The 144,179-nt window shown below is 43.8% G+C and overlaps 1 protein-coding gene and 1 long non-coding RNA gene across 8 annotated transcripts in view; both read right to left on the bottom strand.

Annotated features, from left to right (window-relative positions):
* Window positions 1-8,328, bottom strand: part of LOC128330798 (uncharacterized) — a 10,990-nt gene extending 2,662 nt beyond the window's left edge. Inside the window, exon 1 of the long non-coding RNA XR_008310264.1 lies at window positions 8,281-8,328. This is a non-coding gene — a long non-coding RNA (uncharacterized LOC128330798). The remainder of the gene's footprint in view (window positions 1-8,280) is intronic.
* A 40,485-nt stretch (window positions 8,329-48,813) lies between these two features.
* CRPPA (CDP-L-ribitol pyrophosphorylase A) lies at window positions 48,814-143,167 on the bottom strand. 7 transcript variants are annotated; one of them, XR_008310040.1, is made up of 11 exons: window positions 142,445-142,821; window positions 135,709-135,988; window positions 104,839-104,988; window positions 101,779-101,883; window positions 98,694-98,739; window positions 84,173-84,270; window positions 83,631-83,723; window positions 82,636-82,728; window positions 80,674-80,796; window positions 70,597-70,714; window positions 48,814-51,282 (listed from the first exon to the last, which is right to left on the bottom strand). XR_008310040.1 is itself a non-coding variant. In XM_053262936.1 (11 exons), the coding sequence occupies exons 2-11, from the start codon at window positions 142,669-142,671 to the stop codon at window positions 51,178-51,180; spliced, it is 1,320 nt and encodes a 439-aa protein (XP_053118911.1). In that variant the 5' UTR covers window positions 142,672-142,719; window positions 142,831-143,166; the 3' UTR covers window positions 48,814-51,177. The 7 variants fall into 7 exon arrangements, 5 of the variants coding, with proteins under 5 accessions (XP_053118911.1, XP_053118912.1, XP_053118913.1 ...); XM_053262936.1 differs by lacking the exon at window positions 70,597-70,714 and adding an exon at window positions 142,831-143,166 and having other exon boundaries at window positions 142,445-142,719; XM_053262937.1 differs by lacking the exon at window positions 70,597-70,714 and adding an exon at window positions 76,820-76,887.
* Between the last annotated feature and the right edge of the window lie 1,012 nt (window positions 143,168-144,179).

Genomic DNA, 144,179 nt, shown 5'->3' with positions numbered 1-144,179 from the left:
CTACAAGGGAAATTAGTTGCTAAATGGAAAAAAACAAAAATAAGAGCATCATTCCTCAGATATTATTCTGTCACAGAGAGCAAGAAATAGGAGCCAAGGGACATGGCCAAGGGACAAGGCCATCCACATGGATCAGCACATGAGAAGAAGGGCTCAGCACATGGCTCAATGGAGCCCTAACAGTCTACCTGCAGAGGGTGACATGCACATCCCAATAGGACTATACTGCTTGAGAAGCCCATACAAGCTTTTCTTCTTGCACTTATCTGGCTACTGCTCTCCATCCTGGGATTTGGCCATCCTGGGATTTTACTACTTCTATGACTTTAAGGATTAGGAACATAGGAAGCTGCCTTATACAGAGTCGGTCCATCTAGCTCAGTATTGTCTACACAAACTGGCAGCAGCTTCTCCAAGGTTGTAGGCAGGAGTCTTAGCCATATCTGGGAATGCCAGGGACAGAACTTGGAACCTTCTCCATGCAAGCATGCAGGTGCTCTTACCAGAGTGTCCCCATCCCCTAAGGGGAATATCTTACAGTGCTCACACATGTAGTCTCCCATACAAAAGCAAGCCAGGGTAGACCTTGCTTAGCAAAGGGAACAACTCATGCTTGCTACCACAAGACCAGCTTACCTATTACCAGCTCTCCTATTACCAATTTATTATTTTTGTCTATTGCAGTATTATTATTGTATTATTTTAACTATTTGTGTGCAATTTCTTATTCTATTGATAGTATAACATTTCATTATCAGTTACATACTTATTGTTGTTGGTTTTTTAAGGATTGTATCTTGGTTTTGATACCAACCTTCCTTCTTATCCTCATCATTAACCATATTGTCAATAAGAATATTTATATATATTGCTTTTCAACAAAAAGGTTTTCAAGCAGCTTACATAGAAAAAGCAATAAGATAGGAACTATCCCAAATGGGCTCACAATCTAAAAAGAAACAGAAAGGAACAGCCACTGGGAGGCTGCACTGGAGTGAATAGGGGCAGTTATTCTCTCCTGAAAAATATAAGAAATGTTCTTTGCCCAGTATGTAGGAGTGATACATTGAAATAACTTGTAATGGAACCCACAAGTTCTAAGCAGACTTGGTCCTCAGTGTGTGTGCACACAGACACACAGACACACACACTTTTCAAAGAGAAAATAACTGCTGTTGTCATATATGCATAGGACTAGGACTGTCATTTCTGATTGTTGCTCTTGGGTCACCTTGTGTGATGACCAGAAAGTTCTCACATTCCCTTGTGGCGTATGGCATGACTTCTTTGTTTAAGACTTGTAGGCTTGTATTGCTTGCTCAGCAGGTGCTTGTGGCATGGCCTTCCCTACATTCTCCTGATAAACACTACAGTCTACTTGCACCTTAACATATTATTATTATTATTATTATTATTATTATTATTATTGAGTAGAGGAGGAGAAAAGAGGCCTTGAAGAATATATCAAGGACAGTGAAGAAGATGCACTTAAAATGGTCAATAACGAGAAACTATTACACACCAATGAAACAAAGCAGGCTTACAAGAAAGAATAAGTCAAGAACCGAGCAGAAACATGGAAAAATAAGCCACTGCATGGTCAATATTTGCACATTATAAGTGGAAAATCAAACATCACCAAGACCTGGCAATGGCTTAAGAATGGCAACTTGAAGAAAGAAACAGAGGGTTTAATACTGGCTGCAGAAGAACAGGCACTAAGAACAAATGCAATAAGAGCAAAAGTCGAAAAATCCACAACAAACAGCAAGTGCCGCCCTTGTAAAGAAGCAGGTGAAACCGTGGACCACCTAATCAGCTGTTGTAAAAAGATCGCACAGACTGACTACAAACAAAGGCATGACAAAGTAGCAGGGATGATACACTGGAACATCTGCAGAAAATACAAGCTACCTGTAGCCAAAGATTGGTGGGACCATAAAATTGAAAAAGTTGTCGAAAATGAAGATGTAAAAATATTATGGGACTTCCGACTAAAAACAGACAAACATCTGCCACACAATACACCAGATATAACTGTAGTTGAGAAGAAAGAAAAACAAGTTAAAATAATCAGCATAGCAATACCAGGGGATAGCAGAATAGAAGAAAAAGAAATAGAAAAAATAACAAAATACAAAGATCTACACACTGAAATTGAAAGGCCGTGGCACAAAAAAGACCAAAATAATCCCAGTGGTAATTGGCGCCCTGAGTGCAATTCCAAAACACCTTGAAGAGCACCTCAACACCATAGGGGCCACAGAAATCACCATCAGCCAATTACAAAAAGCAGCTTTACTGGGAACAGCCTATATTCTGCGACGATATCTATAACAACAGCAACAACATTGACAATAAAATTCAGCCATCCCAGGTGCTTGGGAAGGACTCAATGTCTGGATAAAACAAACCAGTCAATAACACCTGTCTGACTGTGTAAACAATAAATAATAATAATACATTTACTTACTGGTAACCCCATAATACTCATTTTCTTTGTAAAACATTAATTAGCAATTAGCAATAGCACTTACATTTATATACCGCTTTATAGCCGGAGCTCTCCAAGCGGTTTACAATGATTTTAGCATATTGCCCCCAACATTCTGGGTACTCATTTTACCGACCTCGGAAGGATGGAAGGCTGAGTCAACCTTGAGCCCCTGGTCAGGATCGAACTTGTAACCTTCTGGTTCCAGGGCGGCAGTTTTACCACTGCGCCACCAGGGGCGCAGTTTACTGAATTAGGTTCAGTTTACTCTTAAATTCTGGGGCAAAATCTGGGACTCAAGTTTGAGGTGGGGGGAGGGAGGAAGGGCGAGACAGTGCACATGAAGGGGCAAATAAGAAAGACAGAAGTGCTGTTGATGAATGAACACATGAAGAGACTGTAGCAGATGTTTTAAAGTGTTTCTGAGCCAGAGGAATGTGCATGTACATATGTGTTCAAAAGTGTCTGTGTGCGTGGGGATTGTGATATTCTTTGTATAGGAGTGAGAGAAGAGTGTGCAAAAATGATTTGTTTTTCACCATGTCCTTACAGTTCTCTAACCGCAAGGACACAAAGTGGGGGAGAAGGAGGAGGCAGGGAGGGTGGGCGGAGGACCTGGGTCACTTCTTGTTCCAGAGCTCACTCCAGCCTTGCTACACCCTGGAAGAAAGCCATATTAAATAATGCAAGACTGACTTCTTCTTTAATAATTTGATGTTGACATCTTGATTCCCCTTCTGGTGCCATAAGAAGCCATCCTACTTGTAACGTTGAAAGCACTGCATCTGTGCTATTACCTTTGCCCAGGAACCTTTCTTTAAAAGGTGATGTATATTGCAGAAGCTTCTTCCAGAGAGAAAGGAAGGAAACCCTTCTCTTGTTCCTTAGTATCATCAAGAGATTATGAACCTAAGTGCCGTACATGACTTGGACTATTTGGATAAGGCCTATTCTAAAAGATGTGATCCAGCCCACAAAGATTACAGGAAAACCTCCATTCACTGAACTGAGAGTGGACCACCATCTTTGCCTCATAGGAGCTAACCATAAAGTACTTCCCTTTAGCCATTTCACTTTATGGTAGAACTAAAATTCTCCAATCTATCTCTTGAGGGTTGTCATTAGAGTTGCCAAATCTAAGAGCCAGCATGGTGTAGTGGTTAGAGTGCTGGACTACAACCGGGGAGACCGGGGTTCAAATTTCCATTCAGCCATGATACTTGCTGGGTGACTCTGGGCCAGTCACTTCTCTCTCAGCCTAACCTACTTCACAGGGTTGTTGTGAGGAGAAACTTAAGTATGTAGTACATCACTCTGGGCTCCTTGGAGGAAGAGCAGAATATAAATGTAATAATAATAATAATAATAATAATAATAATAATTGGCACTATTCCTGGAGAAATTTTCAGGGGGGAGGGAGGGAGGGAGGGAGATAACATATCATTTATATAAAATGGTTTGAGTGCACTGACTTAGTGATAGACTTGTCAAAAATAAAAAATAAGAGCCTTTTAAAAAGACCCTTAAGACACCTGTTTTTCCAGGCTCTTAATTCAAATTAATTTTGAACTGTTTGATTGTTTTTATCCTGTAAAATTACTTTGTTTCACTCTGTGAATTTTTTTAATTGGTTTTATTCTGTGAAAGTGTTTTAATTGGGGTTTTTTTAAATATTGTAATTTGGATTGTATACACCACCTACACACACACACACACACACACCCCTCAGGAGGTATATAAATATGACAAACAAACAAATGAAAAATACTAGGGTAGGCTTGATTAGCAAGCCAGAAGCTGCTCATTCGAATCCCTGCTGATATGTTTCCCAGACTATGGGTAACACCTATATCGGGCAGCCGTGATATCGGAAAATGCTGAAAGGCATCATCTCATACTGTGCAGGAGGAGGCAATGGTAAACCCCTCCTGTATTCTACCAAAGAAAACCACAGGGCTCTGTGGTTGCCATGAGTTGACACTCACTCAACAGCACACTTTACCTTTACTTCTGCAGGAAATAGAAAGCTGAACTTTAGCACACACAGGGCATACTAGAACTCAATTTCCTGAATTTACTAGAAAAGTCTAAAAATAGGATGATTATGTCTAGTGATGTACAATGCCCTGGACCCAATAACAGCAGAGAGCAAGCAATGCCACACATGGACACAATACAAGTGTCAGGGTACCCCATATCAGATGCTTAAACCAGCCTTTTATTTGATCAAAGGGGATTTGTACTAGCATCTGGGAGTGTGTACACAGGAACATAGGAAGCTGCCATATACTGAGTTAGACCACTGGTCTATCTAGCTCAGTATTGTCTTCACAGACTGGCAGCAGCTTCTCCAAGATTGCAGGCAGGAATCTCTCTCAGCCCTATACAAAGGTCTCCTTTTATCAGAACTGAGGCGACAGATCCCTCGGCTACTAGAGGCAGAAGATGATCCTTTGGGAGCCTGGGAGACACTTAAAAAAAGGGAGCTGCCGTACTAGGGCAGTGACCAGCCGGACATATAAGATAGGGGTCAAAAATTATCAGAAAGCGATCACCCAACATCTGAGGATTGTTGATAAGATGAACAGGGGAGAAGCCTTTGACGTGGAATCATACTGCCGCTACAAAGAGACAATCAGGACATTTCAAAATGAGCTGCGGCACAGGCGTTTAGAAAATAAGTGGTATCGCTTCAAAGGGTCTGTAGTTGAAAAAGGGGAGTGGGCAAAGGACAAGATGCATACATCTAGTTTGACATTCCAAGGCCTGAGATTGGATGGAAGTAGCCCACTAATGGCTGACCCCCACGATATGTTAAAAATCATGGCCCAATTTTATACAAACTTGTATGCATTGAAGGATATTTCTGTAAAGGACATTCAATCCTATCTAGATAGGTTCTGCAGTCTGAATGAATATGGTCTCGGCTATTCCCTCACTGAGGGGGGGAAAAGCTCTTTGACCCATCCTGTAACGATAGAAGAGGTCAGAGCAGTTATCTCAGCGGGAAAGAACACATCGGCCCCGGGGCCTGATGGTCTGACATGGCCTTTCTATAAGATTTATGCAGACCAGCTACTACCAGTTTTAGTAAAATTATTTAATTTTGTCTTAGGCAATGGGCGTTTAAATAGGTCCTTTGGGGACGGCCTCTTAATTTTTTCCCCCAAGAAAGGTGACACCACATTACCACAAAATTGGAGACCGATAATCCTCACAAATATCGATTAAAGAATCTTTGCCAAAATCCTAAATAATAGATTGGCGAAAGTGGCCCCTAAATTGGTCCACAGCTTGCAGACAAGCGCTATCTCGGGAAGAAAGATGACAGACTCATTGTGTCTGCTGAGAGAACTTTTTTACTCTATACAGAATGAAAGTTGGAAAGGTCACCTCCTCTTATTGGATCAAGTTAAGGCCTTTGACAAAGTGAACCACAATTATCTGTGGACATTATTGAAAGCTAAAGGTATACCACCCCTATTCGTGACTTGGATATAGCTGCTCTATACGAATGCAAAGGTGACACCACAGATTAATGGATGGCGGGGCGACCCAATCACTTTGCATTCGGGTGCCCGCCAAGGATGCCCCCTGAGCCCATTACTTTATGTTTTGGCCCTGGATCCGATCCTGATCAGGATTCAGAGAGAACCCCACCTGCAAGGACTCTCGGTCTCTATCCCCCTGCCCTGTGAGACCTTCCCGGGAGGGAGTAGGAGGGAGAGTGATGGGATTGCCGAACCACCTGTCCACTCAGAATCGCATTCTGAGTTTAAGGTAAAATTTGTAGCTCATGCCAATGATGTTACATTACTGTTATAGAATGAAAATGAAATCTCTGTAATACTAGACCTCTTCTGGGAGTATGGCAAGATCTCGGGCTCAGAATTAAATGCTGACAAAAGCGTATTTGTTAAAATGGACCCCGGACGCCAGCAACTCTCGTGCCTACCATCTCTGAATGTAAAAGCGAAAGGGCCCCAGAGTCCAAACTGAAGTGGGTAGATACAGTAAACATTTTGGGGATTGAATATGGGATTAAGGAAAAAGCCTGGGGGGAAAATTGGTCAGATTGGGAAGAAAAAGTAATGCTAAAAATCACTATGTGGAAAAAATGGAGCCTCGCCATGTACCAGAAAGCGGTTTACATCCGGACTTACCTGATACCCCCGGTGCATAACCTGGCGGTAGTCTATCCTTCCCCGCTCGATCTCCTTCGGAGAGTTGAAAGCCAGATCTTTCGTCTAGTATGGCGCACAGTGTCCTTCCCTTTGGCCCGTGCGGTAGCATTTAAGGAGGTTGAGCGGGGAGGCCTAGCCCTACCTGCCCTGCAACCCTATTTTGTAACTGAATTCATGTCCTACAATTTTGGAAACTGGATTTTCGTGAATGTCCATGATATGTCCAACCTCCTGCAAAAAACCTGGGTCTCGCTTTTCGCTCTGCGTTGGCGCAAGTCAGCATGGGGCATAGCATGGTGGGGGAAAGGATCTTTCAATGGCAATATCACACAAGTATTAAAAAGAGAACACCCGGACTATTTGAGAGATTTGTTATTCACACTTTAAAAATGGAAGGTTGAACCAGATCTATTTAAAGGATCCTCCTCAGTTAAGCAGCTAAGGAAAACAATTTATAGAGAGATTCTAGCAGTGGGTTTCTTAAAACCTGATTTAGAACGTAAACGCTACAAACAACGCACTTCACAGTACTTGTTGCAACCCGATCACCCTATCGCTCTCTTTAAAGAGAAAAAAGTCCCTTTCCATTTATGGGAAACAAGGTGGCGCTTATACCATCAAGTACTACCACTTAATGCGGCTAAGCCATGGCTCCCAGAGGACCAGCAAGAGTGCCCTAAAATCACCTGCAAACAGAAAGCTAGTGAGCTAGGCAAAGCATTCAGGGAAACCCACTCACATTTCTTAAAAGAGTGTGTGGTAGCCAAAAGAGTGTGGCAGGGAGTAAGCAAGCTGTTAGAGTGGCCTGATTTGGAAAAACAGACTTGGGAAGAACTAACCTTGGGTTTGAGCGATAGAACCTCCTTTCGAGGTCCCAGAAAGAAACCTTCAAGGAAACAGGACGGAACAGGTGCCCTCATACTAGGGAATTGGAACGTTCCCCTTCTCGTAATCAGGTTAGTAAACTTGTATGTCATTTATGCAATGCTCCTGCATAGGAATAGGGAGGGAAGACGCGACCAAGAGGTTCACGCAGATGAGACAGTAAATCTCTTCTGGAAAAGTTTGTATGGTTATGTGCAAAAAGACAAGAGTATCTCTTCTAAACAGCAATGGGACAAATTGTGGAAATGGACGTCGGGCATAACCCCCCCGATTACCTGATGTGCCTTGTAATCCCCCACCCCCGAGTTACAGTACTACCCGCATATACAGTACTACCCGCATCTTGTGTGTTTCCAAATCCTTGTGTGTAAATCTTTGTAGATATATCATGTACAAACAACCACTTTGTATATAATTGTGCTTTGGCATTGTACTGTATGCTTTGGTAGTTTGTTGGTTCAATAAAAAAATCTTGTCCTATTTAAAAATAAATAAATCTTGTCCTATCTTGGAGACGCCAGGGAGGAAACTTGGAACCTTCTGCTCTTCCCAGAGTGGCTCCATCCCCTGAGGGGAATGTCTTACAGTACTCACATGAGAATATGCAAGACATATGCAAGATCAGGGAAGGGTGAACTTTTGTCTTAGCCAGAAACATATCCATACTTGCAGAAAGCATGCTGTACTGAACAAAGAATTTAACTTCATCAAGCATACCTCTCTCAAATTCCTTAATATTTTCTTCCAATGTGCAGCCTGAATGGAAAGGAAAATTCCAAAAATTAAACTTGCTCTATTGACCCAACCAAAATTAACTGGCTATGCAACAGTGTAGCAGTCCATGTAAAAACAGGAAACCAGATTTCCCCAAGTAACTCTCATTCACCATGAGAAAAACAGCTGGTTCTCTCCCTTAACATGCAAGTTGGTGGGGCAGGGATAAAAGGATGTATATGTCTGATATCCTCTCTTTAAAATGGGTGTGTGCACTTCTTTCCATTGGAAGTTTTCCAGTGCTCACTTCTGGAGAGGTCTGGCCCCAAGACAATCTGATTTAAACAAAATCATAACTTTATAAAATCACTTTTTTCCCCTATGAGCAGAGACAGCCAATTAGCATGACATATATATTCCTCTGCACCCCCAAACCAGGAGTTCTCTGTTGCTTTTTTGTTTAAAAAAACATTTGTAAGAAAAATATCCCTCTACAATATTCATTGTTTTAAAGAATGCAGCGATTTTTAAAAACAGGGGTTTTGTGTCACTGTTTCTCAGCAGTTGTGCTGCATTTCCCCCTGTAGACTGGTGGGATTTTGTACTTTTGCTCTGCATGCTTGCACATCTGCTCAACATGTGTGGTTGGTGACTGGATTTTCAGGCAGTGTGTCCTGCTCAATGGACAGAGTGGGCAGATCATTCCTTTGAGAGAGGAGAATCTGCCTCTTGTGGATTGCTGCCAAATGCGGCAATGGAATAAAGAAAAGAAATCTGCACATTCAAAATGCTCTGAAATGAGCTGTGTCCTCTCCAAACATACCATCTGGCTATGATCTCTTGTCATAACACTGAAGTTTGGCAGACTCCTTTGATAGCTGTGAGCACCTCCATGTGCCTGAATGTGTGGAAGGCAAAGATCCTTTAAAATGGGCAAAATGAGGGAACTCACCTTTCCTTCAAAAGGCATGGATGAAATCACATTGATTGTTGATAAAATACTATGAAAGCTTTAACCATTGTGGCAGAAACCTGTTCAGAAGTAAGGCCTAATTTGCAGAGTCAAATTGGTGCGTTGAGATGAAGTGTGGTGAGAGTGGATCCATGTGGAATTTGGCATATGTTGAATTTGTCTTGCAATGGTTTGGGCAGATGAACAGCTCTGAACGGCATCCCCATTGCTTAATCTACTTTCAGCATTGTGGTGATGATGGAGTACAGGGCAGCTGCAATATAAATTAAAGACATGCTGAAGAAGCTCACACAAATTCTCCCGTATCACCCCACACAGCACCAATCTGCTCAGCTTGAACTGCCAACATTCTGCCAGCCTATTGTACAAACTGGCCTCAAGTCCAACAGAGATAAACAGTCAAGTGTCTAGAAAATGGTAGCAGGGGTGCAGAGACAGAGGAAAAACTTGGGGAGGGCTGCAGGGAAGAGCGTCACAGCCACGCATTTGGAGAGCAGCTGCTGCCGCCAGGACAGCGGTGGGGCGGGGACAAGCAGGTATGGAGCTCCTTACCTGCTTTTTAAGGGAACCACTCTCCACCCACCGAAGGCTGCCCAAGCCATTCAAGCACATCCCTATTTACTATGCTTCTTTTTAGACTGTGAGCCCTTTGAGGGACAGGGAACCATCTGCTGCTGCTTCTTTTTCTATGTAAACTGCTTGGAGAACTTTTCCATTGAAAAGCAGTGTATAAATAATGCTAGTTGTTTATTATTTCTTGTTTACACAGTCAGACAGGTGTTATTGACTGGTTTGTTTTATCCAGACATCGAGTCCTTCCCAAGGACCTGGGATGGCTGGATTTTATTATCAATGTTGTTTGTTGTTGTTGTTGTTGTTGTTGTTATAGATATCATCGTAGAATATAGGTGGTTCCCAGTAAAGTTGCTTTTTGTAATTGGCTGATGGTGATTTCTGTGACCCCTATGATGTTGAGGTGCTCTTCAAGGTATTTTGGAATTGCACCCAGGGCGCCAATGACCACTGGGATTATTTTGGTCTTCTTCTGCCACAGCCTTTCAATTTCAATTTGTAGATCTTTGTATTTGGTTATTTTTTCTATTTCTTTTTCTTCTATTCTGCTATCCCCTGGTATTGCTATGTTGATTATTTTAACTTGTTTTTCTTTCTTCTCAACTACAGTTATATCTGGTGTATTGTGTGGCAGATGTTTGTCTGTTTGTAGTCGGAAGTCCCATAATATTTTTGCAACTTCATTTTCTACCACGTTTTCAATTTTATGGTCCCACCAATCTTTGGCTACAGGTAGCTTGTGTTTTCTGCAGATTTTCCAGTGTATCAGCCCTGCTACCTTGTCATGCCTTTGTTTGTAGTCAGTCTGTGCGATCTTTTTGCAACAGCTGATCAGGTGGTCCACAGTTTCATCTGCTTCTTTACAAAGGTGGCACTTGCTGTTTGTGGTTGATTTTTCGACTTTTGCTCTTATTGCATGTGTTCATAGTGCCTGTTCTTGAGCAGCCAATATTAGACCCTCTGTTTCTTTCTTCAAGTTGCCATTCTTAAGCCATTGCCAGGTCTTGGTGATGTCTGATTTTCCAGTTATATTGTGCAAATATTGACCATGCAGGGGCTTATTTCTCCATTTTCATGCTCGGTTCTTGACTTGTTCTTTCTTGTAGGCCTGCTTTGTTTCATTGGTGTTGAATAGTTTCTCGTTATTGACCATTTGAAGTGCATCTTCTTCACTGCCCTTTATATATTCTTCAAGGCCTCTTTTCTCCTCCTCTACTGTTTGATGGACTTGCAGCATTCCTCTTCCACCTGAGCTGTGAAGGAGGTATAGCCTATCTACATCACTGCGAGGGTGAAGAGCATGATTGATGGTCATGATTTTCCTGGTCTTACGATCTAGCGTCTCTAGCTCTGCCTGGGTCCAGTCTATTATTCCTGCACTGTATCTGATAACAGGTATAGCCCAGCTGTTTATGGCTTGTATGGTGTTTCCGCCATTGAGTTTGGACTTTAGGACTTTTCTAACTCTCCTGATGTATTCACTTCCCATTTTTCTTTTAACTTCAGTGTGTGCAGTGTTATCCGCCTGGAGAATGCGCAAGTATTTGTAATGTTCTTTCTCTTCCAGGTTCTTGATGTTGCGATTATCTATATACTTATTTCTCTGAGCCGGCATCTGTGTCCTTAAGCATTTGGCAGCGGAACTCTCGCGACATGCTGCCAGTGTTCCGGCATTGGGGTGGGAGGACGTTGTTGGAGGAGGATGCCGGCTGGGCCTGGCTGTGGGGTAATGGAGGCGGCGGTGGCAATGGGCCCAGCCGTGGTGAGAAGGAGGAGGCGGTGGCTGGGTGGCCGAGAAGGTGTGGGGGAAGGGGGAACCGCTGCCCCAAAGCTGAATGGATGAGGAGCCGTGGCGGCTGCCAGAAAATGGTGGGGAGAGAGGGAGCTGAGGAGGAGCTGTGGAGGCTGCCCAGAAATGGTGAGGAGGGAGGGAGCCAGGCAGTGGGCTAAGGAGGGGTGGTAGCGGCTGCCCGAAAATGGCAGGGAGGTAGGTATAGGTGGTAGGAGGACCCGCCACTGCCCAAAAATGGCAGGGAGGGAGGGAGCCAGGCGGTGGGCTGAGGAGGTGCGGTGGTGGGATGGCAGAAGGTGCAGCAGTGGGGGGCAGGAGGGCAGGAGATACTGGGGCAGGATGTTGGAGGGAAGGACAGGAGAAACTGGGGATGGAGGTTGGGGGGGGTGTATTGATGCACAGATGCTCTTTGCGGGGTCAGCTAGTTGTTGTTGTTGTTGTTAGTAGTAGTAGTAGTAGTAGTAGTAATTCAATTTCTATACCACCCTTCCCAAAATGCCTCAGGGCAGTTTACACAGAGAAATATAAATAAATAAGATAAATAAGATGGCTCCCTGTCCGCAGAGCGCTCACAATCGAAAAAGAAACATAAGATAGACACCAGCAACAGTCACTGGAGGTACTGTGCTGGGGATAGATAGGGCCAGTTACTCTCCCCCTGCTAAATAAAAGAGAATCACCATGTTAAAAGGTGCATCTTTGCCAAGTTAGCAGGGTTTTATGCCAATAGGCATAGGCTTTATTGTGTTTAATTGATTTTAATAGCTTTTAATACCACCCTACAGTTCTTATACCACTATTTTAGCAATATTATTATTTCTTGTTTACACAGTCAGACAGGTGTTATTGACTGGTTTGTTTTATCCAGACATCGAGTCCTTCCCAAGGACCTGGGATGTTGTTGTTGTTGTTGTTGTTATTAATTCAATTTCTATACCGCCCTTCCAAAAATGGCTCAGGATGGTTTAAACAGAAAAATAATAAACAAATAAGATGACTCCCTGTCCCCAGAGGGCTCACAATCTAAAAAGAAACATAAGACAGACACCAGCAACAGTCACTGGTGGTACTGTGCTGGGGGTGGACAGGACCAGTTACTCTCCCCCTGCTAAAGAAAGTGAATCACCACGTTAAAAGGTGCCTCTTTGCCAAGTTAGCAGGGGTATGCCTCTTTTACAGTTCCTTTTTTTTTTTTTTAACAGTTCCTTAATACCACTTGTTACATGCTCTTTTTACTTTATGCTGGTCTAAGACCGTAATTAAGATTGATTGATTGATTGATTGATTGATAGATAATAGTAGTAGAGTTATTAAAAGGCAAATTTTAGTTCAAGGCTCCAACTATGAAGCCCACAAGTTCCACAAACTGGAGTGGGTTTATAAAAACAGAGGAGCTGGCTGGTTATGCTTTATTTGAAGAACAGGAAGTTCCTTCATAGTAAATAAATAGTCCAAGGAGGGGGAAAGGAACACTTATGCAAGGCATAAACAAGGCAAAATATAGCTTCCTTATTAAAACCACTTCACTAGCTGTTAACAGTTGTCCAAACTAACAAGGGAAATGACAGGTATTTCAGACTTTTCTTCATCATCACCCACAATCTATATGTGAGGGGTGGTGGTGGTGGTGGTGTGTGTGTGTGTGTGCACACAGCAGCTTTATTTTGCTTTGTTGGTGCTGAGTTACAGTTAGGGATGTGGGAGCATGATGTTATGTCCTACAAATGATGGAATGTTGCCTGCTTTGATAAACTGGAAGACTGCTATTAATATAGACTGAAGAGCTTTTAGTCACAGCTGAGGAGAGCATTTTAGACAGGAGAACTAACTAATCTCCCTATTTGGAGTAAAGGTGTAATCCATGTTTCAGTGTTAAATGGCAAATCTGCTATTGATTGAATGGTAAGTGGATTACTAGTTCTGTTTTTGGGCAATTTCACTTCAGAATCTATTTTTATTTTCTAAGAGTGGACAGCTATTCATTCATCAGTAGTATGGACTTGAGCAAGCCAGGCTGGTACTTTGAAAGACCTTTTAAAAAGTCAACTGGCTTCAATTTTTAAAAAAGTAAATGTAATGCTTTTATAAAAATGCCATAGCCTCTCAAAGACTAAAGACTTCTATGTACCTACTTGCATCTTGTATTTATATTCAGTTTTATAATCCAGTATCCATAACTATCCAAGTTTTGGCTTCAAGTTTGCTTTTGTCTCTTTGAACTTCCTTATCTTCTTATCTGTCAACATCTGCCTTAATTAGAGTTAAATAATTATTATACTTTGAACAGTTCCTTTGATTGCTCACCAAAGACATGACTTAAAGTTGATACTTAAATATTAAATGGGTAGCAATGGAAACTGCTGAGTTAACACAGTTGATATTTGCAAAAGAGCCCAGTAAAAACTCAGTTATTGGGAACTGGAGTATGGAAACTTTTGTGCTTTGAAGGCATTCTAGCACAAAAGTTTCCACTCTAGAGAAAAGATCAGGAATGTGTTTTTTTCTAGTACAGGCTCAATAGACAGGTGTTTCTTTCACAATCAGAGTATATATGATTGCTAATTTTGTAGGTGAAAAGGAACATTTCCCCCGGCCCAAATAACTTTGGGCAAATTTAAACATCCATTGAAATAGGTTGCTTGCTTCAATTGCATGGCTGTGTTTTCGTAAACCTCCATGCCCAGGTCCAGAAAGGTTCTGGATGGAGGTTGGTGAACCTGCGGTTTCAGTTTATAACTGTGAATGGTGCTGAAGATGTCCGTCAAACTATGGCCCATCAACCTGCAGTTGCAGGAGAGGAGAGCCCCTCCCTGCTACTCAGCCTCCAAGGGTGATCCCAGCAAACTCCACAGTCAGACTGTGAGCAAAACATCAGCACGTCAGCGGAACAGCTGTGATGGGCAACGATCTCAGAGGGGGCATGCCGAGCACCGTTGTGCATTGTCTGAGCTGTCCGCCCACCCTTGTCATGTCAAAGGGCATTTTAACCCCTTTAAATGCCATGCCATGCTCTTTAAAGGCTCTTCTGACATCAATGGCACCACTACCCTGCCCCCAAAGAGCCCTGTACCCACATAGTCCCTCATGAGCATGATTGGGCTCTGTGTGTGTGTGTGTCGAGGGGGCTATTTCCCTGTTATTCAGGAAAGGGAGGGAAACATGAAGACATCCTAGAAGGAGGTATGTAGATCAGGGAGGGCCAAGGATGCTGGGGTGCGGGGGGTGGGTGTCTGTCCCACCGTAACCTGGGATGATGTTGCACGGCGTAACCTTGGCAAAGCATGCAGACCCAACCAACAACCAGCTCCACTGGCAGCTTGCTGCTGGTGGGCTTGTCCGCTCATGAGAGGGCCAGTCTACTGGGGAGGCCCATGCAGCTGTGAGAGCTCTGGTTTACAATGGACAGTGTGCTCATGAGTTGAGCCACCCTACCTAAGGGCCCCCTGTTTGTATGGGGCCACCAACTCTCCATGGTAAAAGATACAACAGAATCTCTGAAACATCCCCCGCAATTCCCTGTGAAGCCTTGCACACACCCAAAGGAGATTTTGACATTCCCATTTGCCAAGGGCTGGCTGCATGTCCGTACAGGTGGCTGCATGTCCGTACAGGGGGACACTGGGATGGACCTTTAAACCCACTCAAATTTCCCAGGTTTGGTCTGGTGTTGAGCTGTGTGCAGATCTGCCGGTGTGAGGATTCACGGGAGAGTGGACCCCCACTTTCCAGCTACCCCGAGACTGCGGGTCACCATTTCAGGGCACAGACAAGGGTGCACATGTCCACATGGGTGGATGGACTGGCAGGGGACATGCTTTGACAACTGCTTGGCGGCTGTTGCCAGGACTGGGATAGCACTTATCCATTTCCCCATCCCCTTGGGGATAGGCCAGAGGAAGTTGCTCCCATGTGGGTCTTGTGAAGGCCACTTTAACCAGCCATGCCTCCCTGGTGCTGCCAGCAATCTTCAACGTCTGCGCAAGAAACGTCGCTTAGATTATAATAAAAAAGCAGGCTGGATGAAAGAGGTCAAAAAATCTAAGGAACAAATGCAAGATCTAATAATAACACCAGAATTAATAAGTGAAAGAGCAAAGAAAATTAAAAATTGGACTGTGCCAGGTGACGATGAACTGCATGGCTTTTGGCTTAAACACCTAACAAGCATTCATAAACAACTGTCAAAACAGTTCAATCACATTTTGCGAGGAGGTGATATTGAACAATGGCTAACAACTGGGAAAACTCATCTCATAATGAAAGACTCAGCAAAAGGTGCAGTTCCAAGTAATTATAGACTGATAACCTGCCTGCCAACCATGTTCAAATTATTAACTGGAATAATAGCAGATGAAGTGATGCAACACTTATTAACTAACAAACAGCTTCCAGTTGAACAGAAAGGAAATTGCCCGAACACCAGAGGCACAGAAGACCAGCTGCTGATTGACAAAATGATTTTGGAAAACTGCAAGAGAAGAAAAACCAATCTAAGTGTTGCATGGATTGACTACAAGAAAGCCTTCGATTAATTGCCTCACACATGGATACTAAAATGTTTAGAAACAACTGGAGTAAGCAAAAACATTCAGATATTTATTTTAAAAAAGCAATGAGCATGTAGAGTACACAGTTAACAATCAATGGCGAGACACTTGGACAGGTTAGCATTAGAAGAGGCATTTTCCAAGGGGACTCACTATCCCCTCTGTTGTTTGTAATCGCCATGACCCCACTTTCACAAATACTAAACAAACAGGCCTCGGATACCAAACATCTAAAACATCAAGTCAAATCAACCATCTGCTGTACATGGACGATCTGAAGTTGTATGGAAAGTCCTAGTCAGAAATCGAATCACTGCTAAACACTGTCCGTATATTCAGTAGTGATATAGCAATGGAGTTTGGACTAGACAAGTGTGCTGCATTAATAATGACCAGAGGGAAAATAAGAAAAACAGAAGGAATAGAACTGCCCAATGGAAGCAACATCAAGAACCTGGAAGAGAAAGAACCTTACAAATACTTGGGCATTCTCCAGGCTCATAACATCGCACACACTGAAGTTAAAAGAAAAATTTGAAGTGAATACATCAGGAGAGTCAGAAAAACCCTCAAGTCCAAACTCAATGGCGGGAACACCATACAAGCCATAAACACCTGGGCTATACCTGTTATTAGATACACTGCAGGAATGATAGACTGGACCCAGGCAGAGCTAGAGACACTAGATCATAAGACCAGGAAAATCATGACCATCAATCATGCTCTGCACCCTCACAGTGATGTAGATAGGCTCTACCTCCCTCGCAGCTCAGGTGGAAGCGGAATGCTGCAAGTCCATCAAACAGTAGAGGAGGAGAAAAGAGGCCTTGAAGAATATATAAAGGGCAGTGAAGAAGATGCACTTCAAATGGTCAAGTACGAGAAACTATTCAACTCCAATGAAACAAAGCAGAGATACAAGAAAGAACAAGTCAAGAACCGAGCAGAAAAATGGAGAAATAAGCCCCTGCATGGTCAATATTTGCACAAAATAACTGAAAAATCAGACATCACCAAGACCTGGCAATGGCTTAAGAATGGCAACTTGAAGAAAGAAACAGAGGGTTTAATACTGGCTGCTCAAGAACAGGCACTATGAACACATGCAATAAGAGCAAAAGTCGAAAAATCAACCACAAACAGCAAGTGCCACCTTTGTAAAGAAGCAGATGAAACAGTGGACCACCTAATCAGCTGTTGTAAAATATCGCACAGACTGACTACAAACAAAGGCATGACATGGTAGCAGGGCTGATACACTGGAACATCTGCAGAAAATACAAGCTACCTGTAGCCAAGAATAGGTGGGACCATAAAATTGAAAAAGCTGTAGAAAATGAAGATGCAAAAATATTATGGGACTTCCGACTGCAAACAGACAAACATCTGCCACACAATACACCAGATATAACTGTAGTTGAGAAGAAAGAAAAACAAGTCAAAATAATCGACATAGCAATACCAGGGGATAGCAGAATAGAAGAAAAAGAAATAGAAAAAATACCCAATACAAAGATCTAAAAATTGAAATGGAAAGGCTGTGGCAGAAAAAGACCAAAATAATCCCAGTGGTAATTGGCGCCCTGGGTGCAGTTCCAAAAGACCTTGAAGAGCACCTCAACACCATAGGGGCAACAGAAATCACCATCAGCCAATTACAAAAAGTAGCTGTACTGGGAACAGCCTATATTCTGCGAAGATATCTATAACAATTGACAATAAAATTCAGCCATCCCAGGTCCTTGGGAAGGACTCGATTTCTGGATAAAACAAACCAGTCAATAACACCTGTCTGACTGTGTAAACAAGAAATAATAATATAACTAGCCAACCTGCACAGAGCAACTGTGCGCTCTTTGGGGCTGGCTGTTTCCTTCTCCCTCCTGCCCGACTCTCCCTCCCTCCCTGATGCTCCACATTCTTGCCTCTCTTCCCCTCCCTCCCACCCCACTCTCTCTTGCCCTCCCTCCCCCTCCCACCCCCTCTCTCACCCTCTCCTCCCTCTCAACCTCCTGCCCCAGTCTCTCCTGCCCTCCCCCTCCCCCTGCTCCTCTCTCCTGCCCTCCCCCTGCCCCACTCCCTCTTGCCCTCCCCCTCCCCCCTGCCCCACTCCATCTTGCTCTCTCCCTCCCCCCTGCCCCCCTTGCCATCCCCCTCCCTCTTGCCTTCCTCTCCCTCTTGTTCTCCCCTCCCCCTCCTCGATCCCCCACTCCCTCTTCCCCTCCCCCTCTTCCGCTCCCTCTTGCCCTCCCCCTCCCCCTACATTTTTAAAAGTTCAACTTACCGGTCCGCTGCTGCCGCTCCTCCTCCTAGGCGGCGAACAGGAAATTCCCGCCTCCCGGTTCCCTCCCACCCCAATCTCCCACAGGCTCTTCCTGGCCTCAGTGGCTGGTCCTGGCACCTCCTGGCCTAGAGCCGCCTCTGTGGCCTGTCCCGCCGGTAGGCATGCCATGCCAAGTGCCGCCTCCACGGCCTGTCGTGCCCGCTGCTGCCTCTTGCCAGTCTTTGCGGCTGGCTGCAGGCCAGCCACCTCTCCCCCCACCCCCACCTTCTGCCCTGGTATCAGGGCCTGGTGCCCTCGGCTGGGCTCGCCACCGCTTCACCACGGCTGGTCCGGGGCCGCAGCCACCACCCATCACCAGGCCAGGCCCGCCAGTGGCCCTGGCTTGCAGCCGGCCAATTCTCCTCCTCCTGGGTATGCCAGCCAATCAGGCGTCTCTGCAGCCCAGCCAATCAGCTGGGCTGCCGGGACGCATTTTCCCTACCCAGGAGAAATATATATTATAATAATGATAATGATAATGATAATGATAATATTTACCACCTCCGGGAGGCTTCTCCAAGGTTGCGGGGGGTGTCTCTTGAGGTTCCCCCTCCCCCACGGGCCTCAACAATGCCTTAAATTGCCCTATTCAGGCAGTCTTCAGCCTGTTCTGGGCCTCATCCCCATTGCAGTGGCCATTTTTGAGGTTGCCACATATGCCAAATGGGCCTCTGCATGGCCAGGTGTGGCCTCCATGACAGGGGAAAAGCCCAGAATGGGCCGAAGACTGCCCAAACAGGGCAATCTGAGGCATAATGGAGGTCTATGGTGGGGAGGGGGAACCTCCAGAGACCCCCTCTATGCTACCTTGAAGAAATCCCCTGGAGGGGATAAGTACTACTACTACTCTAATAATAATAATAATAATAATAATATTCACATAAAAAGCTTGCGAACTCCCCCCACCCCCGAATGGCTGTATGGGTTTGGTCCACCCTGGTTTGAACCAAACCAGGGTGTGTGAATGTGTTTCGGCTCAACATCAAGCCATCGAACCAAACCGGTTCAATGTCAAGCCTGTTCAACATTGAACTGGTTTGCACATCCCTAGTAGTGGGGCACTCTTCTAAAACTGGAGCACTACTCACCCTGTTGACTGGCCTTGGTCATGAGTAAGCCTAGGGAGAACAAACCCCCAAAGGGGAAGGAGCTGGGGGCTCCTTCTCCAACCTTTTGGTAGAAAAAAATACAACTTGGCAGCTCAAGAATCCCTGCTTGAGTTTGCCTTTTAAACCGGCCTCTCCAACCATTTGCTCCCCTCCCAGCACTGCAGTGGTGTGCCCTGCTCATATGGGTTGGCTATCCCTTTCATGAGAGGGCCAGTCCACTGGGGAGGACAAGGGCTGTTTACTTTGGACATGCTCATTGGTCAAGCTAATCCCTCCATAGAGGATGCTGCTTACATGGGGCCTCCAACTCTCAAGGGCAAAAAATTAAACTTGAATGCTGCAGTTCTCCCCTGTCCCGCAAAGCCTTGTGTACACCATAGGGGTTTTTGATGCCCCGTGTGTCAGAGCCTGGCTGCGTCCATGGAAGGGGGAAACACTTAATGTGTGGGCGGATCTTTCTATCCATTCAAAATTCCCGGGTTTGATCCAGTGTTGTGCCGTATACAGATCTACTGGGATGGGGATTTGTGGGAGAGCAGTCCCCTGGTTTCCAGCAGCCCTGGGACATGGGGTCGCTATTTCAGGGCACAGGCATGGGTGCACATGTCCACGTGAGCAGAAGGGCACGCAGGGGGCTCTGACAGCTCTGCCAATGCAGCTACTTGGTGGCCGTCACCAGCACAGGGACAGGACTCACCCAAATATCTGTCCCTCCGGCTTTCCTCAACAGAGCATTCTGTCTTGATTTTGAGCCCAATGGCCTGGCACTCTTGTGAGAGAGCAGTCCGTGGGAAAATGGGACAAACTTGCAGCACACTACGAAAGTGCCACCCGGTGAATTTGAGCCTATTCCTCATAGATGGTTCTTCTCATGAGTAAGCCTAGGGACCTCTAAAACCCAAGGGAAAGGGGTTGCCCCCCATCCCCAACAACCTTTCTTTGAAGAAAAAAAAAGGAACTTGGCTGCTCCATAATCCCTGCTTGGGGCTGTCTTTTGGACCTGGCCCTGGGCACACCCCTCCCCGCTAAATGTTCCCCTCTTGATGCTGTGATGGTTTGCCCTGATTATGTAGCCACCTGGAGTGTTTGTGCTTATGAACTGTTGCTTCCTTCACTGGGAGCAAAGCACTTAGTGCCCATTGTCATGCACTGGCTTGGAATCACATTATCCAACCACCTCCCTTCCTCTGATCCTGTTCATAGGCTATGGAAGTGGCCTCAGAAGTGCTGGTGAGGGGGTTAATTGTCACATTATTCCTCTACCAGCTGTCAGAGAGAGGGGTAAGACTGCTCCTCACTAGGAGACTCTACTGTAGGTCCAACTCACTTCCATCTCTCCAGACCTCCTCATCCCTGGCCATCCAAGCCTTAAATAAAGCCTTGCAATCAGGGCAATCCCAACCACCCTCTTCTGACTCCATCCTCTCCAATGTAGCTGCCTGCATCCTCACTCCTTCAGCTGTTGCCTGTCTTGCCAACTGTTGAGGCTCTGCCTTCTCCTCTTTGCCACCAGGAGACAACCTGTTGGGCCACGCTGGCCCATCCATGGTCTGTGGGTTCCTGTGTGTCCTGACTCTCCCTGGCAAATGTGTAGTGTCCCAGCTGACTTTGCCTATAATCAGGGGCTGTACTGCCTCTGTCTTCTTGGCCACCCAACTGGGTGAGTACTCGGGCCCACCCGCAGCCAGCGGGAAGGCCCAACACCTCTCCTGTCATCCCATCCCCATTCTCTCCTGCTTGCCCAGAGTGGGGAAGCAAGGGACAGAGTGGGAATAGGGAATGCCCTTCTTGAGAGGATGACAAGCCTGCAATGGGACATGGCAGCATCCCTGTTGCTGGGCAACTCCATAGCTGTTTGGGGGGGGGGTGTCTCTGAGAGGTGGCCAGCAAGAAGCACTGCTGGCATAGATCTGCCAAATCCCTGGGTGGACTTGTGCCATCACCTCTATGAATGCAATTTGAAAATTGACATGAAAGCACGGTTATGGTGGTGTCTGGAGTTGGACGTAACACTTTGGCGGCCAAACCAGAGGTCTTGGCAGTGAACCTTTGTGCAAACCGAAGGTTCAATTTGGAGTTTGGCAAGGCAAACTGGGGCTTGCTTTTGCTGCAAAACCACAGTTCCATCTGTCCAGAATTACTGGAGTTCCAACCTCTGCCCTCTTTAACTCCAGTTTCACACTACATCTGAACTCAGCCAAAAGTAGGAGTTCTCAAACCAGACAGTTCTAAGTTTTGTTGAAGTCGTGTATAAATCTGGCTAGTGACTCAGAATCAGCCCTGAAGTGGTGGCAGCCTACCTTGAAGTGCTCCTAAAATGAGATCAGAGCATCTTTCTACAGAGGGTAGATCCCAGGGACAAATAATAGCCCCGGTCCATCGCAGTTACTGAGTAGCTTTGAGACAGTTACTCTAAGGTGCATGTCAGGATTTTTAAAAAAAGATACCTAAAACAAAACAGTTACATAAGTAACATTCCTTATTCCAACTGCATTTTTAAAATGGTAAAGAATGTGTGTGAGGTAAAGCTTATTCCCTTTTCTTTACAAAAGAAGAAAACATCATTTCACAAAATCAATTTAGGTGCAGTTTTAATGAGCAGTAGCAAGCTGCTTACAGTGCTGAAATTCAATAAGCTTTTACCTTCCCTCTTCCATTTTTGGAGTTTTGTTTCCTTAATCCTTCACTTCCCAGTTTCTGTGCTCTTACTTTCTCTTCCTTCTACACATCCTCTAGGAACTACTGAACCTCCCCAGGAAAGGACTAAATGACCACCTGCTGTCAACAAGAAAGACAGAAGGATGAGCAGATATCTGTGGAGATGCTGGGTAAAATAAGCATTTTAATAGGAAAAAAACCTAGCTTTGTTCTCACCTTCAACATTTATAATACTATAGTCCCTCTGCTGGGCAAAGAGAAAAACAACACATCTGGCTAATGAGAATTTTACTTTGGCTTTTAAATGCATTTTGTCTAGAATTTAAGTGCTTCTGGGGATGGCTTCCTCTTTGTCCCACCACTCAAGCGAACAGCCAGAAATGTCATTGACATCAACCAGGAAGGAAGGTGCTCCATCAAGCTCCATTCTTTAAGGACTCTTAGCTGCCATCAAGCCCAGAAAGAATTGTGTGACATGAGCAGCCCTGACCTTGTAACCCATAATGATGTGTGGGGTCAGAAGGTTGTTCCTGTCACACAGTTCTTTCCACAGTACTGGCTTGATGGTAGCTAGAATCCTCACAGGATGAAGCTTGATGGAGCAGCTTCCTCCTTGGCTTTCAAGGTTATTATGGGGGGCAGCTGGTATGGGGAGGGCTCAATTCACCAATGAGGCCAAGATAATCAGACCTGTCAGTGACGTCAACGAAGGCACAGGGCAACCCCATCAAGGCCTATGGTGATACTAACTCACCAAGTCAGCGTACCCCTGCAGAGATGGTGTCAAAGAAAAGATGGAGGTTGTTGGTTTGTTCTAGGCCTATTTGAATACTAAAACCGGTATGTTTCTAAGTAAAGATACCCTGTAAGGAAGGGAAGAGAGAGAGATTTGGGGATTGAGGTCCTGGGTGTGGATGAGCAGGTTTTAGGGCTGTTTGGGATAAACTAGGAATTCTTGCTCAGCTCAAATTTATTCCAAGCGGGTGAAGAATTTGGGGGCTCTAAAAACTTTATTCAAAGTGTATTAAACTTTATTCAACTTTGTTCAAAGTTTTATTAAACTCTTTTTTGTTTCAGTTAACACCTTTTTAAAAAGTTTTAAAATACGTTTGCAAGTAAATACACCCAGTAAGAAAGGGAAGGACAAGGATTTGGAGGACTGAGAGGCTGTATTAGCATGAGATTTGGGGACTGGGCGTTGGGGTCAGCTTGGAATTCTTGCCTGAATGGGAGTTTAACAGAAGCTGCATAAAAATTCAGGGGCTTATGATCCTCACCTCTTCTTTGAAACTAGCATTACAAGCCCCTGAAGCTTCTGTCAGGCATGACCCTGGTGAGCTTCGGCGATGATTTTTGCTACAACTCTCTTTTTTGGTTTTGCATCTGTCTTTGCAAGCTCCATCCTAATTACCTCGTATCAAATGAGTCCAAAACATTTAGATGATACTGCATTGCAAGCAGAGACCAGAGATAAGAATGTGCCTTGAAGGCAATAAATTAGTTTACTAAAACACACCCATATTACAGATCCAAAACGACTTACCCAAACATGTAGCAGACTGACGGAAATGTTAATCCTGTTCTCAGGCAGGAAACAGCAGAATTATCCATTTCCACTCTGATCATCAGGTTATATAACAGCACCATGAGCTATACCTAGGTCATGATGGTGCACCTTAAGGCAGTGTTGGTGGGAAAGGCGGCTACATGTGTAGTCAGGAATGGGATACCTGTGCATGCTGCATATGAATGGATTATTGTTACAGCAGGCCAAAGTCCTTCATACAATACATTATTAATTTATGGGAATTCACTGCCACAAAATGATGGGCACTAGCTTAGATGCTTTAAAATGAGTTTATTCAAATTCAGGGAGACCTGGCCTATCAATTGCTCTTGGCCATGACAGAGCTGTGGGACCTTCACATTCAGAGGAAGTATTCTTCAAAAGACCAGCTGCTTCAGTGAGCAACAGCAGGAGGCGACTATTATTACTACGACGACAATGACAAATATTTATATACTGCACTTCAACCAAAGTTCTCAAAGCAGTTTACATAGATATAAATAAACTAGTGTTTTTAAGCCCGTTAAAATAACGGGCGCTAGTTCATCGTTGGGGGCAGCTGCCGGACAGCCACCGCTCCCCCCATTCCCACCTTCAGCCCCTGGTATCGGGGCCCACTGCGGGCTGCCCGTCCGCTGCCGGGCCGGCCCCGCAATCACCAACCGTCGCTTCAGCCGGGAGTAGAGTTGCAAGAGGATAAGGATGAAGGGGGGTGGGGGAGTGCTGGTCCACTTCTACTGGTCCCGTTGCCGCTCACTTTTCATTCTCCGCGGCCGGGCTGGAGCCGCTATTGGCGCCATTTTGTTTCCGCCGCTGCGGTCGGGCCGGTCTCTTCTTCCCGCTCTTATCTCCCCGCCGCTGCTGTTTTTTATTCCCGCCGCTGCCGTCTCTGCCCTCCCGGTCCCCCCGCGGGCCCGTCTTTTCCTCCCTCTCTTTTCTCTCCGCCGTTTTTCCCCTCCCCTGCTGCCGCCTCTGCCCTCATGGTCCCCCCACTACCGCCTCTGCCCTCATGGTCCCCCCGCTGCCGCTTCTGCCCTCCCCGTAGGCAACATGGCCGCCCGTGTCCCTGTGGCCGTATCTTTCTCGGATGTTCTGGGCATGTGCTTCGCTCAAGCACACTCAAGCTCTTTATTATAGAGGATAAGATTGCACCCTGTCCCCCAAAGGGCTCACAAACACCAGCAACAGCCACTGGAAGGATGTTGAGCTGGGGTTGGATAGGGCCAGTTGCTCTGCCCCTGCTAAATAAAGAGAATCGCCACTTTTTAAAAGGTGCCTCTTTGCTCAGTTAGCAGGGAGATCTGCTCTTGCCTCTGTGACCTGCTTGTGGACTTTTCAAAGGTGTCTGATTGGCCACTATGGGAGGCAGCATGCTCAACTAGATGGCATTGGGTCTGATGTGGTAGAGCTCTTCTTATGTTCTTCTTATGCCCACTCATTCAATTCTCAGAATGAAATTTTACAGTGTGTGAGAGAGACTTTGTTTTGTTTTAATAACAAACCAGTTATTCGAATATTTGCACTGTAATAAAGATATAAACGTGGGTGTACATGGATGAAACCCGTAGGAGCAAAACTTCCAGATTTGTTTAAAGTTCTACCTGCTAAAAAATAGTATTATTTGTTAAGGCAAGGGACTCAATAGACACAAAAGAGGACATTCATATTAGGGGGAAAAAGTATACTTATGATCAAAAATATATTCCAACTAGCTATTAATCAAATATATAAGAAATAATCAAGTAAACAGTCATCAGTGGGCAGGATCCAAATGAAGTTAATCTTGACAACGTCCAATTGAAATTAATTGAACGGAAGTTAATTATGCCTAATTTTGTGTCATTTATTTAAATAATGCTTAGTCACAACCAGCTTAGTCTGGATTCTGCCTAATAATAATAACACCTAGATTTGTATTCAAACGTTCAGAATAAATAGTGCCCTACTTAAAACAAATATGTAAGAAGTTGAGCTCTGCGGGGGACAAAAACCAAAGGAACCTCTGCTTGTGCTAGGGTGAGGAACATAGGAAGCTGCCTTATGCCAAGTTAGACCATTGTACCATCTAGCTCAGTTTTGTCTACACAGACTGTCAGCAGCTTCTCCAAGGTTGCAGGCAAGAATCTCTCTCAGCCTTGTCTTGGAGATGCCAGGGAGGGAACTTGGAACCTTCTGCATGCAAGCATGCAGATGCTCTTCCCAGAGCAGCCCCAACCCCTGAGGGGAATATCGTACAGTGCTTACACATCTCCCATTCAAATGCAAACCAGGGTGGATCCTGATTAGCAAAGGAGACAATTTATGCTTGCTACCACAAGACCAATTATCCTGGTTGGCCCCGAAGGTTCAACAAAGTGAAATGCAAAGCAAATTTCAGAGTTCCTTCCAAGGAGAAATATCTGGGAAATCAAACAAGTTTCTTTAAGATAAGTGAAATTTCTCAGGGAGTGTCTGCACTTGCCTAGGGTTTGCACCGGCAACATTTGAGATGGACTAGAATTCTAAGCAAATTTTATATTCCTCTCAAGGTGAAATTTGCGATAATTTTCAAGCAAATTCAACCAAGTTTCCATAAGCAAAGTAAAATATCTCGGGGAGGAAGAATTCATGCCCCCTTTTCATGCACTATTCCCATATCAGATTTCTGGGCAGGTAACATGGGGACATAGGAAGCTGCTATATACTGAGTCAGACCACTGGTCTATCTAGCTCAGTATTGTCTTCACAGACTGGCAGCAGCTTCTCCAAGGTTGCAGGCAGGAATCTCTCTCAGCCCTATCTTGGAGAAGCCAGGGAGGGAACTTGAAACCTTCTGCTCTTCCCAGAGTGGCTCCATCCCCTGAGGGGAATATCTTGCAGTGCTCACACATCTAGTCTCCCATTCATATCCAACCAGGGTGGACCCTGCTAAGCTAAGGGGACAAGTCATGTTTGCTACCACAAGACCAGCTTTCCTCTCCAGTGACATGTGGCTTTGAGGGAAGTGGCAGCCCTGTGTGCTGGGAGAGGGGCCCTCTTGCAGAGGGTGGTGAGAAGGGTCGGGGAGCAGAGAATACCCTCTGAAGAATCCCCAGTCCACTGTCCAGTGCAGAGGAATCAGGCATGGCTTCTTCCTAGGGAAGGGCATGTTCCTGGCCAGAGGCCCTGTCACAGCCCATGGCTGCTTCTGCCCTAAACAGAAGGTCCCCTGCTAACTGAGCAAAAAGGCATCTTGTTAAAGAGGTGATTCTTTTTATTGAGCATGGGGTGAGCAACTGGCCCTATCCATTCCCAGCATAGCATGACTCCAATGGCTGTTGCTCTTGTCTATCTTATGTTTCTTGTTTAGCTTGTAAGCCCTTTGGGGACAGAGAACCATTTTATTTGTTTGTTTGTTTGTTTGTTTATATCCTTGTAAACTGCTTTGGGAACTTTTGTTGAAAGCAGTATATCAATATTTGTCATATTTGTATTTGTATGTCATAGGAGTCAAACAACCGGTGCTTTTTAACTTATTCATAAATGATCTAGAAGCAGGGGTAAGCAGCAAGGTGGCCAAATTTGCAGATGATAGTAAACTCTTCCGGTAGTGAAATCCAAAACAGATTGTGAGGAGCTCCAAAAGGATCTCTCCAGACTGGGGGAGTGGGCGACAAAGTGGCAAATGCGGTTCAATGTTAGCAAGTGTAAGGTGATGCACATTGGGATGAAAAACCCCAACTTCAAGTATATGCTGATGGGATCTGAGCTGTCGGTGACTGACCAGGAGAGGGATCTTGGGGTTGTGGTGGACAGCTCGTTGAAAGTGTCGACTCAATGTGCGGCAGCTGTGAAAAAGGCAAATTCCATGCTAGGGATCGTTAGGAAATGGATTGAAAATAAAATGGCTAATATTATAATGCCCTTATACAAAACTATGGTGCGGCCACACTTGGAGTACTGTGTACAATTCTGGTCACCACATCTAAAAAAGGACATTGTAGAACTGGAAAAGGTGCTGAAGAGGGCAATGAAGATGATCAGGGGCCTAGAGCACCTTTCTTATGAGGCAAGACTACAACACCTGGGGCTTTTTAGTTTAGAAAAAAGACAACTGCAGGGAGACATGATAGAGGTCTATAAAATCATGCATGGTGTGGAGAAAGTGGATAGATAAAAATTATTTTCCCTCTCTCACAACACTAGAACCAGGGGTCACTCCATGAAATTGATTGCCGGGAGGTCTAGGACCAACAAACGGAAGTACTTTTTTACACAATGTGTGATCCAGTTGTGGAACTCTCTGCCACAGGATGTGGTGACAGCCAACAGCCTGGATGGCTTTAAAAGGGGTTTGGATGACTTCATGGAGGAGAGGTCAATGGCTACCAGTCGGAGGGCTGTGGGCCACCTCCAGTCTCAAAGGCAGGATGCCTCTGAGTACTAGTTTCCGGGTGCGTAATGGCAGGAGAGAGGGCACGCCCTCAACTCCTGCCTGTGGCTGTGTGCTGGACTAGATGGGCCTTGGGCCTGATCCAGCAGGGCTGTTCTTATGTTCTTAGGAGTCAATTGTACAAGGAAATGGACCCCCAAGTCCAAAGCACGTTGCAATTATTATGAAATGTTCTTATGTGTAAACAGCATGACTTTGCTCTGAAGCCAAGTACTAGTGATGGGAAGTCTCCACCTCCCTTAATTTGGAACTGGCTTGGTTAGCAAAGCAATTTTGGGATTTTAAGACTGGGCAAACCACCTCACGCATGGCAGTGAAACACAGAACCCCTGCTAACTTGGCAAAGAGGCACCTTTTAACGTGGTGATTCTCTTTATTTAGCAGGGGGAGAGTAACTGGCCCTATCCACCGCCAGCACAGTACCTTCAGTGACTGTTGCTGGTGTCTATCTTATGTTTCTTTTTAGATTGTGAGCCCTTTGGGGACAGGGAGCCATCTTATTTATTTATTATTTCTCTGTGTAAAGAACCATTTTTGGAAGGGCAGTATAGAAATCGAATGAATGAATGAATGAATAAGCAGCACAAGACACTTTTGCTCCTCGCACATCATGGTCACATCAGAAGCCCCTTTTAAGTTAAGAACTAAAAAGGAGTTTTGATGTGACTATAATGTGAAAGGAACAAGAAAACAAAAGTGTCTTGTGTTTATCTTGTTATCTCTATTACCTTACAGTTGCCGCTGTCACTTCTACAAGACATCCCATACCTACGTTGATATAGTCATGAATATATGAAGCTGCCTTATACTGAGCTGGTCCATCTTGCTTGGTATTATCTACAGTGGCTGATATCCTGACCATCCTGATTTGATGGGAGTCCTATTGAAATTAAGTAGAGTAACTCCTGAGTAGGCCTATAGAGTAGCTTATTCTGGATGCCAGCCATGGATTGGTAGTGACTGCACGGATCTTTCCCAGTCCTCTGTGGAGATTCCAAGACTGGAACCAGGGGGCTTCTGGGTACAGAACAGGTGTTCTATCACCCAGCTATGTCCCTGGTGAGTGTAACACACATTACACGCCCGCCCCCCCAGCTCCTCGCCCCCGATCTACAGCACTGCTTATTAGTTGTGGGTGTGAGTAATGCAACCGCAGCCTAGTGAACAGTCAGATTCAGAGGCTCAGCCACTGGGTTCATTCCCTTGAAATCCTTGGCACTGAAGCATGTTTAATATACTGAATTAGCAGGAAAACCGCATATGGTTACTTAATTGCACTAACAATAAATAGTCCAACTGCAGGGGGCATGAAAGCACCACTGAACAGTTATAACATATTTTATCCAAGGTCTGCCGGAATTCCATTTCCAGCTTGAAGATGGTTCTTCACGCCAGTTCTGTGTTCTAAACATTTATGAAAGAAAACAAAACAAGCAAGCAAGCGAAACAAAAAACAAAACTAACTAAAAAAAGGTTGCAGCCTGAAGAGAAGATACACCCCTGAAGTGCAACCAGCATCAGATTTACAAGATGATGCTTAAGTCACGTACCTTGCTTATTTCAAAACAATGGCATAGAATTTATCTATTCCTTGGGGATCTATTGGGAATCTGTCCGATACCATTTATTGGGAATCTCTGTTCACTTCATGAATAGAAGTGGGAGCTACGCAATAACACTGGTGCTCTATTATGGGACTCTCATTTATTTTTGTAAGGCTTAGATGGGAGACATTCTGCACAGAATAGGTCCAAGATTAACCTATCAAAACATTATTTCCACACCCCTTGCTTGTTAGTAGACAAGCAAAATTCATGTGCCAATATTCCTTGTTCCTACTGTTCTTTCTGTGGTAGAAAATCTTTTGCCTTCATAGAAAACCGCTCCCCACTGCCACATCCAGGTAGTGTGTGGGGGGGGGGAGGGACTGCCACATCCAGGTAGTGTGTGTGGGGGGGGTGTTGTGTGCCAGGCCCTTGATATGGACATGGGGAGGGCCATTTTTGTTCCCTCAGCATGTGTCTTGGGCCAGCCAATGGCAGTAGGGGAGTGGGTACTTAAGCGGCCGGCTCCCTTTACGTCTCCCTCAGTTGCTCTGGGGACTAAACACTCATCCCCCTATCCCATTTCAGTGAGGGTTATCCGGTCTCCTTTTGGGGCCAAGTAGAATTTTTGTTTGGTCACACCTTATTGGCTTTGGTGTGGCCTTTTTTGGAGTGGGGGCTTACTTCTCACTGACACTTTTGTAGGGCTGCCGTTGTTGAATGTTTGGTCACTTTGCAGGTGAGTGAGGGTTGGGTAGGGTTGCCAACATTTCATTGCCAGAATGAGGGACACAGGTTTGGGGGGGGCTGGGGGGCTGGCTCAGGGGGCGGGATGAGAGATGTATTCAGTGGTCCCCCTGCTAAATATAAGAGAACCACCAAATGGTAGCATTGATTCTTCTCATTGTGCATATTTTGCAGCAGTCTTCTGCCAACCCTTCACACTGACTAACCTGTCCCTTAGGCAGCTAGTTACTGTGGGTTTCCCTGACTGATGCGGGTTATGAGGCACGAGCAGCCCTATCTTCTTTGCACAGCAGTTTTACTCTGAATTGTTTTTGCACAAATGTGCTGACTAATGCATAGGACTCTGGCAGCTATTTAAAAAAAAACACACACATTTTAACAATATCGAAATATATTTGGCATTACAAACTATGAGACTTTAAAATCTGTTTCCATATGCAAGTTAATGAATCCATATAATATCACCATTTCACATCTAAGATTAAATTAGATTAAACTCTTGCTAAACCAGCATCATCACCTTTTTTTTAAAAAAGTGATTTTAAAAAGCGATTTTTAAAAACTGGTTGCCAAATGAAACTCAGCTTAGCCTTGCATCAGATTCCTCCAGTGGTATTGAGTAGGGCCTCTCTTCTGATTCCACAATTCCAGAATATCAGTTAAACCCAGACACCTAGGTTTTTGCTTTGTGATGAACAGCTGCTTTGGGCAATTTTGAAATGGAGGAATAGTGGAAACATAAAAGTGGAGAAGAGTAAATCTTTCTTCGCTTGCTGTTCTTTTGCCCCAGATGCCCCCTCCCACAGCTATGTTCTCCCTGTGGAGTTTCACTTGCTTATTTATCATTGCAAACAGGGGGGGAAAGAGATTTGCAGCAACAACAACAAAAGCTGCTGGGGAAAGGGTGAAGCACCCAATCCCCCCTCCCTTTATTTCTCTGCTCAGAATGCTCCCCCTACCAGCTCCTTTTCTTTACTAGCCCCCCTCCCCAATCCATTTGGACTTTGATTGCATGTATTGTAGTAGTTTGCCTCTGAGATGCCACAGATGCAGAGGCGTAACTAGGGAAAACGGCGCCCGGGGCAAGCACTGAAATTGCGCCCCCCCCCGCCACGCTCCCCCCACCCGGCCGCCCCTGGAAATATGGAAATGTGTCACAGCCATAGTCAAATGTGGGTTGTGGGCTTCATCCATGCAAGTATACTGGGACAGGAAAAAGGAAACATGAGGCTACAAGGCTCTTTAGAAATATATATTTTAAAGAAATGTCTTGCATACCAACAGCCTAAGTTTGCAGTCCTCATGGCCAGAAAATAAATGCTTTTAAACATAGTAATAGGTTTTGTGTCCCAAAATGGAAAAGACAAGACAGGTATTCTCGTCTTTTCCATCATAGATATTCTAGTCTATTCAAGATTTATGCTTATATTATAATAGAGACTTAAATTATAATAGACATATATTCTAGTCTATCATAGATATTCTATGTTTATTAATTCTATAATAATGTCTATTTGTAGCACACTTTACATTGGTTGTATTCCTGGGAAACTCAATGGCCACATTCAGCCACCATTATTTGAGCCATGATCTCCTCCTCTTTCTGCTTCCCTCTCATACACAGTCTTAATAAATAACCTCCTGGTTTAATTAAATCACCGTTTGCTTATGCACCTGAACACCAAAACTGAGGTTTGGGCCCTTCATATACCAGAATTGCAAACCACACTGTGTGATCCTAGTTTGGAGGGCTTACTCAGCAGTTTATTGGATGTAAGCTGTGAATGTGGATGCATCCAATTGGATTGAACGTAAGGGCAAGTTATGGTTTGATTACGTAGGAAGCTGTCTACAGAGTCAGATATTGGTCCACCTAGCTCACTATTGCCCACACTGACTGGCAGCAGCTCTCCAATGTTTCAGGCAGGAGTTTCTCCCAGCCCTACCTGGAGGTAGGGATTGAACCTGGGATCTTCTGCATGCTATTTGCAATTACATCTGACTTGCTTGAAATAAATACACATAAATAAATACCCCCCAATATACATCTGACTTGCTTGAAATAAAAACACAGGCAAATCAAAAAGATCATGAATAAGTAGGGGTGAGATTTTTCTTTGTTTTAAAAAAGCCTTCCCAATTTCCTCTTATTTTTAAAACTCTCTCAAAGGAAAATATAAGTTTAATATGTAAAACAAAATGCACATTGAATGAAAAACCGTGATTAACTTTTTAAAAATTATAAAGTATGTAATTAGAAGGATTCCATAACATTAAGATACCAATTTCTTTAAAGCCAGAAATAATACCTACTGAAACTTTAATTATTTAAACAAGGAGAGAAAAAGGCATGTTATCTTCCCTAACAAAGATTAAAATCAATTTAATTGATTCTCCACTGCCTTGACATGATTCTCGCTGTGAGTCAAGCAACCAAAAAGGGAAATTAATATCGCAGCTGTTAATCAAGTGATATTTGTGTACTCTATCTTATTAAAGCTACAGGGGCAGAAAGAAAAACTTCCCATTGCTACTTTTTGGACCAATTTGTTCACACTGTATTAAATGGGATTTCCCCCCCCCTTCAAAAATATAGATGCTGTACTTATGTTTTGGAGACAGAACATCTACAATATGCACAAGGCACAAATGAACAAGGCTGAAAATGTTGTAGACTGTATGTTGCTAATAAAAATCTGCTATAAAGAATAAACCTAGTATTAATCCAGACAGACTGAACATTATTCAAAAATCATATTAATGAGTTCCAAATTAAATTTGCCACCCCACCCACCCCCATGCTAAGGGATGATCCAGAAGTTGTAATTATTAGCAGAGCTGCAAAGATCTTGTGCACTAATACTACTAGTTTCCTTTTGCAATCCCACCTCTGCAAAAGGAAACTCATGCATGCAAGCCAGGAGAGCGACTTGTGGCTCCACTTGCATTGCATGAGCTTCCTTTTGCAGAGGTGGGATTGCAAAAGGAAACTCGCGCAATGCAAGTGGAGCCACCAGTCGCTCTCCTGGCTTGCATGCATGAGTTTCCTTTTGCAATCCCACCGGGACTCACACAATGCAAGCCAGAAACACAATGCAAGCCAGAAACACATTGCAAGCCAGAAACTCACACAATGCAAGCCAGGAGAGCGCCACTGGCTCCACTTGCAGGCAGCTACCCTCGGTTTGGGGGGGGGGGGAGCCTGCTATGCAAAGCACAGAAGAGCTAAAAGGAGAACGTTATGCAAGGTAGTAGGGACATTCTCACACACACAACACACACGGGGGAGAGAGAGATTTGAGCAATGAAACTTACTTTGTTAATGTAGAACAGAAGAATAAATGCAGCCAGAGGGCAGTGTGGTGGGCAAACGGCAGGCAGAGTCACAGAACATCCCCAGCAGCAGCTGTTCTCTCAACTAAAGCAAGTACTTTGTTCTCTCAACTAAAGCAAGTACTCCACTCCTCGTGCGTGCAGCAAGCAGGGAGGGAGGAGCTGAGACAACCAGCATGGTGGGCATGTGTTCTCCGGCAGCCAATGGGAGCTCCCGCCCGCCGGAGATCTCCGTAATGACCAAAAAAAATAAAAAATAAAATTTTTTTGCCAAAGGCAGGCGGTTAGCGGGGGCACTTTTTGGCGCCCCCTGCCAAGTGGCGCCTGGGGCACGTGCCCCCCCTGCCCCCCTATCATTACGCCCCTGCACAGATGTATTGATCAGGAGTTTGCCACTTCCTTTCCTGCCTTCTCATTTTCAGCAGATAGATGTAAGGACCTGGGAGCTGGAGGCGGCGGTGGCACTGCTGGTGGTTGTACATGCACGCCGCACCTGGGAGGGAGCCGGAGGTGGCTGCTCCTTGCTCTCACTTCAGCGCCCCTGCCCTTGCACACTGTTCAGGCTCCAGTCCCGCCATGCACTGCCGCCCTGAAGCTGCTCTCACTGCCACCCTGAGGCTTGCTGCTTTGCTCTGTCCCTCTCCGACCACGTTCTGAGCTGATTGCTGTTCTCCCCTGCCTTTCGCAGGGGATCCACCAGCAGCCCGCCCAGGGAATCAGGACACTGATGATCGCTGATGATGATGATCTGCGGCCAGTGCCAATGCTGCTGCTCCCCTTCCCTGCATGCAAACTCCCTGGCGGGGCGCAGCACACCCCCAAGTACCGGGCGATGAGCGGAGGAAGTGGCAGTGGCAGTGGCAGTGGTACTGCTAGCCGTGCATGCACGTCACACCTGGGAGGGAACCGGAGGTGGCGGAGGCGCTGCTGCTAGTTGTGCGTGCCGCTGCCTACCGCCAAAATGCGGGGGAAATGTGGTCCCAAATGGGACAACCATTTCCTCCTTAAAATGTGGGGCATCCCACATAGATCAGGACATTTGGCAATCCTAGGGTTGGGGTAATTTGTCTTGTTCAGTGTCTGAGTGGAGGACCATTCAAGGCAAGTAGGCAAGCCAAGGAACAGTCCTTGCAGGTTTTGCAGCCCTTGGGCTGGGATCCACCCCTACTCGGAGGCTGGCTGGCACCCACCACTCAAAGTTTTGCAGCCTGGGTGGGGTGGGTCTGGTTGGCCTCCCCTCCGTGGGGTTAATGCCTCACAGTAGGGATGGTGTCTGGACTTGGCGTCGGGCTGAATCAACACCCAGTCCTTCGCCCAATTGTGGGCAGTCCTCCTTATGAGGCTGACCCACAGAGGATTACCCGCAATCTAACTGTAGTTCCTCATTGCAGGTTATTGTAATTTAATTAATAAAAGTGGCCCTAGTTCATCCAATCACATGTGTTTTGTCGTTATTGGGCTTGGGTGTGCAAAATGTGCTGATTTTTACTACTCAAAAATAGGAGCCATTTTATTGTAGCTGAGCTTTTGTAGACTAACAGTGATGAGTGAAACCCCAAAAAAGATAAGTGAAAGGATTAGTATGTCCCCCAAACTTTTGGAATGTATCTTTATAGTGATGTGCCTGGACCGGTCCGGAGGCCATTCTACAGGCCTCCGGACCGGTCCGGACATGGGCGGTTCAGGTTCGGGTGGATTGGAGTGGGGGGTTCCTTTAAGGGCAGGGGAGGGTTTACTTACCCCTCCTGCCACTTTCCCCCCTCCAGTGCACGTATTTTCTTTAGTAATCAGGGTGGCAGGATACCTCCCTGCCACCCCTTTCCCCGCTTGGCTGCAAAAGGCTTCAGGAAGGTATCCTGCTGCCCCGATTACTAAAGGAAACGTGCACACGTGCAAAAGGCTCCTTAAAGCCTTTTGCAGCCAAGCAGGGAAAGGGAGGTATCCTGCAGGGAGGTATCCTACCACCCTGATTACTAAAGAAAATACGTGCGCCAGAGGGGGGAAAGTGGTGGGAGGGGTAGGTAAACCCTCCCCCGCTCTTAAAGGAGCCCCCCACCGCAGTGCCAGACCGCAGCTCTGCGGTTCTGTGCACACCCCTATATCTTTATCAAGGGAAAGGCCATCTATTTACTCTTTAATGAAAACTGCTCAGAAAGCTTCACACTAAAGTCCACCTTATCCTGTATCAGACCATGATGGTCTATCTAGCTCAGCATTCTTTACACTAACTAGCAGCATCCCTCAAGGGCTTCAAGTCTACACAGGAAATGCTAGGGTTGAACCTGGGTCTTTCTGAACACAAAGCATATATATGAAATAGGTATGTGCAAAATGTTTCAAGTTCAAAAAATTTGGACTCGAAACATTTTGAGTGTTTTTAGCTCGAAGCCAAATACCCTTAGAATAAAAGACTAAATTTGAGCTTGAAACAAAATGATCCTGTTTGGAATCGAAACATTTCAAGTGTTTCGAGCACCGTTTTGGAGGCCTGTCTTCCCCTTGCTGATTGGTTTTCTGGCGCTGGCTGCTGATTGGGTTGTGATTTCCCTGCTTCTTGGTTGTCTTGTTATCATACAAATCAAGTGTTGTCATGGGCAACTGTGCCCCCATTGGCTGGGGGGGAAGCAGGATGGAGGGGGGAGGCCAAAGGAGGGAGTTTCAAAATGTATTTAGAGGCAGAGGAGCCTTAGTGTGACTGTCTCTTGAGGATGGTTGGACCAAATTCTACCCTTCTGCTGCACCCTCCAACTACTCTTTAGCCTTATGAAATCATCCAGCTCTGTGTGTGTTCGTGTGTGTGTGTCACAACTTCGCAATGCCTGAACTTATTTAGACCAAATTTGGGAGAGCTGTAGTGACACATACGGACACCTCAATGGCATACGGTAGTTTGTGAGTATGTCATCCACCCCAATTCAAGATGGCGGATGCCTGACCATTTGAGGCCATCTTTAGACACCCAGAGCTAATTCACTGGAAGGAAGCAAACATCTGCTCTGTGTTAACTAGATATTTGTAATGTGATATGGAATATCTCGCAACTATCCTAGAAGTAGGTCTGGCATAAAGAGGAGCTGCCTTAAGAAAGCAGCACACTCTTAGTCACTCCATGTTTACTTCTTTCTCCCAATAAGTTGGACCAAATTCTACCTTTCTGCTGCACCCTCCAACTATTTTTTAATCCTACTTTCCTTAAGGAAAGAAAGCTTATGAAGTCACACAGCAGTCTGTGTGTCCATGTTTGTGTGCCCCCCACATCAACTTTGCAATGCCTGGACCAATTTGGTAGAGTTATAGTGACACATAGGGACACCTCAACAGCATACTGTCATTTCTGATGATGTCATCCACCCCTGTTCAAGATGGAGGACACATGACCATTTGAGGTGCAAGTGGGCTAACTTGTGAGCTGCCTAATCAATTTGGTATAATTATAGTGACACATAGGGACACCTCAATGGTATGGTTTGTGATTATGTCATCCACCCCAATCAAATTGGTGCATGTGTGAGGCGCAAATGGGCTAATTTGTGAACTGCCTAACTGATTTGGACCAAATTTGGTACAGTTGTAGGGACATATATGGACATTTCAATGGCATAGTTTGTGATGATGTCATCCACCCCAATTCAAGATGGTGGGAGTGTGAATGTTTGAAGTGGAAGTGGGCTAACTTGTGAATATGATCATAATTAAGATTATAGTGAAAGGAAAGTAGGCAGATTAATTCTTACAAGAACTTATTGTTTTCATTATTAAAGAAAGGCTGTTAAAATGACATCTGTAAATGTTTATATTTTATTTTAATCAGTTCATTTTATCTATAATGAAAATTCTGGTTGCGTTTGAACCAGCTTATTTATTTCCTGAACAAGGAGAGGCAAATGTCCTCTTCATATGTGAAAAAAAGGAGTGTTGTACATGAGCACAGGATTCTGGAGCATGCCCAGAAGTTGCCCCCCTTCTGAGCACCCCAGGCTGCCAATCATGGCAATGCCTGCCATCATACTTACAACATTTGTCTCTTCAGATGAATGCCATCAGTGGGAAGACCACGGGTGAGGCTATCAGGTGAGTCATTCCTAAGGGCAGGACTTACAGGCATGCTCAGGAACACTGTAGCTGTGTGCTGCATTCTTTCTTTTTTCACATTTGAAGAGGGCTAAACTTTCACTTTTCTATCTCCTTGCCCTAGTAAAGTTCCTGTGTGCAGATGAGGTGGTGGTGATGGCTGGCAGCAGGTAAGTGGGCAACCCCTGTGGCAGGCCAGGATGCCTGGCATTGCCTCATAATAGAGCCATCCCTGAAGCTTTGGGCTGATTCAGCTGAATCCAGCCTGATTTTACCCAAATTGAACTACCAGCCTTTTGGGGTCCAGTCAGGTCAAACTGGGCCCATTTCACTTCAAGCCACTTTGGCAGTCCTTAACTGTTCCTCTGGCACCTTTAAGTACAGGCAGGAGACAGGAAGAGCTGAAGCAACACAGCTTGAGTTTGAGAAGTACTGTCGGGAGGGTTGTTTTTTTAATTTTCCATTTCCTGTAGTCTTAAGAAGGGTGCAAGGTCTTTCTGGGCTGCAATCATTGCCATTGCCACAGCCCTGGAGAGGACTAGGATCTCCCAAAGTCCTTACACCTTTCCAAGCTTATGGGAAGAGGAATTTAAAACATTTTAGGGAAGGCCTTTCAAACTGAAGCTGTGTCACTGAAGCTCCTTCTGTTTTATTAATTTATATTATTATAATATTATTATTATATTTTATTTTTTACATTTTATATCCCGCTCTTCCTCCAAGGAGCCCAGAGCGGTGTACTACATACTTAGGTTTCTCCTCACAACAACCCTGTGAAGTAGGTTAGGCTGAGAGAGAAGTGACTGGCCCAGAGTCACCCAGCTAGTTTCATGGCTGAATGGGGATTTGAACTCGGGTCTCCCCGGTCCTAGTCCAGTCCTCTAGCCACTCCACCATGCTGGCTCTCTTGCCTATAAAGTGGGGGAAAGAGAACCACCAGAGCAATTTGGCCAAAATTGAACCACTTCACCCTATGGATCATAGAACAAATAAATCCAGATTTTTCACTCGAGGCACTGAAATGACCAGGCTCAAACTATCATACTTCAGACACATTATGTAAAGACCCAGCTCCCGTGAGAAGTCCATAATGCTGGGAAAAGTTGAAGGAAAGAGAAGAAGAGGATGACCAGCAGCAAGGTGGATGGACTCAATTACAGCAATGAATGCACCACTGAGAAACTTTAAAGGCCAAGTTGAAGACAGATCATTCTGGAGAGAATCTATCTATGTGGTCGCTAAGAGTTGACACCAACTTGATGGCACTTAATCAAATCAATCAATCCTAGGATCAATAAACAGCTGCTATAGACACATCCCCATTATCGTAAGGTGAGGGCTACACCAGTGTCAATGAGTGGTCACACAGGTAGTCAGAGATGCAGGACAGTTTGGATAAAAATATAACTAATGCAACGCTTAGTTTCATGAGAGTAACCAAAGCTCTAGACTTCCTGGAATTCTAGCCCACTGATCTGGAAGCTTTCTTCCATAAACATATGCAGGGCTGGACATTTTGGTAAGAAAAGGTACTCCGTACTTTACTAAAGTCACTGTTCATATTTATAAGGTCAAGCATATTGAAAACAATCCTGAACAACATGTCTCAAACAATTCCTGGAATAGACCTAAATTCCTAACAGATCCAGAGATATTTAAGCACAGAGAGGTGACAGACGTTTGAAACTGCAATTTGCACTAAGTGACTGAGTTGTATTCTACTCTGATGCTATGAAATAAGTTTCTCTCTTTGCTGACAATTGGGTTTGATTTTTAAAGACCAGGAAATACAGAAATCCTGGCTTTGTATTTAAAACCTTTGGGAGAGAAAGAATCATGTCCCTTGAGTCTCTGGGTGGCAGCCTTCATGAAGGTGCATACAACACATGCTGGATTAATGAAGGCTTGTTGTAATTTCAAACAATGGGGGAGAAGGTGGCTTTTGTGCTGTGCACTCAAGGCATTAGGAAAGCTTTGTTTTTTGCAGCTTAGTATGATTTCCTTGAGCGGGTGCGAGCAGCCACTCCCCAAATCCCTTACAGTTGGTTTCCTTCCTCCCTTTTCTTTTCCCTACCAAACATTTAACAAAAAAATTACAATTCCAACTCTTAAGACCTTTTAAATATTGTTTTCATGGTGCCTTTTAGAGAAGCCTGTTGGAGGTCTGGTGTGCATTGACACTGGCCTTCTAATCTGTTACTTGCATGCCGAAATGGTTTTTAAAAGAATGACAGGCAGGTGTGTGTGTGTGTGTGTGCTTCCCTGGGAGGGGGATTTGCTTAGTTAACTAGTGGTGCACAGCTCTGCCACAAGCTGCTGCCCGTGCTCAAGGCCTCTTCCCTCCACCAGCTGCTGATCATCTGTGCTCTGCTGGCAGTGGAAATGACATCTGCTCTGAGCCCCACCACGCAGAGGGAAGGGGTGCCAAAGACCAACAGCCTCAGTTCCTGATCCAGGCAGGCGAGGAAAGGCTTCTTGTGCCAGACCACGGCCTTGGGTTAGAAGAACACAGGAGGGGATCAATTAAGTCAGGCAGGGTGGGCTGGGAACAAGACACAGCCTGGCAAAGTAGGACAGAGCGAAGCACACAGGCAGTTGGGAATGGAGGGGAAGTAAATGACTGGGTGATGACAAAGGACACTGGAAGCTGAAGAGATTCTCGGGGGGAATGAGCTACCAGATAGAGCACAGTGTGGAACGCCATTTTCAGGAGTACCCAAGCAACATCACCATCTACATGGCTGAAAATACACTGGCTGAATTGAACTGCATTACTGCATTGAACTGCATGAATATAACACTATTCTTGGTGTTATAGGGTGGCATCAGAATATAGGGTGGCATCAGAATGTAAGAAGTTGCCTTATACCAAGTCAGATCATTCGTCCATCTAGCTCAGTATTGTCTACACTGACTGGCAGTAGTTCTTCAAATTTTCAGGCAGGAGTCTCTCTCAGTCCTAACTGGAGCTGCCAGCAATTAAACCTGGAAACTTCTGCATGCAAAGCAGATGCTCCACCACTGAGCTATGGCCCCATCCCATTAGCTATTAGGTTGGGCTACAGGTACTGTGAAATTTAGGCAAATAGTTATGGCTGCGTATATCAGGGTCTCACCCAGTGGTGGTCTCTACCAAAGCTGAGCAAGTGAACTCTCTGCTTTAATGAAGGGTGGCGGGGGTGGGATGGTGAGAGGAGAGAACCCTGAGCACTTCAGGGGAAGTTCTTCAGGGGATTCCCCCTGTTCTTCAGGGGAAGAACACTTCAGTGGGTTGATGATCTACTGATTGCTCCTTTCAGAAGTGTCTCTCCTGTGTGATATGACAGGATGGGGGAGGCTTCAGATCAAAGTGCCTTCAGACAGCCACCACCTTCCCCTCACTGCTGGGGCTGGAAGCAGCTCAGGTGTGCTGCCTTTTCTCGAGTCTCTCATAGTCTGAGCATATCTACCCCTGTGGTTTAAAGTCTGTAGAAGATCTGGTTCACATTATTATGCAATGCCCATTGTATAAAATTGAAATGCAATTATTACATCTAGGGCATATCCTTAAGACTGCAGGAAGATACCTGCTAATAACACAGTATTCTATTTGCTGTGTGGTCAAGATAAATATAAAACAGCTAAGACCGCCCCTTTTCTATCCTCGGCGATTGATGCTAGAGAGAAGTACCTGAAGGAAAATGCTTGCTGGGGGATTCTGAATTGTAAGTTGTGGTTAACCTTTTGGGGGGCATGTGTGTATTTTAACTGTAAGTTTATGTAATCTGGTTTTTTAAATCTGGTTTTTTGAATTTTTACTAGTTTTTTAGTTTTTATTTCTGTCCGAGTACTCCCCCCCCCTATTTTTGTATAAATTATTTATTGGATTTATCCCATTTGGTCTGATGACCAAATACAAATATAAACTACCATTAAAATCTTGAGCCTCTCCAATCAGGTATGAGATACCATGTGGGAAATGGGAAGTACCAGTCAGTAAAGACCCTGACCTATGTTCCTCTCTCCTGCAGGTCACTTCTACCTCTGCTTCTTGGGCCATCATAGCCTTACACCCCAATTGCATTAGCTGGAAGTGGTCAGCTGTGTTAAGCAGAGCAAGGGTGTTATCTTGGAGCTCCAAAGATGAACTTAATGTAGTCAGCCAGGTGAGTTCAAGGTTTGGCTGGCTAAAGACTGACAGACACATCAGGACACCCTGCCACACTGGGGTGAATTAAAAGTTATGAATGTTTTTTCCATTATCGAAAGTGATTAGGTTAAGCCTCTTTTCAGTTATGCAGATAGAATAATTGGTGTGAGGTGGGTTCATCCGCTGGCAACAGTGGAAGCAGACACACCTAACTGTGACTCACTGGATCATAAATTCATCAGCACTCTGCATTAACTTGCTCTTTAGACTCCAACAGGATAGGATTAGGACACTTCTAATTGATTTATCATGCACTTAATAGCTTGCATTTTTCTTTTCTTTTAGGCATGCAGTATAAAATGTGTCATCCCTCCCACCCCAAGTTGTACCCATATAAATTTCCCTACCAACTTAGGAACATGGAACATAGGAAGCTGCCTTCTACTCAGTCAGACAAGTGGTCCATCTAGCTCAGCATTGTTTACAAAGACTGGCAGTGGCTTCTCCTAGGTTGCAGGCTAGGAATGTGCAAACAGGTTCTAAATTGAACCGGTTGAAATTCAAACCAGTTCAGTTTGAAGAGGCTTGAAGCTAGAAGTGAAAGACAGGAAACAGAGAGTAGGTATAAATGGAGAGTTTTCACAATGGAGGGAAGTAAGAAGTGGGGTCCCCCAGGGATCTGTACTGGGACTGGTGCTTCTTAATTTATTCATAAATGATCTAGAAGCAGGGGTAAGCAGCGATGTGGCCAAATTTGCAGATGATACCAAACTCTTCCGGGTAGTGAAATCCAAAACGGATTGTGAGCAACTCCAAAAGGATCTCTCCAAACTGGGGGAGTGGGCGACAAAATGGCAAATGTGGTTCAATGTTAGCAAGTGTAAAGTGATGCACATTGGGACGAAAAACCCCAACTTCAAGTATATGCTGATGGAATCCGAGCTGTCGGTGACGGACCAGGAAAGGAATCTTGGGGTTGTGGTGGACAGCTCACTGAAAATGTCGACTCAATGTGCGGCAGCTGTGAAAAAGGCAAATTCCATGCTAGGGATCATTAGAAAGGGGATTGAAAATAAAACGGCTAACATTATAATGCCCTTATACAAAACTATGGTGCGACCACACTTGGAATACTGCGTACAATTCTGGTCACCACATCTTAAAAAGGACATTGTTGAACTGGAGAAGGTACAGAAGAGGGCAACCAAGATGATCAGGGGCCTAGAGCACCTTTCTTATAAGGCAAGACTACAACACCTGGGGCTTTTTAGTTTAGAAAAAAGATGACTGTGGGGAGACATGATAGAGGTCTATAAAATCATGCATGGTGTGGAGAAAGTGGATAGAGAGAAATTCTTCTCCCTCTCACACAACACTAGAACCAGGGGCCACTCCATGAAATTGATTGCCAGGAGATCTAGGACCAACAAACGGAAGTACTTTTTCACACAACGCGTGATCCACTTGTGGAACTCTCTGCCACAGGACGTGGTGACAGCCAACAACCTGGATGGCTTTAAGAGGGGTTTGGATGACTTCATGGAGAAGAGGTCTATCAATGGCTACTAGTCGGAGGGCTGTGGGCCACCTCCAGCATCAAGGGCAGGGTGCCTCTGAGTACCAGTTGCAGGGGAGTAATGGCAGGAGAGAGGGCACGCCCTCAACTCCTGTCTGTGGCTTCCAGCGGCATCTGGTGGGCCACTGTGCGAAACAGGATGCTGGACTAGATGGGCCTTGGGCCTGATCCAGCAGGGCTGTTCTTATGTTCTTATGAAGGCTCGAGCCTCAATTTTAGGTGTTGGTGGCCATTTTGTGACACTTGTGTCACTTGCTGTGATTTGCCAAGCTCCTGCTTCCCTGATTGGCCAGATTGCTCTGGCTCTCTGGTAGGCTTTGCAGTGCTACCAGTCATGGAGAACAGGTACCCTATTGGCCCTGGCGCAGGGCAAATGTGGGGGCTCCAAAGGAGGGAGATTCAAGTTGTAGTTAAGGGCAGCCCCTGCTCTGCTAGGGGCATAAACCACCAAAACCCCAAAGCTGCAATTTTTAATGGGTTTTTTTTTTGGTGGGGGGGGGAGATTTCCCTATTTTTTGCATTTCTCCTATAGGGAATAATGGGGATTTAAGGCAGCCCCATCTCCCCCCTTGGGGTGTGTGTGCCTGGGCACTCCAAAGTGGGTTTGAGGGCAAGTCACATTGGGCCACAACTCTCCCTCAAGCCCCAAGCCAGTGGGGTTTATGCTTCTTAATTTCTTAAAGGAACTTTTTAGTTATTTTATGTTTCTTAATTTTATGGTTCTTATGGAATTGTATGGTTCTTAATTTCTTAAAGGAATTTTTTAGTTTTTGCCCTGTTTGACAGTTCTCTCTATGAATCAATTCCATTTAGAAAAAGAATCCACACACTGTGAACTTGCAGTGAACTGTGTGTGGATTCTTGGTTGCTTTGTAAGTTCTTTTTTTCAATGGGATTCATTGAGAGAACTGTCAAACAGCCAATTTTTTTTTAAAATCCACTCTACCCTCAAAAAACACCCATTCCCTTTATGACAATTTAGCACATCCTTTCAAAAAAGTGCAAAATTCTTCACAAGGAAGCCCAATACTTCCTCCCTCCTATCTAGTGCTTAGTTGACTAGTTGAGGAAGAACATGGGTCACTGACTTGGATAAGCGTGCAGCTCTGGTTTCATCGCTAAAACCTGGAAAGAACTGGTTTTTGTTAGCTGTGTCCTTGGTTTCTTGGTGCAGCATTGACATAGCCTCAGCAGTCAGAGTGGCTTGCTGTAGTCCAGGACTGCACAACTTTGGTCCTCCAGCAGTTGGACTACTGTACTATTTTCCAGTGATTTCTCCATGGGAAGTTCCCTAAATCCCTAACACTCCAGAGGACCATAAGAACATAAGAACAGCCCTGCTGGATCAGGCCCAAGGCCCATCTAGTCCAGCAACCTGTTTCGCACAGTGGCCCACCAGATGCCGCTGGAAGCCACAGGCAGGAGTTGAGGGCATGAGCTCTCTCCTGCTGTTACTCCCCTGCAACCGGTACTCAGAGGCATCCTGCCTTTGAGGCTGAAGGTGGCCCACAACTCTGACTAGTAGCCATTGATAAACCCTTCTTAAAGCCATCCAGGTTCTTGGCTGTCACCACATCTTGTGGCAGAAAATTCCACAAGTGGATTATGCATTGTGTGAAAAAGTACTTCTGTTCGTTAGTACTAGATTTCCTGGTAATCAATTTCATGGGATGACCCCTGGTTCTAGTGTTATGGGAGAGGGAGAAGAATTTCTCTCTATCCACTTTCTCCACACCATGCATGATTTTGTAGACCTCTATCATGTCTCCCCGCAGTCGTCTTTTTTCTAAACTAAAAAGCGCCAGGTGTTGTAGTCTTGCCTCATAAGAAAGGTGCTCTAGGCCCCTGATCATCTTGGTTGCCCTCTTCTGCACCTTTTCCAGTTCTACAATGTCCTTTTTTAGATGTTGTGACCAGAATTGTACACAGTACTCCAAGTGTGGTTGCACCATAGTTTTAATAGCCATTTTTAATAGCATAGTTTTTTAATAGCATAGTTTTAACAGCATTTTTAAATACTCATATGTTTTCCCTATTTTTAAAAGTATTTCTCTCATTAAACACAATCACTTTGAATAAATTTTAGAAAAGCAAATAGCCCTCCACACCTCATAGAAATGGAGTTGTACCTGAAAAGAAGAATCCATGAACCAACATCAAATCATTCCACAATTGTGTGCAAATGCAAAGAGATCTCTAGAGACATAACTGCTTTGTGTTTTGTGTATACTTCTTCAAAGTACATTAAGAAACAGTACTTTAAAAGTATCTAAGAAAAGACAAGCAAAAGGGCAAAGTGGGATGTGGTCAAAATGGGAATGAGATTATTTATTACTACTTTATCTATTATTATTTATTTTATTTATTCGATTTTTATACCGCCCTTCCAAAAATGGCTCAGGGTGGTTTACATTAAAATCAATTAACAGTTAAACTATAAAACTATAAAACAGTTTTAAACCCCGGAAAACCAGCTTACAAGAAGTTAAAAACATTTGCAACAATTAAAAAACCCTGGAAGGCCAAGCCAAACAGATTGGTTTTGAGGGTGCTCCTGAAGGCAAATAATGAATTCAAATTACGGATTTCTGCCAGGAGCGCATTCCACAGCCCAGGAGCAGCTACAGAGAAGGCCCACCTCTGAGTCGCCACCAGATGTATCAGTCGTAACTGGAGATGGACCTCCTCAGATGACCTTAACGTGCAGTGGGGATCATGTAGAAGAAGGCACTCTCCAAGGTAACCTGGACCTAAGCTGTTCAGGAGATGATGATGTAAGGAGTTCAAGAATGGATTTCAGCATTGTGGTTTTCTGTTTGGATCTAGTCCACTGAACAACTCCAGTCCTATTCAGATATCATGTTTAAAAGGCATATATAGGTGTCTGTACATATTTGTGAATGACTGTATATGTAGTGGTTAGTTTTGGACAAGGACTGGGGAGGCCTGCCTTCAAATCCTGCCTCAGCCATGAAATTTACTGGGTGACCTTGGGCCAGTCACTTATCTGTCAGCTTAATCTACCTCACAGGGTTGTTGTGAGCATAACCATGTACAGTGTTTTGAGCTTTTTGGAGGAAGGTCAGGATAGAATTGTATAAATGCATAAAAATTAAAAGTGAACCTGCATACAAGTTCAAATGGAGGCTGAAGGCAGAAAGTGTGCTACAGTATGTGCACGTATGTGAGTTATTTGACATGTGTATGGATTTGTACATGTTTCAGCTGTATGCTGGTTGTATGAGTGTAGAACATAATGTGTGAACAAGTTTTTTGTTATGCATGATGCTGTTTTAGGCCTCAAATACTTGGCCTCTGGAGGGTCTCTCCATTCTTAATCAACTCAAATAATATTCTCATGTCAGGAGTGATGATGTGAATGTGGCAGAGACAAGTAGAACCAAGCAAGAGGAAAGCCAAAACAGAGCCTGGAGATCTCTTTATGTGCCAAGGCACAGTATCAAGATGGGTGTCTAAGGAGAGATCTTTTACAGTAGAATCTACTACACAACACACATATAAAGGTCACCAATTCATGGAAAATAAACCCTTTGAAGGGCTTCAGTTGGTATTTCTTTTATATGTTTTGGCATTTTTCCAAGTTAATTCACAGACAAAAGTTAGTTATGGGTTCAAGAAAGTTATCTTTGAAACAAACAAGAGGAAATACCTTTGAATGCTTTCAAAGACATATACAAACCTTTTATTCAACAAACCACGTATTTCAAATCAGGGTGACTATCTAAAACTTTTTTTTTTAAAGGAGAAGTCAATGGGATTAGCACTAAGTAATTCCACTGTCAAAAGTAATTCCAAACCTTCAGGTGAGTTAGTCTTAGGAGTACAGATAAGCAAACAGAATAATTCTGAATGACATGCTAACATCAGGCAATGCCTCCAATTGCTTCTGTCTAGTGCATATTTATTATTATTGCTTAAAATGCACTTGTTTCTTACAATGCACTCTTTTAAGCCATTTCATATGTGAAGTGCATCCTGTGTCTACTTGAACCAAACTACACTAGAGCAAAAGGGCCATTCTTTCAGGATTTCTAGCATGATTTCCAACACCCATCTAGAGTCCTTTTAAAAATGCACTTGCAATAGTTGTGCAGATGGATACCTGCTTTCAAGTTTGTATATCTTCTGTGTTCCTGTTTCTCCATCATAGGTGAGGGCTTTATATTATATTAGTCCCCAAGAAAAAGACAAGTTAGTAGTTTAATTATGATTGATTCTAGCACATCCCTGAACTTTCCCTTACCCAACATAAGAATCATTTTTTAAAGGGGGTACGGGGTGGGGGTACAACCGTTGTTGAAGATACATTAGAACAAGGGCTAAAGTGATCTAAAGTACGATGGTTAAAGGAACATGCTACTGTTTGGTTACTTTTCTGCCCTGATTTCATTATGTTGCCACAGAAGGCCCAGGCAGTCTTTAATACTAAGTGCTGAATGATCAGATTTTATAAGAATTATGCCATAGGCTTTGAGTGATACTTGATTGGTGCAACTCAGCGGTGGGGCCTAGCTCAGTGGACCTGCTTTGCATGCAGACCCAGGCTCAATCTCTAGCATATCCAGGTAGAGCAGGGAAGGACCTCTTTCTGTCTAAAACCCTGTCCCCATCGCCCAGGGCCTGCCTCAACCAGCACTAGGGAGGGAGTAAGTGAGCCTCGGTTTCTGCTCCTGAGCAGCAGTGACTGAGGCCTTGGAAGACTGCTGCTGATTCGGAGCATGGCAGGAGCAAAGGCAAGAAGAGCGGTGGGGGCTTGGAGGAAGCTGCAGCAGGGAGGAGCGCCATCAGGGTAGGGGATCAGAAGAAGAGTGCAGGTAGGGGAAGAAATGCCATGGTGGGGAGGAGAAGCGCTGCAGGGGTGGGGAGTCAGGAGCACTGCAGCTGGGAGGAGAAGCATGGCAGTGGCAAGTGGTGGGAAGGGAAGCATGGTGGCAGTGGCTTGTAGTGGAATGGGCTTCAGAGATTCGTGGGCTGGCAGTTCGACACCCCTGGTGTAGGGACGCTAGACTCAGCACTTAGTTACTTCTATGTAGCTGTCATAGAACTTGGAATATGACAATTGTACACATAAATAATGAAAAAAATAATCTGCAAACCAGCCTTTGTAAAGCAGTTATCGAAAGACCAAAAGGACAAGAAAATCAACACGGATATGACAATCCTTTAAAATTTCAATTTCTTTATATGGCTCTTTCCAAACACTCATTCTCTTCACAAGACTCCTGAATCAAGATTAAAAAAATCATCAGCAATGCTGACTTGCACATTGGGCACTGCACAAAAATATTCATTTATTTATTTCATTTCTATACCGCCCAAAACATGTGTCTCTGGGCAGTATGATTATTCAGTCAGCTATGTGATAATTAATTAGTCCTAACTTATTAAGGAAGCCTGCACTCAAAGTATGAGAATATGAGCATTTGTTATTTCCTTCCAGATGTTCAAAAGAATGTGTTATATGACTAATACATCGGTCAAGCTCAAATAGGTTGTGCATGAATACCCATTTAAGCAAATAGAAGAACTATGAGATATTAGTCATGTTTGTTTTAGTTTGTCTTTGTGTTTGGCTTACACATTTATGTGTACTTTTTATGAAAACATATTGCAGTGAGGTTTGCTCATTCATACAATGCTAAGGGATCCCCTCAAATAGAGTAAGAGGTAACTAACATCTTGGGAACCCTACTCTTGGCTATTTAGGGCAGCTCCATGCTTTATGTGGCTGAAACAAATGCTGTGGGTACGCCAGCATTTCCCATAATGAATATAAAGTGCAAACATATCAGCCTCTTTAAAAGCAGGCCAAAGGCTTCCTAGCACATTCCATGGTGCATTTAAAGTTGCAAGTACATCACCAACACTTCATAAGTTAGCTGTAGGAAACACTGGTGTAGCCACCACAATAGTTTCTGCTGCATAAAGTGTGGATTCTGGAGTAAGGCATGGGTTAAGTGATGGCATGATTGCACTATCTCTTGAAATAAGTGTTTGCTTGCAGCCACAGGGGTTCCAATGTGTACCCTGAACCAGTGGCAGCTTCCTCGTTCACTTCGACAGAAGGGACAGCGCCATGCACAAAAATGTATACATGCACAGAGCTTCTGAAGTTAAAGGAGAAGCCCACAGTTAGCTCTATATGTAGGGTTCAGAAACCCAAAAAGGAAGTATATGCTAGCATACACAAGCACTACAGAGATGAATCTGAGGAGTCAAAAAAATTAATCTACTAAGCTTAACAAATGAAATTGTGGTTTTAATGCTTTTTCTATTTTAATATTTTAAAAGTATAGAAACAGAAAAAAGGGCACTGATCATTATGAGTATAAACAGCCAAAGTGAACGTAATCAAACATGATACTAATTGTGTTAGTGGCAATTCATTTTAAAAGGTTATTTCTAAGACATCTGAAGCACATCATAATATTTTTGAGATACTATCAGCTCTAAAAAATGTTATCCGGTATTAAAAGTCTGAAAAGAGAGGAAAAAAGGACTAAATAAATTTTATTCTCTCTCTCTGTCTCACTCACACACCAGACAGTTGTATGTAATTACGTTCTCTTTTCCATCAACCACATTATGTAAATAATGTGCATACATGGATGGTATGATGGTTATATAAATAAGGTTCATATATGGATGGTTAACTTCAGGTCCCCTTGGAACATACAGTATTGTTATAGTCTATTGATTTGTAAGTTAAAATAGCTTTTGTATGTTTATGTTTTATTTATGTTTATATTTTAAATAAAGTTTTCCAGGTCACTTTGGCTGACATTCCTAGTAGCCTACTGATAGCACAAAAAGGAACACACACTGGCACAAGGGAGTGCTTTCCTAGCTGCGCTGGAGTTGCACAGCCTTGGGTGTGCAGCAGGGTCAAGCTCATTTTGGCCATTCGCTCTGCCTCCATGAGTACCCTGGGTCACCTGAAAATATGTCCCTAAGGCCTGCATAACCCCCAGGGACACATCTTTGGGTAATACAGGGCACTCCTGGAGCCAGTGCAAATGATCAAAATTCACCTGCCCTGCTGCACGCCTGATAAGCAGCCCCAACAACTAGGAAAGCTCTTCCTTGTGCTGGTGCAACATCTTTTTGTGCTGCCAAGAAATTGCTCTGGCTGTCAGCCATTTAGCTTAATCAGATAGTGAAAGGACATGCTTATATACATATCCCTTGTTGGAATAAAGGGGCCATACAAATGCTTAACTTTGGCACAATCGTGCCTATATTGTTCTGAAATCACTACCTTTTTACTTCTGACCCTTTAGAATAAAATCATCTTCTTATATTTCTCAGCTCTTCTCTCTGTCAAAATGTATAACATAATTTTAACTTAGGTTTGAGACAATGTATAACATAGGCTTATGCACCTTATAGCACTTTCTGCAATAACTAATCTCGGCCTAAATACACCAATACTAGATTTAAACTGGAACTATGGGGGGGTGGGAATCTGAGTTTTCATTAATTAGTAGCAGGCTTGAAATATCTGCAGAGATCTGAGCATCTCCTTTTCACGCTACCAGAAGCTGGCCAACAAATGCAGGATTTCTGTCCCTTATCAATGCTGTGATAAGTGCAGCAGCAGAATCCATGGTTTCTTTAAGCTTCAGATTGTCCTGAAAAGAAAAGAAAAATTCCCAAATCAGTGCCATTTGTTTCTAGAAAGGTACATTCATAGCATGTTTGTATCTGAAATGTTCTTAGGAAGATAAACAACAGTATGTGGACAGAATCCATAGCTCAGTGATAGAGTACAAACAGAATCAGTATTGGTTTTGACCTAATATTCAAGCCTGCCCAGATTGGATTGAATTTTGATTCTGTCTAAGCTGCTAGCTATCCATATTTTTGTCATTTAGAAATTTGATGAGCATTCTCTCTACTCTTCCATTCAAATTTTGAAATTCATCCTCTCAAATGGTGGCCAGAAATTACATTAGAAGCCATTTCTGGAACTACAGATATGTAAATTTTGCCTATTTTTTAAACCACGGATAATGAAGTCAGGTCTCCATTGCCTGACCATGGATACATGAAACCACAGGTGCTGGGACCGTGGATAACGAGGGCCATGTGTATTATTTCTGCATCGAGAAATAGTGGGTTGGACCTGATGGCCTATAAGGCTCCCCCAAATTCTGTGATCCTATTATACTAAGCTCCAGACCTCTATAAAAAAAGCTTGAATTATCAGCGCATTGTATTATAGGATTGAATCCAAGAGCAAATATAATACTACCAGGATGCTTCAAGTTATGGTTGAGAAGTTGCTCCTGCCATAACTGCAATTGGGAGAAGACTGAGAACTTAGCTGGAGATTCTTTCCAATCTCAGCTTGCTGTGTGCATTTATGACAGATGATAGCCAGTGCAAGAGGACACCTTGAGGATGCTGACACCCTGAGGGTGTTGAAATTCAAACCTTTATCTTCTTTGCCAGATTAAACTATCACCAAATATTTTCATGGAATTCCTAATAATTACATGTGTGCAGATCCTTTTTCTCAGTGGCTGTTTTTAATTCGAACTTATTAAATCGAAACAAAAAACATAAACAAGAAAAATCTGAACGGCATTTACAATTTACAGCTGAACCTATAAAGGGAATACTTTGTCCCAATAGTATTTTGATGGCAAACAGCCTTTCCTGAAGCTTCTGCTTCATGCAATACTCAGTGCAAACTGATTTGTTCACGCTGCCATGAACAATCATGTCTAACCCAACCATTTCCCGCATCCCAAGTATTCTTCATATTGAGTGGCACAACACTAACTTTTGAAATTATCATTACTAGTTAAAAGGGAATGAAATATTGAAACACAGGGAATTTCACAGACTTAGGTACTTGAAAGACTTATACAGCCCATATTGTAAAACCATAATACATAGCAGGATAGGAAAACAAAATAGGCAACAGAGATCTTGTTCTCATCCCACACCAATTACCTAACATTTTTGACCACCCACCATGGCTTCTGCAGTTTTGGCATCGTGCGATGCTATGGATCATGTAAGGCAAATTGTTTTACTCATCAGCAAAGCTATAACAGAAAAGATGGGGTTGAGGGAGGGCTGCTTTTTCCTATGCATTACTTTAAGTTCTGTGGTTATCTCCTCCATAGTTCTATTTTAAAGAACAGGCCATTCTGTTGCTGAATTGCTAGTTTAATTAATCCAGTTTTTCTTCTTCTTCCCGAAAGTATCTTCTTGGCCAGTAATAGTTTTTATTATTGTTTAAATGGATTATTTACTGCATTCATATACCAAAGAACAAAAAACATTTACCACACCATGTGGATATAATTTAGAAAAGAAAGCAGGCTGGAACCTTGCCAAACATGCAAACCATAAATTCATATTACAAAAGTTTGACTCCACAAGAAGATTCCTCTGTTTTTAAATTAGGGGAAAAACAACAACCATGCAACTCAAGGTGGATTCAGATGTGAATGTATTACATCTGATCTAAGCATTTTCTCACTCTGTGTGCGGGTGGTGCCTATTCTGCAGACCATACATAGATAGCTGTGTATTTCAATACTTATTGGTTCCATGTGCACACTTCTAGATAATAGCCTCATATTTGTTTTCAGATTATGTGTTATCAGTGCTTGTACATATATATTCATATATGTATGTTAGCATGTGTGATGGGGACAAATATTTTACAACCCTGAACCCCTTTTAAAGATGTCAAATGCTCATCCAAATAAATTCTCAGTTGTATTAGAAAGCAAATGTCGTTCACATTTTTAAAAATATATTTGAGTAATATATTAATTAATATTAAAACTTCAAAATAAGATGGATTCCAACACTTCCAAGTGTTGGAAGTTTAGTAGATAAAAACTGTCTGTGCAAATATGATGCATTCTTATTCTGGAAGGCAGTTTCATAATTCTCTCAACACCAAACAGCTTTTTCCTGTCACCTTACAGTGGCCAACTAGCAAACTAAAGAAGTGCTGATTCTGTGCGAGGGGTGTGCACATGGCCTGGCTCGAGTTCGAATTGGACACAAACCGGGCTAGTTTGGTTTCACAAGCCATTTTGAGTTTCAAAACTTTTTTTAGTACTCATCACCTTCGGGGGACATCTCTGAGGCTGCCGGGGGGGTGGTCAGTGGAGGTTCCCCCTCCCCCCATTGGCCTTCCAAAAACTGCCCGGTTCAGGCGTTCTTCGGCCTGTTCCAGGCCTTTCCCCCTTGTGGCAGCCATTTGGAGGCCGCTGTGCATGCACAAGGGGCCTCTGCGCGGCCTGGGTCATGACCCAGCCATGCAGGGGGCCCACTGGGCATGCACAGCGGCCTCCAACATGATTGCTGCAATGGAGGAAAGGGCCAGAACAGGCCAAAGAATTCCTGAACTGGGCAGTTCTTTGCATAAGGAAGGCTGAGAGTCTCAGTGGACCCCACTGCGGCCTCAGAGATTCCCCAGAGGTGATAAGTACTATTTTTAAAAAACTCAAAATGGCCTGAGAAGCCCCTGAATGGCCGGGGAGGATATGCTTGTTCCAGGGTTGAGCTGAACTGGGGGTGGTTCGGCTCAACACCGAATCTTTGAATCAATTTGACGTTGAACTGGTTTGCACATCCCTATTCTGTGCAGGCACTGATGCTAGATACTAGCACAGCACATGCATGTGGGAGAAGGTTTCACCCATCTCTCCTGGGATATTGGACCTTATGGCTGTGAGATCCTCAGGGACCTACTTCTGAGAGCAGGGGAGATCAGTCAAAGTTAGCCCTTCTCCCACCTGAACAGAGTGGGGAACAGAGCAGAGCTGCACTAGTCTGAAGCATAGACTAGCTGTGCTTCCTTAATCCTCATGCCGGCCAGTAAATCTTAGATGGAACACGGCTAATAGAAGGATTCAACATAAATTCTGGACATTATGTTGTTCTGGACATTTTTGGATGTCTGCTCAGTTAATGTTAGATCCTGCTCAGGTTGAATTAGGAAGGATGCACACACACTGCGCCTTGATACTGCTGCCCAGAACAAAAAAATGAAGAAAATCAGAAAATATGATTCTGACCACAGACTGAAAACAAGTTGATTGTTTCAAAAATTGTTATTACTGTACTTGGTGGTCATGCCATGAGGACTGGGACAGAAAGATGGGTGATATTTGCCCACACTCTGTTATATGCTTCTGGATTTAGCTACTGACTTTAGCTTTCATGCCAAATGAAATTGTGAGTTCACCTAGTAAATATTCTCAAAATTTAAATATAAATTTGGGCAACTATTTTACCAACTGTGTGTAACTAAACCAAAGGATTTGCAAATGTTAGTTGCTTCAAAGAGGCGGCTGTCTTAATAAAAAAGAGGTAGTACATTTCATAATTATTCTGGGCGGCCTCAATGAAGTAGTATAATGTCACATAGATACTGCGCAATACTACTACTACTACGAAGATTATTTAAATATTGCTTTTCAACAGAAGTTCCCAAAGCAGTTTACATAGAGAAAAATAAATTAATAAAGATACTGTAGATCCTTATCCCCCAAAGGGGTCACAATCTAAAAAGAAACATGATAGACACCAGCAACAGTCACTGGAGGTACTGTGCTGGGGGTGGATAGGGCCAGTTGCTCTCCCCCTGCTCAATAAAGAGAATCACCACTTTAAAACGGTGCCTCTTTGCTCAGTTCGCAGAGGAACTGCTAACTGTGGTTAGCACAGTTAACTGTGGTTAACAGTTAACTATTCAACTGTGGTTGAGTAGCGTCAACCACACTGCCACCAACCCAACCGTGAGATCTTGGGTTTATTAGACTCTACCTAGTTTAAGAGAGATTTAGGTACATGAAGTTTGAGATACATGAAGAGATAAGTTTAAGATACATGGAGTTTGCTTTCTTTACTATCCAAATGTGGCATCACCTGCTTCAAAGTCCCTTTAAAATCTGTGGGAACTTTCCCATAAGTTTAAGCATATCTTAAACTGCTAGGACAAGACACTAACCACAGTGGCCTGGCTCAGACAAAATGATAAACTATAGTTTGTCATATTTATGAGCCATGTTGATCTTCTCCCTGCCCACTTCACATGGGGGAAGGAAAATTAAAGCTTTCAGTGACAGTTTCTAACAAACCAGTTTCCCCCCAAGTTTGAATATGGAAAACTGGTTTTTATAAACCACAGATGTTTGACTTTCTGGTTTGTTAACAATCAGCCACTCAGCTCACAGTGACTGGGACTTAGAGGGCCTGGCAGCAAGAAGTAAAGAGGTTCTTTGTTCTCGGGCAGTTGGAGCCAAGCAGGCGAAGCAACAGTTTGGCTGGCCAAGCCATGGCAGCAACCAGGAACTCTGCAGGGGCCTGAAGTCTCTACCATGGTTTTGGTGAGTTCAGAGAAGAAGCCAAGGCTTGGCTTCGGAGAAGCGTTTTTATTTATTTATTTGGCTTCTATACTGCCCTTCCAGAAATGGCTCAAAGTAGTTTACACAGAGAAATAAGATACAAATAAGATGGATCCCTGTCCCCAAAGGGCTCACAATCTAAAAAGAAACATACAATAGACACCAGCAACAGTCACTGGAGGTACTGTGCTGGGGGGTGGATAGGGCAAGTTATTCTCCCCCGCTAAATAAAATCATCACATTAAAAGGTGTGTCTTTGCCAAGTTAGCAGGGGTTTAGCCAGAGAACCATGTGTTAGGTAGCTGGCATCAGATTTCTTTATTTCAGTGTTTTGCAGATCCTTACGACTGGTCTATTGTGTTTTATCTATAATGTAAGAATGTTGTACCTGTGGCCTTTTTATCCATCCAGAGCACTGCAAAAGTCTCTGTAACCTTAAAAGGTCCTTTTAAAGGTTCCTTACAACTGGGGGTGCTTTTTGAATTATCTTTGCAACTGGGTAACCGAGATTTTAAAGTGTACCACTCCAACTATCAAGTAGAGTGCTCTTTTTGAATTATTCTTGAAAGTACTGAGTGTTTCTTTTTATCTGTAACTGAAGCTGAGAGGGAGAGAGCGAGCCTCAGACTGAAACAGTCTGTAGTATTTTGAATAAAGGTTATTTTTCTTTTTGGTCCTTTACAATTTTAACCAGCCTCTTTGAGTGGATTTTAAACTCAGGAAAGGGGGGGCTGGAAAGGGGTCTACTCTGGTGCAAACATGCCTCAAATGTGATTGCTCAGCAGCACACTACCAAGTTGTTGCTACTCCATACAGTGGAGTAGCACTGTATGTTAAAGAAGAGATAGAATCTAACAAAGTAGAAAACCTAGGTGGACTGGAGTTCTCCACAGAAACCCTGAAGGTGACAATACAAGGCCTGAAAGGAAATGTGCTACCGGGAACGTGCTATCGCCCTCTGGATCAAAACACTGACAGTAACTGGGAGTTGCAGAAAGAAATCAGGGAGGCTTCAAGGAGAGGCAGAGCAGTAATAATAGGTGACTTATATGACCCACACATAGACTGGGTAAATTTAGCCAGGTAATGACAAAGACGTCAAATTTCTAGATACGCTGAATGACTGTGCCCTAGAACAGCTGGTCTTGGAACCAACTTTTTAGTTTAGAAAAAAGACGACTGTGGGGAGACATGATAGAGGTCTATAAAATGGTGTGGAGAAAGTGGAGAGAGAGAAATTCTTTTCCCTCTCACATAACACTAGAACCAGGGGTCATCCCATGAAATTGATTGCCAGGAAATTTAGGACCAGTAAACGGAGGTACTTTTTTACACAACACATAATCAACTTTTGGAATTCTCTGCCACAAGATGTGGTGACAGCCAAGAACCTGGATGGCTTTAAGAGGGGTTTTGATAACTTCATGGAGAAGAGGTCTATCAACGGCTACTAGTCAGAGGGCTATAGGCCACCTCCAGCCTCAAAGGCAGGATGCCTCTGAGTACCAGTTGCAGGGGAGTAACAGCAGGAGAGAGCGCATGCCCTCAACTCCTGCCTGTAGGCTTCCAGCAGCATCTAGTGGGCCCACTGTGTGAAACAGGATACTGGACTAGATGGGCCTTGGGCCCTGATCCAGCAGGGCTGTTCTTATGTTCTTAAGTTTTTCCATGTGTGGCCTACCTGTGAGGTTTTTATATATTTTTTCCATTTGGTAAAAGAAAGGGAGTCTCCCTGGGCATTTGCCCAAAACTCTGTAATTAGGACATGGTGGCAGCGATTACCAGAGGGACAGCCTTGTTGACCAAATATGGATGGAATGAATCAGCAGTTTTCTTCTCCCCACGTGGACTTGCTCTGAGACAAAGGCTGGGCTTAAATCCCCCATTCGTTACAGGTTGCTACAAAGATTCAAGTATTTAAGAAAAATGGGAAAAGATGGGTTGTTACAAAACCCATGTACTAAGGCCATGGAAGGAACAACAGCAATACTATATCACAATCTAAGACTTTTAGGAACAATAAAGAAACTGTAAAATAGTGTCTCCAATACCCATTCACTCCAGGTAGCTCAGAAGTAAACTGTGATCAATGTTATCTTAAGCTGCTGAAAGGAGCAGCAGAACCAAGAGGGCCACACTCTCTGTTTAATAAGGTTGTGAGAAGCAGCCATGGTTTGATTTGGGGGCTGCCTCAGCACTTCAGAGTTCGATTCAGGGTGCCCGTGATTTGCTTCAGCATCATTAGAAATGGTTGTTTTGATTCAATGGCTTCACTTTGAAAATGACAATAAAAATATTTCCCCTATAGTAATGGGAAATAAGTAGCATTTTCTAAGCGTTCTAGTCTTTTCTGGGGCTATTTCTACTGCTGCAACCACAGAACAGACTAAAATTCCCAGAAAAAAAACATGTGTCTTCCCTAGGACTGCAAGAGAAATATCTTCTGGATTTCAGTTTAAAAGTGAAGTTGCAGAAGATGATCTGGGAATAATACAAGCTGAGCCAGCATGTCTCCTGTCTGTGCCGGAGTAAGTACTTACAGTGGTCAGGAGAGTGGTGAGGAGGAAGAGGAGGGGTCCAAGTTGCCAAATCTGGTCTTCTGGTAGCAAGCATGACTTGTCCCCATAGCTAAGCAGGGTCTGCCCTGGTTGCATATGAATGGGAGACTTGATGTGTGAGCAACGCAAGATATTCCCCTCAGGGGATGAAGCTGCTCTGGGAAGAGCAGAAGGTTTCAAGTTCCCTCCCTGGATTCTACAAGATAGGGCTGAGAGAGATTCCTGCCTGCAACCTTGGAGAAGCCGCAGCCAGTCTGTGAAGATAATACTGAGCTAGATAGACCAATGGTCTGACTCAGTATATGGCAGTTTCCTATGTTCCTAAGCAAAATTGGCCAGTTCATCATCATCATCATCATCATCATCATCATCATCATCATCTATTCAATTTCTATACCGCCCTTCCAAAAATGGCTCAGGGCAGTTTACACAGAGAATAAATAAATAAATAAATAAATAAATAAATAAGATGGATCCCTGTCCCCAAAGGGCTCACAATCTAAAAAGAAACATGAGATAGACACCAGCAACAGTCACTGGAGGTACTGTGCTGGGGGTGGATAGGGCCAGTTACTCTCCTCCTGCTAAATAAAGGGAATCACCACGTTAAAAGGTGCCTCTTTGCCAAGTCAGCAGGGGTTAGTTTGACTAGAATGGTTCATTTTATATAGAACTGGTAGTGTTCCAGTTTGCTTCCAAATCAAGTTCAAAACACTTCTAAACTGAAAATTTATTTAGTTATTGAAAATGTATTTATCACCCTAAACTCACCTCTCTGGGTGGTTTACAATAAAACAAAATAGATTAAAAGAATATATTGTGGCTTCAGATTATGGGAGTTATAGTTAAGCAACTTCTGGAGTACCACAGTTTTGGAATCCTTTTAGATGCAACTATATCTCATTTAAATCATTATTTAACTGTTCATTGGAGCTACACTGCTCAGCAAATTTAAAACATGGGTCGTCTCTCTCTCTGGATTGTATCCTTAAGTTAAATGGCATGGCTAGGAGAGTACTGCAAGTATCCTTTTCTTTTGCAAGCCCTATATTCCGAAAAATATGTGTGAAGACTAAGCAATGTTACATTACTGCCCTTGTGAATGGAAAAGTCTTTGAGGAGAGTTTAGAATCCATTAGAACCTTCTGTGGGGGAAAACTTGAGGAGGAAATGCAGATTTCCATATTCTCAGTTTAAAAGCACACTTCTCTGGTTTCCTGGACACACTAAATTCATAAACAATAATCTTGCATACTATTAAATCCTCTCCTGTCTAGACAAAAAGCTAAAGATACAATAACCTGTATTCATCTAAGTTTATGATTAGTCTTTCAAATCCTCCATTAATCCTAACTCCTACAAATGAAGAATAATTTGAGAAACCAATAGCAATTTGTAGTAACTACTGAATTCATTCCAAACATTCCTCTGAGTTATAGATAATCCATCTGGGATTATTGAGAGGAAATACTGGTGAATGGCAAAGTGATAATAATAAACCTCCTATGAAGGAAGAAACATGATTCTCAAAGTGAGATCCTGCAGGTAGAATGTGCAAACCTACCGTGCAATTTGAAATCTTCAGTAATAAAAGTGTTTAAATTAGAAAGATCATATTCTAGTCCAACACAATACATTAATGCATTGTATTATTAAATTTATTATTATTATTAACATTTCTTTGTTATGAAATGTGGTTCCATATTATATCCCAGTTCTAAAGATGGTTACTTGAAAGAAAACCCTACTGACCAGTGGAACTCACTTCAAAATAAGTGTACTTAGACCTGCCAATATATAGAACCCAATCTTAAAAATGTGTCTTTTTAGGATGTTTACCCCCTAAAGAGTCCATTTGAATGGAGTAGAGGGAGAGGGGCTTGTGTGCTTAACCATCCCTCCTGTCCACCATTTTCTTACCCAAATTCCCAAGCAGCTCTCTCTTGGATTCAAATGTTGCAAACAAGAATGCTCAAAGTTTTCCTTTTTCTTTCACACCTGGATGTAGATTCATTCATTCATTCATTCATTCAATTTCTATACTTCCCTTCCAAAATGGCTCAGAGCAGTTTACAGATAAAACAAAAACAGTTAAAATCAATCGACAATTAAAACAGAGATTTTAAACTAAGGTAAAACAACAGTTAAACAATAAAAACAGTTTTAAAATCCTGGGGGGAAAGGTACATTAAAACCCTTTACAACAATTTAAAAACCCTGGAAGGCCAGGCCAAACAGAAATGTTTTAAAGGCTCTCCTAAAAGCCAATAAAGAGTTCAAATTACGGATTTCTATAGGGAGTACATTCTACAGTCCAGGAGAGGCTACAGAGAAGACATACCAGTGGTAACTGGAGACAGACCTCCTCAGATGACCTTAACGTGCAGTGGGGATCATACAGAAGAAGGCACTCTCTTAGGTAAGTGTAGATTCTCTGGTAGCAAATGAGAGTAGATTCATGGTTTGTCATTGAAAATCTCATATGCTGCCAGAGAATCTACACTCAGAACACCACAGAAACAACAAAACCCTGTACCCCATGGGTTAGCAACCCATGGGGGTGGTTGGAACCCTCTGTGCACTACACCACCACTCGCTCTGGGCCACCGCAGTGACCCCCAAGTGCAGTTATGGGGCTGCTGAAACCTCCATCATTCCCTATGGAAAAAAACCCTTAAAGATGCATAAACTTCAACAAATCACCGAAAACCAGCCCTTTGCCCTATCCCTTTGGGATATGGGTGGTGGCAGGTAGGCACCCATTGGGGCACTACCATCCCACCCTACATGCCTTCCTTCTGCCCTGAATCTGCATAAACTTCAACAAATCACCAAAAATCAGCCCTTTGCCCAATACTTTTGAAATCTGAGTGGTGGCAGGCACCCAGTGGGGCACTACCACCGCCCCCACTCTTCTGCCCTAGCCCCCTTCCTGCCCCAAATCTGTATTAACAGCACACATCAACAACAGCAGCAGAGCTTTGCAAAGAGGAGGACCAGGTTTCCAAAGCAAGTAAAGTAAGGAGGATGCTGCCAAACAACATTCTGCCAATGGAACTTGGCCCCCCTCCCACCTCCGCAAGTTGAAAGAGTGACAACAACAATGGTGGTACACAATTGTTTGGCGCATTTCTTTGACATTTCTGCAACGGATCAGAGCCTGTGGCACCAGCACAACCGGATGCAAGCAATCTTTCAATAAAAAAAACTGATGATGCTACAACTCACAATATGACCCAATCTTCTTCATTGCAAAGAAGTCCACACAGAGAGAGAAGAACCACCTTCCATGGTAGCAAAGCAAAGTCTAAGATAACAAAGTGGAGGCAAGTGGAAAGCATTGCAAGCCACATTACAAAACAGAAATGCATTAACAACAGCAACTCATAATCATCATCATATCACCACATCAGCAGCATCATATCTATCTTATTAATATTATCACATTGTCATTCATCATTTTCATTTCGCATCAATTCAAAATAGTCAATGAAAGAAAATAGGAGGGGAAAAGTCAATTATAATAGTTGCTAGCAGGAGATGGATGGATACGAACAGCAGGGATTCAATGTCCCTCCCTATAACAAATAGCAGAGATACAATGTATAGGGCAGGCCAGACAAGATACAAAATATCTTCTTGATAGAGCAGCATGTGCCTGTCTGGGGCAGGCTGAGAGAATCAATTTAATATACTACTGCTGCTCTATAAAATGGGGGGATGGATTGGTTTTTCTAAAAAACAAAACAAAACACAAAAAGACAGAGCCTAGGCCCAGTGTGTATGGTGTTGCGCGCATGTGTGTTTAAATAAACTCACTGCATCTAAGTCTTCTCTTCTCCAAAACATTGGGCTGCTACTGTTGGACTGGTCTCCCTCTCCTTCTTCTTCAGTCTTCAGATGGGGCAACCACAAAAGCCTCAAAAATCTGGGAAATCTGGGGCTGGTGGTGGTGGCAGGCAGCAATGATGATTTTTCTCTCAGCAGGGCAGAACAATGGTGGGGAAAAGACCAAAAAGGTCTTTTTTTCTCCCAATTCTCTTCTGAGAGAGAGAGAGAGAGAGAGAGAGAGAGAGAATCCAGCCAAGGTCCAGGGATGGCTCGGGTAGCAGGCTCGCAGCAGGGGAAAAAAGATTGAATATTCTTACTTTTTAAAAAATGCAGGAGAAAAAAAGGCAGCAATGGTGGCAACGCTGAATGGTTGGAGGCAACGGTGGATGCATGGCAAGGCTGAGCAATCAGGCAAAAGAGCTCTCTTCCCACACAAGGCAGCAGAAAGGAAGAAATGGCTACTGCTGGCCCTTTAATACCCTCCTGTGCAAACCCCTCCGAAAATCCCCCACATACTTGCCCCTTCCTCCACCTCCCCTTGGCTAATGGGGGTTGGCTCCTGCAGATCCAAATATGGGCATTCCTTTGCAGATCGGAACTTTGCATTGAAGTCAATGGAAGGTTGAAAGGCGGGAAATTCAAGCACATGTCACAGAACTCAATGGAGAAACTTTGCATTGAAGTCAATGGGAGGCTGAAAGGCGGGAAATTCAAGCACACGTCAGAACTCAAAATCAAGGAGGAAGAAGAAGCACTTTATCGGGCACAAAATGGAGAGCTGAAACTACAAAATCTTCGGAGTCAAAACAGGGCGATTTGTTTTGGCTCCAAAACATTTCGGAATGACGACTGGGTGTTTCATTTCGGCACCAAAACACCTGAAACGGGCTGTTTTGGGTACAGAACGTTCTGTACCCGAAACATTTTGCACATCCCTAAAAAAGACTGGGGGCAGGGAATGCGTGCACCACACACACACACACGTAGCCAAAAAAAGTACCCAGAATCACTTGAAATCAACAAAAGTCAGTAAGAGGAGTGAGGCAGAACCCCTGAAAATTACCCTGGAATGCCCCAAAATTGTGTGTGTGGGGAAACCCCATCACAAAAAAATCTCACCAAACTGTGGATACTTAGGTTTCTGTTCGTGAGATTTCTGTCAGTTCGTGAGATTTCCCCGTTTTGGATACTCAAAACCGTGATCGGGAAAACCACAGTTGGAGAGGGATGACTGTAAATTGGTACAGGATTTACTAGAATAATTAACACACACACAAAGTTTGTGGAAATAGGGCTTAGAAGCAAGTAAGGAATTTTTATATTTTATAAATAATGTTTTGGTCTTTGGTACTACTGCCTAAATGAATAGCTGGGGAATAGGAAAATAGAATAGAAAAACAAGAGTAATTAATTAGCATCCAAATTCTGAGCTCATCTAATTGTCCTAGCTTTTTCCTCATTTGCACTTTTGTTCCTATTAAATTGTTTGTCTCTTTTAATCTGATACGTGGCTTTAATTGTGGAGAAGCATTAGATAAAGGACAATTTTAATTGCTCTGTGAAAGAATGTACATATGTGTTTTCAGTTAAGGTTTTACCATTAAAATTAGATGAGCTTCAATGTAGTCTAAAAAGAATGTTATGCTCTGTGTTGTGAAAACAGACAACCAACATGGCAATACCCATGTGAAATTTCTCCACCTCCTAATACTGTAGCTTGCTTGCAAGACAGTAAAAATGGATGAATATCCCATAGAACCAACTATCAGTACTACAGGTGAAACTTGGAAAATTAGAATATCGTGCAAAAGTCCATTAATTTCAGTAATGCAAATTAAAAGGTGAAACTGATATATGAGACAGACGCATTACATGCAAAGCGAGATAAGTCAAGCCTTAATTTGTTATAATTGTGATGATCATGGCGTACAGCTCATGAAAACCCCATATCCACAATCTCAGAAAATTAGAATATTACATGGAACCAAGAAGACAAGGATTGTAGAATAGAACAATATCGGACCTCTGAAAAGTATAAGCATGCATATGTATTCAGTACTTGGTTTGGGCCCCTTTTGCAGCAATTACTGCCTCAATGCGGCGTGGCATGGATGCTATCAGCCTGTGGCACTGATGAGGTATTATGGAAGACCAGGATGCTTCATTAGCGGCCTTCAGCAATTCTGCATTGTTTGGTCTCATGTCTCTCATCCTTCTCTTGGCAATACCCCATAGATTCTCTATGGGGTCAGGTCAGGCGAGTTTGCTGGCCAATCAAGCACAGTACACTGTATACTTTTTGAAGGTCCGATATTGTTCTATTCTTCAATCCTTGTCTTCTTGGTTCCATGTAATATTCTAATTTTCTGAGATTGTGGATATGGGGTTTTCATGAGCTGTACGCCATGATCATCACAATTATAACAAATTAAGGCTTGACTTATCTCGCTTTGCATGTAATGCGTCTGTCTCATATATCAGTTTCACCTTTTAATTTGCATTACTGAAATTAATGGACTTTTGCACGATATTCTAATTTTCCGAGTTTCACCTGTATACACCACATAGGCTTGGTTCAAACCATGGTTCTTCACTATAAGCCTGTGTGAGCTATGCATTCATCTTCCCCTTTCATGCACAAGAGGACAGGAAAAGCTTTTACTTATACTTTGAAGTAAACCACATTTCTGCATTATGTGCAAACATGGGAATTGTGGTTTACGTCAGACCACAGTTAGGAAATAAAGCAGAATCTGAAACCACAGACCAATTATTTTAAATGAACAAACTTCCCTAGAAGAAATTTTTTTTGGTAGTCCTCTTTGTTTTTCTTGCATGTTTCTTGCCTTTCAGAAGCACACAAAGAAGGGTCACTGATTCCGACATTAATCAGTACCACTCTTGTTAAAAGTTCCATTAATTCAGAATCCAGAGCCCCACAAACCTGGTGAGAGATTTTGTGAGAAAAATATAAGGATACCTAGTTTTAAAGAGCTAAGGACGGCAAGAACAAAAGTGAGGAAGTCTTTAGTCATTTATTTATTGTGGTAGGTATCTTTTTCACTTTCACAAACCAAGATATATATATATATATATATATATATTACACACACACACACACACACACACACACACACACACACACACTCGTATTTTCAGATGGCACAGGCACAAGTATCACACATCCTAATTCTGCTAAGGTAGAATGGAATAAGTCATGAATAAAGAATAAGCATGTCATGGTGAAGCCTGTTGGCTAACCCCCTACGCCCTACCGAAGTATCAGAAAGTTTGTATCTCACCTCTGCCATGAACTCACGAGGAGGCCTTGGGCAAGCCACTCCTGCTCCACCCTCTGCTTACAATATGGGGATACTATTTCTCACCTGACAGAATTATTTTAAGAATGATAATAAGGTAATACACAGGAAGCGCTTTGGACACCTGGAAACAAATGCTACAATGAGCTGCAATGATAATAAGTAATATATTTAGCTCCCTGTTCTTCTTGCCTTCAAACAATCTACATAAAAGCTGAAGGAGGAAGTGAGGAGTTGCAGGGCAGTTCAAAGGTCTGGGTATCTACTGAGCCATTTTTCTTCTTTTCTGTCTGCCCTTCAACGTTTAATGAAGGAAGAATACAACAAAAATGTGCATGCTTGGGAATGTGGTTGTACCTGCTTTGACTGCTGGGTGAACTATTCCTATGAACAATAATGTTATTCCTGTGATCTTATACAACTAAAATAATGACATTATCAGGTAGAACTAACATTCACAGGATTGAACAGGAATAAAATCAATGGCTGACATCTACACTAGCCCCAATGTAGCTGACATCTACAAGACTAGCCCCAAAGAAATTCACAAGACAAATTGGAGAGGAGAGCTGGTCTTGTGGTAGCAAGCATGACTCGTCCCCATAGCTAAGCAGGGTCTGCCCTGGTTGCATATGAATGGGAGACTTGATGTGTGAGCACTGCAAGATATTCCCCTCGGGGGATGAAGCTGCTCTGGGAAGAGCAGAAGGTTTCAAGTTCCCTCCCTGGCTTCTCCAAGATAGGGCTGAGAGAGACTCCTGCCTGCAACCTTGGAGAAACCGCTGCCAGTCCATGAAGACAATACTGAGCTAGATAGACCAATGGTCTGACTCAGTATATGGCAGTTTCCTATGTTCCTATTAGTCATATTAACTTGTCCCATTAATTTTAATGGGATTACTCATGAATAAATTTAGTCTGGATATAAGACAATGGAATTAGGTTAGGTATCCTAGCACAAATGTTGGAAAGAAATTGTTGAGAATATGACTGAATAAATTACAATGATGTGTAATGGCACAGACATTAATGATGTTTATAGATATAAAAAGGAAATGCAGTAAATTATGCTTTTCACTATTTGGAACAAGCAACAATTCTTTTTCAGATCTCCATTTTCCATATTTTAACATTTTAAAAAACAATTATTTCAAACTTTGCATAGGACTATCTTCTGTTCAAAATATTCTGCAAAACTCAAAAACTGGTGCTAGACCTAATGTGGCCTGTGTCCAGATATATTGGCACATGAAGCACTGAAAGTATTATGCAGGTTTGCTACTGATCCTGGCTGCCTCATGAGTGTACCTATAGGCTACACACATTTAGATTCACAAATCTATGCTTAAAATATCTTGAAGGTACACCTAAAAATGTAACTTGTAAAGTAGCCTTACTTTGGGAGGGCTGTATACAGACATGTGTTAAGCAGCCTAACAGGGTGTAAGACTGAAGACTAAGTCCTAAAGCAGTGAAAATCAGCAATCATAGCAACCTTTCATAGCTACAACGCAGGGGCATAACTATAATAGGGCAAGGGGAGACAGTTGTCTGGGGCCCCCAGAGGCAAGTCACATGACTGACTCCCCCAGCCATGCACCCACCCGGGCTTCCTTCGGTTGTATTCATCCTTCGGAATTGATGCGAGTGTGAAGACCTGGAGCTACCAGAACAGCATGTCTCTCTCTAGTACCATTAAATGACTTGCATCGTTCACAATTTACAAAACCTTTAACAAAATAATTTAGGATGATGTTCTATTGTGGCACATAGGTGTATGTATATGTCTATGTGTATGCTTTTTGTTACCATTAATCAGCCTCACTTAAGATTTCTTTACTTCATGAGCTGAGTTTCAGTGGCGGGGGGCATTTTAAAATCTTGTCTCTGGGCCCACTCCAACCTTGCTACGCCCCTGGCACAACGAATAATCATACATATTCTAATACATACCCAAATATTTTTAAAATCTGCAAATAGAAGATTTCTTGTTATGCTTATTTTTATTGGCTGGCATTCCAAACACGGAACACTGGTGTTAGGGTTACACCGGGACTGCTATGCAACTTGAAAGGCAGCCCTCATGTTGTAGTGTGATGAGGTAGCTGTGGAATGCTTAAAACCACTTCCAGGGCGTCACACAGCACTAGTTCCATTGGAAGCAGTGCTGCATATCTGCTGGGAAGCAGTTTTAAGTTGTCCTACAGCTGCCCTGTTGTGCTAAACTGTTGAGGCCGCCTTTCAAGTTGAGTGCAGCAGTCCCAGATGGTCCTCAACGCTGAACGTTGGCCATTCATTTGTATCTCATCTTTCTGTTTCTTGGGAAATGCTCTGGGTGGCTAAAAGCAACAACAAAACAAACACATATTAAAACAGCAAATTACGATGCACAGAAGCAACAGGTAATATCAGCTAAGCAGAAAGAACCAGAAACAAGAATATTCAAGAACCAGACAGGCCAATGGACAACCAGAACAGAAACATTTTCAGTTGTTACTGGAGAGGAAGAAGGCCAGATGGATCAGACTATAGAATGGAACAGCTGGGAATTATCTGGTTAAATATCCTGTAAAAAGACAGGACTAGGCACCCATCAGCTGCACAATCCAGAATATTCCACAACCAGAGAGCACAGGCACATCTCAGAAAAGTGCCTGCAATCCAAATAAGCCTAGGACACCTCAAAGATAAGAGAGTCAACACACATTCTGGAGGAAGTCATCTAGCTTATTCTTAACTTCGGGGCTACTTAGGAATATTTAGATGTATAAGTTGTGTGTACTATGACCAATAACTGGAAAGCAAGGGTTACCATTTATAAGACAGTATGAAATCTATTACGCTACAGAAATATGCTTCTGAACCACCGGCATTGTCAACATGCACGCACTAGCAGGCAGGTGAGTATTTTGCATCAATATAATATGAAGGAACTTTGGCAATAGAGTTATAATCAGGGTAAATGAAGATCTATTGCCTGTTACTGTAATTATATTAATAAAATCACTGCTGACTGATGAAGAAATGTGATATTTGTGCTCGAGGGATTAAAAGTAAAGACTCATTGATGGTCAAAATAGTTGAGCAACCTAGTTTTTGGTAAAGTATTTTATTGGATAAAATAATAATGCAAACCTTCTATGAACTCGAACAGGTTAACCCTTCTGATCCTTTCACCTTACTTCCCCTTAATTCCATTATCAACTATATTACTGACTTGTAACTTATTTTAACAATTATGATAGAACAGCATTTTACCTCCAAAGAAAATCTCATGAACAGTACAAAATGGTTGCAGCACTGCATACAGTGAGGATTCTAAAGCTTCATTGACTTCAATGAAATTTAACTGGCCTAAATATATGAATTCCATCCTTCACATACATGCCATTCAGTGCTTAAATACTGCTCAGTTAACATCTGCAACAGTCTCAGTTCTTTAAATAACGTCTGTTTTGAAAAGGAGCAACAAATTTTGTAAGCCAAAGGGACATGTTGCTCACCCAGACACATTAAGCAAGAATCATAGTAGTCTGTAGATGGTAAGGTCGCTTTACACTGGGTACAGTCCATAGCAGACATCCGTTAGACAAAGAGTAATCAAGGCCAGTCTGAAGTTTGTTCTCACACCAAAAACAAAGTCCAAATAGAATAGTCAAAATGCAGTCCGAATTCCAATAATCAAGTAACAGATCTTTTCTCTTAACTTTTTTCAGTCGTTCCAAACTCACTCCGAGGAGCTCCCCAAGAAGCCACTGTCTTGGCGTTCAGAAAGGAACTAAGAGAAATGGAGCCCAGACTGCCTATACCAACGGAAGCACAGACCACGTGCAAGGCAGAAAGGGCGCTGTGAGGAGATCGCTAATCCTTCTGCAACGTCTCTGCGCAGGCGTAGAACCCAATCCTTATGAAAGGGCAACGGATACCGATCCAGATCTACACAATCAGTAAGCTAATCTGAAGGAGAGGTGTTAAAGACCACCCCGTAGATACAAAGCTGTAGACATGAGACTTTTCCCCCCCAGACAGCACTAGAATATAATCATTAGTTGTTGAATGATCAGTGTCACTGAAAAGAAATTTCCATTGCATCATAGTTTTACTAAATCCATATGTACTTCACGAGGAAATACTCTCAGCCGGAGAATTCTTATTTAATTATTGCAGATGGAAGTATTTAAAGTATTCAGCTCTTTTTGCCTTAATGTGCCAATAGTTGCCGTTGATTCATCCATTACATTCTCAGTACAAGATATATTTGTATTTGTATAGATAATATATATTATCTATATATTTATTTCTCTAGGCATACCCATCACTAATTCCATGTGTGGCAGCTCTTGTGAGAGTTCGTGAGCAGCTGCCAATTAGTGATTGGACAGGGGAGAAAATAGGGATGTGGCCGCTGGTGGGCTGGCCGCCGGGAGCAGGCGGGCAGGAAAGGAGAAGGTGGCGGCGAGCCAGCTGTCCGTCCGGCCTGCCAGCCAGAAACCATGGGCGGGCAAAGAAGTGGGTTGTTCCTGCCAACGGGAGCAGGTGGTGGCGGGCCGGCTCAGTCACCGGGAATTGGCAGGCAGGAGGGCAGGAGGCGGTGGCAGGCCAGCTTTCCGGCTGGCCGGCCAGCCAGAAAGCGCACGGGTGAGGGGAGCAGCAGGCCAGCGGAGACACAGGTGCTCTGTGCCCGGCCCAGCTGGTAATTATTTGTTCACACAATAATTGAAAGCAATTTTAAAAAAACTTATGGCACTTTTAAAATTAGCAATAAACATTTACATAACATATATTTGCTGCTTTCAAAGTGAAGAGTAAGGCATTTTGTAGATTTTTACCTATAGTTATATAATGCATTTCACCTTAGGCGATCAGGAAATGTGTGGGGCTCAGAATAGCATTTTGGCTTGTATAATAAAATATGCCGGCTTGATTGAAGCTTTATTATATCAAATCATGTTACTGACAGATTACAACACTCTGAAGGGAACGAGGGAATGCATGCAAATGAACCAAAAAAGAGGTATAATTAATTAGCAATACCAGTAATTTTAAACTGATCATAAAAAGCATTTGAGGGCAACTGAGACAGAAATTTGAGATCTCTTAAATAACTTCTAACACTTCATGAAGAGTTATTTTGTTGCCACTATGCAGCATATTGTGCTGATGGCAAATTATTTTTGGAGGAGTTTAAAGTGTGGTGGTGGTGTGTGTATTAAGTCGGAAGTGGCCCCAACACAGAGACACGCACAGCCTGTCATAATGCCATCATCAGAAATTCTGTATTTTTTTAGTTTACTAAGTTGATTCAAATTTTATAACTTCTTTGGATGCATTTCCCTCAAACGAAGGCATAAAATTTATATCAGCATGCACTCGGACCCAGGAATTATAAGGGAGCATGCTATTCACTATATCACCAAGGCTGCAATACTCATGAATTACATGGTGAATGCTAGCGCATATTTATTCAAGTAAGTTCATTTTTAGGCCAACCTTCAGAACAAATAAACTTCTGCATGCACACAGGGACATGATTTTTCACTGAATCTTTCTACCTTTGACAGCCCCCAGGGCCACATGACCCTCAGAAACATATTTCTGGGTGACACAGAACAGTTCTGGAAGCAGAGCAAATGGTCCAATTTGCTCATCCTTATTACGTTCCTGAGGATGTATAACCTCAGTGCAGCTAGGAAATCTCTCCGTCATGCAGGCACATCTTCCTGCAGGCTGCTCTGTAATGTCCACTGTAGATATTGCAAACATGACATATAATAGTAAGGTAGTCTAAAACCCTTCCTAACTAAGCAAAGAGACACTTTTTAAAGTGGTGATCCTCTTATATTTAGCAAGGGGAGAGCAACTGGCCCTATCCAACCCCAGCACAGCATCCCTCCAGTGGCTGTTGCTGGAATTTGCCTTATGTTTCTTTTTGTGAGCCCTTTAGGGAAAGGGGACCATCTTATTTATGTATTTATTTTTTTAATGTAAATCGCTTTGAGAACTTTGGTTGAAGAGCAGTATATAAATATTTGTAGTAGTTAGCAGTTAAAAACTGTCCAACATTACAGTCGCAATTATATTCAGGGATGAGTGACAAGGCGACTTATTTAGCTTATTTATCATCTAGAGACTTATTTAGCTTATTTATTATCTAGCTTATTTTGTTTTATTCGTGCAGCAATCTAATCACCAATTCTCATTTCCCATCTGCTTTGGAATAAAATTACAGCCCAGCAATTATAGCCAGCCTCTGCTGTGTAGTGGTTAGAGTGCTGGACTAGGACCGGGGAGTCCCGAGTTCAAATCCCCATTCAGCCATGATACTAGATGGGTGACTCTGGGCCAGTCACTTCTCTCTCAACCTAACCTACTTCACAGGGTTGTTGTGAGGAGAAACTCAAGTATGTAGTACACCTCTCTGGGCTCCTTGGAGGAAGAGCGGGATATAAATGTGAAAATAAATAAATAAATAAACAAATAATAAAAGTTGCACTTGCAGACTGCCTCCTGGTGCAGACCTCTTTAGAAGGCTGAAGCATTCTCTATGCAAGAAAGCATTCACATTGATAACAATCTTTGCTGGTCAATGACCGAATAAACTTATAACTAACTCAATAACAATCCTTTTCTTGAGCAGTGATCAGAATACCATTCATGAAATCTGCAACTCAAAAAATGCAAATACTTGACAGCACTTAAGAGGGTGCTAAACTACATGTTATATTAAGAATTGATGTGCTTAGGTAAGGAAAGGTTGTGCCATTGAGTCGGTGTCGACTCCTGGAGACCACAGAGCCATGTGGTTTTCTTGGTAGAATACAGGAGCAGTTTACCATTGTTTTCTTCCACGCAGTATGAGATGATGCCTTTCAGCACCTCCTATATCGCTGCTGCCCGATATAGGAGTTTCCCATATTCTGGGAAACACAGCAGCGGGGATTCGAACCAACAACCTCCTACTCTCTAGGCAGGTTGCTTCCCTGCTGCACCATTAGGTGGCTGACAAGGTGCTTAGAGTTGTCATTAAAGTTGGTGTACTTAACTTCCCTCTACTAAACAAAATCTGTGTGAGGAGACAATTTGGATTGGGACCATGGCATTAGGAGCAGGTGGGTGCTTCTATCATGGCTCTGATATTGGACTTACCCAGTAGCTTCTATTTGGTACTAACAACAAATCACAACCACAGATGTGATTTGATTTGATTAATGACAAACATTGAATACACTCTCATTCCTACCAGAGAATCTACTCTCAGAACACCTCAGAAACTACAAAACCCAGTGCCCCATGGGCTTGTGGGTTTGGGGGTGGTTGGCACCCTATGTGCACTACACCACCACTTGCTCTGGGCTACCTCGGTGCCCCTCAAGTGGAGTTATGGGGCTGCTGAAATTCCCTATGGGGTAAAAGCTTAAAGATGTGCAAACTTCAGCAATTCTTTAAAAATCACCCCTTTCACCAATTTATTTGAAATCTGGGTGGTAGCAGGCACCCATTGGGGTACTACCACCTGACCCACTCTTCTGCCCCGAATCTTCCCCAAGACATGCCAACTTCAAAAATCTTTTTAAAATCACCCCTTTGCCCAATTCCTTTGAAATCTGGGTGGTAGTTTCCTTGCACTCATTGGGTACTACCACACACCATAACCCACTCTGGGCCACCCTGGTGCCCTCCCTGAGGAGTTATAACTAAGGCTTAAAGACACGCCAACTTCAAAAATCCTTTAAAAATCACCCCGTTGCCCAATTTCTTTGAAATCTGGTTGGTAGCTTCCACCCATTGGGCACTACCACCCACCTCACTCTCTTGCTCCCAGGACCCCCTACCCCTTTTTTGGCCCCAAATCAATTTGGAAAATTCAGGTACAAATCAAATCTGGAGTGATTCGGGGGACAGGGAGGGGCAGATTTGGACCAAAAACAAATCGGGGGTGATTCCATTCGGGTACAAATCAAAACAATCATCCTTACTTCTCATCTGGTGGGCCACTGTGGGAAACAAGATACTGGATTAGATAGGCCTTGGGCCTGATCCAGCAGGGATGTTCTTATAAAGTTACTACTATAAATTGGTTAGTCTTTATAGTGCCACAAGACTCTTGGTTGTTTTCGTTGCTAAAGCCTAACATAGCTAGCCCTCTGGGAAAAAGTCATCTGAGAATGTGTTTTCTGGATCTGACTATAGTGTTCATTCTAAATAGGAACATAGGAAGCTGCCTTACACCGAGTTAGACCATTGATTCCTCTAGCTCAGAAATGTCTACATTGACTGGTAGCAGCTCTTCACGGTTTCAAGCAGCAGTCTCTCCAAGCCCTACCTGGAGATGTCAGGGAATGAACCTGGAACCTTCTTTTGCAAATCAGATGCTCTACAGTCCCTACGACCCCATATAGAGGAAATATCTTACAGCAGACAGTGCTCACGTGTAGTCCAAATTCAAACTAGGGCAGACCCTACTTAGCAAAGGTTGTTCGCTACTGCAAGACCAACTCTCTTCATCCTCTTTGTGGAGGTGTTTGAGTATACATGCTCAACTTATTTATTGCTCAACTATCTAGTTCCTAGTTATGCTATAAAAATAAAATTGGTTCAGATGATCAGAAATGAAATTGTATAAGGTTGTCCCTTTCCCTATAAACACAGCATCAAATGATGATTTACATGTGTCGAATACTTCTCAAGATATACTTCAGAATACAGGAGAACCTCGTTACTCACAGGGGTTCCGTTCCTCACCTATTACCGTGAGGAACGGAATCGTGAGTAATGAGGAATTGGGAATATGGGGAAAGGGGGGTTATGTTCCAAGGTGGCCGGAAAAGTTATTAAAAGCCCCCAAACTTACTGTGGTGTGCTTCGTGGGTCCTCCATGGCATGCTCTCCAAAAGACGAAATGGCCCCCCAAAGTGCAAAAAATAATGGGGAAATACCGAGGTTTTTTCTTCAGGAAATGAGCCACAAAATGGCTCCTCTTGTATCCTCCACTCTCCTGAAGACAAAATGGAGGTCGGAAGTTACCTCTGCGGTCACGTCCGGCCCTCTAAGAACCACAGATACATGGGTTTTAACCAATTAGTATCTGCAGATAATGGAAACAGGTGGTCTATTAGACACACGCAGAACCATGAATAATGAGGTTCTCCTGTACTTCACTACAGATATAATATCTCTATCACCTCAGCAATCCCAAGGAGGCAGCTTACACACTGAGCAGCAAGCCACTGAGTGATGAGTTATTAAGTACACGTATATGTGAGTCAGTAGGCAGAAGAAAGGAAAATGCCCACTCAGATGATTGTTCATGAGCAGTCAAAACCTGCCTAACCCTGCTAACTTTGCAAAGGGGCACCTTTTAATGTGGTGATTCTCTTTACTTAGCAGGGGGAGAGTAACTGGCCCTATCCACTCCCAGCACAGTACCTCCGGTGACTGTTGCTGGTGTCTATCTTATGTTTATTTTTAGATTGTGACCCCTTTGGGGACAGGGGTCCATTTGTTATTTCTCTGTGTAAACCGCCCTGAGCCATTTTTGGAAGGGTGGTATAGAAACTGACTGAATGAATGAATAAATAAATAAATTACTATAAATATTAGGTACTCTAAAATGATGTCTGTGCTTAAATATAGACTGTTTTCCCAAAATGAGGAGCTAGAGCATTTGATTCAAATTCCATTTACAACTGTGTTAAAAGTATGAGACAGGATCCAGATATACAGAAACCAGAGTAGCTAAGATGACAAAAAGTGCAAGATAAAATATCAGAGAAATCCTAAATGCTTATGGTTGCAGAAGATGAAAATTAAACTATGGTAGGGTCTCTAGCTTGAGTCCCCAGATGTTGGACTACAACTCACATCATGCCCAGCCACTGGGGCTGGGGATAATGGGAGCTGTAGTCCAAGAACATTATCATGGGCGTAGCATCCAATTGGACAAGGGGGTGCAAATGTCTCTGGGCCCAGAGGGTCAAGGCCCCGCCCCCATTTCCTATTTACCCTTGGTGGTGGGGGTGGGCAGACTTCTCCCTCCCCCAGCTGGTGCACGGGCCTCTCCCCACGTCCCTGGCCGGCGCGCCAGCTTCTCTAGTGCCTGCACACGGGCCTCCCCATTGAGTAGGGAAAGCATTGTGAGGCCTGACATCACGGCATACAATTCTCTCCCTACGCAATGGGGAGGCCTGCGCGCAGGTGCAAGAGAAGCTGGCGTGCCAGCCAGGAAATGGGGAGGCCCACATGCCGGCCGGAGAGAAGCTGGTGCACCGAGAAGCCCGCCTGCCCGCCAGCCACTGTCACAGGTAAATAGAGGGGGAAGTGTGGTGGCGGGGCTGGGAAGTAATGGGCATTGCTTCAGCACCAAGGCACGCGGGGAGTCCCCCAAACAACTCTGTCCCTGGGCTGCTGGGAGTCTTCCTACGCGCCTGTTGGGGATCCAAAGTGTGAGAGCCCCTGAGGTAGGAGAAACTGCAGCAATTGCAAAACACAATTTGACAATCTATTAGATTAGAGCTAAATTAAGTTGTTTTCCTTCTAAATGAGCTTTGTTGTATCCATTGTGAGAATAATTTAGTACTCAAACTCAGACATGTCCTCTGAATTTTGGAGCTTTGATTTTTTTTTTCATCAGAGAGATGGTGTATGCATATGAATGGAAAAACTGAGTAACAAATCCAAATGCAGAACCTTTGCCAAAATGGAAATATTCATATTATTGCCAGTACCACACAGGTTGATTCAAACCAGAATGAACCTAATTGCTTTTTTCTTTCTTTCTTAAAGATAATTGAATTCTTGGAAAAATGCAAGGGTCAATGGACTGGCAATTATGAACCTAATACTATATATAACAGATTGTCAAACACTGTTGCCCAACAGAAATATGCACACTATTTTTCAGGGAATGAAATATAGTAAACATTGTTTAAATAGGTATGTGATGTAGTCAAAGCAAACTTGTTCCCAGATATGCTAGAAACATCAACTATAATTGGTTCAGACCTGGAGAAATGGAATACTATAAATTATGAAGCTGTTCCTTTTCCTCCATATGGTAGGAAAATATTTCTCACTCACATTCAAACGCAGTTGCAAATATGTATTTCTTCCACAAGCGATATGGCCATTTCTTTAGACCAACCAATCTGAGTAACATAAGCACAACTGTTATTCAAACAAATAGCATAAAACCTGTCTTTAAGAACTTTTCACAGAAAAGTGTTAGTGGCCATTTTCTTTCTGATCTGATTCTTTCTGAATCTAATTGCACATATATTATGCCAGGGTTGATGGGGGGGGTGTTGGTGTTCCTTAACCTTGACAGGGTTAATCCAGAAACATCAGGATTTAAGTATGAAAGGGCTTGTTTTCTCACATATCTGATCCTGCTACAGATAAAAGCTCCTAGGTCAGGCCTAGGCCTTTGCCTAAGCCACTGTCAACATTATTCTGCAACTCACTGAACTGTGGAGTCAAGATGGAACCAAAAAGGGAGCTTATTCACACTGTAATAATTCAGAATAAAAATGGAACCTAAATTCTAGTTTGCAGATTTTTTCCAATTAATTTTCCTTTACTGTTGGCTTTGACTAGGGAAACATACGTTAAAATCCCAATTAAATATGAAATTCTGGAGTGACCTTGGACCAGCTACTCTATTTCAGATTAATATGCCTGACAGGTTTGCTCTGAACACAGAATGGGAGAGGTCAGTGGTTCTCAAATGTGGCTGAAGAGAATTAGAGCTGTAGTCCAACATCATCTGGGGACCCAAGTCTGAGAAACCCTGGGGTGTCTATACAAACAAATGTCTATACACAATTCTTTTCTTGCAGCCAATTCATTTGTTATTTTTTGGCAGCCAATTCTTCAAAATTTATTCTGATGAAAATATAACCTATTCATTATGCAGAACAGTTCAGAGTAGAAGAATCCAGTATATAAATACTTTAAGCAATTCTTAAAGCATATTTTTAAAAAAAACCTTAGTGAAATACTTTAAATCTTTTAATGACAAAGCATAGCCCTTAATTAGAAGCTTTAAAAATGGGATTCAGAAAGTAAAAGCTTGCCCTTCCAAAAGAGGAGTCTTGAGCTTTAACCATTAGCCTTTTAAAAGCTCTCATTTGCATAGAATGGCCATTTTATTTATATTAATGTAAACCGCTTTGGGAACTTTTGTTGAAAAGAGGTATATAAATATTTGGCATATTCGTATATCAAATGCCTTGTGACCTCAAAGATGCTTTTGGAAAGCATGCAAATGGAAAACATAGCCAATCAAGCATTCATCCATATAACTAATCATTTGTCTGTGATTTTGAGATAGTTTGGCACCTGTAAACATTTTTCTAGTGTACAAGAATTCTTTTAAAAATCAAGCCATTAAGGCCAGCATATTATATAGAGCAATGCTCAAAATGGGCAATAATTTGTGAGTGGTTCTATGTATGCTGAAGACTCCATCAACTACTGCTATGTATCCAGTGCCACAGTATCAGCTGGTGCCAGTTGAAAATGATAGCAAATCAGGTACTGATACCTAGTCATAAGAAGTCAGAAACAAAAGGAAACTTGGTTACATTCTGCCCTCTCAATCTTCCTCCTAAGAGAGAAAGTGAAATGAGGTCAAACCCCTGCTAACCAGTTAAAGAGGCACCTTTTTAACGTGGTGATTCTCTTTATTTAGCAGGGGGAGAGTAACTGGCCCTATCCACCCCCAGCACAGTACTTCCAGTGACTGTTGCTGGTGTCTATCTCATGTTTCTTTTTAGATTGTGAGCCCTCTGGGGACAGGGATCTATCTTATTTATGTTATTATTTCTCTGAGTAAACCACCCTGAGCCATTTTTGGAAGGGCGGTATAGAAATCGAATAAATAATAAATAAATAACAACAACAATAAATGATGTGCCAAATGAAGTTAACCTACCCAGCTCTCAAACCTACGTGCAGATACAAAATAATCACTTGCTTAGAGCTTGCCTGTGTTTTCTCTTAAGATTTATACTCCTAGTGTCACTAGGAAAGCTCTTCATAACAAAACAAGATTTGCCTGTTTTTCCCCTCCCACCTTCCCTCCTCCCCCAGTTTGCCAGCCTGTTGTTGCTATGACTATTTTTGCAAATCTGTCCTTTACCATTATCCTGTCGATGGTACTTGTGTGTGTGTGTGTTTAATTACTCTGTGTGTGTGTGTGTGTGTGTGTGTGTGTTTAATTACAATATACATCAATAATAGCTTTGTGACACTGTGACAATGGATATCAAAAAATGAGGTGGATCACCCTGCAAAGAGGAAGCTACTAGAAGCATCAACTCCTTCTTGTGACATATTTTACACTCCCCCTTGAATCAGTGAAATGGAAGTAGTTTAGTGGTCAATTATCTCCCTCCATGATTTAACTGAGAATGTGTTAAGTTCTTGTTTGTTGTACTAGCCTAATTCATGATACGGTCACTCATTGTTGAAAGGTAACTGAAATGAACCAGGGCTCAGAGTACTGGCTGTAATGGAAATGAATCAGTGAAATGAAGACAGTGCCTGGTGGAGGGAGGATCCCTCAATGCACCACACTGATGTTGTGGCACATTGAGGGATGCCGGAGAACGTCCTCCTCTGGCTCCCTGCTCTGCCATTTGCCACGGCACCAATCGTATGTGGGGCGATTGGCAGAGCCAAGAGAGCAGTATCGCTCATCTTATTAACCCCTGCTAACTGAGCAAAGAGACATCTTTTAAAGTGGCGTTTCTCTTATATTTAGCAGGGGGAGAGCAACTGGCCCTATCCAACCCCAGCACAGCATCTCTTCTGGCTGTTGCGGGTATCTACCTTATGTTTCTATTGTAATCACTTTGGGGACAGGGAACCATCTTATTTTTGTATTATTTCTTTTTCTGTGTAAGCCACTTTGAGAACTTTGGCTGAAGAGTGGTATATAAATATCTGTAGAAGTAGTAGTAGTAGTAGTAGTAGCAGTAACAGCAGCAGTAGCAGCGTGCAGCAGCCCTCCACCCCACCCACACATTTGGTTGTGTGCACTACCTCAGTGCTTTTGACTAAAACTTGCTGGCTAACAAAGTGCATAGCATAAAGAGGGATTGTGGGACACGACATGAACCTACACTTAACTGCCCCATTTTGTGTGTGTGTGTGTGTGTGTGTGTATGTATGTATGTATGTATGTATCACATTTATATCCTGCTCTTCCTCCAAGGAGCCCAGAGCGGTGTACTACATATTTGAGTTTCTTCTCACAACAACCCTGTGAAGTAGGTTAGGCTGAGAGAGAAGTGACTGGCCCAAAGTCACCCAGCTGGAATCATGGCTGAATGGGGATTTGAACTTGGGTCTCCCCAGTCCTAGTCCAGCACTCTAACCACTACACCACGCTGGCTCTGGCACCACGCTGAATTATGCACATTGGTGAGCATCTCAGCATACTTATTATAATTTTGTACAGTTGTGCCTATGGAGTTTAATAAGAAAGTAGATTATTTCTTAAGAAGGAGACAGGTGTGGCCTCAACCCCTGGGCTTGGCTGCCCATGTGAATAGACTCATTGTCTTTGGATAAAACCCTCTGATTTGGGATCATCTTTTAAACCTAATTTTGAGCTTCAATGAAAATTCAAAAATATATGTAAATCACTTTCACTAAATATGTGATGTTTGCCAAGAAAAGAGGATTAGAATATGAAGCCTTTTACTATTAACAATTTCTTTGCATGAGAAAGTTTACATTTATGCTTGAAATTAAGGAATTTGCTGAACAGCAAACCAGGCAAGCACCTTTCTAACAAAAACACTGCTGTATCATATTTATGTCACATCTGATTTTTTTTTTAATTAAAACAAGCTCAGACAGTCATATAGGTCATAAAAATGGATCATTTTCAAATATGAACATTTTGTGTTAGTTGAACTACCTACCTTTTGGTAATGTATAACAAGACCATAAAGCAAGATATTTTTCTCTCTCAATTCCTTTGCAAATTTAACCAAGCTTTGCATTTCATTGCTCAAAGAAGCATTTTCTAAAATATCCACGTGTACCTGCAAAAGGAGATAAGACAACAATTAAGTTCTCAGAAGAAAAAACAAAAACCATAAGAACATAAGAACAGCCCTGCTGGATCAGGCCCAAGACCCATCTAGTCCAGCATCCTGTTTTGCACAGTGGCCTACCAGATGCCGCTGGAAGCCACAGGCAGGAGTTGAGGGCATGCCCTCTCTCCTGTTGTTACTCCTCTGCAACTGGTACTCAGAGGCATCCTGCCTTTGAGGCTGGAGATGGCCCACAGCCCTCTGACTAGTAGCCGTTGATAGACCTCTCCTCCATGAAGTTATCCAAACCGTTCTTAAAGCCATCCAGGTTGTTGGATGTCACCACATCCTGTGGCAGAGAATTCCACAAGTGGATTATGCGTTGTGTGAAGAAGTACTTTCGTTTGTTGGTCCTAGATTTCCCGGCAATCAATTTCATGAGATGACCCCTGGTTCTAGTGTTATGGGAGAGGGAGAAGAATTTCTCTCTATCCACTTTCTCCACACCATGCATGATTTTATAGACCTCTATCATATGTCTGCGCAGTCATCTCTTTTCTAAACTAAAAAGCCGCAGGTGTTGTAGCCTTGCCTCCTAAGAAAGGTGCTCTAGGCCCCTGATCATCTTCGTTGCCCTCTTCTGCACCTTTTCCAGTTCTACAATGTCCTTTTTTTAGATGTGGTGACCAGAACTGTACGCAGTACTCCAAGTGTGGTCGCACCATAGTTTTGTATAAGGGCATTATAATATTAGCCGTTTTATTTCCAGTCCCCTTCCTAATGATCCCTAGCGTGGAATTGGCCTTTTTCACAACTGCCACACATTGAGTTGACACTTTCAACTAGCTGTCCACCATGACCCCAAGATGCCTCTCCTGGTCAGTCACCAAAGCTCAGATCCCATCAGCATATACTTGAAGTTGGGGTTTTTCATCCCAATGTGCATCACTTTACACTTGGCAACAGTTAAGTGCATTTGCCATTTTGTTGTCCACTCCCCCAGTTTGGAGAGATCCTTTTGGAGCTCCTCACAATCCGTTTTGGATTTCATTACCCAAAAGAGATTGGTATCATCTGCAAATCTGGCCACCTTGCTGCTTACCCCTGCTTCTAGATCATTTATGAATAAATTAAAAAGCACCGGTCCCAGTACAGATCACTGGGGGACCCCACTTTTTACTTCCCTCCATTGTGAAAACTCTCCATTTATACTTTCCATTTCCTCTGTTTCCCGTCCTTCAACCAGTTAGCAATCCACACATATACTTGTCCCCTTATCCCATGGCTGCTAAGTTTCCTCAGGAGTCTTTGATGAGGAACTTTGTCAAAAGCTTTTTGGAAGTCCAGGTATACTATGTCAACTGGATCACCTTGATCCACACACTTGTTGACACACTCAGAGAACTCCAAAAGATTTGAGAGGCAAGATTTACTTTTGCAGAAGCCATGCTGGTTCACTCCCAGCAGGGCCTGTTCTTCTATGTGCTTTACAATTTTATCCTTGAGGATGCTTTCCATCAATTTGCCTGGAACGTACGTTAGGCTAACCGGCCTGTAATTTCCCGGATCGCCCCTGGATCCCTTTTTGAAAATTGGTGTTACATTTGCTACTCTCCAGTCCTCTGGTACAGAGCCCAATTTCAGGGATAAATTATATATTTTAGCAAGGATGTCGGCAATTTGACATTTGAGTTCTTTGAGGATGGATGCCATCCCGCCCTGGTGATTTGTTAGTAACCAAAGCAAGAGACCATTAATTGTTCTTCAAAGCTTTCCCTAAAAACATCTGTATACTTTAAATATGTAGCTAAAATATTTTCTGTTTAATTATGCAATATGTAAACCTACCAAAATGAGAACAATGGAGTATAAGGCTGAAGCATTTGTGTTTTCAAGTATTTTCACTAGATGCTGTATTTCTTGAAAGTCAGATACTTTATCCTAAAGAAAAGTAAATGTATGTTAAGAAAAGCACTCATTCAGGTACATCTATTTTATTACACTAACATTTATAAATAGGTGATTTACACCATTATAGTTTCACACAGTGAAAGTATAATAGTATTACGCCAGTAATACCCACATTTCCTCTTTCCCCTGTGCAATCTAGGGCCAGAGAATCACAGGAGTTATAAAGGACAAATAACCCTAACAAATAACCTTTTATAACAAATAAAAGTTCAATCTTCTTTTGCACAGGAAGAAAAAAGGCTAAGCGCATTCGTAGGTAAGAATAAATTCACTGTAGAAGCACAGAACTACAAAGCTGAAAGGGTCAAACTCTACCACAGTGACAAAGCAACACTCAAAATTTTGTGATGTATGTATGTCTTTTGCTTGAATGTCAGACATTTTTGTATGTCTTTATTAGAATGCTCAAAAAAAATGTTTGTAGAATGTAGTGGTAAATATAGAGAAATATTACAAGATAGGAAATTAAAAAGGTAGAGTAATTGCTCTAATTTAGGAATACCTTTCTATGATTTTGCTAGTTGAGCAAATTTGGATCTAAGAAAAAATGGTATAGCATGCATTGGATTATAAAACTTTCAAATAGTACTTCCACCAAGACAAAGCTACATATATCATACCAAAAGAATTGATGGAACATATGGCTCAATTCAAGTCAAAATCTGGCCTTCACAAGAGCAGGTCTGAGTTCTGTCAGTTTGACAATGGACCATGAAACTTGCAAGGATGCCAATTTTCACAAGGACTATGCATTGAAGGGATGCTGTAGAGTTAAAATTTTGAATGGCCAATAATCTAAACAAACGAATTTACTTAGGTAAGGATGAAAAGGCTGTTATGGGCTGCCTTTGATTTTTCCCTACAATACTTACATTCATGCAAATAAAGTTGTAACACTGTCCTGATAATATGTTTTGCAGAAGATGATCATGTTTACAAGTGGATGTTGATATGCCTTTAACAAGCTAAAAAAGGAAATTGAGATTATATTACTAAATCAAGGATCCTGGTGTCATTTACATTGTTCAAAACTCATAATTAACACTTGAAGTAAGAAGGCAAAATAATCCACCATACCAGAACAGAGCAACCACACCTTGAAAACTACCTTCATACCAGCCCCAAAGCCAGCCCAAGGAAAAAAGTGTTACAGTGTTTCAGTCTGATCAGACAGACTTGTGATGAGACACAAAGAAGGGATTGGTGTATCAGATATACAGGGCATAATAATTGGGTGATTTAGAAGAAAAAACAACCTGGGATGACAATTCAAACCAAACTGCAAGTATTCCACTTGAAGGATGAGCAGAGACCACTATGTTTCTTGGCACAAAAAAACTTTGAAAGTGTATTTCTCTTTGGAACTACTCTTATTGCAATACTGTTCAGAATAAGAACCTAGTACAGTACTTACTTTCACATGACTCTTCAACGCTTCATGAAGGAGGAAGTTGACTTGCGCAGCATCTTCTTTGATATCAGTGATAACACAGACTTGTTGTGATATGGTATCTAACAAAGAAAGTGCAACACCAGGGAATTTAAAAAAACAAACACCAGAATTATTTCTCTTCTTATTACAGCAATGTTTGGAGTAAAAGTACTTATCTAGTAATCATTTGAACAACAAATACTTTTTCACACAATGCATAATCAACTTGTGGAATTCTACGCCACAAGATGTAATGAAAGTCAACAAACTGGATGGCTTTAAGAGGAGTTTGGATAACTTCATGGGAGGAGAGGTCTATCAATGACTACTAGTCCGAGGGCTGTGGGCCATCTCCAGCCTCAAAGGAAGGATGCCTCTGAGTACCAGTTGTGGGGGAGTAGCAGCAGGAGAGAGGACATGTCCTCAGTTCCTGCCTATAGGCTTCTCAGAGGCATCTGGTGGGCCACTGTGTGAAACAGGATGCTGGACTAGATAGGCCTTGGGCCTGATCCAGCAGGGCTTTTCTTGTGTTCTTATATAGGGAAACAATAAGATTTTATGACAAGGGATTTTTAATGTGATAATTTATAGTTTGTATTATTCAAGCATAAGTATATTGCTGGCTACCACTGGAAATCCCTCTTCATTCAATCTGAAGATTGTTGAAGTATGAGGTAAGGGGAAAGGCCCAAATCTGAATAGTTTCCAGACTCAACATAAAGAACATAAGAACAGCCCTGCTGGATCAGGCCCAAATCCATCTAGTCCAGAATTCTATTTTCCACAGTGGCCCACTCACCAGATGCCTCTGAGAAGCCCACAGGCACGAGACGAAAGCATGCCCTCTCCTGCTGTTGCTTCCCTGTAACTGTATTTAGAGGCATCTTTCCTCTGAAGCTGGAGGTGGCCTATAGCCATCACACTAGTAGCCATTAATAGACCTGTCCTCCATGAATTTGCCTAAGCCCCCTTTTGAATTCATCCAACCTAGCAGCCATCACCGCATCCAGTGGCAGATAATTCCACAGATTAATTATGTACTGTATGAAAAAGTGCTTTCTTTTGTTGGTCCTAAATTTCCTCGCAATCAGAAAACCAGAACCCTGGTTCTGGTGTTGTGAGCGAGGGCAAAAAAAACTTCATAGTCCCCATTATAAATATGCTGCCTCACCAAATTCCAAGATTAAAGTAAGCGTACAAAGCGTGAATGGAACACCTAGCTGGCGCCCAATTGCTCTAGGCCTTCGGACAAAGCCAGGGCTCTGGCTCCCCAATGGCATGCATGCCCCCCAACCCCAGTGTGTGCCCATTCCACAGTGCCCAGGATGGGCAGGAAGTGACAGCAGCTCCATCGTTCCCACCAATCTTGGGGGAGGGGGCTTTGGTGGCTACTTCAAGTCCTCCACCTCCCAATAACTTTGTCCCAAGGGCCCCTGCACTACACAGGTACCTGGTGAAATGCCTGGTAGGAAGGGCAGGATAAAGAGGAGCTGGGGTGCAAGTGGCGTATAAAGAAAATAGAGTCACCGTGTACTCCCCGTGTCCCAATCTCTAGGGAACTTATTCAGCAGTTTCTTCCACCATGAAGGGGTAAGCCAGATCCCATGTGGCCACAAACTTTCAAGTGACCTGGTCCACTTGTAGCCACTGGCCCTGATTAAAAGACACACACAGCCCAATGTTGCAACCTGAGTTTGTCTGCTTTACACTAGCCTCTAATATGGCATAGATACATCTTGAGTTTCAAGTGTGAGAGGTGATAGTGATAGATACATCTTGAGTTTCAAGTGTGAGAGGGTGTCCTGGGCTACATGTGTTCAAGTTTCAGCTATCTCTTTTTAATGTCTCTCATTTTAACTGACAGAAGTAAACCTTTGTCAAGATTTGTACAGCAGGCAGATGATTTGGATTGTGTACCAAGTTTTAGCTAATACCTCACGTAATTCAAGGAATATTTTAAATCTTCATTCCAGTCCGGATCTTTCAGATCACAGAAGCGGACATAGAAGAATGTTTGTCTGAACCACTGAGGACATTCTACAGCCAACACAGCGCAACTAAGGATACGAGTCAGAAGCCACTGACGTAAAAGGAGTGCCTTTATTTTGATACAGAAGCACTAGAACACACACTAATGAGTAACTGCTGTAGAGTTACAAATTCAGGGCACACTAAGTGGTTTATTGTTTAGCAGCAGTCCTAATATGAACAAGCATTAGCAACTAACTTTTAAAACATATTTGTTACTACTGATAGTTTTAAATTGGGGTACATAGAATCATAAGACATTTCAGCAGTCAAGTAAGTGTGTAACCCAGAGTCTGAGTTCTAAAAAAAGAAGACGGCTTTCTTCACCTTTTTTTGAATGCTTATTTCATGGTATACCTGAAATGCAGGCTGAAGGTTTACATGTTTCAACTAGAGGTTCAAAGATATATTTACCTTAGGGGCATAAGTCCATAAAGAGATTTTTTTTTCCAGGATGTTTTTTGTGCTATCCAGGTCCTAACTACCTTTCTAAATGAGTCATTCTAACTGCAGGATGAGGTTTCCTTATTCGCAGGCTAATAATATGAAGGCAAAAAAAGACAGACATGTGCTACATTGTCTGCACATCCAGCAAGTTCTTACCTGTTTTACTTAAAGAGCATAAAGATTGTTTTTTATTAAATTGGTGCAGCTTTATTTTCTAACATTACTTGTAAGAGAAAGACTTACAAAAGCTAAAAAAATTGCATCATTATATTTTAAGAAATTGTGTACTGAAGATAGGGACTCAAACAGCTTACATATTGCAACCACATTGCTTAACACTGAATGATTGTTATGTTTTTCTTACCTACATCAGTGCTCAGTTTAACAGAATGGAACGTGTCCTATATCAACGGCTTATTTTGCTGACAGTGGAAAACTCTACTTGAGCTTTCCTTAAGCATTTGGAACTTGTTAACCATACTGTATTTGCATAGGTAGGATTACATTTGTAATGTATATCCTCAAAACCAGCTAAAGTAATGAAAATCAGATGATATACTCATTTCTTACATGGTTTTAAGCCACATATTTTAAACTGTGATTCTAGCAATCAAATTAAGAAGCAACTAGATCCCTATTCAGATGTTATATTCAGTCAACAGCCTGTGTTACAGCGTATGCCTATACAGTTATCCAGACATTACATTTGATGCAAATACAATAGTACACTTCCTATCTGTACCCTGCATTTGAGGAGACTGTACACAGGTACACTTTTGAAATAGCCACACAAAAACACATATGTACATACAGACTGAATGCGTGTATAACATAATGTTTGAATAAAATTAAAATAACTTACTTCTTAGACATTATTGGAATTTTTTCTTTTAAACACTTGACAAAACAAAAAGCACAGATGGAAATCACTATTCATGGTTCCGTATATCTGCAGGTATCTAATTGACACCCGATCTCATCCGCAGGTACAGAAGGGTTAAAACCCACGTTATCTGCAGAACCTAGATGGCTGGAAATAACCGCTGAAGTTATTTCTGACCACCATTTTGTCAATAAGAGCCATTTTGTAGCTCATTTGTCTGGGGGGGCAGACGGACACCACCATATCCCCCCATGATTTTTTGTGGGAAAATAGGATTTGGGGGTGGGGTGGCATTCCTGGACAGCTGTTCACCCGAGGAGCATAGTAGGGCACTTTGTCTTTTTTCATGTTTTTTGCCCTTTTTGCCAGCCTCCAGGAACCAACCACCACAATGACTTCAGTGTCCTGATATCAGTGGCTCCGTTATCCACGGTTGCCCTGCAGAACAAAACCCCTGTGGATAATAAAGTTCACCTGTATGCAGAAAAAGAAATCCACTGGATCCCTGATGAAAGTATATCATATCATCATCTTCATAAACCTCACCATTTGCACAGCCCTTTGAATAAATCACATTGTTATCCTGACAAGAACCTGCAATGTAATTCAATACCTTGGATGGAGTTACATTCCCCCAGAAGGAACAGGTATGCAGCTTGGGAGTGCTCTTGGATCCAGGCCTCACCCTGGTATCTCAGGTGGAGGCTATGGCCAGGAGCGCTTTCCATCAACTTTGGCTGATTCAACAGCCGAGTCCATTCCTAGAAGAGAACGATCTCAAAACAATGGTGCATCAGCTGGTAACCTCCAGGCGTGACTACTGCAATGTGCTCTACGTGGGGCTGCCTCTGTATGTAGTTCGGAAACTTCAGTTAGTTCAAAATGCGGCAGCCAGACTGGTCTCTGGAGTAACCCGGAGAGACCATATCATGCCTGTTTTAAAACAGTTGCACTGGCTGCCGATATGTTTCCGGGCAAAATACAAAGTGCTGGTTATTACCTTTAAAGCCCTGAATGGCTTGGGTCTGGGCTTCCTTAGAGAGCACTTTCTTCTGTATGATCCCCATCACATGCTGAGATCATCTGGAGAGGTCCGTCTCCAGTTACCATTGGTATGTCTGGTGGTGACTCGGAAACGGGCCTTCTCTGAAGCTGCTCCTGTCCTATGGTATGCACTCCTGGCAGATATCCACAGTTTAGGCTCGCTGTTGGCCTTTAAGAGAGCCCTAAAAACTTACTTGTTTGGCCTAGTCTTCCAAGGTTTTTAAAAATTCTTTTTTAATTGAATTGGTTTTGAATTGGTTTTAAATGATTTTGAATTGTTTTAAGATTGTTTTATATTGTTTTAAGCAGTGTGTTTTAAATGGTGTGTGTTTTTATGTCTTTTTAAACTTGTTGTGCACCACCCAGAGCCTTTGGATGGAGCGGTCTATAAATGTGATAGATAGATAGATAGATAGATAGATAGATAGATAGATAGATAGATAGAATTATCATATAAGGGCTGAGGTTAAGTCAATAGTTTGTCTAAGAACATGTATTTAATTTATGGCAGAGCTGAGATTCAAGCCAGTGGACCCTTCAGAAGTAGTGCCAAAGATCAGTTAAACAAACATGTGATTAATTACTGAACCCAAGAATCATGCTGCAGACTACTGAGAAACTTGTTTCATTACCTCTGGCTGCTGACCAAAATAATCCTTCTCTCTTCCTAGTCCGAGGCTCGATCCCAGCAAACTCCATTTTGCTTGCGTTGCCAGACAGTGGGCATTATGTCAGCCACCTAGCAACTATTGACCACGATCCGAGAGGGGATGTGTTTTGTATGATTGTGTCTTCTCGACATTGATAGCCTGTTCTTGGCAGGCAAAAGACATTATCTCTTTCCTGCCACTCCTTATAGCAGTGACTTTCCCAGAATTCCTAAGCTACACAGCCATGCATATGCACAATTAGAATTCTAGGTAGAGGTCCTCCATGCAAGGATCCTCACGAAGGGGTGCACTGGAGGGTGTTCAAACACTGACTGCATGTAGCACTAACAACCCTCCAAACCAACCGCCTTCCCCTCAGAAGCAAGACAGGCTTTGCCCTTAAAACCTCTCTGAATCCTTGTTTTTCCTATGGCAACCCAGGACCACAAACACAGAACCCCTGAGTTTCTAGCCTCTCCCCACATTCCAGCACACAAACCCCACTGTGAATTTATCAGTGCCATTAACAGAAACACACACCACACACGTAAAGGAAGATTGTCTTTCTTTAACCGACAACAAAGGGACCACTGGTGGGGTTAATGTGGTAGTGTTCCTGCATTCTTTCCAATGGAATTCACAATGTGCCCAGGTGCAGCGTCTGAGACATTTGCAAATTTAAAAGTGGCGTGCTCATTCTTCACCCTGCAACTATCCTTCCTGCTGTTGGGGTGGGGGAAAATGCTCCCAGGTATATCTGCAGAAAACTCATCTTATTGCCTGCATTTCTCTGCTGTTGCTTTGACTCCTCTATACTGGCACAGGGACAGCCGCTGTGTGTGTACAGAAACCTGTTTATGTATGTTTGTATGTAGGTTGAATGTCTCCTTAAAATAGACACTGAAATAATAACATTTGAGAACTCTCTCCTGCTGTCTCCATCTTCCCTCTCCCAGCCTTTTCTTGCTCAGGAACTCATCAGGTCCAAAGCAAGCAGGGGAAAGCAGGCTTTTTCCTAGCTGGCCCTGTCACCTTAATTGCAGGAACTCTAGGGATGCAGCATCCCCGTTTCCAAGCAGCATCAAGAGTTGTGAGCTGACGGCAAAAGTGGAGTGTTAGCTCTGAGAGGCAGCTGGCGAGAGATTCAGCTGCCCTAGAATGGACTCATTTCTGAGCTGACCTCTTTATGATGGGGAGGAATATCCTCATCAAACACAGTGCCTACAGAATTCGGACACCACAAATGTGCCTTGGAACCTGCAGTTTCAGCAGTTGACTCACTACAAACAAAGGGTTCAAATTCAGGTTTGGAGACAAAAACAGAGTCATGGTTGGTTGATGGAACTGCAGCTTCATGCATTCAGGGAATCAGAAACACCTACCTCAGCTATGTTTACCTGTCAGTCAGTCAGTCATTAATTATACCAATGAACAGATTGCTGAGACAGGAGAACCTCATTAATATACAGTTTCACATATCTGCAGTCGGGTAAAAGACACCTGACCTGGGGGTGGGGAACCATCATAAAAAGGGTTAAATCTGCTTATCCATGGGTCAGGAGTGGCCAGTAATTACCTTGAAAGTCATTTCTGGCTGCCATTTTGAGATTTGGAGGCATTTTATGGCTCATTTTACACCAAATATAGTTGGGCGCGATTTTGTTATTCATGGGGGGCATTCTTGGACTCCTGAAGGTTAGTGGAGCATGGTAGTGCACATTATTTAGCCCATTTTCTCCTTTGGGTGCAATTTTGGGCTGTGCAGGAATTTTGGGCTGTGTTACTCTCCCAATTAACATTTAGTTTAGTGCGCCGTTATTTGTGGATTCGTTATGTCCCCTACCCACACACACACACAGAGAATGGAACCTCCACGAATAAGGGGCTTCTCCTGTATATTGTTTCTTCTTGATTAACTGTCTAAGAGTAGGCAGTTTTTGGTGATGGTTTTACTAGCTGTAATACACACACACACACACACACAATATTAACTCATGTTTTATTGTATTTCTATTATACTAGTGGGCCCGGGCACAGAGCATCTGTGCCTCTAGTGCGGCCAGGCCCACCACCGCCTGTGCTGCGGCCGGGCCCGCCGCCTTACCTCCGCGGCCGGGCCCGAGAGTGCCGCTGCGGCCGGGCCCGAGAGTGCCGCTGCGGCCGGGCCCGAGAGTGCCGCTGCGGCCGGGCCCGAGAGTGCCGCTGCGGCCGGGTCCGAGAGTGCTGCTGCGGCCGGGCCTCCTGGGTGTGCTGCCAGCCAATCAGGCGCCCCCTGCAGCCCAGCCAATCAGCTGGGCTGCCGGGACGCATTTCTCCTGGGCACACCCAGGAGAATTATATATATAGATGTTTATAACTACTTAAGGTCTAGTTGTTGACTATAATAAAGGACTTGACTGTTTACCTGAGGTTTGGTGTGATGTTTGAATTGAGCCAGTGTCTTTACAGGCATTGTGTTACACTGCTTTACAGAAATCATTGTTCACCAATCAATATGCTGGTTTAGGCTGAAACTAGTTGCAGGTCAGTTTCACAAGGGAAAATTAGATACTATACAAGATATTTAAAGTCAGGAAACATTTCAGTATAAACAAAAGTATATACAAAAGTGTCAAAATATAATTTATATGCAGATTGACATGTTTTCATCCACTGAATATGAATAAAAGGGGAAAATCAAAGTTTGAACACTCAGTACTCTTCTTATGCTTACTAATAAAGCAAGCTTCCCAGCCAAAATTTAAGTATGTATTTGCATTTGCTCATATTACCCCCTTCTTAGCTTTACCCTTTGTTGTCTCCCCAACCGTAAGATTTGATTGTAAATTCATCAGGGCAAAAGTCTGTTTTGTGACTCTGGGCCAGTCACTTCTCTCTCAGCCTAATCTACTTCACAGGGTTGTTGTGAGGAGAAAATTAAGTATGTAGTACACCGCTCTGGGCTCCGAGGAGGAAGAGTAGGGGGAAAATAAAACAAACAAACAAACGTGCCATGTACACCAATGGTGCCATATAAATAATAACTAATAAACAAAGGATACTGTACTCACTGGTACTCTTTCAGTTGTTAGACACAACAGCTCATTCTAAAAACTTTGTGAAAAGTTATATGTACACCTATGATTCATGAGAGGGTTCTATATTTTAAAATAATGCTGTGGTGTGCCCCAGATGGTGGTGGTGTGGGTTAATAATACCTTATGTGCATAGTGTATACAATGCCATCAGGGTGTATGGTTTTTGGCAGAGTAAAAGGTCCCTACTCCAAGGGGCTTACAATCTAACACCAACAAAAGAGAAATAACAGAGTAGGGGGATGTGGAAGCAGAGGTGGACAGGAAAAGAATCTATGATTATTTCACTTGCATAGCTTCCCAAATACAGCAAAATCAGTTATGTTCAGACCACTCCCTGAGCTATTAGTAGAACAGTTTCTACTAACAATCTGGTAGAAACCTAACCAGATTTGAGTCTATAAGATTTGTACTTTCACCTTACATACAAAGCAGTTTGAAGAAGCCAACTATAAATTGATCTTTATTACATTATTATTCAAAATAAGTGGTTTATTCAAAATAAGTATCAAGCAATACTGTGATTGGTTTAATCACAGTATTAATAATTGCTGTAAATAATAATAATAATTCAATGTACTATCATCTGCAGGTTGACTATGGCCACAGTCTAAATACCATGATTCGTTCCATACACCTACCAAGGCTTCGAAAAATCACTTCAGAGAACATGAAGAGAAATAAGTCAATGACAGGAGAGAGTTTAACACTACTGTCTACATGCCTCTTTTGCTTTTTAAATTAGACCCCCTCACTGCCCCACTTGCTATATAGCTGAAACAGACCAGGTTTTAAACATATGGGTTTGCTGCTATCATATCTAGTTTGGCATAGTTTGGCTCTAAGAATGGCAATACATGACAACCTCAGGTATTTTCAAGGCACAGACCTTCTTTACTGATCAAACTATAGCAGGCACCTTCTAACTATTCTGCATCAGAGTCGATTCTTCAAAATCCACATCATACAGACAAGTCTACCTCCAGCTTGTCAACTATGTAGAGCAGGGCTGCTCAGCTTTGGCCCTCCAGCTGTTTTTGGCCTACAATTCCTATAATCCCCAGCCACAGCAGCCAATAGCCAGGGATTATGGGAGTTGTAGGCCAGCATCTGCAGGAGGATCAAAGTTTTACAGCCCTGATGTAGAATGTCAATAGAACCAACCAATATTCTTTCTTCAATATAACATATATTTCACTTCATAGTCATGTAGTACCAAATCCTATTCCTTTTCTTAAGACTGCCTATTTCCAAACCTAGGACAAGATTATGCACTGCTTATCAAATTGTACAATGCAAACTACACAATGCAGCTTTTTAAAAATTACTTGTTGAGGAGTTTATTTCCATTGCCTGATAATACTGGTTTTATAGTTTAATGATAAAATTATCAATTGAGTAATATAGATTTGAACATTTGCATTTATTCAAATTTATACTAAATACAGTAAAGAAAAGTCATCCCACTAAAGTCAATGGGACTTTTGCATTTAGGATCAACGTGTTATATTGGCACTCGGAACGTGTGTGAAGTCTCACTCTTTATTCCAGCTCAGTAAAAGTTTTACTTTATGAGATGGCTATCACACCAGTTGATTACAAGTATTTTGGCACAACAGTTGTACTAGATATGTATAGCTGCTCTCAAGACAGTAACGATCCACCTTAGCAGTCCCTACTTCACTGGATTTCTTGCTGAGCTATAGTATGTATAGACATGTGTTTGGGGGATTTGGGGGAAGAGGGTGGGTTGAAGCATATACAAATCAGATATGTAACAATGATCTTGTGTGTTACTTCATATGCATTGAAATGACAGAAATACTGTTTTAAAAAAAGAATAGTTTAAGAGAATTATAAGATTACTTGACTTTCAGAACAGTATTCAGCAAAGAAAAACATATTTACACATCATAAATTACTTCAAAAATTGTTGTGAAAAACTGATTTTACAACTTAAGAACTTTGTTGTATGTTCTTGTAGAATCTGAAAATGTATATGCATGACAAAGGATTAGTCTTAGTAGGCGAGTATTTAATATTTGGATTTTTCCCTCAGTAGTATACATTACAAAGTGAGATAAGGTAAGGAATGGAAAATTAAGAACAATAAGACATGTCTGGATATTTTCAGTTTCTACTATGATAATCAAGTAGAGTCTTTGCCAAGAAATTCTCATTATAAAAAATAAAAAAAAATCAGTATTGTTTTAGACTGGTTTGCTTATGTAAATTCAATTCAACTTTTCCAGTCTTGGCATTTTTAGTTGCTTTAATAGCTTGTTAGTTTGAGCTTGTACAGCAACTGTGGGTGGGCACATCAAATCTGCACAAAAAATACAATGTTACTTTGTGGAGAGGATGTGCCCTTACTTAGGTAAACACACAACACACAATGTGGTTTTAGCTTATTGCAATCAGCTCTGCATCTGTTATTTGTCTTTTATAAATGAATTCTCCAGAAGGGACTACAATAGTTTTTAGATAGGAACTGTAATCTAGATCTGTAAGTACATCAGTAATTACACTTTTTGAAGTGATAAATTAAGCTTTGAACAAAACTGATATATATATAAATTCTCAATTCAGGATCCAATTTTGTTTCTAATTCATAAGCTATAGATACCACTTGTGGACCCAATTCTGCATACAAATATGGAACCTTTAATTTCAGTAATTCAATATATGAACATACTTCATCATATGAAGCTGCCCACTTTAACCAAATCAGATCTTTGGCTCATTCAGGTCAGCATTGTCTACTATGAAAATGGCAGTGGCTCTCCAGGATTTCAGAAAGGAGTCTTTCCCTGCCCTGCTGGAGATGTTATCTCACAGCGATGTTATCCTTCAAGTACCTGGGAAAGTTGAATGTGGCATGGGCATGCTGGAAAAGAGAAGAGCATGGAGATGTGCCTTGAAAACAAAGAATTGCTTTATTGAGGTAAAATGGGGTACCAACCAAAGGTGAAGGGTGGTTAAGCAAAGGATTAGTGCCCAGCAAACTTGCTAACTACAGTCTTCCCATAAGGGGTTTAGCAGACTTGCTGGAGATGGTGACACATTCCTCATGTCACAGCACTAGGAAGGGGGATAGAGATTTAGGGTGGAAGGAAGAAAGAGCGGTAGCAAAGATGTTTCTCATATCTACCTCACCTAGATGGAGCCCCTCCCTACAGCTGGCTCAAGCACGTGGTGAGGAGTTCAGAAGTAAGGGTGCAAGAGATCGATGCCCTCTTGGGAGAGGCTTTTATCATCAGAAGATAGCCTGAAGGCATGACTTTAGTACTTTGGTGGACAATTGATAGAGGGGGATTTTTGGCAGGTGGCAGCGGGGATAATGTTTTGGAATGCTTGTTCCATATAAGGTATGAATTTCTAGTACCAATAAGATTATGTCATGGGCATTACCTTCTGTGTGTTTCATAAACAAAGGAATCACTTTGCAGGTTGGTTGCTGAAGGTAGCAAGCTGAACAGAAATGGGATGGGGAGAAATCTCTTTCTGGTAAGACTAACCAAATCTTGTTAAAATGGAAACAAGGAGAGAAAGGGATACTGAGGAAATTGTCCTTGAAGATTTCTTCTGAGAGAAGGCTCAGAGGGAAGGAAAGAAGCCAGCATTCCATCACCTTTTGTTCCTCTGATTTGATCTGCCCTGAATCTCTGCATATGCTCAGATGCAATCAGAGGGGCATCTCCCGGGCCTTGTCCATCTGCAGTCCTGCTTTGACCTGGGGGCTCCAAGGAACACCTTATCAGAACAACCTGTAATTTGGGAAGGCAGCCAGTTAAAGCTTCTCTTCCAAGCTGGCTAGGAAAATGGTTATGTTTGTGGGGTACACTGAAGCACACACAAACGGCATTGTGAGTGAGCACACACAAATGGTATAGTGTTACTTCCTGGTAACAGGAAGTTCAGTCAAGCTCACTTTGGTTTCTTCTCACTTTCCCCTTCCCTGGTAAAGCTGACTGATACACCACAGCTACACCATATGTGAAAAAGCAAGTCACCTACGACTCCTAAGAAGTTGCAGCACAGGCAACTTGTACTGTGGGGGAAGGCAGAGAAGAGACATCTATTTCTTCCTAAACCAAGCCTCCTGGGACTTCTGTTGCACATCAATACATTAGGCAGCACAAGACCATTGGGAAGCAAATATGCCCCTCAAGAGCTAACAGGATTAATTTCTCTTTAGAAATTAAGCACTGCCGCTATCATTTTACCAGCATGCTATCCAAAAAGAGAACACAGTCCTGTATCACAAAGGAAAAAAAAGTAAAGTTGTGCCGTCAAGTTGGTGTTGACTCCTGGTGACCAGAGAGCTACGTGGTTTTCTTTGGTAGCGTGTATGAGGGGTTTACCATTGCCATCTCCCGTGCAGTATGAGATGATGCCTTTCAGTAACTTCCTATATCGCTGCTGCCCAATCTAGGAACCATACTAGTGGGGATTTGAGCCGGCAACCTCTTGCTCACTAGGCAAGTTACTTCCCTGCTGCACCATTAGGTGGCTATAACATCTTTTTAAAACTTTCTATCCCCTTGCTATCAGCTTCTCATAACATTCTTTTAAATAAATCTCTGCCTTCCCTTCACCCAAATAGGCACATTTTAATTATTTGCCTCCAACAGGTTGGTATTTGCCAGGGGCAGGGGGAGGGGTCTGTGCATTCCTTAGGCTTGCACAGATCTGGGGCCTTTGGAACAACAGCAACCTCCCTCCTTTCACTTTGCTTTCACACACTTCTTAAGATGACACAGTCAGGAAAGCCCCAGAAGTAAAAGTTTAGCAATCCTCAGGAGGACATGCTCCTTACATATCAGGGGATGGCAATCCTCTGAGTTTCCGAATATACTTGCAATTTTAAGGCAAGCGTTCTCCTCTTAGTCTGTGGTGTCAATACACACTTGACTCAAATGGAACCCATAGCAGTGGCTCTGACTCCTTCCTGATTAAATCACTTGTGCAGACAATCAGAGTTCTGCATAGAAGCTCTTCCCACCTGAATGATCTCACCAAACTCTGCTCTAAGGCATTGTTATTGATTGACTCAGTGATGCTTACAAATACTTGCAGGCCACCTAGTAGCTCTTGCTTTAGCAACAGTTCTATTTCCATGTTTCAGACAACTAATTAAATGCTCCACACCTAGTTTATTTATTTATTATCTGTTCGATTTTTAGACCGCCCTTACAAAATAGCTCAGGGTGGTTCACAAACATCAAAGACCCTTTAAAACAATTTAAGAGCGTGGGTGATGCTATCTGTGTTTTCTCCTGTCAGCCTATTTTTGTTGCTACTGGCATTTGTAAGGCATGTTTAGACCTAATCTACAGCACTGACCTCTGGGAAGTAACTGGGCTTTAACATTGATTCTTCTACTTTGGCTTATATTCTACTACTACTATGGATATTTACATACCGCCCTTCAACCAAAGTTCTCAAAGCGGTTTTCATAGAAAAATAAACAACACGTAAATAAGATGGTCCCCTGTCCCCAAAGGGCTCACAATCTAAAATGAAACGTAAGACTGACCCCAGCAACAGCCACTGGAGGAATACTGTGCTGGGGCTGGATATGGCCAGTTGCTCTCCCCCTGCTAAATAAAGAGAATCGCCACTTTAAAAAGACACCTCTTTGCTCAGTTAGCAGGGGTTAACTGAAGACTACCAAAGCAATGCTGGGCTGACTGAACTGATTCATACTGTTTTGGCTGAGAAGTCTCAATACATTAATGCAGTAGATCTGCCTGGAAAATCCTCAGAGTGCAACACATTGAGATGCAAGAATCAGTCTTATGTGAAGTGTAAAAGAGTCAATCTTCTCTAAGGGCTAGGGAGATAAATTACATATCTTCCTAAAGAAAAGAAAAAAATGATACAACCATACATTACATCCCCTAATGGAAAGCCACAGCAAATAGCATTTGTGGTAGCTTTTCCCAGTAGCAGCCTTTACCAAATGGATCTTTCACACTGCATGGACTGTGTCCACACTAGTGCCAATATTCTATAATCATCCATAGGAAGAGAACAGCAACACACTCGTGATTATCTTATTTTTTTACTTCCTGAGGCACTGTTTCACTTCGGAGGACAATGCATGTAGACTGGGAAGTCCGTTTGCAACTCAAATCAGACCCAGTGTTCAAAGTTGTTGATATTCAACAACTTTTCACATCCTCTCTTTTGACATGGTTGGCCTTCCTTTGTGAAACTGTACATATCTTAAAAGGAATAAGCCAAAGCTACTTGTGTGGTTTCATAATTTGACCATTCTGTTTCAATTAGTTGTGTTTTAAGCAGTTTTCACACAAACTGCGATTTCATCTTGGTAACTATACGAACTGACAGGCACAAGGACAAACACATACCCTTAATTAAGGATTCAGCTGCATACAGATCCCGCTTGTAGGTCACCTAGAGAACAGATAAATCCTATTAGATTAAACAGATGAAATAACGTTAAAAACCCTCCAACAAAACAGTGCCCAAAGCAATTAAAGTACCACCAACAGATATTTTCTTAATTAAAGCAAGTAGCACTAGAAGTCATGAGAGAGAAAATATTTAAATTAGATGTTTTTATAAAAGTCATAAGACGATACAAATTTGTTTTATCAAGCTTCTAGATTTGTTTAGAATTTTAATTCATCAACCCTTGCAAAGAGTTACATTGTTTATCCTTGAGTAAATAATAATCAAATGCTGATTGTTATTATTCCTCTATTTAATAAATTTGTGAATTTATTTGCATGTTTTCCTATCAAGGAGCCCTAGGATAACTAGGTAAGTTATCTAGGTAAGTTAACTAGGTAAGTTAATAATAACTATGAAGAAAGGGACTCCAAAGTGATTATAGAATGTTAAGATTGTAAAAGTGAAATGGAATTCTATCTAAGGGGCTTGTGGGGGGCACACAAAGTGATTTTCACTGATCTTCTCTGCTTTTAGAAGTGCTCTGTGCCTTCCAGAAATATGTCCATGAGGTTCTCTGTACCTTGTGACATATTTTTGGAAGGCATAGAGCACTTCTGTGTGCAAAATAAATCAATGAAAATCCCCTCTCCTGCCCACATGTGCTACAGAAATGGGGAAGCTTCCAGTTGAAAAAGAAGCAGCTGCTCGCTGCATCCTTGTTTTGGTAGCCAGGATGTCAGCTGCTGTATCCCTTTGATGGCTGGACTTCTATCCTGGATCTCCCAACTATTGTCCAACTGTTAAAGAAAACTCTTGGTAGTCAACTCATTATGCTTTGCTAAAACCATCAGCAAGCCTCTGCCTTTATCTTCCACAAGCCTCCTAATCTACATAGGTTACTTGCAAATACTGAAATAAATCCATCATCATCAATCCCTGGACCACATTACTGTGACTTTAATCATTGTATCGCTGCACTTAAAGAAAATGGTCACTTACAAAAGCAGAAGGTTTTTTTTTAAAAAAAATAAATAAACAGAAAAGCATCTGCAAAGCTAACAACATAAGTCATTGAATGAAAACACCTGAAATGCCACATTCTTTATGTTGGAACAACAAGCCGTCATATGTGATTTAGAAATCACAAGTCAACAATCACAAGATTTCCTCTGGGAAACCAGTTAAGCCAAGGATTCCCGGGGGGGGGGGGACCTGGATCTATATACTTAAGGCTGTAACACCCCATGGCCTCATTATTTAAGATAATTAATTTTGTGTGTCTGTGCATGTATGCTTGTACTTAATTTTTTTGCAGATGCCACTCTGCTGGGAATTCTACCACTCTCAGCATCCTTTAAACCGCCATGCTGGCTTGCAGCGTTCATTTACGTAACAGCTGTGCATTACTGAGGTCTGGTCTGGAAGTATTAGCTGGTCTCCACCTTTCCAACGAAAAGCTTTCCACACCAATAATGTATGACAATGCAAGTGTGCCGGACTTAAATTATACACTGAGTGAAGATAGTTCTTGAGAATGCTCATGAGCAACTACATTTTCAGACATGGTATTGCCTCTGAGAGAATGACAAAAAGAGTATTAATTGCTCAAAAATTCAAATCAGCAAGAAAAGAAGAGAATGAAAATAAGAAGAGATAATGGCACTTGTAAAATCGATTATGATGCCATATTAAATTCAAGTTGGAAGGTTGTGGAAACTATCTCATGTTGTGGGGGAATGGGTATTTTTGAAGAATCAAAAAGAATCATATTTTCAGTTTTTAGGGCTAGGGTATTAGCCTGCTAAATCCCACATTTTCAGCTCTGTTATTAGGACACACAGAAGTCTGAAACTGAAGACAAAATAGTCACAGTACGACACATCTTCCACACTATATCTTTAATTTACTACATTTCAACATATTGCATGGTGATACAGATTTATAAAACAGTTGTTGCAGTATGGTTTACAGAATATGCAGAACACAACACACTCAGAAAGATAATAACCTAGAAAGTAATCTCACACAAGATGTGCAGATGCCACATGTTTACTATTCTGCAATGTGCTACAACGATACTGTAACTGTATTGATACTGTCTTCAAGATTTTGTTTGTATCACCATGCAATATACTAAGATACTTATAACAGTATTTTATAATCCCATTGTGATTATTTCTTTGGTTAATTCCTCAATATCATGACCAATGTCTTTTGGGAACCCACATTTCACTTTCTATTGTTATTGTTTAGAAAATAAGACCCCTGAAGATCTACCTTCCAAGTGCAGCTTCTGCCAAAAAGATGACTCAATAACCAGACACATTTAAAAGTACAAAACTTTTGAGTAGTAGCTAAAAGTATACATCTTCACTACTTCTGTCATTGCTCTAAGTTTCCTCTCTTGAAGCTTGCCTAGATTCTTGAAACTTGAGGAGAATGCGTCTCCCTAAGAGCTATGGTCCTGGGAATGGGGCCATCGTTAGTGGCAGAACATCTGCTTAGCAGGAAGGCCCAGCAGAGCAGCACACCTGGCACTTGCATGCAGCTGGGGGAAAGGAGGGCAGAGGGGGGGCCAGCAGGGCCATCCACCCAGGCTTGATCAAACTGGGCTCAGCTCGAACTCGGACCAGCCTCATTCTTTATGGGGCCAGTTTGGTTCGAGCTTGAGCCTTTGAGCCAACCCAGCTCGATTACGAGCCGGCGCGCACACCCTCAGCCTGAAGCCACTGCCAGTCAGAGTAGACAGCACCAAGCTAGATGGGACAACGGTCTGACCCAGTAGATGGAAGCTTCCTATGTTCTTATGTAATAACTTCATCAGTTTAATGACACAGAATCCTAAAGCCTGTTTTCAGTTTCAAATTGCAGAAGAGTAATTGTGTTTATTTGTAAGAGACAATAAGAGAATCATGGCACCTTGAACTTTCTAACCTGAATATGCAGTTTCTATTGCTACAAATTTATGCCACTCAGAGTTTGGAACATCTAACTAGCAATTGACAGATGTTTAGCAAATTGAAAGCATATTATTCGTACCTTCCACAGGTCAGGGGGCCCTTCAACAAGTTTCGCACTTGTTTTGCTGTATTTCAGAGCCAAATGCAAACACTCTGTTCCATAGTCCAGGTCATAGTCACTACTCTGTAGAAAACATTAATAAATAAAAAGCATGGTTGACTAAAGAATGAAGTTATGTACAAGATAGCTTTTAAAATTACTCTCTCTAGGCATACACAGCTGCATCTGCACACAGATTGGTTTAATCCAGCCCAGTTGCATCTGCTATGTTTGCCTGGCTAACTGGCGCACATCAATTGTATTCTCACAATAAAAAGTTATGGCAACATCAGGCATACAAAATTGGCCAATGCGGTTGTCACTGTGATATTTCAAATGCTTTAAAATGCCATGCAAGTAAATAATACCTCATCTTACTATATAAGCATCTACTTCTCTGAAGCATAACAGCTTTCTTCTGCTGTATGTCATATTTCTTGTCTGGTGGTATTAGCAGTTACTGTGTAGCAGTATTAATCAATATTACATCCTCAAGCCCATTTAGCAAGCCGCTTCCAATGCCAGCACACAACACAGGTTGTACTAATGTGCTGGCACAGTTTTACTGTACGCCTTTTAAAAAATGGATTTGTTACTATGATGCCTCATAGCATCAGGAAATACCCATGTTCTAAAACTACAGTCAGTCTGCAACAGAGAATACGCAAGTACTTGGTTTTTTGTCAAAGTTGGCAGGAACTAGAAAAATTATATACATTTACTTCACTGTATATAGTTATTAATCACAACTACAGTTTACAAGTAGAAGAGTATGACCGATATTCAGGCCACACAGACCAAGCCTCCCACAAACAAAAAGATGTTACCAATTATTTACTAATAAGCAATTATTTATTGAATCGAAATTATCTCCCCCACCACCACACACACACACACACACACACACACACCACCAGACCTTTGTTAGCGGGACCCATTCACTGTTGCCAGCGAATATATCCATTTCTGGATATATTATCTAAGCCTGACGGCTCCTGGCATGACAGAATTGCTCCTGTAAGGATTTAGGAGACTTCTGGAGCAAGTTCAGGGTAATGCAAGTTAACCAGTAGCCATGAATAGAAGCTCTCCCTTTATGTATTCCTAATCACAGAAGAAAAATGAAAGTCTGAAAACATCCTGTGAATTAACGTCTGAAAAACATGGAAGGTCTTTTACAAGACTAATAAAAGCTTAACTGAGTATCCTTCCCAACTGTTGACTAACTTAAAATAATTGGCAGTGTGCACCACAATATGATAGGGTAGTCTGACTCGGTGGGCAGTGGTTTGAGAATGTAAGATCATGGCCTAGAACCATGAACTCTAAGTACCTCTTCGTTTTAGTGATAACTGAGGCCTGTTTCTCAGAAGTCATGGAATGAAGAGAGGCACACAAGAATTTAAATGATAGTTAAAGTCAAATCAAATGGTTTTGGAAAGCAACAGAGATATTAAGAACATAACATTCAAGAAAAAGAGCTTTATATGAACCATATTAAAAGAATTAATAGAATAAATCTTTGCTGAAAGTTTGTGTTCTCAAAAGTCATGAAGAAGGGGAGCTTCCTGTGAAATATCTACATCCTATATGTGGAGTGATTATCCCATTAGCAAAGCCACCCTTTTTCCTCTTCCAATGTTACACTATTTCTTTAAAACTTGGCGCGCCTTGCCCTAATTATACAACAAGGTTCATACTATATCCTGAATCCACCACTATACCAAAGACATAATCAAGTGCAGAGCTACCTAAGTTCACTCAGACCACCAATCTTGTTTCAGATTCTGAATAAATTAAAACATTACTGAACTAAAGTCTCATGAAAATTATTAATCAAAACTGTATAGTACTTGTTTAGACTCTGCCTTCCTGCAACACAATGAGGTGGGCAGATGGTGTATTCATGCTTCCTGCGCATGCTTTATGGAACATAAGTATGAATGGGAATTGCCATGAAGCAATGGAAATTGGAAGCAGATGAGATTTCCTTAATTGTACGAGTCCAAACAATTTGAGTCTGCTTCTTTCTTGTTCACACCAGGACAACGTATGGTCAAGACTAACACTTAATGTAATATAATGAACAACCTCTCAGATTTGTTCTTTTGTCACATTACAGGAAAGTTTAATGTGACTGCAGACTAAAAATATGTTGTAGAGTTAATGGATCAGGCAAACAGAAGTTCTATCACCAAACTGAAGGTCTGAAATCACTTGCAGAAAAAATGTTCTCACTTTCTAGTTTTTTGTAGAAACTAGATTACAGTTTATCGGGCGTAGGCCATCTCCTTATGCTTCAATTAAACTCCAAGTGCTTGGCTTTTCTATTTATTTAAACTTGAGCATGAGTGGGCCTGACTCTGTGCACAAGAGTATTTCAGTTGCTGGACTCAAAAAGTAATGTTCTCAGAAGCAACACCTAGTGTGCAAAAGCGCCTAATCAAGGAGGTCACCTGCCAGGAGGACTCTCTTCTAGCTTTCATTAGAATTTTAAAATATCAAATACAATCAAATCAAATCAAAAATATCAAATACAATCATATGATCAGAAAACTCTGGAATCAAGTTACGTTGCAATTTTCCAGATGAATTGGGTTGCTCCAGTGGCAATAGCTGGGCCCCTCTGAGCTAAAGGAAATGGCTTTAAAGTGCTCCATTAATACAAGAACAACCACTCAAACTGGTGTGTCTGTTCCAGCAATGGCCACTGAATAGCATGAGAGCTTTTTACAGAAAGATGTCTGAAGCCATAGGAACATATTTGTTCCATCCAGAAAGTTGTACTGAATGATGCATTTACTGAAATAAATGGGTTATTTGGTTGCCATCTCCAGAAGGGCTCAATGGAAGAGCTCACTTCCAAAGTGGCTAAAAGAGAATCTAAGGGAGAGTTGGAGGGAAAATATCCATTTCATAAAGTAATATAAATGTGCTGTTCTTTTCTCCCCAAAGAATACATGCAAGTCAGTAAGGAAAGAAAATGGGGGGCGGAGGCAGGGGGAATACATTTCTTTTTTAAAATACCAAAATTCTTACCTGACGATATGCTTGATAGATTATATCAAATAAGAAAGCCTGAGGCATTTCACTTGCTCTGTACTTGGCACGATCTAGTGAATGGTCTAAACATCCGTCAGCAGAGGAAGCAATAACAGTGGAGACAAGAGGACGGATTGCTCCTGCTGCCTAGGGAAAAACAACAAAAAAAGGCTTTAAACATAGATTTACATGTTTACCTTAGTTAATCTCTGCTTAAAGAACAAGTCCAAACAAATTAAGGATTTTGACTTCCACATATATTGTTGGCCTGATCCAAACAGTCACTGCAACTCCTCCTGGGATATATCACACGTCATATTCCAAACGATCCAAGTAAAAATTGTACATTGCACATTGTGTTTATAGTCAGGCCTATATACGATCACATATTTATATTACATTGTAGGAAAGCAGCAAAAACAAACATTTAACCTCTTGCCCAATGAAGGACCACACAGCGAAACAAGTGTTCATATTTCTGGAAGACTGTTTAGAAGGTCTGTTTAGATATGTTCATATGAACATATGAAGCTACCTTTACTGAATTATACCATTGGCCTCTCTAGCTCAATGCCATCTATATTGATTGGCAGTGGTTTTCCAGGGTTTTAGATAAGAGTCTTTCCTAGCCCTACCTAAAGATGACAGGAACTGAAACTGAAGCCTTCTGCATACAAAGCATGTGCTCTACCACTGAGCTAGAACTTTCCCTCAAGAGACATATTCCTTTTGACAACATACACCTATCAGATCTTCAAAATTTATATACAAGAGGCAGAAACTTCCTCCATAAACATCTTTGAAACTTCAGTTGTTTCAAAACAAAGCAGCTAGACTGATTATTAGTATGAACCACAGGTTGAAAGTTTTGAAACTGCTTTAGGGATGTGCAAGCCGGCTCGCTTCATGCTGGGCTTGACATCGAGCCGGCCCAGTTCGGGTGGTCTGAGTTCGAACCAGACCCCCACCCGGGTTTGAAGAACCAGCTCGGGGCTATACTTCTAAAGGGGAAGCTGGATTCCCCTTGACAAGTTAGGTGGGATACCCTAGCCGACTAAAGGGGAGTGGCGAGCAAAAGGGGAACCTTTTACCTATAAAATGAAGGCCCGGGGGGAGGCAGAGAAGGCAGCAGTGGTGAGGGCACCCCCAACCCCCTGCTCCGGGCCTTCCAAATAACAGTTCGGGGTGGCTGCGGCCCTGTTCAGACTGTCATTTCGGCTGTGGGCCTGTTCAGACTGCGGGCACACTGCAGCCTCTCATGTCTCTGCTGCCTCCACAAACCCCAGGGCCTTTCCTTTTAAAAGTAAAGGATTCCCCTTGCATTCCCCCTCACTTAAGCTAAGGAATCCAACTTTATTTCTAAAGAGGAAGCCTAGCCAGACTCCCCTTTACAAATTTACCCAACAAGCCAGCTCGATGGCTGAAAAAGACCACACCCGATTCAGCTGAGGCCAAGCCCAGGCCAATTCTGTGCATATCCCTAATCTGCTTCACTGGTTTCCAGCAAAGTGCTGGTTATACAGCTATTCAGCTTGGGGCCGGGGTATTTATGAACTTCTCTGTCCCCAAGATATTTTGGTAAGGGATTTCCCCCACCTGCAGAGCTTATGCAGGTGTCAACTGCGAAGTGGTCTTTTAGAACATAAGAACAGCCCTGCTGGATCAGGCCCAAGGCCCATCTAGTCCAGCATCCTGTTTCACACAGTGGCCCACCAGATGCCGCTGGAAGCCTACAGCAGGAGATGAAGGCATGTCCTCTCTCCTGCTGTTACTCCCCTGCAACTGGTACTCAGAGGCATCCTGCCTTTAAGGCTGGAGGTGGCCCTCTGATTAGTAGCCGATGATAGACCTCTTCTCCATAAAGTTCTCCAAACCCTTCTAAAAGCCATCCAGGTTGTTGGTTGTCACCACATCTTGTGGCAGAGAATTCCACAAGTTGATTATGCATTGTGTGAAAAAATACTTCTGTTTGTTGGTCCTAGATTCTCCACACCATGCATGATTTTATAGACCTCTATCATGTCTCCCCACAGTCGTCTTTTTTCTAAACTAAATAGATCCAGGTGTTGTAGCCTTGCCTCATAAGAAAGGTGCTCTAGGCCCCTGATCATCTTGGTTGCCCTCTTCTGCACCTTTTCCAGCTCTACAATGTCCTTTTTTAAATGTGTTGACCAGAATTGTACGCAGTACTCCAGGTGTGGCTGCACCATAGTTTTGTATAAGGGCATTATAATATTAGCAATTTTATTTTCAATCCCCTTCCTAATAATCACTAACATGGAATTGGTCTTTTTCACAGCTGCCGCACATAGAGTCGACACTTTCTACGAGCTGTCCAACACGACCCCAAGAACCGTCTCCTGGTCAGTCACCTACAGCTCAGAGCCCATCAATGTATACTTGAAGTTGGGGTTTTCCGTCCCGGTTTGCATTACTTTACACTTGGCAACAGTTAAGCTCGTTTGCCATTTTGTTGTCCACTCCCCCAGTTTGGAGAGATCCTTTTGGAGCTCCCCACAATCGGTTTTGGATTTCACTACCCAAAAGAGATTGGTATCATCTGCAAATTTGGCCGCCTCACTGTTTACCCCTGCTTCTAGATCATTTATGTATAAATTAAAAAGCACCGGTCCCACTACAGATCCCTGGGGGACCCCACTTTTTACTTCCCTCCATTGTGAAAACTCTCTATTTATACTTTCCATTTCCTCTGTTTCCCGTCCTTCAACCAGTTAGCAATCCACACATATACTTGTCCCCTTATCCCATGACTGCTAAGTTTTCTCAAGAGTCTTTGATGAGGAACTTTGTCGAAAGCATTCTGGAAGTCCAGGTATACTATATCAACTGGATCATCTTGATCCACACACTTGCTGACACTCTCAAAGAACTCCAAAAGATTTGTGAGGCAAGATTTACTTTTGCAAAAGGTAACCTTTTCTATGGCAACACCCAGCTTATGGAATGCCTTCCATACATATACATGGCACAAAAGCTTCCAATGCTAGGTAAAAACAGTTTTATTGACCTACCCAGGCATTTCAATTAGGTGCATTGTTTTATTGCTGGTACAATTAGATTTGATTTTCATCTGACAGTTTTGTGTGTTGTCATGCTTATTCTTATTCCTGTTTTTGCTTATTCCTATCTTGTTTTATTACTGGTTTTGTATACTTTTATTATTTTGTGTGTAAATTGCCTTGAAAAAGCTGTGATGAAACTGAATATAAATAAATTTAACAAATGTAAATCAATAATTGAGGCTGAAGAGTCAATTCATAGGTTTTGTTTGTTGCTGATAGCAAAGGAGGTATGGGCTGGTGCGATCTTCACAATGCAAACCTTACTTCTGAATAATGTTCTGCCAACACAATTATTTTAGATGCGAAAGTGGGGATACAATAGGACAAGATCCCAGCCTTCCCACTTTATAGAGCAATTCATCCAACCATACAGCCACAGAAACAGCTTCCATAAGAGGGCATTCATAACCATATGCACTTTTAAACTAAAGTAGAAAACACATCAGTGTTTATATGTTTGCAACAGGTAGAAACATGTACTACTATTCAGACTTCTGCACTCCGCCAATTATATCTCCACTAATCAACATGCTTCAGCCACAATCTGTAATTACCATTTCTGTTAGCAGAATTGTCTCAAAGGTACTCCAAGCTTAAGAATACCACCTTCAAAGATCAACAGCCACTTGCAATTATGAGATTCAAATTTTTCAACAATTTCTAAAGAAGATTAAGACAAACCTTCCGAATAGTTGAAAATTAAAATACTGTATTAATAAGCTATTCTTTTATTAGCAAAATTATTTTAGATTTTTTCTTCTAATTTCAATGGCTGACAACCACTGAAAGTAAAGTAAAGTAAAGATAAGGTAAAGCTAAAGTTGTGCTATCGAGTCGGTGTCGACTCCTGACGACCACAGAATCATGTGGTTTTCTTTGGTAGAATACAGGAGGGGTTTACCATTGCCATTACCTATCAAGTATGAGATGATGCCTTTCAGCATCTTTCTATACCACTTCCTGATATAGGCGTTTCCCATAGTCTGGGAAACATACCAGCGGGCATTCAAACCAACAACCTCTTGCTCCCTAGGCAAGTTACTTCCCTGCTGTGCTATTAGGTGGATCGACAACCTATATATAGAAGGGCAATTTTCACCACTTTTGACTGGGAGTGGTGGGAGCATTCTGTGAGACCCAGAATTATGTCCCTGAGCACTGCATGCCCCTCAGGGACATAATTTCAGGCTGCACAGATCACTTCCCAAGGGTAGGCATGATCAGGAAAAACTCTCCCCATCCCTGCAAATGAGCAGCCACATTGCTAAGGCAGGGCCTCAACCACTGTGGGTGCGTTTCTTTTGCTTACTTGCATGCAAGATCAAAAGCTGACATTACCCTGAACGGCTTGGGCCTGAGATATCTTAGAGAGCGCCTTCTTTTACATGATCCCCACCGCACATTAAGGTCATCTGAGGAGGTCTGTCGCCAGTTACTACCCGTTCGTTTGGTGGTGACTCAGAGGCAGGCCTTCTCTGTAGCTGCTCCCAGGCTGTGGAATGCACTCCCAGCAGAAATTTGTAATCTTAATTCCTTACTGACCTTCAAGAGAGCCCTTAAAACCCATCTGTTTGCCCTGGCCTTTCAGGGTTTTTAATTTGTTTTAATTGTTTTAATATTTGCCCTGGTTCTCCAGGGTTTTTAGCTGTTTGAATGCTTAATTGGTTTTATTCTGTTTTTATAGTTTTGGTTTTGATTGTTAACTGGTTTTACTTGTTTTTATTCTGTTGTAAAATGCCCTGAGCCATTTTGGAAGGGCGGTATATAAATCGAATAAATAAATAAATTACAACATGTATGCTTCTTTATTATTATGGTATTGGTTGAATGCCTTGACCTTGCTCTGGAGTCTGTTTGCTTCATAAAGGACTTCATATTGGCCACTGTCCAATATTCCACAGAATTCCAGTGATCAGGTGGAACAGCTGTCCCATTCACTTATATCCTGACTATGCTCCTATGGACATATGTAGCTGCCTTTTCCTGAGCCAGACCACTCAGAAAATGTTCGTTAGCCCAATGTTGTCTACCCTAACAAGCAGTTTCTTACTCTTAGCCTGCTACCCAAGACCTTTTAAAGTGTAGACTGAACCTGGGATGCAAAATATTTGCAGCAAAAGCACCATTGTGCATAAAGCACTTCTTAACATAAGAGAACAAGGTTAATGCTTGCATTGATGATCATACTGTGCAGAGGCTTTTTGGGCAGTTTTGTGTGTCCAGACGAGAGAAAGGCAGAAATTCCCTACCAAATGAGATTGTCTTCAAGGCTGTTTATTTTATACAGCACCAGCTATTCCATTTTACCTACAAAACAGAAAAAGAACTGGAATAGGAAAAACTCAATTCTTTCAATTCTTGTCACCAAAGATGCAGCAGCTACTGCTCTTCTATGCTACAACATAATATTTCTATCTTCTAGTGTCCAGGCATGGCTCTTGCAATTGTATATGCCAGGGCTGCAGCTGTACCCAATGGACTAAAAGTCACAAGTTGTTTGTATTTTTAAAATTCAGTTACATTCTTTTTCTCCTAAAACATTAAAGATTTTGTGGGGCATATAAAGCATAATTTCAGTGACTTTTTCTTTGTCCAAATAGCCACCCAAATTATGCTTTGGCACCATAACTGAAACATTGAAATGAGGCAGAAATAAATGTAATATTTACTTCAGTAGAAGGTAAACTAAACATGACTGTCCGTTAAGATTATTAAGCTATTTTGAAAGGCATGTAAGGTAAATGCCTTCAGCCTAGGGAATGTGGGAACTTTCCTCCTGATAGTGGAGACATAACCCAATCAGTTTTCCCAAGAGCAGTCCTCCCTTGAAGTACACTAAAGATTGTATAAAATGATGCTTTCAATGGGGGGTTGCCATGAAACATTTTCTACATACACTACTTCCCTCCAGTTTGTTTCTTCCAGCCTAGAATTAGGGATGTGCGGTTCGGTTCGGATCCGGACCGGTTCGTCCGAACCGGTCCGGATCCGGCGGCTCGATCCCGGACCGAATCGGGCCCTCCCGGGGACCGAGCCAGACCGAATTCGAGCCGGTTCGGTACCGAACCGGCTCGGGTTTCCCGAACCGGTTCGGGAATGAAATTGAGTCTCTGGAGTGTCTCTTTAAAGTTCCAAGTGTGTCCTCCATTTTGTGTCTCCTTCCCGAAACTTTTGCTCCTCCTTGCATCCATTTTGTGATGCTATTTCCAGGCATTGTATTGGCTGCGCTATTGATCCTTGATTGGCCAGAATGAGTCCTTTGGTCTGGTAGGCTGCTTGGCTGTTGCACTGTTGAGAGCTGGCACCCTGTTGGCCGTGGGGGGAGTGCAAAGGTGGGGGCTCCCAAAGGAGGGAATTTCAAACCTATATAAACCCAAGCCTCTTCTCTGGAAACTTCTCTTGGCTGCAGTTGTGGGATCATCTCTGAGACCTGCTTGCCCTTTGCTGGCTGCTCTGGTGTCTCTGTGAGTCCTGACTGTGTCCTGTGTCTCTCTGTGTGTGCTCTGTCTAATCCTTTGTCCACCTGCCCTTTGTGACTCTCTGTGTGTCTCCTCTCTCTGTCTGTCTCTTGTCTGTATACTGTGTGTTACTTCACTTTACTTTCTTCTTAATTTCCCCCAATTTTCCCTGTTCCTTGTCTGTCTGCTTTTCTCCCCCCCCTCCCCCCCTTTCCCTTCTCATCCTTTGGGCCTACCCTCCCCCTCCCCCACTCCCACCCACTGCATCCTCATTGCTTTAAATCTTCTTCCATTAATTATTGCTCTTTGTCCTGCCTTGTTGTTGTCCAACTTTTTGATTTTCACATTGCATTCCATTGGTTTCAGTTATATATTGCTTGCTGGTTTTGCTTAAATTGTACCATTTTGTTTGTTTCTGCTGACTGCTGCTGCCCTGCGAGTTGGTTCCCTGAATCCCTCCCCCCCACCCCCAGAGGATTCTGTTGTTGTTTCTTGTTGTCCCATATAATCAGTTTTGGTTCCCTGCTCCAAACTTGCCCCTCCAAGTCCAACCACACCCCACCCCAACCCCACCCCATCCAGCCTTCTCCCAAGTTTGCTGCTGCCAAACCGAGTCCAGTTTTCTTTGCTTGGTTCCACTTATTCATTTGCTATTATTAATTTGCAGCAATTGTGGTTTCATTGTCTCTGTTCACTTAGTGGCCCCCCTCAGAGTCTGTGTTTGGTTCCCCCTCCCCACACCCCCACCCCCAAGTTTTTTCTGCTGGTTATAGTCTTTCTTTTAAATTTTTTTTTAAACTTCTGGCTTGTGTTCTCTTGATATATATTGCTTTATATATTTTGCTACCCTCCTCCTCCTCCTCCCCCCCCTGCCTGCCCCCCCCACCCTCCCTCCTCCCAGACCCTACCCTAGCCCAGGCCCAGCTCCTCCCCCAACCACCCCATCCAGCCTAATCGCTGCTGCTGCCCGAGTTGTTCCAGTTTCTCCTTTGCTGTTTGTTGTTGCCCCCTCCCCTTCCCCCCAACACCCCTCTGCCACACACTAGCCCCCAACCACACACACCCTCTCTGCTCCCCCCACCCCACCTCTTTTTCTCCTTGCCCCTGACTCTCTCCACTCACCCCAGGCCCCCTGCCACACACTAGCCCCAACCACACACACCCTCTCTGCTCCCCCCACCCCACCTCTTTTTCTCCTTGCCCCCGACTCTCTCCACTTACCCCAGGCCCCCTGCCACACACTAGCCCCCAACCACACACAGCCTCTCTGCTCCCCCCACCCCACCTCTTTTCCTCCTTGCCCCCGACTCTCTCCACTTACCCCAGGCCCCCTGCCACACACTAGCCCCAACCACACACACCCTCTCTGCTCCCCCCACCCCACCTCTTTTTCTCCTTGCCCCCGACTCTCTCCACTTACCCCAGGCCCCCTGCCACACACTAGCCCCAACCACACACACCCTCTCTGCTCCCCCCACCCCACCTCTTTTTCTCCTTGCCCCCGACTCTCTCCACTTACCCCAGGCCCCCTGCCACACACTAGCCCCCAACCACACACACCCTCTCTGCTCCCCCCACCCCACCTCTTTTTCTCCTTGCCCCCGACTCTCTCCACTTACCCCAGGCCCCCTGCCACACACTAGCCCCCAACCACACACACCCTCTCTGCTCCCCCCACCCCACCTCTTTTCCTCCTTGCCCCCGACTCTCTCCACTTACCCCAGGCCCCCTGCCACACACTAGCCCCCAACCACACACACCCTCTCTGCTCCCCCCACCTCTTTGGACCGCTGCTACTGCTGTGTCCTCCCCCCACACCTGAATCCCCCCTCCCTGCTGCGCTGCGCTTCTCCTCTCTCCTCTTTCTCTCTATCATCTCTCTTTCTCCTCTCTCTCTCTTTCTTTTCTCTCTCTCTCCTCTCTTTCTCTTTGTCCCTGCCCCCCCTCTCTTTTCTCTCTCTCTTAGTCTTTTCTCTCTCTGCTCCCCTTCACTTTCCACCTTCTCTCCCACAGCTGCAGCCGCACACAGTAGCCTACCCACCTGGCGGCTGCCATCGGTTTTTTTTTTCTTTTTATAGTTTTTGGTTGATTTTGTCTCTGCTTGGGGGTGAGTTGAGCGACACAAATAGTGTTGTCTCCTCACTTCTGCCCCTCCATCGTTGTTGAACTACCCCGGTTGCCTGTGTGCCTCGTGCGGCCGCCCTGCTGTGTCTCAGCCCAGGGTGGCTGGCTGGCGGCGGCGAATCCGTGACCAGCAGTGAGTGGCAGGAGAAGGACCGGAAGAAGAGGGGTTAGTGCGTGTGCGATTGTGCACCTTTTGTTGCCCCTTTCTCTCCCTAGCTGGCGGTTTTAAATAGGGACACCCCTATTCTGAAATGCATTTGGGTGTGGGGAGGAGGGAGGGAACCTTGGAGAGGAGATGTACTGTTGTAAAACTTGTGTCTTCATGCCCATGCCCAGTAAAGAAATTGCTGCTGTGTGTTGCGTTGCATTGCATGCGTCTTGCAGGTGGTTTTTGAACAGGTGCCTTCCAGAGTGCTTCCTTGCCTCTGGGGCAGTCTGAGTGGGGTCCAGGGTTCTGATGCGATGCTGCCACTACATGCTGGGCCCATGCCATGCCAGAGTGCTTCCTTGCCTCTGGGGCAGGCTGAGTGGGGTCCTGGCTGGGCTCTGATGCTGCCACTACATGCTGGGCCCATGCCATGCCAGAGTGCTTCCTTGCCTCTGAGGCAGTCTGAGTGGGGTCCTGGCTGGGCTCTGATGCTGCCACTACATGCTGGGCCAATACACACGTATGATGATGATCATGATGTTCAATCCATGAGGCTGCCATCAAGTGTTTGCTGCTGCTTGCTTGCCATGGCATTGGGCAGGCAGAGTCACAGAGTGGGTGGGTTCAACCTCTGTGTTGGTGTGACTGGGTTCTGGTTTTGGTTGTGTGCAATTTAGAGTCACTAAATAGGCTGCATTGAGTTTGATGCTCCCCCCACAGGAGCATTACTTGAGAACCACCCCCCAGAACCCACACTTTGTGTTCCAGTTCACTAAATAAGGGTTTCCTCCTTTGATCTGCAGGTTCCCAAGCGTTGACTGCATCCCTCCCCCACCCCCGGTAGGTGCTGTGCCCTCCCCCCATCCACTCTCCCCCCCCCAAAAAAGCTAAAAACTTGCCACCCACACCACAACTACTCCACCCAACTGCCCGTGCCACCCTCCCACACCGGGGTTCCACCCTTTAACCCCCTATTTTTCTAAAAAAAACCCCTCCCAGACCCATCTCCCCAATTGGCTTGGTGGTTGACTCCCAAATTCAAAAAGGACACCCTCCCCCTCACTTCGATTGGCTTTCCCCCCCATATCAAAAAGTCTTCCTTTCCCCCCAATTGGCTTCCTTTTTTGAAAACAAACTTCCCCCCCGCCGCCTCCAAATCAGCTGCCTTTTTTTTGGCCCCTAAGCCCCTCCAAATTATTTTTTTGACCCTGTCTGGCCTTCCTCCTAAAGTCTCCCTCCTTCTGACCTAGCAGCATGTCTGAGCGCCGTGTGGCGGGCAGGGCTCGCTCAAGGCTGGCAGGCAGAGGTGGGAGAGGCCAGGTGCGGGGTGCGCCTGCGGCACGGGGAGGGAGAGGACGCGGGGAGCCTGAGGACACCCCAGTTCTCCCCATTGGAGAATTCTTTGCTCCGGCCCCATCTTTGGTGCGCAGGATTCAGTTCCCCACGCCTGCTGCCGCCAATCGCGGCAGAGGCAGAGGCACTGTTAGGGCTGTGGCGGGTCCCTCCTCGCCGGCGGCACCAGGTGCTGCTGAGCTACCGCCAGTTGTTGAGGTGGAGGAGACTGTGGAGTTGGAAGAGCAGGTAGAGGGCGGTGAGGACCGTGCGGCTGGCAGCGATGCAGCCAGGTTCTCCCTCCCTCTGGGGCCCCTTCCCCCTATCCTTTCGCCGCTCAGTGGGGCCCCCCCTCGTGAAGCCCGACACTCTGGTGGGGAGCGGTCTGGCGAGGTGGTGGAGGAGAGGCCTGCCTCTCCGATGCCAGTTGAGCCGGGCCCTTCCTCCGCTGTGGAGGACGGAAGGGGCGGGTTGGGTGGCAGCAGTGGGCAGGCAGCGGCGGCCGCCCCCCCCCCTAGGACTGCAGCCACCCTGCGAGAAACGGCCTAGGACGGCGCCCAGGGCGCAGGAGGCCAAGGGCAGTGGTGCATGGGTGCATTTTGAGGTCCCTCAAGATGCCCCATTCCACGCCCGCTGTGTCCACTGCAGGATGCTTGTCAGCCGTGGAAGGGACCCTGCGCACCTGGGTACGACGCCTATGTGGAGACACCTAGAGCGTCACCACCCAGGTCTCAGGGGACAGGCTGGCAGCGCTAGTGCGCCTTGTGCATCTGCCACTAGGGCGGGCAGCGGCAGTGTGCCAGCCAGCAGGCAGGCTACACTGCCCGTCCAGCGGTGGACGCAGTCCTCGGGCAGCCAGCGTATTGTTCGCGTGGACCATCATCACCTCACCCGCCTCATAGGGGAGATGATTTCCACCGATGACCAGCCGTTTCAGGTGGTCGAGAACAACGGCTTCCGCCGTATTCTCCAATACCTGGCTCCCGAATACGTCATCCCCTCAAGGACGACGTTCAGCCGGAACGTGGTCCCCTCCCTGTACCGCCGGTGCAGGGAGCTCGTGTCGGCCGAGCTGCGTGCAGCTCCGGCCGGGACAAGCGTGCATTTCACGACTGACCTCTGGACCAGTGTCAGTGGGATGCACGCTTCTTTCCTGGCCCTCACTGCCCACTGGTGGGGACCGGAGAGTGAGGGGACCTCCGCGGGCGATGCTTCCGGGTCCGGCGCGGCTCCCGATGCACTACGGCACAGGTGGGCCGTCCTGCACGTGGAGACGATGGACACGAGGCACACCGCGGAGGAGGTGGCGGCCGTACTCGACCGCCAGATAGAGGAGTGGATTGGCGGGTGTCCACACCTCTCCCGCGGCTTCATTGTCACCGACAATGGAGCCAACGTTACCGCCGCTGTCGAGACAGTCATGGACTGTGTGAACATACGGTGTATGGCACACACGCTCCATCTGACCGTCAGGGACGCCCTTGGCCTTAAGGAGCTGAGGGCGTCCCAGGAGAAGGGGGCCCGCCCCATCGCAGGTGCTGTTGCTGCCACGGCTACGCTTGTGGATAAGTCCCGCAAGCTGGCCGCCCACTTCCACCGCAGTGAGAAGTCCAGGAGACTGCTTCGCCAGAAGCAGGATGACCTTGGCCTTCCTCGCCATCTCATCCCTACGGATGTGGAGACGCGGTGGAACTCCACCTTCCTCCTGTTCCAGCGCCTGTTGGAGCAGGAGAGAGCCCTTGTCGCCCTGGCGAGGGACGAGTCCTTGGATGTCTGCGACTTCTCGAACGCAGAGTGGAAGCAGATGTCCGAGGCGGTGTCGGCACTCGAGCCCTTCTAGCTTGCCACGAAGGGCTTGTGTGGCGACACCACTCCCTTGAGCCAGGCGCTGCCCACAGCTGTTGGTCTCGAGAAGCTGATGGGTGGACTCCATATCTCTCTGACCACGCCAGAGGGTCGTGCTCTGGCTGGGAGGCTGAGGTCTGGGGTTGACAAGCGGCTCGTTGATGTGCTGGGAGACAGGGAGGAGTATGTCCTCGCTTGTCTCTGTCACCCAGCCCTCAAGGGCAATGCCGTGAGTGCCGACGACTTGCCCAGGTGGAAGGGCATCCTGGTCGAGAAGGTTAGGGAGGAGGAGGCCGCTAGGGCCCGCAGAGACCAGGGTGTTGGTAGTGGTGCGGGGGCAGCCCTCGCGGCCCAACCCGCACCCAGCAGCAGCATGGGCGGCCAGCCGGCGTCAGCTTCCCCTTCCCCTCCCTCTTCCCAGTCCAGCAGCGCGGCATCCCAGGCGGCGCCATCGCAGCAGCCATTTGCTACCGACTCGAGATCCGCCCAGTGGTTTCAGCGGTTCTGCTATGGCGCCATGCCTGGTATGCGGGAGGCTCGACCTGCCAGGCCCCCCTCCAGTGCTGAGCAATGCGTTGCGCAGTACTTGGAGGAGCCTGTGGAGGGAGACGGCGTGGACTGCGCACAGTTCTGGGCGAGCCGCCGCCAAGTCTGGCCGGACCTGGCGGTGGTGGCTGTGCGCCTCCTCTCCTGCCCCCCAACCAGTGTCCAGAGCGAGCGGGTGTTTTCACGTGCCGGGGACGTGGTGACACCCTCTCGCTCCCGCTTGGACCCTGGTCTGGTGGAGCAGCTGGTCTTCCTTAAGGTGAACCTCCCCCTGTTGGGCTACCCCAAGCTGCAGTTTGAGACGGGCGAGTGATTACCGTGGGTTGCCCCATGGTTGGTCACCTGCCTGGCTCGAACTCTGTGCTTATCCCTACCCTCCCCCCTTCCACCTCTAGCTGAGCTGACGTGACAGATGCTGAGCCGTGCCAGCCAGTCGCAGCGTGTAGTGTGCCCACACAGAGATGCAGTTGTAGTAGTAGTTGTAGTGCTGCGACTGGCCAGATGTTTACAATGCCCACGCCCACCTAAAAAGAAACCCAATGCTGACCAGCACAGGCCCTTTATCTATCCACCTGTCAGCATTTGGGGACCTGGCGTGGGCACGGCACACCCCCCCAAAGTAGCACAGCCCACGGAGTACTAGACTTAGCGGCAGCAGCGGGTATACGTTCAAAAATGCAGTGTAGATATGTAAATACTGTATGTAAATAAACATGTAAATAATTTTTTCTTTTAAAACCCCATGTCAAAATCAAGCCTCAAAATTATGCAAAAGAAAGAAAAAAAGGTGACAAAGGGAGAACAAAATGATGAATGCCAAATGAATTGATTTTATTGAAAATGTCACCAGAAATCATGTGTGGGGGGCTTGGTTTACATGGAGAAGATGATTGGGTGATTTTTTGAAATGAAACGAATGAATTATTATCATCTTATGTTCATCTTGATTGTGGTCACTGTTGATGTTGGCTGATGGCAAAAAACCCAAAACCATCAGAATAGCAATGAACTGGCTGCCAACACAACATATTGATTGATAACTGTGCAGGGGGGGAATTGGGTCTGTGTGTGTGTGTGTGGTGCAGGCTCAGTCTGTCTCTTCCTGTTGTGTGTCTGTCTGTCTGTCTGTCTGTCTGTGTGAATGGATGCCTAGCACTGTCTGTGTGTGTGGATGCTTTCTGTGTGTAGTGTGGTGTCTGTCTACATGTTTTTTTTCCTCCCCCCCATGCCTCCCTCCATCCTTCCCCTCTCATCCTCTCCCCTTCCTCTTCACCACCTTCCATCCTCCCTCCCTTCCAGCCCACCACCACCTCACCTGCCCCCAACCCCGGTCTGGCAGATGATGAGAGTCTGGTCTCTCCCACCGAAGCACACACGTGAGCACGTGTGTGCACAAATATGTGGCTGACCAACTCTGAGCCGGACCCTCCCCCCTTCAATCCCCTCTACATCCCTCTCCCCCTCCCCTTTCCTCCCCCCTGCCTCCCAGCCTCCCTCCCTGCCTCCCTCCCCCCTCCTAGCTAGCAGCGCACACATACACACACAAAACACCTGTGGTGGCAAACACCACCAGCACACATGCACTCACACTGGTGCCACCACCTCTGCCTTGGGCCTCTGTGTCCTTGAGCAGATATGTGGTGGTGGACCAGAGAAGCATTTCTTTCCAGCAAGGCAAAAGGCATGCACTCACTGCACACACACACACACACACACACGAAGAGGTGAAGACGAGAAGAGGCAACTTCTAGAACCAGCAGCAGCAGGTGAGTGTCGTGTAATTGTGTTGCTTCCCAAGGCCACTGCCCATGCTCAATGCTCAGTCTGCTGAAACTAAAGAACTAGCTACAATCACCCTTCCTCACATGCAGCTCAGCTCAGCTCAGCTGCACAGCACACTGACTAACTAGACACTACAGCTGGTGGTAGAAAAAACAGAAGTCTAGATTCTAGAAGATGTCCTGGTGGATTTTAAACTTTCAAATCTGTGCTAGGATTGCCTCGCCCGCCTCCTCCTCCTCCTCCTCCTCCTCCTCCTGCCTGTAATTGTGCCCTCTCCCCTTGCAGTTGCGCCGTCCTGATGGGTTGGTGATGTGCGTGCGCCGTCTACTTGTTAGCTCTCTCCTCCTCATGTTGGCTGGGCTTGCCAGGCACTGGCTGGCAGCAGCTGTTGGCTGTGTGCTAGGCTCAGGCTGTGGCGCGCGTGACTGGACTGGGAATGTTATTGTAGCGGCAACACTGGTTGTGGTGGTAGCAGTAGTAGCTGTTGTTGTTGCTGGGCTGGTGGCTGCTGGCCTGTGCTGACTCTGCGCACTTGGTCTGGTCTGGTCATTGGGATGCAGATGTAGGGTGTGTGTGCATCATCCATGGGGAGCATCAGAGCAGAGCAGAGCAGGTTGGCTGGTTTCTGTCTGTCGGGCCTAGTCAGTGGCAGGCACTGAGTGAGGCGGTGGTTCCTTTGGGCATCACGTCACCCATCATGCAGAGCGGCAGGTCTGCTGCTCTGCTGCTCCGCCTCCTGCTTCTTCTCTGTGTGTGCTGCTCTTGTGCTTAGTGTGCTGCTCCGCTGCTGCTGCTGTGCTGGCAGGCAGCACAGCAGTGGCCTTTTTGTTAGATCAGAGAGTGGGTGTTGTCTCTCTGAGTGTCCTCCTCTTACTTGCTTGGATAGGAGTGGTGGTAGTAGGTAGGCATTAAGATGGACTGACTAGGTGTTACGTGTTAGGCCGCCCAGAGAGAGGGGCCAAAAAGATGGGGTGGCAATTGTTGGGTTGCTCCTAGTATTATTGGTGAATTTCTGAAGAAAAATTTTTTTTCCATTGGCTAGAATGGGGGTTCGGGGCTGCCCCAGACCCGCCTCTGTGGGGTGGCAGCACCGCCAAAGTGGGTCCGGGGCCATGGCAAAAATGCCCTCAGTCCCTCCCAGCAATCCCCGTAGAGATAGGAGTGATGGTTCTGTTGTTTTTCTGAGGTGTTCTGAGTGAGTGTGGATTCTGTGATAGCAAATGAGAGTGGATTCATGGTGTCTCATTGGAAATCTCATAAGCTATCATAGAATCTACACTCAGAATACCTCAGAAAAACAACAGAACCATCACTCCTATCTCTACGGGGATTGCTGGGAGGGACTGAGGGCATTTTTGCCATGGCCCCGGACCCACTTTGGGGGTGCTGCCACCCCACAGAGGTGGGTCTGGGGCAGCCCCGAACCCCCATTCTAGCCAATGGGAAAAAAAATTTTCTTCAGAAATTCACCAATAATACTAGGAGCCACCAATTGCCTTGGGATTTTTGGGGTGGAGGACACCCATGGGTGGCTACCACCCACCCCAGCTTTTTTGCCCCTAAGGGCTCCACATTGTGAGTTATGGGCAAAAATTTATTTTTTGAAAAAAATTTGTAAAAAATCAGAGGAAGGTCCAATCGACTTGAAATTTGGGTGGCAGGTAGAACACAATGTCCCCTTCAAAACCAGCCACTTTTTGTGATCCGAACCGGTTCGGTTCGGATCCGAACCGGTTCGAAACCGAACCGGACCGGGGGGGTGGTCTGGCAAAACCAAAACCGAACCACCCCGGTCCGGTCCGGACCCGGTTCGGACCCGAACCGAACCGGGAGAACCGGTTTTATGCACATCCCTACCTAGAATAGTTATTCACTAGAGCAGAGTGAATGCTAAGAGGCAGTAGAACCCCCAGTGTCTCAAACTCCTTAATTTGTAGTGCTGGGACTGAACTATTGAACCTTTCTAAACTATTCTGTGAAAATTGAAAATGATGTCATGAGTCACTGAAGAGAAAACATTTAACATAATTTAAAGTCAGACAAAAAGGAGGGCAACATTGTCTTAAGGCTATTTACCCAGCTGCTGGAGGACAGTTGTAGAACCTGTCATAATAAGACCATCAGGAAGGAAGTTTTAATCTGTTTATTCCTAAATGCAAAATGGGATGGATAATCAGAAACACAATGCAAACTACAGATTCAATGTTCGTAACCTGATACCATGCTGTTTATTAAGCCAACTTCAAAAAAAAATCAAGATAACTTGATGGCATACCATGTTATTTCCAACGCATTACAAAAAGGAAAAAAACAAATTATCTTTAGCATAACTTTTTGATCATTTGATTGATTTAAAAAGGAACTTTTACAGTCTAAAAAACCTTCCAAAAGATAGATTCATTAACTTCCTTCCCCATTTCTACTATCACGTATCTGAAAGTCATAATAATGATAATAGTGTCCAGATAAAGCAACTTTTTGATCTTGGCTGAAAAGATACTTACATATATGATGAGGTTAGGCACAACTGTGCTATACTGCCTCAACTAAAATAAAATGCATACTGATTGTACATTGCCTGAACTCAGTGGCAAGAATAAGTGGGTGGGGGTGGGAATCACTAGCCAAGTCAAATGCGTGTCGCAAACTCCTGGGTTTGAACTAGGAGCCTCATGATTAAAGGCTGGAACTCAACCTAGCAAACTACCTCAAGCCTCAGAACCCTGTCCAGATACTAAAGGGAATAAGGATGTGTACCAGCATTCTCCCTAGGATCTGCAGACAGCAAGAAGCCTCTGGATCAGCAAAGCATAACTACTCAAAGTCGGGTCTTCTCTCCTTACCTGCTCAATAGAGCATTAGCTTCTGCCTGCTGAGTCAGACTCCAACTGAAGTCCTGTCTCTGGCTCCAATAACCAGCCTTCAGGGACTCACATATAGCTGTTCACAGCCCCGACAGGGTGCAACACCAGCATCCCTTTGTTAAAAGTTACAAGAGAACAGTCTTTTCAATTAAGTTAATTATCTATCTCTAATTTGTTGAATTGCCAAATGCCCCAATACTGTCAAGATATCCTAGAAAAATCACCCTAATGTCCTACATTTTTTATTTTATTTTATTTTTATGTTACATATTTTTATACCGGCCAAAACTTACATCTCTGGGCGGTTTAAAACAAAATAAAAGAATTAAAACATTAGTTAAAAACAAACACAAGAAATTTAAAATATGACAATTTAAAAAATTTTAAGACAATATTCTAAAACATTAAAAACAAAAGAGTATCAGTTATCAGTGAAATGAAGAAACATCCCCATTAAGACACAGTGATTATTCTAAATTTTTAAGTTAAGTAGGTATGCATGCATATGAGTATATGTATAAAATATATAATGGTTTTCTTCCGAGGTACAGAACTGCATTTTTAAAGATAAACAAGAATTCCTATCCTGCACACTGAAACACAGACAAACAAGTAAATATTGGATCTAGTAATTTGCAACATTATTTTCCAAGGGGGTAAATCTTGTCTTATAAACTCAAGGCACTAGCTCCCAATGTTATGCTGTATTCATTGTATAAGTTTACTATTCCTGCTTTATAGCCCAGATTTATCCAGCAAAATTGTTTCAAGCACAAAGAAGCTTTGTCTTCACAAAGACAAGTCTTTTTAAATACTACCTGCTACCAATGATTCATAACCTGTTCAAACGGTGAAAGTGTGAAATAAAAGTGAGTTTCAGTTAATAAACTCAAATACACTATTAGGAAGGGTTTCATTATCTTTTTAAACAAAGCATTTAGGAATTTTAGAATAATAAATCAGGATAAATTTACACTGAACACTATCTGTGCTTTTGTTGTGGAAGAAAGTTCTAGCAAAAAAGTCCAAATACAATAAGACATTTTTCTTGTAAGCACTGGTCTCTGAATAGCTTAAACACAATACCACTTGATAATCCATTTCACACTAGTGTAATTTAGAAGAGAATAATGTGCAGTGTCCCAAAAGTTGTGAATCCTTGGTAAAAGTCTTCAAAACTGTCTTTGGAAGGAAAACATTTCACTAATCAGCCCAGTAGTGAAATATCTGAAATGTGAAGAAAGCCAGGAACAGCGTCTAGACTAGAGGCTGCACCAGACTGCCTCTGTCTCTAACCACACCTCCTTGGCTTCAAGCCCAACAGCAGAGGAAGTCAAGGGAATCAAAGTGTTACAAGGCGGCTCCAACCCTACCTGGAAATTTAAAAAACTAACTGCACAGGACTATACATACTGCTATAAAATAAGTGGATGGTACTAAGTTTTGGGGGAGCAGGAAAAGTACCCCAAGCATTCTATTGGCCATGTCCACCATCTTGTTGAAATCAGCAAAAGCAAGTCAGAGCTACTTATGCTGCTCTCTATGTTCCTCTTGTAAATGGTGCAGAGAGGGTGTGTTTTCCCTCCCTTTCTTTCTAAGTTTGTAACACTGTACAGGAACATATGCTGGGTGTACTGTTTGAAAACAAGTCATTGCGTGCATGTGCAAGCACAGTAGCTTTTTTAATAACACTGAGGCAAAAAGGAAGTCAGAAAAAAGGAACATATCTTAAGGCTGTTGAGCATTTAAGTTACCGAGTGGCACATGCACTAATTGCATTAGGAATATTTTCAACTGGTCCCTGGAGCCACCATGTATGGCTCAGGGTGGATAGGAGAAGGAGCAATGAAGCAGCTTTTCAAAAAGGCACTCTGAAGTAGGAAACATTGCATCCAAGGCTTTCTTCAGCCCTGCTTCTCCACATTTAAAAAAAAACCCCATACAAATTGAGAACTAGCATTGCAGGGAGAAGGCTGGGCTATATAAAACTGTTCTCCTTAACACGTTAACACATATTTGTGTGTAGCATTTTTTACTCATAGGGAGTGTATACAAAAATGTAACCCCTGAGCCTATATGTTGAAATGCTGCAGTTTATTCTACCACTTCAGGAACGTAGCACCTTGTTCTATTTCCTCATCTAGGCCTTGCCCAAAACTGGAGTCTTTTTTCATGAATAGATGGTACGAGACATGGGCAAACTGGAACGGCAGGATGGTCAATCCACACTATGAAAGCAATCCCCAGGGAACAGCTAGCAAGCCACAGTGGTAACCAGAGTGCCAGTGCCTTATTCACATTTGCCTGATGTAGCCAACATGCAAGGTTCCTAATTAAGGAAACAAAAAATATCTATCAAGCTTAATAAGCATTATGAAAAAGCCAACCAAAACCCCACCCACGCCATGTTCAGTGAGGCTGACATATCCTATTCTGTAGTGCAGTTGCTTGATACAGTTACTAGCAGGTTCTGTTCTGAGCACTGACATACAGGTGTAACTGGTCTTGGGATCACGCTTAAAGACTACTAGTGATTAAGTTCTTCAGCTCCTCAGTGTTTCCAAAGTATGCCATCTTTTACATGACATTCGTCTTTTAGAGGATACTGTCACTAACCTCATTCAAGAGGAGAGCTGGTCTTGTGGTAGCAAGCATGACATGTCCCCTTAGCTAAGCAGGGTCTGCCCTGGTTGCATATGAATGGGAGACTAGATGTGTGAGCACTGCAAGATATTCCCCTTAGGGGATGGAGCTGCTCTGGGAAGAGCAGAAGGTTCAAAGTTCCCTCCCTGGCAACATCTCCAAGATAGGGCTGAGAGAGATTCCTGCTTGCAGCCTTAGAGAAGCCGCTGCCAGTCTGTGTAGACAATCCTGAGCTAGATGGATCTATGGTCTGACTCAGTATATGGCAGCTTCCTGTGTCCCTAAGAGATACCCAATACTGTACTTAAAGGATATGGATTCTATTTTTCCTGCCATTTTGTGCTTGTCCAAAGCCTGCCTATCTTTTGGCTGTTTAGGTAACTTTTTTATTTAAAAAAGTCAACTTCCAGAGGGATAGCTGTTTTAGTCAATTGCAGCAAATATAATAAAGAGTCTTGTAGCTCCCTGAAGACCAATACATTTATTTCAGCTTAGGCTCCCAAGGATGGGAGTCCTATTCATCAAATGCAAAAAAAATCAAGAACATTGTAGTGGTCTCCTTTTCACTGATTTGGAAAACTTCCATTTTGAATTCCTAAAAAATATGAGATCTTAAACTTGCCATTTTAATCAATTTCCTAACTTAAGGAGGATGTTGGTTAACTATAATGGGTTCAGAAAAGGACACCAAAGATGGTGAGGAATGGTGAAGGAGTTACATATGTGTAGCCTGAACAAGACTAAGGGGAGATACGATAATCATCGCCAAATATCTGAAGGGCTGTCACTTAGGAGAGGACTCATTCTCTGTTGTTCCTGAGGAAAAGATGACCTTGAAATTGCAAGGAAGCCAATTTAGGCTTCCTAAACTCTTCCATTAGAAAGAATTTCTTAACTGTGAGAGCTGTCAACAGTGGAAGAGTGCACTGGAGGCGGCGGGGGAGGCTTTCCTTTGTGGGAGCTTTTCAAGGAGAGGCTGGACAGCCATTTCTCAGGGACACTGTAGCAGTTTCCTGCACTGAGCATAGTACTGGAAGACCTCTACCAAGGGCCCTGCCAACTCTAACATTCTGTGGTTCTATGATTCTGTTATAATGCTCCGAAGTCTTACTGTGTGTGTGCGTGTGTGTGCGTGTGTGTGTGTGCATGCGTGCGCATGCACACAGGGGGACAATACTCCTGTTGTGCCCCTGCAGCACACAGGCTTCATTATTATGTCAGCCAATAAAAATACTATTACTATATACAGCCACAGCAAAATAAATTTTTGACACAAATGCACACATTTGAGAAGGCCCATGTAATTCAGTAAATGTTCTGAAAGAGGAAAGAAAATTCTAGGATCAACCCCCCCCCCCAAAAAAACAACAACCCACCTTCAGTTTAAAGGAAAAAGCTGAGGCACTTGCAGCTAAACTCATTCACTAGAAAGCATGGACATTTTAAGTTAAGGCATCAGCTTTAACTCCATACTACAAAAAAAGTAAACGTGTCCTGATTATCATGTTGTGCTCACTTTCAGCTTTCAGCCTTTATGTACTTTCTCTTGGTCCTTCAGCCACCATCCTCTTCCTTTGCAAATTGAGACAACACTGAAGGTAGAGTTCCTTTACCCTAGAATACATCTGTGTGTACCTCGATGTAAAATACACAGAAATTGAACAGACTACAATATAGCAATATTATGTAAAACAATAATACTTGTTTTCACTTGTCTCTACACCCGGATAACCTGGACAAGTGAACTCCTTGGAAAAGTCATTGACACTATCCTAATCACAAGCAATATAGAAGACAATATCAATGGATTTTACCCATTGGCCGACATCCTAATGAACAACAAGCTGCTTACCTGTAACTTTGGTTCTTCTAGTGGTCACCTGTGCTCTTACACCTATGGACTTCATGTGTGCGCAGAAAACCAATCTGGATCGTTCCAAGCTTCTGAGTTTAGGCGGGAACCCCGCCCCTATATCCCTTATGCGGCTGCGTGCTAGCCCTTTCCCTCAGTCTCTGAATCCACTATAACCTCTCTAGAGAAGGGAGGAGGGAGGGTGTGAGAGCACAGATGACCACTAGAAGAACCAAAGTTACAGGTAAGCAGCCTGTTGTTCTTCTGCGTGATCTCCTGTGCCTTACACCTGTGAGTGCATCGCAAGCTGAGGCTTACCTGGAGGTGAGATTCTAAGCGAAGAGTGAGTTCAGGACTTCTCTCCCAAAGGTCAACTGCCTACACGAATGGACATCCATTGCGTAGTGCTGGACGAAGGACAGCGGGGTTGACCAAGTGGCCGCATGGCAAATCACTTCCAGCGGTACGGAACGGCTGAAAGCAACTGAGGTGGAGACCACTTGGGTAGAGTGGGCCTTGATAGGATATGGCAGCGGGTGGGGGGGGGGTTGCAACCTGGTAGGCTGTCTGGATCGTCTGCACAATCCACCTGGAGAGCATCTGTGAGGAGACCTGGTGACCTTTATGTTGGTCTGAGAAGGTCACAAATAGAGCTGGCGTGAAGCACCAGGGAGCTGTCCTTTGGAGGAAGAACGCGAGTGCACTGCAAACTTCCAGGGTGTAGAGTTCGTGCTGGTCCAAGTCTGCAGGGTTTGGAAAAAACGGAAGAACTATTGGTTGAAAACGATGAGACTACTTTTGGCAGAAAGGCAACGTCAGGACGCAAAACCTGTGGAATACTCAATAAGGAGAGTCTATGCGGAGAGCTTGGAGTTCACTCACTCGGCGAGTGGATGTAACCACTGTTAGGAATGCTACTTTCCATGAAAGGAGCCTGACATCTATAGCTGCGAGCAGTTCAAAAGGCAGACCCATGAGGCAGGACAAGATGAGGGAAAGGTCCCAAGCTGGGGCCATAAACAGAGCATCAGGGAATTTGTGTTGGAGGCCCTTCAGGAATTGTTTCATTATCGGGTCGCGAAACCAAGACTGTGTCCGTGAAGGCATATGGGCCACTATGGCCACCAGGTGTACTCTCAGGGATGAGATCTTAAGGCCCTGGCATTTGGGAGTGAGAAGGAACGTGCAAATAGTGTAGGTACCTATTGGTTGTTCAGACTTGGTTTGGTGGTGAAGGTAGAGCTGGAAATGCTCCCATTTTGTGGAGTATAACCTACGAGGGTTTTTTTGCCGCTCTCAGAATGTGTTGCAGTTCCGGCGGGAAGGCGGTTGTATCCTCCACGCCGTTAGGCAGAGACTGGGTAAGTCGGAATAGAGGATGTGACTGTCTTCCTGGGTGAGTAGGTTCGGCCACTGAGGGAGAGAGAGAGATGTTCTGACTTCAGCAGCTGCAGGAGAGTGGAGAACCACGTCCAACAAGGCCACCAAGGGGCGATAAGGATGCAGTCTAATCACTTCTATTGAACCCATAGGAGCACTCTTGGTATCAATGAAATTGGTGGGAAGAGGTAGGCAAACCTGCCACACCAGGGGATTGTGAATGCGTCTCCTCGGGAACCTCAGCCCCTGCCTGCCCTGGAACAGAAGTCTTGGCACTGGGCGTTGTACTGGGATGCAAAGAGGTCTAAGTCTGGCGTACTCTACCACCAGAAAACGGAGAGGACCACTGTCTGGTCTAGGCGCCATTTGTGTGTGTCCATGCGCAGTCTGTTTAGGGAGTCTGCTTCTGTATTGGATACACCCCAAATATGGATAGCCATGGGTGTTACATTGTGGGCTATACACCAGTGCCAGAGGGTGACTGCAAAGCATAGGAGGACTAAAGAACCTGTACCTCCCTGCCTGCTGATATACACTTTGGCAGTGGTATTGTCGGTCTGGACAGTGACCACAGAACCTCAGAGAAGGAGTAGAAAGCCTCTGAGGGCCTTGTACATGGTGAAGAGCTCGAGATAATTGATGTGGTGGTGCTCCTCAGCCTGGGTCCAGCGGCCGCTGATATGGAGGCCTCCGACATGTGCTCCCCAGCCTAGCTCTGATGCGTCTGTGGTCAGAGTCGAGGTTGGCTGAGGGGGATGGAATGTTGTGCCGTTTGTAAGGTTGTACGGAATTATCCACCACCGCAAGGAGCGTCGCACAGGATGGGGTACCTGAAGTTTCTTGGAAGGGTGGTCCGTTTGGTAGTTTAAGGCTTTCAGGAACCAAGCCTGCAGGACCCGGGTGCGAAGCCTCACATGCAGCAAGACATGGGTCATTGAGGACATGTGACCCAAGAGGTGCTGGATGGTCCTCGCCAAGTGGTGTGTCCTGGCTATGACCAAGGATGCCAGGGTTCGCAAGGTGTGAATCCTTCGCTGGGGGAGAACCATCCTTGCCTGATGCGAGTCGAAAACCGGGCCTAAGAACTCTATCACCCACATAGGATGGAGTTTTGATTTTGCATAATTGATGGTAAGTCTCAGTCCGTTGAAGAGCGTGATGGTGTGATGGACAGCATTGGTGACAACGTTGGGCAGAGATTTCGCTACGATCATCCAATTGTCCAAACAGGGGAATATTTGGACGCCCATCTTCTGAAGGAATGCCACCACCGGGGCCATGCACTTTGTAAAGACCCGGAGAGGGGAGGAGAATCCGAACAGGAGACTTTTGAATTGATAGGTGGAATTCCCTATTATGAACCAGAGGTATTTGTGATGTTGAGGCCCGATGGTAATATGGTAATAGGCGTCCCTGAGGTCCAGGGCTGCGAACCACGCCCCTTTGTAAAGCAACTGAAGGTTAACTGGAATGGTTAGCATCCGAAATCGCTTGTAGGTGATAGAAGAGTTCAGGTCTCTGAGGTTGAGGATGGTACGGACCCTGCCGTCTGGCTTTGGAATCACGAAATAAGGTGAGTAGAACTCTGGGCCTGCTGTGAGTGGTACTTGTTCGATGGCGTCTTTGTGCAAGAGGAAGACTACCTCTTCCATCAAGGTCCTTGTCTGGGCCGAGGTGACTGGTGAAGATTGAGGTCTTTCAGAGAATTTGAGCACGTATCCCACCCAGATTATGGTCAGGACCCATGAGTTGGTGGTGATCTTCTCCCATGCAGGTAGGAATGGGAGGAGACGAGACCCAACTCGGGCCACTCTGCAGTCAGTATTTCTTAGGGTAAGGCAGTGGGGGGGGCACTGTTTTTGGGGTAGCGGCTTAGTGTATTGCTGCTTCTGCCCACAAGTTGCCGCTCTGGCAGAACAAAAGGAGTGATCCAAGGAAGAGTAAGAAGGCGCTTGGCGGTCTTGGGGTCGTGTCCAGCAAGAATATTTTGGATTGTGAAATGGAGGTTGATTGAGTCATTGAATGCACTGTACTCCAGAGTTTCTGGACCTTTTGCAAGGTCTTGTCGGGTTTTTTTCTCCGAAGAGGACCTCTCTTTCAAACTGGATATGACTTTGCAATGCCCAACAGAGCCAAGTTTAGTAGGAGAGAAACTGGGGCTTGGGTGTCCACCTGGATAAGCCCAAACAGCGGGTCTAAATCCAATTTATTTTGCTGATGCAGTTGGATATTCACAGAGGATACCATGCGAGTCAAATAGTCAGCAAACGTCTTGTAGTCTTCTGAAGGGGATGAAGACTTGAGTGGCGCTTGTTGGTCAGCTGGGGAGGATGCCAGTGAGACCTCCTCTGAACGGGGGGAGCAGGATGTGCGTGCCTAATCTTCTGGGAGGCCAATGTCATCTCCCTCCGAATTCTGCACATCTGGTGTCCCTGGAGCGGGGAAAGCCAACTCGGCCTCCTCCCCTTGCGTGTCCTTCGGTTCAGCAGGTAACAGCGTGCCTCCTTACGGGGTGGGTGAGATGCTGTTTCTGTCCTGGATGGGGTACAGAAACCCCGTTCTTGGGGAAATTGAAACCAAGGGCGGTAGGCTCCTGACCAGGGGTGATATCTGTCTTCATAAAAGTCATCATAGTCTCCTTGAAAGGGACCGTGAAGAGGAGGCTCATAGTGGTAGCGCTCTGCATAGTGATACGAGTCTGGGTGATTGGCCAGGTCTGCTTCACAGTCCCTGTAATAGTGCTCCCAAGGACAAAAACGGAAGCCTTAATCAAAGTCCCACTTCAGGTCCAATCGGTATTGAGACTCCCTATCGTGAGTCTCCCTATCGTGGTTGTTGTCTAGTCCCTCGATCCCGAGGGTAGAGGCACTTAAACTCAGAGTCTAGCGCTGAGGAGATCGAGCACGCCCGATCTTTCTCTGAACCCGTAGCTTCCTGCTCTGACAGGGAGCGGCCTTCAGCCTCATGGGAGGAGTTGTCACACCCAAGATCCAGCAGCTCCTACTCGAAGTCCAAGTCTCCCTCCGTCGGGGAGCACCAAGAGGCTCTTTCATGACAGGCTTCTGGAGCCAAAGTTGTTCTCACCTTTTTCTTTTTGGGCTTCACTGCTCCATCTATATGGCCTGGCTTTCCAGGGTTTTTAAATCAGTTTTAATATTTTAACCCAGTTTCAGGGTTTTTAATTACTGCGATTGTTTAATTGTTGTTTTAAAATGTTTTTAAATTGTTAATTGTTGTTGTTTTTTTTAATTTTTGTTTTAGCTCTTTACTGTTTTAATGGTTTGTTTTAATTGTAAACCGCCCTGAGCCATTTTGGAAGGGCAGTATAAAAATCAAATAAATAAATAAATAAATAAATACAATAATATATCTGCCGACCGCTTTTTGTGGTTCACCAGCTTAGCCAAGTCCTGCTCCTTTCATTTCTTTTTCTTTTGGGTCACTGACTATGTGGCACCATCTGCAGCAGCAAGGCAGCTTCAGAGAGAGCCATAGGCTCGGAGATCAGTTTTGGGAGCGTGCTCTGCCCCGATTGTACAGCCGAGAGCAGGAGTGTAGTAGCGCTTGTTAAGGGAGCTACAGAAGGTGTCTGCTCAGTGGCGGGAGTTTTCTGCCGAGAGGGCCCTAGAAGATTGGAGGGCCTGCTCCCAAAGCCACGCCCAAAGCCTGGACGCCCTGTTTTTACGGGCTTGTTTAGTGAATTGGAGACAGTGGTGGCAGGTGTCCACCATGCAGGCTTCGCCAAGGCAGAACAAACACCGACTGTGTCCTCCTGAAGATGGTAGTTTGGCGGCACAGCGAGAGCAGCGTTTGAGAGTCAACTTCTGTGCCATATGCCGGGGGGCCATACATCGGGGAGTCCCAGAAGAAACAGGGGTGCGAATCAACTCCCCTCTCTCGGGGGGGGGGCGCGGGGGGAGACCGAAGGAAAGAAAAATGAAAACTGAGAGAAGAATAAACTCTAATAGGAAGGAAGGAATGCGAAGAAAAGGTAACTAAAACAATAAGCAACTTAACTTCTAACCTTTTTTAAAAAACAAAAACAAAAACGCTCGGAGCGATTGGAGAGGTGTCTTTTCATCCGCGGGCGAAGAAAGACTGAGGGAAAGGGCTAGCACGCAGTCGCATAAGGGATGGGGGCGGGGTCCCCACCTAAACTCAGAAGCTTGTAACGATCCGGACTGGTCTTCTTCACACGCTCAAAGCCCAGAGGTGTAAGGCGCAGAAGAAGCCCTCGTGCTTCTTTCACATTGCCACTTTCCAAATCAAGGAAATGCACATGCTTGCATGGGTGGCAATTTTTGCCAATCCTTATCATCCAAAAGTGCTCCTTGCAACCTGGGTCCTTGAGGATTGCACAGATGGGTTGCAGGGAAACCATCTTCCCCAACTTGTGGGAGCAGGAGAGATTGATGAGAATTCCACCCGAGTGACCAGCAGAGCACTGCTAGTCTGCAGCACAGAAGCACCAGCACTCCTCATGGAGCTCTGGTACTTAGCCATTATGTACAATTTCAAGCACTAAATGCTTCTCTAAAAACTCTAAAAGCATCTAAAAATGCTTCTCTAAAAACTGAGCATGCTTATTCAGATTGTTCCCTGTTTCATATGCAATGTTTTTAAAAAAATGTTTCTTTTAAAAAGCATGAACATTCTGATTATCCAGGAAATTTAGTTCTTGAAACTATGAAAGGGTTGTTTCTTTTTAAACTTGTACTCAGAAAAACAGTTTCTGAGTACTGTATAAGAGTTGCAAGGAGAAAAATCAGACTTTTAATTCACACTTTGTTGCAATTACAGTCTCTGTCTCTCAAACTATCTTTCAAGTGGGATTGACAAGTTCAATTTTTATGTTTATTGTAATATGCTGCAAGCACTTTTCTTTGTGGTGTTATTTAAATTGTTGGCAATAAAAAGTTGCTAGGGGGCTTGGAATGCTGCCTTCTTCTGTTTCCACTACCTTCCCCAACTTGTATTGGCAACAACAACAAAAAATGTTTCTAAAAATGTATAATTTTAATTATAAATTTCTTGAAAACATAAATGGAATTTAATTGGTTACAAAGGTATATTCTAACATAATCAAGGGATTGTTTCATAGAATTAATTTACTAAAGCACAGTATTCTAGTAAGTTGAACATTTTGAATCCTGCAGGCAAATAACAAACTGATTAGTAAATGTAATAAAGTAATTTATTCTACTGACAAGTAGAATTAAGGAGTGCAAAATCCTTCTTGATCAATTGCCATTTTAAGAACATTAAAACTTCATACAATTGCTATCTACATGGTATGCTGAACCTGAATTCCAATATAGCATCATCTTTGTTGAATGAGTGATTTAATATGATGTTTCAGCCAGGATTACTATTTTTTAAACCAGGAAGTCTCTAAACACATAATGAAAAAGGAAATAATTACTTTCCATAGTGAAGATTTTATTTTATTTTCCAAAATCATCCTACCACTTTTTTTCTTTTTCTCTAAATGGAGCTCTGCATCACACAAGGAGGAAACAAGCCAGGATAACAATTTTAAACCAACATGTACAGTGCCACCAAAAAGCTGACTTGTGATTGTTTTTAACTGTACCCACACCACCTGTAGATAATATAAATCTAGAAATGTTTACAAAACCTATGTACTTCTAAAATACAGCGACGCTGAAAATAAACTCTTAACATCAAAAACAAGCACATTGCTTCTGAAAGCTGCTGAGGCCAAGACTGGTACACTTCCAAAACTGGGCAGGTGCTGGGAATTCTTGCCTACAGGAGTACCTTGCTCGTATTTATACTTGTACAAATACTTAGGGATCCGTTTGTTTATTATTTGGTCCCAATTATAGCATTTATGGCAAGATCGGGACAAGAGTAAGCAGGAACAGCCCTTCCAGAGATGGGGCAACACAGTTGCCTCAGGTGTGGGTGCAGAGAGGGGGAGCAATGTCAGACTCCCACTTGACCACAATCGCTGCCAGTGTTCCCTCTAAGGCATGTGCATGCCCGTCTGCACACAAGTTTTTTTGACGTCCACTCAATTTTAAATCCCACTCAAGTTGAATCAGGAAGGCCTCATTCTGATTGCATGTGTGCACACAATGCCTTGATATCACCACCCAGAACAAAACTCATTCCATGAACAGATGGAGGAGGGGGGGGGGGGAGAAGGAACATTGATCGCTTCGCTGCCCTTCCTTGCCCTGTTGGGGCATCCTGCACATGTTCCCCTTTTTGCCCTGCTGGGGTATACTTCTGCTCTCCCCCAACAATTTGAGCTAGGAATGCCCCTGCTATCACTGCCTGGCTTGGTGGCATATTCTGAGAGTGGATGTTGCTGCTCCTGCCTCAGAAGCATGACCTAAAAGGCTAAGCACCCACTCACAGATGGTGAGGGATAGAGAGGGGTGTGTGAGTGTGAGAGAGACAGACTGTCCTTGTCTCGGGTAGCAAAATGTATATTGGGCATCTCTGGAAGTAAGGCTAGGACATTCATTCCTTCACTACTAACAGAGTGTACAACCAAATAAGGAGACTCTACATTTATTGAACACAGACTCTTCCCTGCCCATTTCACTAAACAAGTGGAGGGCAGCAGAGAAAGGAGCATATGGACTAGAGAGGAACAAAGGAAGGACATATGAGCCCAAGTCTCAGTACTGGTTTCACTCTGGGTACAATCCCCATGGCTAAAGTAAACAACCCTATATGAACAGAAATGGAATACAGGGAAGAATGCAATCTCTAGGATCCAGGTTTTTATAGGTAGAATGAAAACCAAAATTTAGAAAACATTTTGACACACTGGCCAAGATCCAGACTAAATGAAATTACGTTAGTTGCTATTAACATACCTCATTTATTTCAATAGTGCTTAGTGATGGGAACATAGGAAACTGCCGTCTACTGGGTCAGATCACTGGTCCATCTAACTCAGAATTGTCTACCCAGACTGGCAGTGGCTTCTCCAAGATTACAAGCAGTAGTCTCTCTGGAGATGCCAGGGAGGGAACTTGGAACTTTCAGCATGCAAGTATGCAAATGCTTTTCCCAGAATGGCTCCATTCCCTAAGGGGAATATATAACAGTGCTTAAATGACTAATGTAGTCTGGATCTTGCCAAGTTTCCTAAATTGGTAAGAAATACTGATGATGGTGACCAATGAATTCAAAAGAAAGTGGCCTATATTGATCTAGACTTGGAGTAGCATAGTAGTCAAGAGACCATATATGAATTCAAAAAACCATGGTGCCATGAACTCACTAGATATTAGACAAACCACAATTTCAGCCCACACCAATCTGCAGTACGAGGATTATAATACTTATTTACATTGCAAGGTTGCTATAAGGATAACAAAATACACGATACACTTCGAAGACTTGGAAGTGCTATATAAAATGTTAGACATTTTATGGACTATGTTAGACATTTTATATAATGTTAGACATTTTATATAAATGTTATATAAATAAATCATGGTTGGGATGATGTGAGTAGTAGTTCAGCAACAACTGGGGTACCACAGGCTCGAACCCTTAGGCTAAACCAGGGTTTCTAAACCTTGGGCCCCCAGATGTTTTTGGATTACAACTCCCAGAATCCCCAGCCACAAAGGCCATGTCTGGGGATTCTGGGAGTTGTAGTCCAACAATATCTGGGGGCCCAAGGTTAAGAAACCCTGGGTTAAACTATTTACTAACTACCTCTTCACACAAACACGTCTAGAATCCACTCCAATTAAAATATATGACACACCACCTACTATAACTGCACTAGAGAGTTTTGTGATGTTGCAGTAATACTTACCCCACGTCCTTTGGCAGCCATAACCACTTTAAAAAGAATATCCTCCTCAACAAATGGTCTCACGGCATCATGGATGATTACTACTTCTGGTTTATGGAGTGAGGAACCCAGACAATTGTTCTTTTCAAATATTTTCAGTCCATTGAAGATTGACCTATGACGCGTCTTTCCACCTTCAACTACAGATGTTCGTTTGTGACCATATTTTTTTATGATAGACTTCATTATTTCAACATTCTCTGGAGACACCACCACCACAATATCAGATATCCAGCTGATTCTGCAAGGCATTGAAGAGAATATTTTAATACACATTCTGAAGACACTTTTAGTATTTAAAGTTTCTTCCATGATAAGAGCACCTTTCAGAATGTTGATATATTTATGTTTTATTCTTTAGGATCCTGGAAAGAAGGTGTGGGGAAGAGACAAACATAGATTTACACAGAACTCCAATGACGTAAATAATGGTCTGGGCAGACTTGTTCTGCACTGTGGAAATGGCTACATTAATGACTCAATTAAAGAACACACACTGAGGTGGACACAGAAGGGGTACATTTCTGGATGAGTGAGCTGAGTCCCACATATTAGATTTCTGAAATAGAAATGGAGAGCAGGTAGGGGGCCAAACTGCTTGTATGAGCGGGTGCTTGCCCCTCCATACACCTCCTCTGAAGCCACTCTTACAATTTACTGATTCAGAGTCTAAATCTCTCCAGCATGTGCTACTTAATTGAGTACCCAGAATGTTGGGGGGCAATATGCTAAATCATTGTAAACCGCTTAGAGAGCTTCCAGCTATAGAGCGGTATATAAATGTAAGTGCTATTGCTACTAATACTTATTATACTCCTACTTCCTTAGGAAAATAGTGTTCCCTATTAGAATGATTTTGGCTCTGGTATGGTCTCAAGAAAATTTGCAGTAGGGTTGCCAAATCCATTCTTAGAGAAGAAATTGTGCAGTCATTAAAATTGTACGAGTCAGGGTATTTGTTCCTGCAGGGCAGTGATAAATTCCACGGGTTCTACTTCCCTCTTTTCTTTATCTCCAGAAAGCTGCACCTGTTATATTTCACATTTCTTGTAGCTGCTGTAAATACAGGAACCTCTGGAATTGGTGATCCTTCTGCAGATTTCCCAAAGACCACATTGATGTTCCAGCCACATTTTGAAAAACCTGTTCCACCCCCCTAGTATGAAGTACAAGTCTCATATCATTTTAGTGATCAGTCGGTGCTTGTATGTTATGTATCTGAATCCCAAATGCAGAAGTTGTATTTTACAAAATACAAGTATAATATTCCACTAGAGGAGATGAATCAATCAATAAATATATCCCAGGTATTTAGTCTTGCTTAAACATGTATAACACAATCTATGCACGTTTTCAGATTATATTCTGAAAACAAATGGATAATTTTCCTGAAAATGGATAATTTATGTTTTCAATTAGGGGTTGATAATTAAGCTGGGAAAGGAAGTCAAAAGACAGCACATCCCACTTCTTACAAGTGATATTTTGTTATCTCTTCCTTTCAGTATAATAAGAGGTCATTTTCATGACTTCATGCTGCCACTGGGAAGGTCTGAGAGAAGGCAGGAGTTCACCTGCCTTCCACAGTAGACAAGCGTCATCACCTTTGCCTACGCCGCATCGCACACCCACACAAGTGGCAGCGCAGTGAAGGCAGAGTCTGGGAGCAGGAGGACTTCCCCCTCCCACATAGCAGAGCGATGAAATCGCAGCAGGCTGGACGAAAGCCTTTTTACCCAGGGGTGATCATTCACATGCTCACCTACCAAGGTAAAACAAACCTGAGGTTCATTTTACCTTATAAGAGAACCACCACTTTAGCCTTTTGGCCCAGTTAGTTTTGCTAAGCAGAGCCCATCAAGAGGAAGACCAAAGCATATCACAAAGCTACCCAAAGGACATGGCTGTACTCTAAGAAAAATTAAAAGATCCACTTATGGAACTTCCCACTTTGTGTTAAAAATGTGACACTAATGTTTTCCAGATGTTTCTTATTTTAGACATTGGCTCCCAGAAGAGGTAAATTGTACTCTACTGTACTGGGAGGCAGGATATTTGATCCTGCTAGCTTGAGAGCACCTTAGACTAGACAAGTAGATCTGTGTGTCTGTGCACATGCATGTACATGCATACATGTACATATTTTGAATATGTGTCCAAGGGATAGATGGTGCCTGTTCAGGGCACTAAGTCATTGAAAATTGATGTTAAAAGAATAGAGAGTCTACAGTTAGAAGATACTGGAAGGAGGCCACAAATGATGGGGAGTTTTCTTTTCATGTATTTTTTGGAGAAGGGTACTAGCTGCTGATGAGACCCAGAGATTGAGGCAGGAGCCAATTAAATTGTTAGCATGACACAGTACAAAGTGCTGCCAAAGCTCAAAGCAAGACACTAATCCTCTGGCATCTGTAAAGAATGAAGGCAACCCACCCAGAATGGGGTCAGAAAAGGCTTCTTGGAAAGGAAGAAGAATGCATGTGAACTGGAGAATGAGATTCAGGATGGCACAAATAGAGGATTAAGAGAGCACAGAAAGAGCAAATAGGCTTGGGAGGGGCGTTTATCAGCGCACAGAATACAGAGTATATACTGTATACCCTGGATTATACAGGTATATACTGTATAGTACTATATAAGCACATAGCACAGGGATTCCCAACCTTGAATCCCTAAATTTTATTTAACTACAACGCCCCATCATTACCCACCCACCCCCCGCCACAATGACCACAGGGGACTGTATAAGTTGTAGTCTAATAAAATCTGGGGACCCAAAGTTGGGAACCCCACCATTATAAAGTGATTAAGAACACAATATTAATGAGTTGTGTCTACACACAGCAGTGTTACCACTCTATCGTCTTGGTAGTAGCTACACTCCTCTTCTAATATCAGAGATTATCGAAACTGCAAGTGTTTCCACACAATCCATTTTCAATTCCCTGCTGATTGATTGTGTGTGTGTGCGTGTGTAACATTTTTTAGTACATTACATGCAACAACAGTCTTCCTCTGCCTTTCAAAGATCATCATTTTTAAATCCACCTCCTCATTCCTGGTTATTTAGTATCCTTAACCACATTCACAAACAAGTCCTTCCTTATGTTGAAAAGTGAAGGGACGAATTCTGGCCCTGAACTCAGATGTACCTTTTTATTACTTCACATAAAGAACTATAGCATTCAAGTTCCCTGTGGAGGCCCTTCTGACTTAGGTCTCCACTGTCAAACTGATCATCTGAAAGCTAATGAGAACCACCAATCTCCACATGCTCATGTGCTTTTCCTTTCACACTACTGGACAATTCACATGGAAATTAGGTAATCTGAATAATTTCTCATAACTACAAAATGAGCGGGGTGGGTGGTTTGTGTAACACCATAAGCAGTCAAAGTGTGGTAGACTGGTGGTTTGCCTGGTTACAATGTACACAATTCCCAGATCATTCATACAACCCATTCACGCATCTAGAAGAGTCTAAAAACACAGCGGCAAACTGGCCCTAAGGAATAGCAAGGCAGAAAGAACTTCATCAGAAATAAGCAAGCAAGAGTAAACTATCCAGATGGGTAGGCTATCAGACTACAACATGCAGGTCACTTTATCAAAGCAATGCAGAAAACAATATACTCAACTTGAAAGGATGGCTGACATCCAGACTAAGTTACTCAACAATAGTACTCAGGAACTGCTCTAAATTCAGTTTCAATAGGACTTCCTATTTAGTCAGAAGAAATTTAGCCAGAATGCCAGCCAGTATAATCCTTGGAACCTATATTCAAGCCTAGGCCTACAACTTGGCATACAATACAATATATTTAAACCAGCTCTCAACATTCCACCATCTTCCCAACATTCCACCATACTGTAGTGTAACACCATAAACACCATTTATGGGTCACAACACACCAGCTGAAGACTAAGACTAATGTGACTAAAACAGAATCCTGAATAGGAGCTTATGTATAAAGAAAAGGCTACAAACAAGAGCAGACTTGCTTCTCCACGAAATATCTTGAGTCAATGGAGTGAGCCATCAGGGACAGGAAGCACATTTAATTCCCAGCCTAACTATATCCCCAAGCGATACACTCCAATTATCCTATTTCATATTACAGGCCCATTATTCTGCTCACAGTCAACTAGGTGATAGGCTGACCCAAATACTCCCCAGCAAAAGTCCAAAATGGGATTCCTGGTAGTTCCTGGCTTTTGTTTTTTAGGTCTACCCACAAGAACTGCAATGCTTTTCAGGCCTACTGCTATCAATATCAGACAAGTTCACCATTTGATTATCTCTATGAACTCATTTAATTTCTTTCTCCATCTTTCTACCTCTTTCAGTACCTTTTTACATACGATCATGGATGCAGCCAAAATGTGCACCAAGAAACAAGGCAAGCAGTTAATAGCAACAGTCTACTACTTCTCCCCTTACTTTTTTGATCCTTCCAGGTCCCTCCCTTAGTCTAGCAACTCAATCTTCGGTCGCATTTTCATAATCATGTTAATCCTGGTTAAATGGGGTTGACCAACAGCAGCGTGATCATGTGAGCCTGTATGCGGAGGCAACTCCAGCTAAATTCTACATGATTGATTAATCATCCTGCAGAATGATTAATCTGCAGAAGAGAGTTGGTCTTGCGGTATAGCAAGCACGACTTGTCCCCTTAACTAAGCAGGGTCTGCCCTGGTTACATATGAATAGAAGACTTGATGTGTGAACACTGTAAGATAGTCCCCTAGGGGATGGAGCCACTCTGGGAAGAGCAGAAGATTCCAAGTTCCATCCCTGGCATCTCCAAGATAGGGCTGAGAGATTCTTGCCTGCAGGCTGCAGCCCTGGAGAAGCTGCTGCCAGTATGTGTAGTCAATACTGTGCTAGATGGACTCATGGTCTGACTCAGTATATGGCAGCTTTCTATGTTCCTATCCCACCAGATGCCCTGATCAGGACCCACTGATTCTCATTATGTAACTCTCAACGAATCTGGTTACCTGCATGCGCCACACCCACCATAGACATCTCTAGACACAATGGGCACCACACAGTGGTGCTCTGGCATTGCTCCCACACTGTTCTGTGACTGTGCAATAAAGTATTTGATTTGATGGCTGGAGGCATACTCCTCCATTAGGCCAGCCAGAGCAAGGAGTCCCTGAGAAAGATGCCCTCCCCGACCTCCTGTCAACTGCAACTCTCAACAGTAGCCAGCTACAAGGAACAGTCTCTCCCTCCTCCAGGATACACACCTGCCTATTGCAGACACAAACAGTGCCCCCAGTAAAGCAGCAGCAGCCATAGACCAGAGTTGCATAACTTCAGCCCTCCAGCTGTTGTTGGACTACAATGCCCATCATCACATCATAGTGGCCAATAATCTGGGATGACAGGAATTGTAGTCAAACACCTGCAGGAGAGGCCAAGTTGTGCAGCCTTGCTGGAGACACTGTTGTCCAGGATGCCTTGTGGGTCCATGCATTTGTCTAATCCAACCCTGGGGTTCAGGCAAAGCTGTCTGATTGCACAGCTCACCACTGCAGGATAGCACATTCAGTGGTGTGTGTGGAAAGGCAGCAGCCTCAGCAGTGGATGGTGGAAAGGGAACACCCTGGACACCAATGCTGCATCACATTTGCATGAGGGGTGGGGGGGTGGGGAAGGATTCTAACCTAGAGGCGTTCCATCATAATTCCACAGATGGTAGCTTTCACCCCACTGGCTTCTCAGCCAAGCACATGCAACCCCCATGGCCTAGGGACATTTTTCAGACACCCACCCACCCCTATCATTATTATTATTTATTTGATTTCTATACCACCCTTCCAAAAATGGCCCAGAGTGGTTTACACAGAGAAATAATACACAAATAAGATGGGTCCCTGTCTCCAAAGGGCTCACAATCTTAAAAAAACACACGATAGACACCAGCAACAGCCACTGGAGGTACTGTGCTGGGAGTGGATAGGGCCAGTTATACTCCCCCTGCTAAATAAAGAGAATCACCTTGTTAAAAGGTGCCTCTTTGCCAAGTTAGCAGGGGTTCCCTCCAACAGAGATTCCCAGATGTTGTTGACTACAGCTCCCACAGTCCCCAGTGGCAATGGCTTTTGCTTGGGGATTCTGGAGGTTGTAGTCAACACCACTTTGGAATCCCTCAAAGAAGGGAACACTGCCACCCACCTCTAATGATGGCGACCCCCGCCCCCCCCCCCGCACTGGTAAGTCCCACTGAAAGTGCGTGATGAGGCTCGTCTGGGCTGCAACCCTACACTCACTCAGACGCCCCACTGAACTGAATGGAACTACTCCCAAGGAGGAATGGCACTGAGAGGTTGCAACCCTTATGCACACTCATACGGAAATAACTCCTTCCCGAGGAGCGTGCAAGAACTCCAGCTTCATACATCCACTCCATTTCCTTCCCCTTCCTCCTGTGTGGAAGCCTCCTCTTGAAGCTTCCAGGCGGGGCCGCGCCGTGTGCCTTTTCAAAGCAAAGCTGTTCAGCGCCTCGCTAGCGAAAGCCCAGTCCTCATACAACAAAGCGCGGGCTCTTCCACTCCACCCACCGGCGCCCGTCCGAGCTGAAGCAAGGAGGGGGCGGGGCAGGGAACGCACGCCGTTTTTTGGTAGCCCAGGAGAGTTGCGTGCGCACGCGCGGGAGAAGTCGTTCGCTCGTTCGTTTTTGGTTACCTTTCAATCGCCCCCACCGTGTAGCTAAGGAGCGGCCTGCCCAGTAGGGCGCAGAACTGCTTCGGGGTGGCGCCACCCATCCGCTCCCCGCTTCCCCCGGCGGGCAGCACCGCGGCCACCGAGAGCGGCAGAGTTCGCTCCCGGGGCTCAGCCGCCGCTTCCGTCTCCTCTTCCTCTTCGACAGGCTCCGGGCAGCCCTTCCCGCGTCCAGACTCCGCCGACTCCATTGTGGCAGCCCCGGAAAGGGCGACGGTTGCGCCAGCCAGTCCTCCTCACTGAAACGAGCAGAGCCGCCTCAGCAGAAACACCTGTGCTGGTGCTCGTCCGGCTGACTAGGCTGGAGGAGCAGCTGCCTTTCAAGGCGCCCTGGCCCCCCCCCCGCCTACCTCGCTTTTGGCCCCAGGCGTGTCCGTGAACCATAAAGAACACGCTTCCCGCTCTGTGTATTCGGCGACTGACAGAACTCGCCCGGAGCCATGCGTCTTCCCTTAAAGCGGGCCTGCTCAATTTAGGCCCCCCGTCAGTTGCTTTTGAACTACAACTCCTATAATCCCCAGCCACAATGTCCATTAGCCAGGGATTATGGGAATTGTAGGCCAACATGTGCAGGAGGGCCGAAGTTGAGCACCCTTGCTTTAAAGCTTCGATTACCGTCCCCTAACTGTGCTACTGATTGCCGCCCCCCACCGCCAGCCCATTTTGTCTTCTTCATTTTAATCGAAGCTATCTGGCCCTTTAAATGTTCCTTCGTGGGGGGGTGTAGCGAAGAGGAAAAGGCTAGCTCCTCCTACGCATGCGCTCTGCTCCTTTGAAAGAAAAGGGGCACGTAAGTTGCTCGAGGCAGAAGCCTCGTGCAGGCGACGCGAGTCAGGGTGAGGTCTTTCTGCCAGGCTGGTTATTTATATACTTACACTGGCAGGTGCTCTTTGGGGTTCCGGGCAGAGTCCGTCACAGCTCTATATGGAGATGCCAGGGATTGAAGCAAATATCTGCTGTGTACTGTATACAAAAAGCACGTGCTTAATTGCCGCTGAGTTAAGCTGCTCTTCTATTACCGAAGTCAGCGTCAATAAGCTGTGTGTTTTGCGTTATCCTTTTTCTCTACAGCAGGCAAAGCCTCGCCTGTCTTTCTCGCGTTCGCCTGCCCATCATAACTGTTGGAGTTGCCAGATCCTGAAGCTTAGATCCTTAGGGAATTGAGCCTGGGAGTTAAGGTGGTGAAATTTTGATGGGAGAGTATTTTAGGGGACAGCCTGTGCTTCCTGGCTCAGGGTTGATGAACATGGAAGCAAAACTAATCGCAAAAGGCAATCTGTGGTGTAGTCAGTGATGGACCTAGGTAATTTTGAAGCCTAGACCTAAAGGCATTTGGAGCCCCCACCCCCCTCCGCAAGTTAAGCATCATCCCCTTGTGCACACATGCACACACACGCGGTGACTCATGCAGTATTAACACATGAGCGTATATATTTAACATATTTTTATACCGCCCAAAACTTGCATCTCTGGGTGGTTTACAACAGAAAATTACAGAAAAGTTAAAACATTAGTTAAAACAAATAAATGACAAAAACAAAAATTAAAACGTTAAAATAAATGACAACAAAAAGTTAAAACATTACAACAATTTAAAATGTTTAAACAATATTTTAAAAGAATTTTAAAACTATTAAAACAGTATTTAATTAAAAGCCTTGGTGAACAGATGTGTCTTTAAAGATCTTTTTAAAATTAT

This window comes from Hemicordylus capensis, chromosome 6 (assembly GCF_027244095.1).
Source record: "Hemicordylus capensis ecotype Gifberg chromosome 6, rHemCap1.1.pri, whole genome shotgun sequence".
In the NCBI taxonomy this organism is placed as follows: domain Eukaryota; kingdom Metazoa; phylum Chordata; class Lepidosauria; order Squamata; family Cordylidae; genus Hemicordylus; species Hemicordylus capensis.
Note: the sequence above shows the minus strand (reverse complement) of the source record. Positions and strands in the feature narration are given on the sequence as shown.

Coding starts and splice junctions, on each gene's coding strand:
- CRPPA (XM_053262936.1), bottom strand. CDS start 142,671: ATGGAGTCGGCGGAGTCTGGACGCGGGAAGGGCTGCCCGGAGCCTGTC. Junction 135,989..142,444: donor ACGGTGGGGGCGATTGAAAG/GTAACCAAAAAC, acceptor AATGCCTTGCAG/AATCAGCTGGATATCTGATA. Junction 104,989..135,708: donor TGGCTGCCAAAGGACGTGGG/GTAAGTATTACT, acceptor GTTTTTCCCTAG/GCAGCAGGAGCAATCCGTCC.